General features: G+C 39.0%; 2 protein-coding genes across 8 annotated transcripts; one reads left to right on the top strand and one right to left on the bottom strand.

Moving 5' to 3' along the window:
- The first annotated feature begins 280 nt into the window (after window positions 1-280).
- Galphaq (G protein alpha q subunit) lies at window positions 281-88,708 on the top strand. Of its 7 annotated transcripts, XM_083128800.1 has the most exons (10): window positions 14,357-14,461; window positions 14,891-15,118; window positions 59,660-59,844; window positions 61,988-62,142; window positions 68,668-68,796; window positions 68,968-69,096; window positions 73,832-73,961; window positions 75,059-75,212; window positions 77,213-77,320; window positions 87,330-88,708. In XM_083128800.1, the coding sequence occupies exons 2-10, from the start codon at window positions 14,995-14,997 to the stop codon at window positions 87,410-87,412; spliced, it is 1,197 nt and encodes a 398-aa protein (XP_082984926.1). In that variant the 5' UTR covers window positions 14,357-14,461; window positions 14,891-14,994; the 3' UTR covers window positions 87,413-88,708. The 7 variants fall into 7 exon arrangements, with proteins under 7 accessions (XP_082984910.1, XP_082984926.1, XP_082984915.1 ...); XM_083128784.1 differs by lacking the exons at window positions 14,357-14,461; window positions 68,668-68,796 and adding an exon at window positions 281-472; XM_083128789.1 differs by lacking the exon at window positions 68,968-69,096.
- A 37,837-nt stretch (window positions 88,709-126,545) lies between these two features.
- On the bottom strand, window positions 126,546-128,158 carry LOC145997444 (uncharacterized). The gene has a single exon (XM_083134648.1). The coding sequence runs from the start codon at window positions 127,904-127,906 to the stop codon at window positions 126,635-126,637; it is 1,272 nt and encodes a 423-aa protein (XP_082990774.1). The 5' UTR covers window positions 127,907-128,158; the 3' UTR covers window positions 126,546-126,634.
- Between the last annotated feature and the right edge of the window lie 16,021 nt (window positions 128,159-144,179).

The following is a 144,179-nucleotide window of genomic DNA, read 5'->3' on the forward strand; positions in this document are numbered from 1 at the left end:
ATTTTAATAGCTTTTTAAAATCATCGTTCACAGCTTAATTCTGATACGCGCTTTACGTGATCACATTCGTCCTCTGCTCGTATTATACGGGATTTACGGCGCGACATAAAATAACTCTCAACCAGTGCAAAGATAATTACGCTCACAATAGGCACGTAAAAAGCAAGAGTCCATTGTGTGGATTGTGTATAAGCGTGTGTTGATTTTGAGACGAAGAATGTTGTTGCATATTCCGAGCAAGAGAATAGTGTATGTCTGTTGCACTTTGAGCCTTTGACATTTTGATTCACTTGAGTCAGAAAGCTGTAACTGCGAAAAACCAATCAGATCTACACGTCAGTTTCTTGCAGTGTGAAGTGGTATGATTATTTGTGCGGCCAGTTATTTTCTTCCCCATTTAAATTCCTTAAGTTCGTCAAGTGTATTGCTTCTTCGTAGCTGCTACTACTGAACTACAGTACTAATTGAAACAGTAGGTACTTTTTCCTCTCGTTTTTCTTAGGATATCAATTCAAGCGTTACATGTGTGATATTTTACACACAACATTTAAGGTTCTAGACATGAGATTGGATTAAAATATTCATATTGAACTGATTTCATAGAATTATGAAATACCTTCTGGTGTCTGGTAACAAATGAAAGAAAACTTGGGTGTGGTGGCATAGGTTGAATGCATGAAAGCATCAACAAAAGTGCGTTACGTGTGCGACGCTTTAAAAATGTAACAAACTTTCACTTCATTTATCTGTGAAGCACATAGGCTTCAGATACTATAGTATCTTTTATTGGTGAAATGTGTAAATTGTATGCATGCACAAACATCTAAACCTTAACGCAATTAAAAACAATAATAATTTCAATATTAATTCTTTGTTATTGACATGTTGTAGGACCACTTTTAGTGGAATGTCCCTTTTGCCAGTGGCGGCGCCACTGCTAGGGGTTGCTGAGGGGGAGCGGAATAAAATTTAAGGGTTGCGATGTTGAAAATAAAGAAAGCATATGAAATATACGTACATGCATGTTTTAGCAGAGGCGCAACCACGAAATTTTGTCTGGGGGTGAGCAAGTACCAGGATAAACGTGCCAATAATAATAATAATAATAATTTAGTAACGGCATTATTATTATTATTATTATTATTATTAGTAGTAGTAGTAGTAGTAGTAGTAGTAGTACCAGTAATAGTAACACCATTAAGCCTTGTTTCCATGATATGAAAAACTCAATATGCTGACCAAGGCAGAAATTTATTTTATTATAAAACATAAACTAAACGTAACGTTTCTGCCTTGGTCAGCATATTGAGTTTTTCAGTAATAGTAGTAGAAGTAGTATCAAAGACGTTATCCTCGTAAATAACACAAAAAGGAGAGAAGTCGGTGCTAAAACATTTGTGTTGGACGATTTGAAATATTTTCTCAACACGTTCAATTTCACATTAGCTATTAATTAAAAACAAGCACACAAACTGTATTTTTGAAAGACAGAAAAAGCATGACGAATATAATTATTTTTGTACATATGTACATATGACATGTACAGTCACGGACACTTCTGGATTGTAACATCTCCGTTGAATTTTAATGGAACTACAACAACCCAGAAGTGTCCGTGACTGTACAACATATGTTTACACATATGCAACATGGAGCGATGTAAAAAATAAGAAAATACTTATGCTCCATGTTAACACTAAATTGTGTAGGTATTCAAAGTTCCTTTAATACATATATATAACATATTATTTATATGTATTACATAATCAATTCATCTGCCTCATAACAAACCAACAGCAAGAATAATATAAATCTCTGAAATGCGCGCTTCTTTTCATCCAAATAATTGTTCATGCATTTAAGACCAAACTGCTTAGCAGTAACAGTCTGAAGTATACTGTGCATAGTTGGTCTTACTTGTCTCTCTGGTAATTTACAATAAATTACAGAAAAGAATGATATTGCTCGCTTCGCTCGCAAGAAATTGTTTAGATCCAAATTATTGCAAAGTGAAAACAATATTAATTTAATAGGGGGCGCAGCCTCTCTTTTATAACGTTTTAATTGAGATTGTTCGCCGCCCCTAAGCTACGGCTCTGAACTTTTACGAATTTACGGGGAAAAAAATACGAAATATTATTATTTGCATAAAATTTGAAATAGAGGATGGCAATTGCCTCTCCCCCACCCAGAATGTCCTTGGCCGTCTGGTCTGGACGAGAAAATAAAGAAATACATGAACACTAATTCCATCTTGTGTATCATTTTGTGCTGCTACTCATAGATTCTGCTAGCTTTGCTTTTTTACTTCAATGTTTGATCCCCTCGCCCCCACTCCATAGAATTTATTTCCCACCAAGGTTGGATGGGGGGAGGGTAATGACATTCTGCTTTTGTGCCACTGGCTATCTTCCGTCTGCCCTAGATGCTTTGGTGTCAGGACAAAACGCGAATTCCACGGCAACTTCATTGTCAAAATCCCCTTCTGCCGCACAATCCCCATCAACGAACTGTAACATTCTTCGCGAACATTGGGCTCCTCGGCAAAGTCTGAAAATGTAATTTACCAAACATGTTACGTGGTACACATAGAACGTACTAACAGGTAAAGTCCGCGCGTTTATTATGCCCCCATCGGCAACCCTTTCATGAAACACATTTTCTTTACATTTCTTGTCTCCACTACAGAAATCTCTCGACAATCTAAGATTCAACACTTTATCAAGAGCTTCCTATTTCCTCCTTTAAATTTAATACTCAATCCTACCACCAAAATTTCCATGCTAATTTTAGACAGCATTGCCTCCTCCAAAAAATTAATTCTCAGTCTCCACACCAGAATTTCCGCAACAGTCTAAGACAATAATAATACACAGAATTGGATACCCCCCAATTTAATGTTCAATCCCCCTCTAACTAAAATACCAGCCATAATGTAAGACCTAGAGTTGGATACTGCCTCCCACGTTTAATTCAGAATCCCCCCTCCTAGAACCCTCGTGTCAATTAAGGCCTAATATGTAAGAGTTGGATATTTCTCTCCCCCTTCGATAATATCCTTAAACACTTCCTTTTTAATCTTTATCTGTATTTCTTTTATCTTTCCATATTCTTTAATTTTGTTTCTCTTTCTTTTTCTTTTTCTTTATCATTTCCTTCTGCTTTGCCTCTTTATCTCTTCTTCAATTTGGCAACATCGCTTTCCTACTCCAGTTTCTTTGTTTCTACTTCAAGAGAAAACCGCCCCCTTGGGTGTTTCTTTTAACGAAGAGTACCGCTCCCTTTGTTAATCGCTGGGGATATAATGAACGTGCGGACTTTAAACTACCCATCACGATACAACTCGCGTTAAATAATTTTCCGAGCACCACCTTATGATATCTTGAAAGCACCTGAAATTTTTGTTCCAGTGCAACTTGGAGAAAAGAGGAACAACAAGTATTAGGTGGACAATAAAACCGTTTAACAACAATGCAAAAAAAAAAAAAAAAAAAAAAGAACTCGCTGAGCTACAGGCAAATATCGAAAAACACGAGCAGGCCACTTAAAACAAAAGAAGAAACAATTCTTAACAACAATACTGATCTTTATAGAGACTGCCAACAGTAGAGGAAAATATATGCAGCTTCTATTTCAATGCTTGGCTGTTGTATGCAATAACAGCGGTTTCACTACAATACCTAACATTCGGGCGCTCAATGTGACTACGACATATGACACTGTAAGAGTTAATGCTTTCAACATAGATTTTGAATATGGGGTGCTGAAGGGGGTGCGGAAGAAAATTAGGGGATGCGCCCCCCTGGCGCCGCCGCTGCCCTTTGCCCATTTTTAGAGGCAATCGGTCACCTTCCAGTTTAAGGTTCCTCCAATACAATTCACATACAACGAAATGAATTTGTACGCTCAAAGGAAACGAGTTTTCAATTTCATGAAAGGCGAATGTACGTATACATATATGAAAGATACGTATCGCTTGTTTACTTTCGATTGCTTGACAAATACGTAGATATGGTAAGCTCTCTCATTTTTCCCTCCGCATAGTTCCAAGAAACACTGTTCATAGAATTACTATATTAGATTCAAAGGAAAAGAAGGTATAGTTACATACTATTTCTTACATATCTAAATATTGAAGCAACATTTGTTCGGGAAGGTGTAAATTCTGTGCAGGTGGTGCGAAAATCTATTCTCGTCCTGAAATTTCTGGCTGCGTCTCTAAAGCGCTTTTCTTCGCTCGGAATCGTTTGGAGGTTTCGAATGAGCAACACTGTATCCAGATTACGTTGCAGACTAAACCGTTAAAAGTCAATGGTTTTCGTGAGCATTGCTTCCAATCTGAAAGCTCCGAGGTCGAGTTGTTATTTCCTTCGCGACTACAGGTGCCCTGGAGAGAGCTGCGAATGGAATGAGGAACAGACCTTGAACCAAGAGCGTGTTAATTTCGTACTGGGTGAAATAGAGTCTAAAATAACCCTCATAGTATCGACGAACTAAAATACAATATAAGGGCAAAACTTGGAAGAATTACGGAAGAACTTTTGCGTGCGAATCAAAATTTCATCAAACGATGCCAGGAATGTGTGAATGTAGGTGGACATCACTTTGAACAACTCTTATAGCACAGGTTAGTGCTCGTTTTGCAATATTAATGTCTGCATGCTTAAGATATGTCCATAAAAATAAGCGGGCGTTACTGGTCGAAAATGTCGGTATCTCCACTATCGCCGCCCGCCGCACTTCTCCCGATCTCTCGGCCTCGCAAGAAAATGGACGCACGGTAGTAGACTCGAGTCTGAACTTGTATACAACGCCAAAGTATTTTCAATTAAATTTTAATTATGATTTGTAAAGTGGTAGCAGTAACTAATAATAAAAAAGTAAGAAGTAAAGTGCTCCCCTGTGCATAGCACCACTCCATGAAGGCGTATAGGGCGTAACGCCCCACACTTTCTTGATCCGGTCGTGAGTGGTAGTGATGTGATCAGCATCACGCCCCTGACCGCCTTTACCCCCCAGGGTTTCCCCCAGTTACGCATGTTATTCGACGCTGGGTGGGCGCCAGGGCCGCTTCCAACGTTAGAAAAGTTCCCGGATTTGAACCGGCCGGGAATCGAACCCGGGAACCTTTAGCATGGTAGTCAGACGCGTTACCGACTGAGCCACCGCGGCCACAGTAGTAATAATAATAATAATAATAATAATAATAATAATAAATTGTTATTATAACAATAATAGCTAATATTAGTAACAGTGGCAATAATAATCGTTTCTATGACGACGAAAGGCACGGCGAGTTACACCGTCTGTGGTGAGTGCACGGTGTTTACTATCGAAAAAACTAAAATATTCTTCCATACGTGTACAGTAAACGCTATAAAGTATGTATTTAATAACCGCCATTCTTTTATACCTAAAACCATTTAATACGAAACGTCATTCCTTTCGGTTGAATAGTTACAGTCTGTTAAAAGTGTGAAGTGATACATTGTTTACATCTTACGTGGCCGCCATTATATCTGCACTCGTGACCTAGGGGTCGCTTCTGATTGGTTATGCTACGAAAAATGGTACAGAAATAGGATCGATCCTATCTTTGAGAAATGCCATGAAATATGCCATGGTAACTGAAATGCCATAAGATTTCTCACTTTACACGATAGCATTTTGGTCATGGCGTAAATGTTAAGAAAAATGCTAAAGAAAATGTTTTCGTCTCAAGCGGGCCTTTCTGTATTCAGCTGCTAAGATTCAATGAGTTTTGACGACATCAATATTGTTCGATCAAGCACATATCTAGAAATTAATTTCGGGGGATCCGACCACGTATTTCAATAATAATAATAATAATAATATAATTAGATTAATTATGTTGAAGTAATATTAATTACATATGCAAATTAATTAATATTGTATTGTTATTATTACATGAATAGGTAAGAAGATGCTGAAAGAATAAATATATAACAGCATGTATTTATTATTTAGCTTACGTGTAGTTAAGATCTTCAAAATTTGAATGAAAAAAGCTGCCCTGGCAAGGAAATTAATGTCAAATTGATAATGAATCGAATATTTTTTGAATAAGAAAAAATGACTCAGATCTAATTGTAATAGGTAAAAATGGTCGTACGGTGATCACTATTAGAGGAAAAGGTCTAAATATGGGCGAAGGTTTAAATATGAGTTTTGTAGTTATCAGCGCTACCGGGTTCAGCAGCCTGGCAGAGGCTATTGGAACTGGTTATCTGTCAAGGACAAAGGTTGCGGCGCCAATTCACAAGAGAAAGTGGTGGTTAGTTTCGGCCTTGGACGGTGTTATAAGAATTGCCACCTCCGAAAACTTTTTGCAGGTATGTTTTAACTCAGCGTTTTCTGAATTCTCATCTGCTTTGTATAGGTTATGATATTCGCGGTACATAAAACAAATGTGGGCTTTTATAATGCCATGATTTGTTTGAGAAATATGTACCACAGAGAGCGAAAATAAATTGAAGAAGAAAAATAGCGTGATGATCTAAATATGGGCTATGACATGAGATCTAATGTTGAGATCACATTTTCAACAAATATTTGGATGTTTTTCTTAATTTCGATTTTTCCCATTCCGCGTGATTTTCAAAACAACAGATTACCTATTCATAAATATGAATTTTATAATGTTTTAGCGATAAATGACTGTTTTTTTTAAATTTTAATTGCTTCTTGTGATATTGTCACTAGTAGCCCATATTTAGACCACAATTTTGAAATACATCATTTTACCATTTTTTGGAAATTGCTTTTTTTTAAAAAAAAAAAAAAAAAAGTGGAGACCCTCTATACTTTAGCATGATATTACATTTAAGTATATATTTTAACGATATGCACTTTAAAAGCAGGTGCTTGCTATATTAATGTTTTTCCTCCGAAAATGACAACATAAAAAGGGGACCCATATTTAGACCTTTTCCTCTACAATTAACGAAAAGCAAAATTGCTGATAAATATTTTATGCATATTATAATGAATCTTTGGAACTGTCCTTCAAAGCCGCATGAACAGAGCCAAATTCCTAGCGAAAATAAATAACCATCGACTATGCCAGGGCCGTATCCAGAAAGAAAATTTGAGGGGTCCAGACAGGTGCCGCCCATCCCCCAACGCAGGGGTTGCCCCTTCTACATTAGTACGAGGGTAGTTCTCGTGTTTTATTTATTTATTTATTTTATTCTTTGAATCACATGTCTGTTGACACTTTTCAGAAGCAGTTTGAAATATTTGGCTAATCTCTTCATCTAAAATCTCCCGAAGTCTCTAAAGAAGTTCTGTAATGTCTCTTGCACAGAGGCGCAACCACGAATTTTTGTCTGGGGGGGGCAAGTACCAGGATAAACGTACCAGCAACAATAATAATAACAATAATAATGGCATTATTGTTATTATTATTATTATTATTACTAGTTAGTAGTAGTATCAAAGACGTTATTATCTTCATGAATTACGCAAAGAGGGGGTTGAAGTCGGTACTAAAGCATTTGTTTGGAACAAACGATTTGAAATATTTTTTCAACACCGTCAATTTCACAATAGCTAATAATGGTAAACAAGGACACAAACTGCATTTTTGAATGGCAGAAAATGAATGATAAATGCATTCCGAAGATAATTATTTTTGTATATAGAACATGTGTAACTTTCATTTACATGTTTTACACACATGCAACATGGAGCGACATAAAAGAAGAAAATACATATTCAACATGCTAACATTAATTGTGTATGTATTCAAAGTTTATTCAATACATATATACAACACATATTATTTAAATACATTACATTACATTACAGAAAAGAATTATACTGCGAGCGAAGCGAACAAGAAAATTTTTAGATGCAATGTTTGCAATTGAAAACAATATTGATGTAATAGGGCAGTAACAATTTCACTGGACGGCATGGCATTCTCTCTTTTAAAACTTATTTCCTTTAGATCTCTCGGCATCCATGGCCGACTCCCGCCGCCTCCAGCTACGGCTCTGAACCTGACGATACCGAGATAAGCAAGGTTTGCGATTGTAGCGAGCAAGGCAATTTTGGGAAATGTATTTTAACATGAATAAGATTTGAAATCGAAGGGGGCAGATTCCCTTGGTCGTAAATGTCCCCCCTCCCCTATTTGCCCTTAGTAGGGTGCAAATAATATAACGGGGCGCCAAGGCATTTTCTCTTTCACAACTTCTTTTCATTTAGATCATTCGGCACCCATGGCCGACTCGCGCCGCCAGCTAGCTACGACTCTGAACTTGCCGAACCTGAGAAAAGAAGGAAAGTATTTGCGAGCGAAGCGAGCAAGAAAATTTTACGAAATGTACTTTTATTTGTATAAAATTTGAAATCGAAAGGGGCAATTCTCCTCTGTGCCCCCCCCCCCCTTTCAGGTGCACTTGGCCGTCATGTTTGCCCTCCTAGAATTGACTTCCGTCGAAGGTTGGGGGGCAATGCCCCCTGTGGTTGCGCCACTGCTCTTGCTTGAGAAAGAGAATAGGCTAAATCATTATGAGGGCTCTAAACACTTTGACAACTGTACAGTAAAATTGAAAACCTTTTCACAGAGTAGAATTAAGGAAGTCCCCTTTTCAACTGAAGCTAGAAGGTCACTTGCTTGGGATGGTTCACTCGGATAGCTCCACTTAAGATTTAAGAAATTTAACAAAAACATGAAGTGAATCATGTTTTTCTAAAAATCGAGTTTTGCACACTGACAATAGTTTGTTTTTACTGCCTGGTAAGTAATATATTTGTTTTCAGTATTTCGATTTTGCATGTATTATTTCTTAAAAAAGGCACACAAACTTCACTTAAACTACACCAAAACAGTTTCTCTCTGAAGTCAGATTTTCAGCTGATATATCACTTCCCACTGTGAAACTAAAAAGAAACTTTTAGTGGATGTTATTTTCAGAAACCACAAACCGTGCAAACAGAGAGAATCTTCTATACGCCACATCAAGTGTCTCATCGCAAAGTGTGCTGAATCTATCATAGTATTTTCAAAAATATGAAACGAATTATGGGGGGGTCCGGACCCCTGGATACGCCCTTGGACTATGTAACAAATGCTAAACAATTATATTTTGATTACTTAATTTAAGTTCTTGGTAAATCTTTTGGAGGGGGGTCCGAACCCCTTGAACCTCCTCCTTAATTACGTCCTTGTGTTCGATCAATATATTAGAGCACGGACATAATACACCCGCAAAGTGCTCTTCCAAAAAACAGGACATGATAAATTAGATAACACATATCGTGAATCAGGTTTGATAAATTTTAAGTGATGGAAATTTATTTAATTAATGATTGTGAACAAAATTATTGCGAAGTATTAAAATTCACTACATATAAATTCCAAAGTGTACCGAAAAATATATCATACCTACAAATATGTTAATAAAATATTTTTGTGTAGTGTAATTATTATTAGATATTTTGCACTCGTGTAAATAAATATATAAATATAGATATAATTGTAATATATGAAAGGTGGTGTCATCTTTTTATGTTCTTGGAAACTACAGAACACTGATATCACTAGCTCCGTCTAGTTGGCTGCACTTTTTGACTCGCTTTGACTCCTTTTGCGCCGAAGCGTCAATCAGTGTATTTGTGTCTGAACCGTCTACACTACCTTCCGGATCGGTGTGCGTTTGGTGTATGGTGCGTGCTAACTAATCAAATGACCGTTTAAAGAAGCAGAAGACGGGCATTTGATGAATCTTCTGAGCTTGAACACCGCATTCCGTCTAGTTGGTTGAACGTCATTTCCTTGCACCACCCTGACACTGGATCAGGGGCGCCGACTTGTCAAAATTATTGGGGGGGGGGGTGGCTCTGATCACTGAAATAAATTAATGAATGACTCACTCCCTCCCTTTTTTAAAGTTTTGGGCTCTGTTCGGAATCTCGTAAAAGCCCATGAATTCCTAAAAAATATCAAAATTTTCATTCACTGTTCGAATGCAGAATGTCAATTGTTCACATTCCCGACTTTTAATATCTGCTACCACGGACCGCGAAACAGATCTCCCTATTATATCAATGATCTCGTTCTGAATGTCATGTGAGAGTCATTTATAGCCCGAACGTCCCATCCACTCCCCTAGTTCATGCACATCGTCTTTTGAAACTCTTTAGTAAAAATGTTAACCAGGGCCGGATTAAGACGAAATTGGGCTTGATGCTGCATACCGTCGATTTTTTCTGTACAACTAACTTTCAAGGTGAAAATTTTACTACGTCGCACTTACCGAACAATAATAAAATGGGAACACTCGCCAAGATATTGCAAAAAACGCAGCTAAATTACTATGTAAACTGTTTATCGTAAAATTGATAAAATTAACTTGGAATCTTCGCTGAACAATAAACACAACGACGTTATAGTTACGTCACAGCTCAAAGAATAATAGTAACTGTATAATAAGTAACGCTGTGTCTAGGCGTCCGAAATTGGGGCTCCAAATTTCATTCTAAGATTTATTTTCAGGTTAATATAGTAAAAGAAAAGTGTCCAGCTTTCGGAAAATTCTCAACTGTTTTTATCTGGGCCTATTTCAGGAATGGGCCTAATGCGGCAGCATCAATAGCTCCCTTAATCCGGCCCTGATGTTAACAATACTCACAATTATATACTTACAATGGAGGTTATCTAAGTGTCCCCCTCCGATTTCCATGAAACTTGGCAGGTGTATAGAGAGGGTTAAAGGAAGAAATACGTGTTTTTTTGTTTCAGCTAAAAAACTGTTTGATGAGGCAAACACCCCCTCAAATGTCAAGATGAGGACAAATAGAAGTGGGAATCTGACCCCGAAACCACGTAAACCAGGCATAGGAATAACACGCACATATAATTGGAACACACGCAGCACATAACTGTAGGATTGTCGGTACCAAACGCAGTGCAACTGTATAGAGATGCTGAATTCATAGACACCGTTGTTCCCGGATAGGCATGGCCATAACAATAGACGGACCAGAGCAGGGTAACGAAGCGTGTTTAGCCGAAACAAAAAAACAAAAAAACACGTATTTCTTCCTTTGCGTCCCTCTATACACCTGCCAAGTTTCATGGAAATCGGAGGGGAACACTTAGATAACCTCCCTCATGTGTTTTGCTGTCTCTGGTCATAGCCCGCCACCAAAGGTGATGGTTTAGCGGTCTCAGCTACCCCAGCGTTGATGGTGTAGAACATTTCAAATGTGTATTTAAAGTTAAATTCATGTAGCACAATTCAGAGTAAACTTTACAAGAGAAGCAAAGTAATACATTAGATCCTCTTAAGCAAATTATTTGGGGGGCTCTGCCCCCACATCGTTAACATTGGGGGGGCTAGAGCCCCCCCCCCAAGCCCCATGGAGTCTGCGCCTATGGACTGGATACACCTGCACTGCACCGAGTGTCAAAAAGTGCAGCCAACTAGACGGGGCTACTGTTGCGTTCGTTCTGACGTATACGTCTGCTCCTGCCGTTACGAATTGATCACACGTGTGAAGGCGCTGCTTTATTTCAGATCCGAAAGCATAGGCGTGCGCACGGGGGTTACAAGGTGTCTGGACACCCCCTGATGTATCCTCAAAAAATATAAAAGCTAGAAACTACCAGTAATAATATCCATGCTGAAAAAGATAGGCTATTTCGTTTCATTTGAGAAAAAAACGTCCTCTTTCACAAACACCTAAACCTTAATGCAGTTAGAAACAATAATAATTTCCTTATGAATTCATTGTGTTTACGTTCACATTTCGTGGAATGCTCCAAATTGCATTGCAATCAGTAACAACATATGAAATCGTTGTAGCAATATCTTCTGTTTGACTATTTTTGTTATTTTACATTGCCTTCTTAAGGGGTGGTTGACTCTTGCCAAAACAGGGTGTCGCCCTTAGTAACGCCTAAACCTTATTTCTGATTATATAATGGAGGCTATTTGTTTTAAAAAAGAGACATATTTATGTAGACAAGAATTAATCGGCATAACTTAATAAGCATATTGCAAAATTATGTAGCAATTTAAGCTAAGAGATAATATTATTTAGGTTATCATATTTAGGTATTAAATACATAACTACAACAAACTTGTTCTTTAACGGTAACACTTAATGTGTTTTAAAAATAAGGTTAACATTTATCCTCATTATAACGGTCGAGGTTTTTTTTATTGAGGAGTGGTGGAAAGTGGAGACTAAGGTGAAATCCACCTCCCAGGTGAAAATTTTATCTTGAACGGCCCGTGGCGTTCTTCCTCTTGGGTTAATCACGACGATGAGGATGCGTGAAAATCTGATTATGATGGGATGGGATAATCAAGATTCGAATCTGGTTTCGTAGCGTGTTACGCTAACCATTTTGCCACAGAGGATGATAGTCGCAGTGGCTTGCCAAGTAATTTTTAAAGGAGATGTGCCTCCCAAGTGGTGCAGTGGTAGCGTCGTCGCCTTGTACTCAAGGGGTCCCGGGCACATAGTGGTTCCGATTCCACTTTAAACTGTAGGCCCAGTCCCGATTAACCTCACTGTACATAAAAGTGGGCTTAAAACACCAAACGGGATGTAAGGGGTGACCTTCCACGTAGGCACCCAAAAGTCAACCTCACTTCCACGTAGTGCACCCTGGACTGAAGACTAACGTGGCTCTGACGACTGGTACTATGGCCAGTATAATTTTGTGTGTGTTGTCCTGGTTTTTGTCCTTATGTGTGCTGAGTGCCCGTTTACAGCCTCAGTTTTTAACGGAAGTCAGAATATTTTAGGATTTTATTTATGCAACGCTAGAGTTGTTATTTGTAACGATAAGGGGCTGGACCCCGTATAGTGTGACGGGTGCAAAGTGGCCTAAGTGCTGACGCACCAAAAATTTTAAAATCAAATCAAATCAAATTAAAACACCAAACTCAATCAATCAATGAAAGGAGAGAGTTATGCATACTTTAAGTAGTAAACCTTCCTTTTGCAATCTTTTCCTGCCTTTGAAGTTCTTTTCTTTAACGAATACTGGTCCAAAGGAGGAAGCTTATGGCCCCCATCGACTTCCCCCTTGGGCACGCCACTAAATAATCGTGTATTACCGGCTCGGTGACCGCGTAATCTACAACTAGATTAGGCTTAGACAGGGTATGTAGACGTGGACTTACACATATACAGCAAGGGGGCACAAGAGGAAATAATGGCGCAGACTGCGTCATAAGAATGGGGGGGGGGGATTTTCAATAAATTAAAATAATAAATCCAACACACGCAGATATCTAAAAGTTTATATTTTACACATATTATTTAATTTCAGCTACAGCAATTTGTTAATTATTAGAAGGGTGCTGCAGAAACATGATCACTTTTAATTCAAAGCGTGTTTTTGAGGGAGCAACAATATTATGTGAGAAAATATGCCTCGCTGGCCTCCCACCCCGTGGGTAAAAAAAACCTTCCTTACCCCTCCCTGGAAAAAAATCCTGCGGAGTCCACGGTGTAAGGGAAATTTAGAATAAAAATAATTCCTAAATTGGGTCTTTGTGAAAAAATTTACGTGGTGTTGAGGAAGCTTTGGGTGGGTGTTAGGGGAAGGGGGTAAATTACTGGAAAGGATGAACGACCATCGTCCAGTAGCGTGCCCGAAGTGAAAGCTTATGAGATTTAAGTCTTCTTTGGCTCAATTTTCTTTTTAAAAATCTCACGGAGGAAAAAAGAGTAAAACTAAATTACAGAACTTACGAAAAACAGTAGCAATAACTCCTCCAGCGCATACCACTGTATTCTTGTTTGCTTGCGTAAAAAGCCGTAATCAGAATTATTACTTTATAAATTTATCGTATACTTATTACCAAATGTATTTAAATTACGATGCGGAACTCGGAAGTATTGTTTTAATGACACGCAAGAAAAGGCAAAATTCTCGTGTAGTTCCCCAACACTTGCTGGGAATAACTGAGGAAGAAATTCGTGACTTTTTAATCTGTTAGATTTGCAAGATGTCATTCAGAAAGCACGACTTTTGAGATATTATGCTCGTTTATTTCCAATTGCTATGTAAATATTAAATCTAATTTCATAATTCCAAAACGATAAATTGATATAAAAAGGAGTTCAAATCCCAATATTGCATTTTTTTCATCATTGACATCATGTGGGGAAACACTATTTATTTGAGAAATAAATAACAAGTGGCTTCTTAATGTTTCGTGAAAAATGTGTTATTTAAACCTTATTCAGTTTTAAAGCCGCGAATCATAAAATATTTAGAATATGTTGAAAATATCAGTGGATGCATATAACTTGCGCGAAGTTGATTGCAGTTACTTATTTTATTCCCTTTGCATGATGGGAATTCGGGATCTCAGTGACGCCATCTTGGGGTAGGCGTAGACTACCGATAGTGTGTATCGGATGTTGTATATATGTGAAACTGTTGACGGCATAGATGAATTTGCTTGTAAGTATATTGTAGTATACTATTTTGATGTATATATACGTTTAAATGAATTTTCTGCCTTAAGCTGTTAATCAAATATGGGCTGCTCCAAGCTTTGACTTTCCCCCTAGAAGTTCACCATTTGCTCTCTATTTTAATCTTATTAATAAACACGTGCATGTAGAGATATTGGGTTTGTAAATCGAATTAAGGTAATAGGATTGTTAAGGGGAAACGTGACTTTGTTCCCGTGTATATATATCGAGATTTCCGGCCCCAAATACCTTTCCTGAGAAAGGGCGTTGAAGACGTATTGCGTCGTCTGTACCACACCCAGAAAGGGAGGAAAGCAAAGTAGGCTTTCTGTGGTGGTTAGATGTGTGCGTGCGTGTGTGAGTGAATGTGTTAACTGAAGGCAGAAGGTGAATATTGTATTTTTTTCTTTCCTAGGAGTGAAACGTGGTTAGAAAGCTCTAAGGCTGCAGAATTACTTCCATCACGGCAACGAAAACGGCAGGGTACAGATAATATTGGCTAAGCAACCCTCCGAGGTAATGAATATGGCGTGTTGCCTTTCGGAAGAAGCCAAGGAGCAGAAGAGGATAAACCAAGAAATCGAAAGGCAACTTCGGAGGGATAAACGTGACGCAAGGAAAGAGCTGAAATTGCTTTTACTGGGTATGTATTCAGAATTCTTTCTCTCTTCTTTCAATGTATACCTTGTAAAAGTGACACCCCCATCTTTCATATTCCATAGGTGGCTAAATTAAATTGGATTGCGAAAACAAACTGGAAGTGCGTGGCCGTATCTAAGAATTGTATTTCTTTGGCAACAGTTAGAGAAGTTATTTATTTAAAAATTTCACGTACATGGGTGGCATTCTTAAATATATAGTTCAGATTGAGCTGGGATGTGGCTCATTGTTACACAATTGTATATTTAATTCACAGCTACGTTCAAATTCATGGTATTTTGGAAATTTGCTTGCAATTCGCCGTATATTTACGAAGTAAATTTGTAAACAAATGTGGAATAAAAAAATAAACATCACAAATTAATTTTCCAATGCACATCATTTTGCCAGTCCACAGTTAAGTTTGTCATGAGGAGCTTGTGTTAACACAAGGCCATAGTCTTAGATTATTATTTGGTTATGGTTTTCCGTAATTATATCTGGATTAGTGCTGTTTGCAGTATATGAGTCCAGTACATCCCTTGCAGTTCACATAATCTGCTTACTAGTAGCAGTGGGGTTTATTATTGTAGAGCAGTACTGTGAAGTTACATGTATCGTTTCTAACATTTTTTTTACTACAATGCAGTTTTGATGTCTGCAATATATCATATTCATAAAGCTAAAAACACATTTCAACATAATCATCAATATCATTTATACATCATATTCTACTGCTTTGAAGTCACCTTGTGATAAATAAGATGTATTTTTTTGTGTATTTAAAGGGAATTACATTTTTCAATGGCGGAAGTAATGCTTTTGCCCATAATATTTCAATGCCTTTAGAGTACTCTTCTAAATCACAATTGACTCATAATGGGTCAACTTTAGAACATGCAAACAACATGCTTACAAGGTCAAGGTGCTATATCTGGGAAGAGGGCTGGGTGTACAGTCACTGACACTTCTGGCCTGTAATGACCTAATTTACTTCCAATGGAATTGCTACAATGCTGAAATGTCTGTGACAGTACAAGCATTGGATTTGTGCATTGTTCTCATGCAGGATGAAGTAGTTTTTAGTGTGATTCCACCCTTTCCCTTTTTTATCAACCCTGAGATAGTACTTCACTGATATACGTGGTTCCTATGTGGAGCTGACCGCAGTGCTTTTTCCTATTAGATCATACATATTTCCCAATTGCTGGCTTTATTTTGTTTATGGCTTGAATCAAAATAAAAGCTGTAGTCTATTCTATATTTTTTATGCTTATCAAGATTATCGTGCATTAGAACTCTTAGGACTGGTAAATTTGTTAAGAATTATTAGGAAAGGATTGTGGTCAATGGTGACCGCTCACTTTTGAGGCATGGTTCACGCTCGATATGTGTGGTTAGAATGGTTTCATTTTCAGAGTTTAGGTTCAGATTTATAGAGCTAAACTTGTTTGACAGAACCTTAAGGACACCCAAGTTATTGTTGGTATAAGTTCTGATCATTTTGTTCCAATATCATTACCCACACAGCGCAAATGGCCCATGTTTGGAATGTGAAATTTTGATAATAGCATAATCGTGACAATGCATACATCTTCTGATGAAGGGAACATGTGTTCTCCCGAAATGTTACATCAATTATTTATAAACATGACCAGTTGCACAAATGGCTTTTCATGAAATTTCTAAAAGTTAAACACTCTCTCCAAACAAACTTCATTTTTACGTTCACACTCATTTTCCAGATTTTTAAAATGCTTTCCTCATCCTTGTTCGTTACCTGGTAAAGGCACATGGTGGTTTGGTTCCCACTTTAAACTGTAGGTCCAGTCTCGATTAGCCTTTCTGTGCATAAAGTGGACTTGAAACAAACAAACCTTCCTCATCCTTCTGTACATCTCTTATAATTCTGAAATAATAGCATTAGTTTTGAGGTATTAGTTTATTACAGTTTTTACCTGTGAAAATTTTAAATCCTGAATTTAGCATTAAAAAGTTGATATTAAATGCTTTTCGTGTAAAAAAAAGAACTGTACAATTTTTAGATAATGTTTATTTATAATTATGCAGTAATCTTTATTCTATAATTATGCAGGAATGTTTTGTCTAGTTAACTCATTATTTTGATTCACCCTTTTCACATAGCCTGCACACCATAGGTAGCATAAATTTTTGCAAAAAAATATCAATCTATTTTGTGCATGGGTATTCAAATCTGAAGCAGACTTGATGTTTGTGCGAAATCAGAACCATGGATTGCAGTTTTTGAAGGTGTATACAAAAAGTCTTTAAGTGTTTTATTAAATTCCACAAGTTTGAAATAAATTAAGTGTGCTTCTAAAAAATAACATCACTTTTGCCATTTCCCATTTGTTTATTTCGTATTTTGTCTCTTCTCTGAGACTTTTGTCTAATAAAGGGTGTTCCATTAAGACGGATCAAAGTTAGCAGTAAATAAAACGGTGTTATTGGTGGTACTTTATTTATTTCACTTTTGGATCATGTTATTAGAGGCATGACAATTATGTGTGAAAAAAAACAATATCGACCAAATGTCCGCCAAGGCTTCGGCTACACACGTCCACTTGATGGTCACAATTTTTGATGACATCTCTGCATAGTTGCTCGTCGATCTCACCAATATGCCTTATTATCTCATCCTTCAGCTGTTGAATTGTTGTTGGCTTGTTGGCATAGACCTTACTTTTGAGATAACCCCAAAGGAAGAAATCTAATGGGGTTAAGTCGCACGATCGTCTTGGCCAATTGACATCACTTTTCGAGAGATGATGCGACCTGGGAACTTCTCATTCAATAAAGTCATTGTTGCATTGGCTGTGCGGCTTGTGGCGCCGTCCTGTTGGAACCACAAATCTTCGACATCCATAGCATTCAATTCAGGCCATAAAAAGTTGGTTATCATGTCACGGTATCGCTCGCCTGTGACCGTTACAGAATTCCCGGCATTATTTTCGAAGAAATACGGGCCAATGATTCCGCTAGCAAAAAATGCACACCAAACAGTGACCTTTTGTGGATGCAGTAGCTTTTCAACAATGTTCCTTGGATTTTCATCAGCCCAAATGCGACAATTCTGCTTATTAACGAACCCACCAAGATGAAAATGGGCTTCATCACTAAAGATGATTTTTTGCGAAAAATCATCATCGGCTTGTTTTTGCTCGTGCATCCAATTGACGAATTTATGGCACTTCAAATGGTCAGGAGGCTTCAATTCTTGTGTCAATTGAATTTTGTAAACGTGTAGAGACAGATCCTTTGTCAAAATTCGTTGTAGCGTTGTTGTGGAGAGGTTCAATTCCTGTATGCGATGACAAATAGAGGTGTCTGGATTCGTGGCCACATTCTCGCGCACTGCAGCAATGTTTTCAGCTGAACGGCGTAAACGAGCAGGCATTGGCATTTTCACATCTGCCACCGACCCAGTTTGTTTGAATTTACGAACAATTTTGCCAATTGCACTCTCAGTTGGTCGATTTTGTTCACCAAAAAAATCGCGAAGTGTCCGAAATGCATTTCTGTTTGAACGTCCATTTTCGTAATACGCTTCGATAACTTTAACACGTTGCTCCATTGTTAATCTTTCCATGGTTGCAATTGGCAAAGGCTGAAGTTGTTAAAATCTGAAAGAAAAAAAAAACATTAAACACTTAACCTTATTTCACATTTCAAATCGTTCCAAATTAATGGAATTCCCTTTATTAACAATGAGGATGAAATTTAGGTCCAGCCCCAGTGGTGAGAATGTGAACACTGTTCACAGCCACTGGGGTGTCATTTTTCTTCCCTGGTTTTTCCTGACTTCCATCTTGGGAAGGTACTGCTCTAAAACTGTTTTTTTGCTGTATAACTGCCAGCATGTGACATTCTGTAGTTCAATGCTAATTAAGGCCTAACCTCAGATTGTGTATTTCTGAGATCATGATGTTTTGTTCATGAAACACATTCTGTACTTGTCCACAAGGTGCTTTGATTTAAATCATTTTAAAGAAATAATTTATAGAATAAAGTACATAAGAGATTTGTAGATATCAGAATCACTTTTGGTGAAAGTACATTAATCTTGTAATCATTGATTACGAGATTGAGGTTAGGCACATCAGGTGTTTCCTTAGCATTATAATTATGCTCGTATGTGCTTATCATCTTATTATTTGTACCTTTTTGTATCCTGCATATGTGTACAATGTTTTCCATGTTTGATAGCAGCAGCACAAGAGTGTAGTCACTTGAATTATATTTCCTCACAAGCTAATACTTTGTCTCTTTGAAATGCACAATTAGGTTTCCCCAAAGTTCAAAATTACTTACACAATCCAGTAAATCCAGTATTCTAAATGCATTCCTCTTACTCCTGTTCAGTGGGATCCATGAGTATTACCGTGCAAATTGTCTATGACTATTTTCATTAATTTTTCTCTTACATCCTGTGTGTTTTTAAACGATGGATTTATGTATGCTGGTTTGAAACATACTGTAGTATGCACAATTGCTAGTAGGTGGTTTCCTGGCACCTGATTTTCAGAGCTGGCGCCTAGCTTTGAGGTAAATGTTTCGAGCACTGGTGTAGGTTCATAAGGAAGTTTTAATTATTCATTATATTTTGAAAGCTACATAACTCTCTTGCAATCATAGCTATTTTGATATTAGTAATCTATTTTTACATAAACAGGCTCACATACAAAAATAATGGTAGGAATTTTCCCCCACATAAAGCAGCTCCGGGGCTCACCCAGCCTCAAATCACCTGTGGGTGAAAGTGGCCAGAGCATGGTACTGATCATATCACCTCCAAAATGTGTGAGATTGAGAATGTGTGGGGCCCTAACCCAACATCCCCATAATCTGTTTTCATGGCTTGGTGCTATATACGGGGAGAGCTAAACATGACCAATCATTAATGTGTGTATTTCTGCAACAAAATGAAGTGCTCAAGAAAGTTTATAATGTACACCACAATAGGTTTGAAACTTATACTTTGAATTCCTATCTGGAGTAAATACATGTTAGCAAAATGTTGCTTGTGTATTTTGAAGAATGATGTACCATTATTCCATATTTATGCTAACTCCAGATATAAGCAAAGGATCTTGAGTGATTGGTTGTACATTTAGATGTTCCCAAAATTAAATCTTAAACTGAAAGTAATATACAGGGTGTCATTTTAATGACGCCCACGGACCACGGAAACGTATAGAGAACATCAAAGCAAACAACTTTTCTCAGTAACATTTTTCTCGTTGGTGCGTCGTTTCTGCGCTACAGTCGTTCAAAAAAGCTCGTTTTGCCACCTGGATGCTGGCAACCACACACAATATTTGATTGCATTTGTGACATCATATCCCGTCGTGAAGCGATGCATTCCAGGGTTGCCAGGAACACACATATTCTGTGAAAAATGACATAGCTACAATCAGCCACATTATATACCTTAAAGCAAAACGAGAAAACACGTTCTGTAACCTAACAGGAAGTAAGCAAACTATACGAAATATGGTAGAAAGAAAATAGATTTCAAGTGGAAGTAGTCATATCGAATTTTCTCTTAGCTTGCATATCAAATATATGCAAATCTAGTTACCAAGTTGGTATCTACAATTTAGTCTATCCACTTTGTCCTTCTGATACTAGTTGTCTGTGACACACTGAACAGATGACAAAATATAAATGAAAGAACTCAAAATTCCAAAGGTAAGCAACACATAATATAATGCATATTGAGGGCATTATGAGGCAAGTGACAAAAATGGTTGAGAATACAGGGATATAAATAGTAGTAAAGCAAACTCTGCGACGACTGTGTTTATCTACGCACCGGATACACATGTAATAGTTTGCAACTCTGAACAGGGCAGTATATTCGCTACTGATTCATCATTAGATTGTTACTGTGGTTGTACGTGTTTTAGCCGTAATGTAACAACGTGAACCTCAGATACTTCCGTTATCAGCACAAAAGTACCACAAGGCATCTGGACACAAACCTGTAGATATCAACCTTGCAACGAGATTTGCAAATATAATTGACATGTAGCTGGGCGTAAACAGCCACATGTAAGTTGTAAGTACAATAACATTTATTGTTGTTGATATTTGACAGGTAGGCTGAGACAAAATCCAATAATGACACTTCATTTTAAATACGTTTTTTACCATTTCTCATATCTTTGGTTCACTCCCCCCTTCCCCTGAGATGACTGCTGATCTTCTGGCTGGTAGGCTATAATGTTCAGTTTACTAGGCGCGTTTCTCGCTTCGTTTTACAGCTAATAATGTGGTTGGTAGTTTGTCATTTTTCACAAAATTTGTGTGTTCCTTGTAACACTGCTGTGCGTTGTTTCGCCGCAGGAAATGACGTCACAGATACGATCAAATGTTGTGTTGGGTTGCCAGCATCCAGGCGGCAAGACGATCTTTTTTGAACGGCTGTAGCGTCGAATTGACGCACCGAGAAAAATGTTACTGAGAAAAGTTTTGTTTTTATGCCCTCTACACGAATCTGTGGTCTGTGGGCGCCATTAAAGTGACACCCTGTATAATTTACTCTAATAAGCTTACTTTTAATTTTTTGCGTGCAAAGGAAAGAATGAAAAGTAAGCTTATCAGAGTAAATTACCTATCTCCACGTAACTGCCAAACAGATATCTTTAGATACATTGTGAAACTAATATGTTGTAGAACTTGATCAAGAATGCCATATTTTTCAATGCTTTCTATTAATCATTCATAGAAAAATACAGTCCAAGTTATAGTGTGTATTAATGCATGCTTTTGCATCCAAAGTTTTGCTTTTGTTAAAAGCAGTAAAGGATCTTACAGAAAAGTAAAATTTATTCACCCGTATGAAGCAGTAGATTGCAACTGGGTGGCACAATCTCCAAACTGTATTTACAAAACTTACGTTTACTTTGTCACAAACACTAGTGGATGGACTTATTTTTATGCTACCTTCATCAATTTCTTTTATGAACTAAAAGTATTTCGAAATGAATTGTGAACGGTTGAGTGTCACTTACTCGGCTGAAAATTGGAATAAACTTTTATGGTGGTTTGAAAAGGATTTTTACCCTTTTATAGCATTGCTTATATGTTCAGCAAGCAAAGCCAGGGGATTTTTGCTATCTTTGTTGTGGTAAACCAGTGAATTCCAGTTTATCCTCTTTTTTCAAAACAACACATTACAAATGTGACATGTTTTAAAAAAAAGATACAATGTGTATTATGAATGTTACAAATACACTGTTAGGTGTGAAGTAATCCAACATAAGATGGTTAAAACTGAAAGGTCCAGTCCCTTTTAGCCTATCTGTGTATAAGAAACAAGGGCACTCCAGTAAGAATCATCATCATCCTTCGCCGTTTTGTGCCTCTGGCTGGGTCAGTATAGAAGTCAAGCCTATCCATTTGTTCCTGGTCTTCTACCACTTTTCTCTTTCCACAGTGTTCCAATCTTGTCCTCTTCTCCTAACACTCTCTTCTGTTATCTGCTCGTTCCACCGACATCTTGGTCTCCCCCTTGGCCATATTCCCACTCCTTGTGCATGGTAAGCTCTTACTGGTAGTCTTTCTGCATCCATCCTCCTCATGTGTCTAAACCATCTCATCTGTGCCTGAAGCTTCACCACCCCCACTGTCTGTCGGATCTCCTCATTCCCTTCGAGTCTTCCCAAATATACCAGGTGTGCCGGTTAATAATTCATAATTTCGTCGCTGGATGGTGCTGGAAGCAAGGGTTGGTGCACAGTCCCAACTGTTACGTCAGTGTGTTGCCAGGACAGTACCTGTCAAAACGCCGTGGATGTGCAACCGAGTGCGAGTGATCGTGATATTGTGTTTGTGTGGGAAACATGTTTACCTTCAAACCAGATAAGGAGCATGTGCAGCACGGCACGTCCTGCTTTTCTTGTTCAATCAAAAGAAAAACGCTAGTGAAAGCCATTGTATCCTTGTGGAAACTTACGGTGACAATGTCCTAACGCAAGATGCGTGTGTGTGTTGGTTTCGATGATTCAAAAGTGGTGATTTTGACTTGAAAGACAAATATCGCCTGGGCCAGCCGAAAAAATTCCAAGATGCCGAATTGCAAGCACTGTTGGACGAAGACGATACACAAACGCAATAACAACTGGCAGAGAAGTTGGTCGCCAAACCATATCTGATCATCTTCATGCCATGGGAAAGATCCAGAAGGCAGGAAAATGGGTCCCACATCATCTGAACTACAGACAAATGGAAAAGCGAAAAACTGTGTTTGAAGTGTTGCTTTCTCGGCATTAAAGAAAGTCTTTCTTGCATCGGATAGTGACTGGGGACGAAAAATGGATCTGCTTCGAGAACCCAAAATGCAGAAAGTGTTGACCCAGGACAACCTTCAACATCGACCGCAAAACCGAATCACTTCGGAAGGAAGACAATGCTGTGCATTTGGTGGGATCAGAAGGGTGTGGTGTACCATGAGCTTCTGAAACCAGGTGAAACAGTGAATGCTGTACGCTACCATCAACAACTCTTCAATTTGAACCATGTATTGATCGAAAAGCACCCAGATTGGGCATCAAGACACGGAAAAGTGATTTTGCAGCACGACAACGCCTCATCACACACAGCGAAAGGCGTCAGAGACACTATTTCTGCATTTGGCTGGGAATTCTTGCCCCACCTGCTATACTCACCAGACTTAGCCCCTTCGGACTAAAACTTGTTTTTATCGATGTCTCACTCCCTTTCCCAGCAACACTTCAACCATGTTCGAAGATGTTGAACATTGGCTTGCTGACTGGATCACCTCAAAATGTGAACGATTTTACTGGAAGGGCATCCACAGTTTGATGGACAAATGGGCCCAATGTATAGCTAGCGATGGCACATACTTTGAATAAAGCATTTGTTACCTTTCTCCCCAGATACACTTGTTTTCTTTCGGATCAATTAAGAATTATTAACCGGCACACCTGGTAGCTGCTACTTAAAAATTGAATCTCCACTACTGCATCTTTCTTTTGTCTCTCTCGGGCATTGTCCAAGTGTCTGCTCCATATATAATTATTGGCACATAGTATGGGTTATATATACAAAGGGTGTCGCAAAACTCTTTCAACAACGCTTGGGAGCTGGTAGATATCATAAAAACAAGTAACTTTTCCCTATAAAGTTTACCTCGAAAGCGCTTAGTTTCTGTGCTATAAGCGCTTAAAGTCTATCCTGTACGTATGCAACCCAACACAGCAAACGCTTGCTCTGACATAACTACCAGGGGCGCGTGGCAGGGTTGCCACTAGCGTTCCTCGTTAAGAGAGTCGACTTAAAAACAACAACTTGGGAGTCTTGCCTGAGCAGAATCCAAAACATTAATGATACTTGCGATGTTGTAAGAAGGATTCACAGTATTTATAAACTGACCAAAACAAATAATGGGCAGACTGAAATTCAAGATTACTCATTCTAAAATATCTCCATAATTGAATGATTGATTTGGTTTATTTTAATTCGCTTTTCTGCCACCTTTGGCTAATCACGAAGATGAGAATGATATGATGAAATAACAAATGACACCAATGTCTAGACCAGGATTTAAACCCGAGACACCTGGCGCCGTAGCGAGCTGTGCTAACCACATCACCACGGAGTGTTTCGTACTTCATACAGTATCAACAATTGCAAGGTACACGTGATATAGGGAAAATCCACGAACGAACAAATGTAAGCATGATGTGTTTGCTGCCTCGTTTCGAACACGCAGACTGTAATGTAGAAATTTTCAGCAAAAAATGCAGGCTCGACCAGGACTCGAACCCTGGTTATTACAATTTATTTGAAAATTATTCCTATCTGTAATAGCGTTATTGCTAATCGTGTTTGTCTCATAAGGAAATAATTGCGAGGCTCTTTTAATTTAATTTTTGATTGATTCATTGCTTGATTGATTTGCTTTATTTTACTATGCTGTTTGTGCCACTTTTGACTAATTTACGTAAATGGTGATGAGTGATGATATGATTAAATTGATGAATGGACACTCACAAACATACATGCCCAAGCCGGGATTCGAACCCAAGATCCCTAGCTTATTTTAGAAAACAGTGGCAACCTATAAATTTTACCGACAACTGATATGCATGTAAGAAAAATTATGTGTTTTAAAAATTGATATCAAGAAAATTCCAAAGATTATTTGCAATACTAGGAATATGAGAATTAAAAACTTTCTCCCCCCCCCCTCTCTCTCTCTCTCTCTCTCTCTCTCTCTCTCTCTCTCTCTCTCTCTCTCTCTCTCTCTCTCTCTCTCTCTCTCTCTCTCTCTCTCTCTCTCCACTCAAACTGGTTAATCTTGAATGCTCTATTAAAGAAGTTGTAGGAAGAAATTAATATTTCATTGAAATGAAAGGAATTACATTGAGTTCGGTGCATACTTACTGTCTGTACTACAGAGTGTCCGAAAAGTCACGCAACCCGGTGTTTACGACCGTATAACGGAATAGCGAAACGGAATGAGAAGAAACGCTTTCTGCCAAGAGAATGCCCTGTATATTGGAAAAATTTAGAGAGACAAACATATGTAAGAACATGCATGTTTTAATAACAAATAAGCAAAGTGTTGCCAAGGGCGGAAAAAAAATATTTGAAAATCGTGTGTATTGATGCACAGAACTCATTGAGGTAAATTATTGCAACATTTCACAATACCAACGAACAATTTGGATGGCCACCTCAGGCTATCACTAAGGCACTTTTAACGACAAAGGAGACAGCATAAGTAGACACAATCTGGAATGAATGCTGTTGGCGGCAAACAGCAACCCCCTAAGGCACAGAAAACATAACAATTGATACACCTTCTTCTGTACCCACATTTCAGGGTTGCAAGGTGTACGTAATTTATTGCATATGTTCGAGAATAACCAACTTTCTCCTTTGTCGTTAAAAGTGCCTTAGTGTGATAGCCTGAGGTGAAACACTCTGTTAGTGACACGTGACACCAACAGTGTTGCCAGTGTCCCTCGTAATATTGTGAAAACATCGATTTTTGGAACAGCCCAATTATACCCTTCTGCAATGTTTTTGAAATTTCGTCGAAGTTCTTTTTCTGTCAATTTCATTAGATGGCCATCCAAATTGTTCGTTGGTATTGTGAAATGTTGCAATAATTTACCTCAATGAGTTCTGTGCATCAATACACACGATTTGCAAATATTTTTCTTCCTCCTTTGGCAACAATTTGCTTATTTGTTATTAAAACATGCATGTTCTTACATATGTTTGTCTCTCTAAATTTTCCCAATATACAGGGCATTCTCTTGGCAGAAAGCGTTTCTTCTCATTCCGTTTCGCTATTCCGTTATACGGTCGTAAACACCGGGTTGCGTTACTTTTCGGACACTCTGTAGTTTGTTCTGCACTTCACGATATCGTTTGATATTGTTACATCAAGAGATATCCTCGAAATTTACGCTTTTTTTCATGTGTGCGAATTAGTTTTCTCATTTTGTGTCTTTGCTTAGCATTCTTATCATGGAACGTGAAAAAAAATAATCAAAAGGAAACCATTGAGTACACGTCAAAAATTGTACATATTTATCATTCATTGTAGCAACTTGATATCAACATTGAAATGTAAGAGTAATAATTTCGGAAGGCACCAAAATGTCAACTTTTAGTTCACCCTGGAAACAACGTTTTGTAGCAAACGAGCGAGATTCTGACATCTAGATGAATTTCCAGAATAATTCTTGTAAATTTATATTATTCTCATTGTACGTAATTTTCCTACACTTTCGGGCAAATAGTAAATACAAGGTGCCCGACCCTGTGGCCGAGCGGTTAGCACATCGCGCTGCGACGCCAAGGGTCCCGGGTTCGAATCCTGGTCGGGCTTGGTTGTTTGTGAATGTCCATTCATCAATTTCATCCTTTCATCACTCATCCTCATCTTCGCAAATTAGCCAAGAGGCACAAAACGCGAAGTAAAATAAACTAAATCAATGAATCAATCAGTAAATACGAGGACATAAGATCCAGCGACTTTTTTGTCCAGGTAGGAACTCGTGTCTGGAACATTCGGTAGAGAGGGATCATGTGTTGATCACTAAACGTACTCAGTCACTGAAGTGGCTCAAGAATATTCATCTGCCGGAGATTTTTTTCAGCCTGCTTTTTATAACGAACTCGATTTGCAATAGTGCTAGTTCACTTTATTTCTAATATATAAATTGTAATAACATTACAGTCTGCGTATTCGAAACGAGGCAGCAATCACATCATGCTTACATTTGTTCGTTCGTGGATTTCCCCTATATCACGTGTCCCTTGCAATTGTTGATATTGCATGATATACGAAACACTCCGTGGTGATGTGGTTAGCACAGCTCGCTACGGCGCCAGGTGTCTCGGGTTTAAATCCTGGTCTAGACATTGGTGTCATTTGTCATTTCATCATATCATTCTCATCTTCGCGATTAGCCAAAGGTGGCAGAAAGCGAATTAAAATAAACCAAATCAATCATTCAATTATGGAGATATTTTAGAATGAGTAATCTTGAATTTCAGTCTGCCCATTATTTGTTTTGGTCAGTTTATAAATACTGTGAATCCTTCTTACAACATCGCAAGTATCATTAATGTTTTGGATTTTGCTCAGGCAAGACTCCCAAGTTGTTGTTTTTAAGTCGTCTCTCTTAACGAGGAACGCTAGTGGCAACCCTGCCACGCGCCCCTGCTAGTTATGTCAGATCAAGTGTTTGCTGTGTTGGGTTGCATACGTACAGGATAGACTTTAAGCGCTTATAGCACAGAAACTAAGCGCTTTCGAGGTAAACTTTATAGGGAAAAGTTACTTGTTTTTATGATATCTACCAGCTCCCAAGCGTTGTTGAAAGAGTTTTGCGACACCCTGTATATTACCTTCTTGCATTTCATAGGTACATCCCTGTTCCACATTAATCTTCAAACGTTTTGATATAGTCCATCACCTATATATCCTCTTTATGTTTTCTTTATCTCCTCGTCTAATCTTCCACTTCTCTCAATTATGCTTCCTAGATATTTGAAGCTCTCCACTACCCTCAACTCTTCCGTGTTCATCTTTATTCTTGGTTCATTTCTTGCTGTTGAGCTTCATTTCTGCTCTTCTGATCTCCTCATTCCAACTATCAAGCTGTCTCAGTACTACTTCTTCCCTGTTTCCCCATATTACTAAGTCATCAGTGAATAACGGGCCTTCATTTCTTTCTCTAATCTTCTTCCCCACCTCTTCGTTAATTGCATCCAGTAAGAATCATTGGCCTTAAAATAAACTGCAAGGAAAACTACTTTATCGTGTGTGTTGCGCACTTTGTATACAAAGGCTTCCTGAATGGTATAGGGGTAATGTAATTCCCTTGTATTCAAAGGGTCCTGGGTTTGATACCCGTTGGAGGCACATAGTGGTTCGGATCCAGACTTAAACTGTAGGTCCAGTCCCAGTTCTGGGACTTAAAACTCGAGTTGGCACTGTGACAAATAACATCATTCAAATGATTGGTTAATTATTTTACTTTGCTTTCCTGCCACTTTCAGCTAATCACGAATATGAGGATGCATGGTGAACTATGTGATCACGCCCATTTTACAGACTAAACAAGCTCTGGCATAAGGACTCGCAACCATTATAATCCTCTGTGAGGCTTGTGTTATTGTCTGTGCGTGTTCGTGATTGCTCTTTCATGAATTTAATCTTATCACCATCCATCCTCATGTTTGCGATTAGCTAAAAATGGCAGGAAACCGAAGTAAAGTAATTCAAATTAATTAAACATTTGAATGTCATTATGCACACTTGTACAGCCATATTTCTGATTATAATGTAATTATTTTTGACAAGTTGCAAACAAGGATGATGGATATATTTAGAATCCTGAAAATGATGTAGTAAGTTTGATTCTTGGATACACGAAGTTGTTTCATCACTGAAAATATTAAGTTGTGAAAAATTGTCACCGAGAACAACCGTTCGAATCACGTCGCCAGGAAAGCTACAATTCCTAAGTCAGTTATACCTAACAACCCTAACCTACTTTAAAGATATAGCTAGAACACTAACCACATAATTACAATGTTAAGAGCATCAAACCTAACCCACATATTATACTGAAGTTAGTACATAGGAGCATTATGAATACAGCCTCTTCAAAAGACCGTAAACAATCAGTATGTGTTTGTAGATATATAGAATTGCATTCACATTGAAGACGTGCGTGGATCATCTTGTAATCAGAATTGCACAATCTGAACTTCGGGCAAAAATAGCTTCACTTGAGGAAGTTTAAATGATCTTAATACAGGGTGCCCAGTCACTATAGTGCCTGAATTTTCAAATTTAGTTCTAAGAAATGTATTTCTTTTTTAATATTTCGAGGTCACTTACGGAAATTTTCATTACCTTTTAATGTTTCTGTGTTTTTCTGTATCATTAAATTAGAATAACAAACATGCCATTATAAATTTTTGTGCTGTTGCTGGGATATGGTAGAGTTGGCCTATATTAGGATGTATGTTACCAGTTGAGCCTCCTTTATGAAGGCCACTCCGGTGTAACGTTTAATTACTTTTAATACAGTCTTGTATTAATTATTTGAAAATGTATAGCTTTGTGATAGTTGGATTCATAGCTTTCTTAGATCATAAAAAAAGAAATAGGTGGCTCTTGAGAAAAAAGGCCTGACACCTGAATTATTTAAAAAAATTTCTACCCCTGATCTTCACACACTATGTACTGCACGAGACTATTATAATTCCTGCTTCAGAATAGGCCTATTCTATTTTAATCACCTAGAAATATTTCAACTTCATTTCCTCACCCACAATAATGTTGCTTGCATTGTTTACAGTTTTTGAAACTGCGAATGAATCCACAAACTAATTGTTTCCAGCATCTCACTCACCATATTTCTATGTAGAACATTTTGAAGTAACTTTAACAAAAAGATACTAGGCTTCAATAATCCTTAAGAAAAGTCATACCTGAATTACACTGCCATCTAAGTTATCAAGTGTCAAAACCATTGCGAAAGGTTGCTTAGCACACTATCCCTTGCATATGTTATAGTGAACTAATGCAGGCTGGCTATTCACTGGAAACTAAGCTTGTACGAGAATTCTGCATGAATTTTTCTCCGTAGACGTGAAAAGTTGCAACTTTTATTAACCCAAATCCCATTAAAATTACACATGTTTATAAATGCCTTGAGGCAATTTTTTGACAGTTTAGCTTTTATTTTTATCAAAGAAGAAAGAGAAAGATGTGTGGAAAATAAAAATAATTCTCTCAGTTCATTAAGTTAGTTAGATTGTTCTAAAAAGTAACTAAATATCTGACACATGGAAGATTATTGCAAGATATTTTGAAGTTGATTAGATAAATTTGAGTTTTAATTTCTTATACAATAGCAATTTTTCGTAGATTAGTACATCCCGTAACATTTGTGAGTTGTGTTTTTAGATGTATTTCATGTCTGAGTATGTGAAATGCAAGTGTAAAATCTGCACCTGAAATTATATTTTTAATACGTATATACAGGGTGACTGGTAATTAGATGTATTCTTTGAAAGGGGCTAAATTAGAGACAATTTGCAATAAATTTGACCATATGATACCCCTTCCGAAAATTAGAAGTTTTCGAGATAATCGGATTCCTTTTGTTTCTTTAAAAAATGACAATTTTCCACATAAAAAGATGAATTGAGAAAAAACTGCTCATTGTATGGAACTTATTTCAGCATTTTCTGATAGCTAACAAATAAGTGGTTCGTTGAAAAAAAAAAGTTTTTCCCAAATAACAATCACATGTAAGTACCCGCTGGGTCTAAACTTACAAGTGATGATAAAAAATGCACTCTTAGTTTACTTGGCAACGTATTAATAACAAAATACTTTAATTACTTCCTTGTGTCATCTGCTATCCAACAAGGTACAAATGTTGCTAACATTCACTTTGGAGTTTGCTTTAGATTCAAGCAAATATGGTAGTTGGTTTTACATAGATTTCTTTCTCAGGGGACACACATGTCAGAAACAATCCCAGAATACAATGATTTTTAATTGACCAGACCTTTATATAACTTGTGCTGGAATATGTAATATGTTTGTGGAATATAACCTCCTTTTACAAGAAAATGTGCTGTTCATGCGATTACTTGCTTCTTACACAGTTTACATGAATGACTAAGACAATCTCACTGTCAATTTTAAGTCGTCATTTCACAAGCAATTCTCAAATTAAATGTGTTTTGTTTACGATAGTTCTCTGTGCTGGCAGCCTTGAGTCTGTGCTCGACTTTTGGCATGCACCAGCAAAGTCGTTTTTGAAAATTCCTCTCCTTTTGAAAATATCTCTATATATTCTAGATTCTGCAAAATCACACTATTTTAGAAATCCTTCTAGATGATTTAAGTGAAATTTTGTGTGGTTTGCTGTAACTGTTGATTACATATTAGATTTCTAATATTTAAATTTTCTTCTTTTCCTGCTTGATGCAAATTGGATATCACTTCCTTCTAGAGCTCAATTTGTTAAAAAAAAGGAACTGTAATTAATGTATTTTTAATCACATTTGAAAAGTGTGTGCTTGCCAGCTGAGGGACTTTACAATGATAGGCAAGTGATGGATCAGTTTTTCATTTCGACCAATTGCAACCTTTACAAATGTAACATAGGGGGGGGGGGGGTGTAAGGGTAAATTTGGAGCTAAAATGACCAAAAATTTGGCATTGGTGAAAACTTTTAGGAGGGTATTGAGGAAATTTTGGGGGGAAGTTGTTCGGTGTGTTGGATAAATCACTGGTATACACACAGGAGTGGGCTGGAATTGTTAAGTGGGTTCTTGCTCCCCCCCCCTCCCTGCTAACCCAGCCCTTTCTCATATTTTCCCTACCTTTACCCCCTTTTTTCATGATTACTGTGCCAAGAGAGGTGTATGACCCCACCAATTCCCCCCTTTGTAGGTCACTGCATGGGTGTGATTTTGGTAATGTTCATGTCTCGGCATTGCATTATGGAAATTACTGAAGTCATTGTGGCCTGCATCGTTCCATGTTTGAACAAAATTATTTATTAATACTTTTAGCTGCTTAATGAAAACTGAACCTTTTTTCTTACTTGTTTTGGTTATGCATAGTTCAGGACACGGTCTCTCATAATTCACCACCTCCAACTTTTCGGTAGAAGTTCTTTAACTGAATGAAAGAGATCCCTAATCGCTTCCATACCTGCACCACTCCAAAACGATGGTTCTTCTCGTGTGTCTGCCCTTCTGGTCATTTTCAAGACCATACCTTTAGGACAAAACAGCAAAAACAACACACAATAGAACAGAACACAGGACGATGGCTACAGTAGACAAGAACACGTTCCAAATGTGCCCTCTTCCTCACCCCATTTACAGTGTTACATACCCTCTATATTTCAGAGTTACTGAACACATGGCGGATATGTCCCAAGTATTGGCTGGTGATTTTTGTTTCTTATAAATACCATGCTTCATAAGCTACTTATAAATACCATACTTCATAAGCTAATTTGTTCATTACTATTAAGTTTCACATGTGAATAATTGTATCGAGTTAGGTGGTGCTAGGAATGCATATAAAATTTTGGAAGTTAGCAACACTTGTCGCCAGGGTGGACGAGGTCTTTCCAACACCCTTGCCAAAGTCCGGGAGTCGCTTGCCGTCGACCTTTTTTTCGTGAAGTAGAAAGGACAGTGACCATGCAAGAACTGCATAAGTTACTCCAAAAGCGTGGAGAAAGGCGAGCAGCCCTCTTTCTTCTAACGTGGATCAGCTGTGCCATGTTAGCGAGCCTCGTGAAGGCTGCAGCCAATAAGCTGGAAATAGGAGAATTGAAAAGTCTGCAGATGTAAATATGTTAAAGTAGATAAATTCCATTCCGAGGTGTATAAAGGCATTGAAAAACATGAATTTAATGTATCAATATTGTTTTTTAAAAAACAACGCAAGCGGTGCTTGCCCCGACTTCCTATAGCGCATGCTTCTGCATGACACCCATGTCTAGGGAAAATATTGAAGACAGCAATTAAACTTGAAATTTCCATGACATGTAAAGTTGCTATGGCTGTGATATGCGCTATATTTGAATTTCTGTGGGACAGTGTGGGTAAATGTTATTGAGGCTATAACTTCAAGTAATACAGATGATCATGATACATTGACAGTAAATTGTTGTATCTATGAATGCTGACTAATTTGGTGCTGTAAAGGTAAAAGGTAAAATGTTCCCCTGTGCTTAGCACCATGCCATGAAGGCGTATAGGGGGTGTGGGGGTGACGCCCCACACTTTCTTGATCCGGTCGTGATTGGGGGTGATGTGATCAGCACCATACCCATGACCGCCTTTACCCCCCAGGGTTTCCCCCAGGTAGCCATGTTATTCGATGTCGGGTGGGTGCCGGGGCCGCTTCTAACGTTAGAAAAGTTCTTGGATTTGAACCTGCCGGGTATCGAACCCGGGACCTTGAGCATGGTAGTCAGATGCGTTACCGACTGAGCCACCGAATGAAAACTGAACAGAGGCCACAGAATGAAATCAACAAGGTTTATTTCAAACGTAATCTCCAAAGTTACACAAGCACTTGTCTCACTGTTTCACCAAACAGTGAATACCCTGCTTGTAGAACTCCTTTGGCTGAGATCGGAACCAGTTGCAAACATTGTTCCTGACTTCATTGTCCAAGTGGAGGCACTGACTGTTCAATGCCTTTTTCAACAGACCAAAGATATGGAAGTCTCATGACAATAGATCAGGGCTATACGGTGGGTGTTCCAATACTGTTCACCCAAGCGACTGACATATGTGGCCGTGTGTTGTCATGCAGCCAAACCACTCCAGACGACAACAGGCTGGGCCGTTTGGCCTTGATTGCTGCTTGGACTATACTGCTGCTGACTGCCAATGCATATCACGTGCTCACGCGTGGCTATCTAGGGTGAGTCCATTATGCAGTAGTGGTTTCCTTCCTTACCTACTGCTCTACCTCTACACCGTTGTCGCCACACACACACATAAATATAACCCAATACATCCACTGTTCCATTTTAATTTGATCCACCCTCATATATTCACTTTGAACATCAGTGTAGGATGTATTTGTCTTCGACATATTCTCTATGAGGCTGTTTGGGTTTCCGTTTGTGTGTCCTCATGCTTTCTTTAAGGCAGGTGTAAGGTCCTGAACATTCCATGGTTGGGGGGGGGGGGGTGATTTCCACTGCATAACACACATTCGAAGAGTGTTTCAGGCTTATGGAATGGAATTCAGGTCCGAGGAAATACGCAGTCCATTCCTTGCTCTTGATGCCATCATCCTCCACTTCTTCAGAAACTTAGATGCTCTGTGTTGTGTTAGAAAGCCAAGATCCGTTGAACCTTAGTAACGAGGAATCACAGTACTGAGTGGTCACAAGGTGGGTGTATCCTAACTTTCTTTTTCACGCTACGATGGTTTTGGTTAAGTTCTTGATGTGGACACATTATCTAATAGTTTAAGAGTCCAGAACTTCAGTATAGAGACTGTCGTTTACGTCGGCCAGCCAAATTTTATGGCAAGCTCTGGCAGAAGCTTTGGTGAGAATAATACAGGGTCATGCACATCATCTTTCACAGTTGCTTGTAACTATTGTGTTGTGTGATACTGGTTATTTCAGACTCTTGTCATTTATGAACCCCCAGAGATGAGGTTGTAACTTCTTGGAAGTTAGTTTAAGGGAGCTGGGCAATCTTCACAACCTCTTGCCCAAGAAAGGTCTTATTTAGGTAGTGACCACTTGCAATGTGAGGTGTCCCAGAACATGGCCCAGAAATTGGCTATGTTACTAAAATGACAATCTCAATTTTGATGTTCCAGACTCTTAAACTATCAGATAATGTGTCCATATCAACCATTCAACCATAACCATTAGTGTGTCGAAAGTAAAGGTGGGTTTGCCCACTTTTTGACTGCTGTACAATTTGTTCTCCTCTGACGGACTCTGCTGTGAATACATTAATCAGGATATCTACCCACTCAATGCTCACCATAATTGTCAAGTACGAGGCTTGTCCGGAAAGTAAAGATACAAACACATTTGCATGTTAGGGGAAAAATGTGTACCAAAGTTGGCAACACTGGCAGTAACCGTGATCCATACGACGAGGATTGGGAGTGAGTCGTCAGTGCTGCGCTGAGTCTTGTGCAAGGAACACGCGTTGGAAATGGCAGTGTCGATACCGAATCCCGCCAAGTGTGAAGTGCGCGCCGTGATCAGGTTTTTGCAGGCACAAGGAAAGCATCCATCGGAGATCCACCGAGAAATTGTGACTGTGTACGGGAATGTACTGAATCGTCAAATTGTGGCGAAATGGTGCCGTGCCTTCGTAGAAGGTCGACATGATGTTCATAATGAAGAGAGAAGTGGGAGGCCATCCGTGATCACTGATGACCTTTGCAATCGTGTTGAAGCAGAGGTGCATGCGAATAGGCGGGTGACAATTCGAGAATTGTGTGTGATGTTTCCTGACAGTTCGAAAACCACTATTCATGAAGTTGTGAGTGGGTTAGGGTACAGAAAGTTGTGTGCACGCTGGGTCCCAAAACATTTGACTGACGAACACAAAACCAAACGACTGGGATATGCACTGGACTTTCTTACTCGCTACGCAGAAGAGGGAGATGCATTCCTGGACTCCATTGTGACAGGTGATGAAACATGTGTGTTCCAACATGCACCTGAATCCAAGCAGCAGTCACTGCAGTGGAGCCATACCCATTCTCCAAAAGCCAAAACATTCAAAACGTCAATTTCAACCTGCAAACTGATGGCAACCCTTTTCTGGGATTGCCATGGCATCGTGCTGGTGGAATTCATGCCACCTGGAAGGACGTTTAATGCTGAAACCTACTGCCAGACTTTGAAACATCTTCGTCGTGCAATTCAAAACAAACTGAGAGGCATGTTGTCAAGTGAAATCTGCTTTATTCATGACAACGCCTGCCCCCATGCAGCGAATGTCACCAAGGATCTGCTTGCACAGTTTCAATGGGAGGTCCTTCACCATCCGCCATACAACCCCGACCTTGCACCCAGCGACTACCACCTGTTCCTGTACGTAAAGAAACATCTTGGTGGAAAACACTTTGCCGACGACGATGAAGTCAGGGAAGAAGTCACAACTTGGTTCCAGATGCAGACGGCAGATTTCTACGATTCAGGGATACAAAAACTTGTTCCGCGTGTGAACAAATGTTTGGACAATGGTGGCAATTATGTGGAGAAATAGCCTTTGTATCAGTGTATCAAGTGTAACTTTAGTTGCGAGCAATACATTTCTTTTATATCTTATTTTTGGTTTGTATTATTACTTTCCGGACAAGCCTCGTATATAGAGGTTTGGTAATGTCAATATCAATTGATGTCCATGGGTGTGGAAAAGTATCGTTAAACTGTGTTTGAATGCATACTGGTCAAATTCTGTTGGTTTTACTACACTGTGAAAACCATTCGAAGTTTACTGGAAAAGGAGGACTGTGATGTGTGAAGTTATTAATAGGGAACGGAACTTTAGGTAAATAAATGTTTTTTCTGCGATAAGATAGAGACCATCGTTTTTGCCAAAATTCTGATCATAGCCTTATATGTCAACACAGCAAATTTTATTTTACATAAAAAAACATATTTTTCCAGTTTTCCGTATGTAAGTACATATTTTGGGAATTTTCATTTTAAATACATAAAATCGCTCATTGACTTCAGCTTCCTCGAAATCCTCGAAGGAAAAATGTTCATTCTTCGCATCTCTTTCATATCGAGAGTGTTGGGTTTGTTTTGTCTTTGAACACGCTCGCTGGCAGACTTCTGGCGCCTCGCCTACGATCCTATTGGGGGAAAATATTACCCCCACTGGATCTAACGCACAAGTGCTAATGTCTAAATGTACAGAAATTTTTGTGAAAAGAAGGTTTTCAAACTTTGTACCAAATTGCACGTGTTTTGGAAGGTGAAGTAGAGGAAGAGGAAGGTTTGGAAAACTTCAGCGTTAGTGACATTTCGTGCTTCAAATATGCAAGAATTGTTTCTTGTGACGTGGAGCGATCTTTCTCACAATATAAGATGATTTTTAGAGATAATCGTCACAGATTTACAATGGAGAATTTGGAAAAAAACTATGGTCATTCACTGCAACTTTTCTAAAAAAATATCTCACTAAGAGGTAAGCATTTAGAAACTGGTGTTAAAAATACATGTAATATTTTGTTTTTGTTACCAAATGGTTTTTATTCTTGTCACATATTTCCCTGTTTTTATCACATATCTTCAACATTTATGACACATAAAAGAATAAATATTTCTGAGTTTTTTAACACATAAAGTTCCGTTCCCTAGTTATTAAAGATCTGCTTGTCTCTGTGGTGAGGTTCGTAGCTTTGAATAATGGGTAAGGCATAGATGTTGCAATGTTTTTCATTGGTTGATCAATTCATTATGATATCAAATCTGCAGGCAGTGGAGGGCCTCGCAAATGGCATTGCCGTAACATCGTCGACTTGTAACCAAGGGGTCCCGGGTTTGATACCCGGTGGAGGCACATTGTAGTTCAGATCCCACTTTAAACTGTAGGTCCAGTCCCAATTAGCCTTTTGTGCATAAAGTGGACTTAAAACTCAAAATCAAACCAAACTTGCAGGCGATGCCATAGTTTCACCATTCATGTAAGGCCAGCCAATCCATTCACTTCAGGCACAGACCGGAAGCGGGAGTAACTTGAAGCGAGCAATTAAATGTAGTCATTGAATCTTACATTAAATGGTTAATATCGTATTTTCTAACCAATTATTTCAGTTTCTAACTTATAAACTCATACATCAATTCTGCTGTAAACTGTTGTACTTATAATTAGGGTTGAGCCGATACCACTTTGAACCGATGCTGATACTCTTGCGGATTCCCACTGATACTTGAAAATTGCAATAATTAAAATTTGTTCAAAATATTGATAAATGTTGGTGTGTAAATATTATTCTTGAATCATCAATTTACCAAAAAAATTGCTTTTCAATATTCAAGAATTACATCAGAATATTAAAATAGATATTATGTAATCACGAAATATAGTTTTTGGTGCAAAATATAAAGAAAGTTCAAATTTTGCGCTCCGTAACAGTGTAGCGTGTCCTTCTTGCTGACCTCGTGAAAGACCAAAATGCCGGAATGGTATCATCTGGTATCGGTAAATAAATTCCAACCCATACTTTCCGGATCGGTATCGGCTCAACCCTACTTATAATGCATCTTGACCCCCTTCCCAGGTTACAAAAAAACAGACCTAGTCCTATTGTGTATGTGGACGAAATGATGGAAAAATTTTATTCGGCCTCCTCAAAGTTAGGTCCCAAGTTACACCCTTGTCTTTACCTACTTATAAAGGGATACTATCTGAAAACATATCTTCAGTGACTGTAATATCTACTGGAAAATATTAAAATGTGTTGTAACAAGTGGAGTATCAAGCAACTGCACAGAAAACCCAATATTACTGAATTGACCCCAGTAACAACACAAAGTACATGAGTTGCTAATCGTTAAATATTTGGCACATCAAAGTAACACAGAAATGGATCGAAGAGTACTTTTTTCAAATGCTGGTCCTTGTGATTCGCCAATATGCATTAATTTGAAGAGTAAGACATGATCATTCCAATTTAGAACATGCGAAAATAAAATTAAGTATAAGACCTATCACAGGAATATATATTTTAAGGTTCAGACATTTTTAGTTTCTCACTGGCATGACAAGTATAAATTTTCTATGTGTGTGCAGCTTTTGCATTTAGTGTGCTTGGGCTTGCTTCATTAGTTTCCTTTCGTCATCAAACCAGTTTGAAGACAGAGTTTCAACATTTTACAGCATGTACAACTATATGTTTTTTTTTAAGAGGCTTGAAGATTGCATACACATAATTTACAATACCAGTCTGTCATTTATGTGTAGTGGATTGATAGGAAGAGCGGAGGGGGCGAAGATCCCCCCCCCCCTTTTCCAGAGGTTTCTAAATGTTGCTGTAATTGGTAAGTTGTTTAGTAACAAGAAGGCATTGTGATGACGTCTCCCCGTTTCAGGTTTCTCCTTAATGTCTAAAACTATCAACTAACATGATTGTAAACTGCTATCGCTCCCCATTTGATCGGGTCATGTCTAAAATCACTATCCCAGGAGATGTTTATAAGTGACTATAAATAATCATTGATGACTGCCCCCTATCTGATCCTGGACCCGAGTTCAATACCTGGTGGAGGCACATAGTGGTTCATATCCTACTTTAAACTGTAGGTCCAGTCCCAATTTGCTTTACTGTGCATAAAGTGTACGTAAAACACCAACTCAATCCATCAAAACCCTTTCTGGTTCCTGGAACTATCAGTACAACTCCCATGAACGACGACAGCTGAAAATAGCCATTTGGCCACTGGCGTACTTAGGATTTTTTTTTAGGGGGAAACCTGAATCGTAAAGGTGCATAGTAGTTAGCTGCGTTCTTGCGGGGCCATGTTTAGGGGTGAAGTGGATTTACCACTCTCGGTTTTCCGGAGTTCTTCATTGGTTTTCTCAAAATTTCAGGAGCTGTAGCCCCATCAGCTCCACCGTGCATACGCCAGTGTTCCCCATAGGAAAGGTAGTCGTATCCACCACTGGTTATACTGACACACTCATCTGCTTTGCCCATTGGTCATTCGTCATAGGGTAGCTGTTTGAATGCTTGCCAGCACATCAGGAAAAAGTAAAGACAATTCCTGCTTGGGGAAAATAGAGGTGGATGGAAACGTAAAAATAAACTCATTTTAGGCCCTGAATAAATGGATTTTTTCCTAGTGTTAGCCTCCTGGGCGGAGTGGGTAGCATATCACTACGACGCCAGGGATCCCAGGTTCGAATCCCGGCATGGGTGCTTTTCGCGGCCGGAGCGTGGTGCTGATCACATCGCCTGCAAAATGGCTGCCTCCATCTCCTAAATGTATCGTGGCACAGTGCTACATGCACGGGGAACTTTACCTTCCTTACGTTATTCACAGAATTCTAATCGGGACTGGATCTACAGTTCAAAGTGGGATCCCAACCACTGTGATGTGCCTCCACCGGGTATCGAAACCGGGACCCCTTGATTGCAAGGCGGCGACGGGGAGGATTTTTCCTTTTTTTAAAGCCCATTTTCTATGCATAGTTTCAATCTTTTCTCATATCAATTTCCCGTTTATATCAGATTCCAGTGATTTGTACCTCACGCAATACCTTTTGCCCAAACTTTTTGTCACAAAAGAACTATTTATGGTCATTGTGACACTACAATTACCTTTACACCCCCTCAAAACGACCTTACACTCCCCTTTCGGATGGAAACTGGATAAACCTCATCTGATCCATCGCGATTAATATAACCAATTATTCTTTCCTGGGGTTGTTAATATTTTAGCACTGTAACAGGACGGTATTTTCACACTATTCTGGTATATATTGTATATAATGGAGGGAATTGATACTTCGCTCCCTGACCTTTTGATAACATTGAAACTGCTGTCGGGGTTCTTTCCAGTTCGAAATCAGGCGGCTTTCTGTTAATACAAAGAACAGCCATCTGCAGTTATAGCCGTGTTTACTTTCTGGTAAGAGTTCCGAAGGTCTTCAGCTACAGGGTGCATTAATCACAAGAGAAAGAGTGACTCATAAGCCCAGTTCCTATCTGGTGTTAAGGAAGCCGCCAATGCTACCCCATTTTTCATTTGCAAACTGTAATTACAAGAACTCGCAGCACTTCCTTCTATGATATGAATACCTACCAGTGAACACTTCTTCTTTTTTGCAGTAGTTGTTCAGTTTTGTTTACCTGACCATTTTGTACAGGCCTCTTCTAGTGACTCTAGTTGTCGACATTCACTTATTTGCAATGTTGTAAATTGTTTCCAGTGTATTTTCAATTTACCATTGATCAGGGTGGCTACTCACCGGGAATTATGCGTGAATTCTACGTGAATTTTTCTCCGTAGACGTGAAAAATTGCAACTTTTGTTAATACAAATGAATTCATACATTTACAAAAGTCCAGAGGCAAGTTTTAAACAGTTTAGCTTTTAGCTTATTTATCGAGGAAGAAAAAGGAAGCTGTGTGGAAAATAAAACAGAATTCTCTCTCTCAATTACTTTGTTAGTGTCCTTTGCAGAACAATCTATGTGACAGAGGGAATATTATTGCAAAATAAGATATATATTGAATTTGATTAGGTAAGTTTCAGTTGGAAATCCTTATACAACTAACAATTTTTTGTAATAAGTATATTCCGTAACATTTGTGACTTGTGTTTGTAGATGTATTTCCAGTCTGAGTATCTGAAATGGCAGATGTAAACTCCTCACTTTAAATTAAATATTTTAAATAGTATGTATGTATGCATGTATGTGTGTATATATATATATAATTTTAATTGAATTGAATTTGAATTTTTGGATAAAATTGAATCATACAAACCTTTATATTAATATATTTATGTTGGGGGGAGGGTGAGCTGGTGAGAGTCGGTAATACATAAGGTTGAAATAGAGAAAGCATCTATTTGTACCCTTGAATTTTTGGAAAGTTCGCTTTGAAAACCGGGCATTATACTTTAATTTCATCATGGACACCATGTTGATTATCCTGTTGGCAAAGACTGGGCTGTTTGTTCTCTACCAAAAGCCTAAATGTACGGGCCGACTTTGGTCAGTTGTTACAGGGTTTGAGATATATAATGGTCGATGTCCGTGACGGAGTGGTTAGCACAGCGCTCTAAGACAAGACGCCATGGGTCCCGGGTTCGAATCCCGGCCGTGCCATGTAGGCACATTTAGGGAGATGTGCGGGAAGTATTCTCGATATCAAGACTTTGCAGGTGATGTGATCAGCACCCTGCTCCGGCCGTTTTTACGCCCCTCCAGGTAGCCATTGATTTGAGGCCTGGTGAGCCACAGAGGCGCTTTATGCGGGGACAAGGCTGGAAGAGTTCCGACCTTAGATCACCCACATGGGAAATCGAACCCGAAACTCCTGCGTGGTAGTCAGGCTTAACTTAAGTCCACTTTATGCTCATGATAGGCTAATCGAAACTGGACCTACAGTTTAAATTTGGATCCGAGACGCCTTGGAATAATAGTTTTTTTTTCTTCGTTTATTCACCTTATTTCTGATATCTGATCGTTCAGTTTACTGTACCAAATGCAAGCAACTTTGATTAAGACATGCAATAATAACTATCCATTCCAGCCCTGGACCTCTATTTTTGCAAAATAATGCTCTTAAGCTCTAAAACATGAAAGTTTGCTTGGTTCCTGTTAACAGTACACTACGTATGTTTGTATAAAACAGTGCAAGTTTAGCTTAGAATTGATTCTCGGTGAGGAACCCGACTGAAATTCGCCACTCCCATCTGCAAGTTCTGCATCCGCCACTGCCACCAGCTGATACGAAAGTGTCGCAAAACTGGATGTTTTTCAGTTAATTTTTCGTGAAAGAGAAAGGAAAATTTGTAATTTCTCCTTTGTGTGTATCATTTCACTCCGTGACATTTGCTTCATCGAAGCAAGCGTTTTTTTTTTCTTTAATGCAATTAACAAAAACAACCTGCCCTTTAGTTTGATTGACCTCAGCCTCCCACGAGCTCTACTTGTGTGCATAGCTAAAGTTCATTTATTCACGCAACTTGGACTGTTGCGTTGTGTAATTACAACCAGTATATGTATTCCCAGCGATTCATACTTTTCACAGAGGGAATGTGTGCAAAATTGTATGTTTGCGCAATTTGTTTCCGGTCAGAAGCTGTCTGATGAGGGGGACATATTTTTGGTCCTTTTCTCCCTAACATCGGCGATAATTTTGTTCTGTAGCAAAACTTTATTGACTTTATTTTGACAACAGTGTGTGTTGGATGGATGGGGGTGTATTTTAAACTCATTGGAAAACGTGCACATTTCCTTACCTACAGATAAGGCCTGACTAATTGATGTAAGGATATAGCAGAAATCACTAATACGTGTTACAATTGAAATACGTCTCGGTTTTTGGTAGGGACGGGTTTCACTAATATTTTATGTGAATGAAATGTGTGTGTGACCTAACGCGTTGTATGCCCGACACATGGGTCTCCCTTATCGCACAGCACTAGAGCAACCTTTCATTCTGACGTCAGACGAGGAATGTTTACGTTCTTAGGTTTGGTTATATTAGCATAAATACACTGAAAATTTATTATTTATGCTATGAGAACTAAACCTAGTTTGCCTAACCTAACAACTCAGGCTTTTAGTCCAACAATAAAAGCAGCCCCTTAGCCAGAATTTTATTTCTAGGGGCTCATACCTAATCAGCGCGGGCGTCGCCAGAAATATTTGTAGAGGGGGCTCAGGCCATTCACAAAACACGATTAGTACAAATAATAATGACAATTATTATTGTTATTTAACAATAATAACTATTATAAGTTATTAAAAATATACCAATTTCCAACCAAATTTAGTGTTATTACATAAATGGAGAGATTTTGCTACTCGATCCATCGTATCAGTGAATATGTAACACAATTTGTGTCCATTATTTTGCTTATAGTTTGTACAGTTAGTGTACTGAAAATCATAGTTATTGTATTTTGTTATTAACTTTTACACAATCGTTCCAAAAATGGCTTAAACAGTTAGTGGTAAAGGTAAATTTTACTCAAAGTTTATATTCTGTGACCTCTCACAAAGAAAACTATAAGTTTTGGAGCTGTGGATCCATTTATTCTGTGGATTAAATGGTAGAATATAAAAACATAACTTGGTTCCTCTATTATACACTGAACGTTTTTCGATGTAATGCAATTTTTACTGTGGTTATAACTTTATTTCTGTTGTTAGCAATATAAATAACATTTAAATTAGATATTTGTAGGATTTCGGGGGGGGGGGGCGCTTTAGCCACCTTAGCGCTCCCCCTGGCTACGTGCCTGAATAAAAACATTCCCCGGTGACGTCAGAACTCAAGGTTTCTCTGAAATGCCCATGCAAGACTCCCATTTTACGTGTGCGATACGTTATTCTCTAGGTCATGGAAGACAGCCGAGTTCGTGTTTTATAGTACTCTATGCTATTTAAGTATGTCAAGTCTAATATGGGTTAGAATAATAGCGGAGCTCCATGGTGGAGTAGTTATCACAGCGCTTTACGACGCCACGAGTCCCGAGTTCGAATCCAGGAATGGGCATTGATGTTATTTGTGACTCCCTTCCATCAGTTTCATCACATCACCCGTCCTCATCGCCGCAATTAGCCAAAAGTGGCAGAAAAAAAGACTTAAAATAACATAAACGCACGGCCATGAAAATAGGCGGATGTTTAGAATTGCACTGTTGCCACATATGGGAAAAGCAAAGCGAGAGCGGGACAAAAGTCGCTGGTTCCCTCGCACTGTGTGGCAACGTCAACCGGGCTGCGTTGCCTAGTTCGAGCGTCAGATCGACCTCTCTCCGGGACACTTTTGTGTCATACTGACCTTTCGAGCAAATACTGTGAGTTTGTATCATAAGGAGTAGAAAGACCAACTCAACGATATATTTCATTCTCTTAAGCCCCCGAACATACGGGGTTGTGCTCCGATGTGGCAACAGCGCGAACTTCTGCCACCCGCCTAATTTCATGCCCGTGCGTATAATTCAATCAATCAACGTGTTAGAATAACTACTCAGTTTATAGAGGTGTAAGATGGCCACCTTTTCCCAAGCGTCCGAGATCCGTCACAGGATCGCACGGGATGTTTGGCTTGAGGAAGACTTAAGAATATGTAAGTGCAAGGAATTTGGATAGTAATTTACGGTGATAACGGTTCTTTTGATATTGCGAAAGTCGCCGGGATAATAAAGATTAATATGTTTTGAAAATATTTCGTAAGCGCGATAGTGGTAGTGAGTTTACGACTGGTTGTGCTGAAGGCGAAAAAAAAAGTCACGTGCAAAGCTAGGAAGGCCTTGCACCTTGTCATGCTGTAACATACAGAAGGTCAAGCAATTAATTAAGGGGCCCAATTCCGAGGAGTTAATTTGTAATTTGATATCGGGAACACTCGCTGTTCAGAGTCGCCATGCGAGTTTGATGCAGAAAAAGCCACTCCACTATGGTAGTTGCTATGTGATATATGAAGTGATATGTATCCCCAGTGCAATGCACTGTGTCATGAAAGTATGGGAGTTGGAGGCAGGGGTAGAAAAATACAGGGCTAAGTTCAGTGCTAAAAATATATATATATTTTAAATATTTCGACTTCGCTTATGGAAATTTTGATTACATTTTTAAAAATAACGAGTAGAGGATGTGTTTTTTTAAAAAAATGTTTGTGTGTTTTCTATATCACGTGTATAATTAAATCAGTAATAAACACGCCATTATATAGTTTCTATCTGTTGCTAGCAGAATTTTGAAATCTGCGTTGATAATGTAGTCGGCCATATATTAGAATGTATAGTGTAGAAAATCCACTTACCATTTTTGTCTTCGAATAACTTAAAACGAAGACAAGAAAATAGTAATTAAAAAATGTAGCAATGTGATATCTACCTTTAGAATTCCAGCCTCCTCCGAAAAGAAACCCGGCTTACGCCATTGGGTGTAGGGTAACGAACAATGTGACCAGCCGTGGTCTGTCAAGAATTTTTGAGTATATTCTTTTTAGTAGTCAGTCCTCATGTTGCCATTTCTTTTTTTTATTAGGAACTAGCCGATTACCCGGCGTTGCCCGGATATTTGTTTATCCCAATCTTGTATTAGACGAGAAAATAATGAATTCTAACTATAGTGTAAACTGTAACTAATTTTAAATGTGATCGTGAATGTCACCAATTAGCTTAGCGACTCCGATAACTATGGATTCAACACTAATCTAGGTCATTTGTGGCATTTTATTTTTCACCCCCCTCTCACCCCCAAGCCGATAGGTGATGAACTTGGGAGTTGAACGGCATTGGGAGTGTCACGAAAACTATGGATTCAATTCGCAACACAGCCTCAATGTTAGACAACCAGAGAAACACTATCGTTGTGCGGATTGCATAGACACGGATGTGTGTTTGTGCGGAATTTAATATCGTTGGTTCTCGATTATTTTTGTTACCCCTTCCAACCCTACCCTTATGGGTGCCAGGGGTGTCTTACCCAAAATATTATTTCCAGATTGCATGTGATACGTGTGTACCAAGTTTGGTTGAAATTGCTTCAGTCGTTCGAGAGTTATGCCGGTACAAACAAATATACACACCCACATACATCAATTTTTATATATATATAGATAACGGGCCATGGGGGGGGGGGGGTAGACCCCACCACCACCACTCCCTGTTTGGCAGGTCACTGGTGACTAATTAACTTGTAGTAGAGATACCAGACGTGGGCTTTCAGTCTTTTATGTCGCCTTAGCTTCAGCTTGTATCACGATGTAGCAGTGGCGTGCCCAGGATTTTCGTCGTCAGGGGGCTACGCATTCTTTTTTTAAGTTGTTAGTCCCCATTTGGCCATCTGTTCCTGGCCTTGACGTTCTTTTTGTTAAAAATACATGCCCAATGCGGGTGTAGCCCCCATTAAGCCCCCCCTTGGGTACGCCACTGATCTAGTTTCCATGGTGTGTTTATTATAACTCGCTACCCAGTCAAAAGTCCTTGGTTTGATTCCCGGTTGTGTGTATCGATTGATCAATAGATGTAAAACAAGCGACGTAAGAGTACGCGAAACTCAAACGTGAGCATAGCATTTGGTCGATATCGCCGAGATTCTGTTTTTTTTTTTTTTAAATAACCACGATATAATCTTTTACATCATCAAACTCTAGTCCTGGGAGTAGTATATTGGGCTTCAGTTCATTGAGTGGTCAAAGGAGAGAGAGAGTTGATTAGTTGAAAATTCGTGAATGAATGATGCGCGCCAAAGAGAAGTGACGTTGTGAATGAACAGGCGTCTCTAAACATCGACGCAGTAGCAGGTAATGTGGCGTCGTTCTCGGCCGAGAGCGGAGTAGGTCGGGTGTGGTGCTCTAGTCGACCAGTTTGTGTTGCTGGCTGGCGGCCTGCCAGTGTTGCCAGTCGCATAGTCCCGAGATTCCCCCACGTTGGTTAGATTTTGTGGAGAAGTTTCTTATTCTAGGAAAACTGCAGTATTTCTTCGTCTGGGCGTTGGTGTTCTTTGTGATTGCCCCTTCATCAGTTTCATCATGTCATATTCATCTTCGCGATTAGCACCCCGCCCCAAAATGTGGAATTTTTCTAGGGCACAATCTTTCACGCTCCATGTACATTTAGCCATTAATATGAAGTAGCACATTTTCAGCCCAAGAATAGTGAATTTTAAAATGAATTCCCAAGTACAAAATTCTGAAAATTGTAATCAGTGACACTACTACGTGCGTTTTCAAGCATCTCTCTCCAATGAGGCAGTTTATTGTGCAAATTTTAGTTTCGACCCGTGTATAGTTACAAAACCTTGAACAGTGAAAATCTTTTATATTGCACTGAACAATTGCCAAACCTTTTTACAGACCTGCTGAGCTACATCCAACAGTCGTTGAACACCTGTTCATTCGATATGACATTTCACAACAAACCTAATGCTAGTCTCCGTGGCGGAGTGGTTATCACACCGCGCTACGACGCCAAGGAACCCGGGTTCGAAACCCATTCTGTGCATAGGTGTTCTTTTGTGAGTGTCCCTTCAGCAATTCCATCATACCACTCACCCTTATCTTCGCGATTAGCCAAAAGTGGCAGAAATGCCAAGTAAAATGAACCCAATCAATGAGGAAATTGGTCTTGAATTGGTACATCTATTGTAACACGAACGGCTTGATATTAGCTCTAATTGGGTTATTTTACGTCACGTTTATGCCTCCTGGTTTAATCGCGACGATGAAAATAAACAGGCGAAATGAATAATTGGGTAAACGCTATGAAACCGCCCGTGCTTTGGCCAGGATTTTAACCTGGGACGTACCACTCCCACACGAATACCGGCTTGGAAGTAATTCTAAAACTGGGAACCTGCCAAAAGGGTTGCGAGAAGTGTACTTGGGTTATGGTAGTAGAATTATGGAGTGTTATTTTGAAATTCAGTATCGTTTTCTACATTATGCAATGGACCTTTTGTTTTTATTTATTTTATGTCGCTTTTCTGCCATTTTTTGTTGTTAATCGCGAAGATGAAAATGAGAATATTATGAAATTGATGAAGGGACACTCAACAAAGAACATACATGCCCAGGCCGGGTTTCGAACCCAAGCGGCTTTTTGCCGAGTGGCAACGGCAAAGATAATTGTCCACAAGGCGAGAGTGGTAACCATTTGGTCAAGCGGTAACCTTTCTAGCCCCTTTCTCATCGTTTTAGGATAAGCATTTGATAAAACTGACATTTTATGGAGCTAGTTCATTCTTATGTTCATACTTGTTCTTTTAGCGTCTGTTACTTTAAGTGTACAGTGTGCATAGAAAGCCTAATCGGGACTGGACCTACAGTTTAAAGTGAGATACCAACCACTGTGCGTCCCCATCAAGTATCGAATCTGGGATGATGCCTTGATGACAAGGCGACAACGTTACCGCAAGGCCATGGGCAGGTCCATCAGTCAGTATGATATTTGAAAGTTCTCCAGTGGAGTGGAAATTCCAGTAACTACTCTCGAAGCGTAAGAAGGGATGCAGAAACCGGAAGGGTATTTCCCCTTATCCTTCCTTCGAATACCACCTTGGAGCCAGTGAATTTTCAATGTACCCGTTGTTTAGTGTTGCTAGAAATTTGCTTTGGATCTCGTAATTACAACGTTGATATTGGGTACCGTGGCTCTGTTATATGCGAAAATTGACTGAGACCCACGAAGTAGAGTGAAGACCAAAGAGCAGCCAGCATACGGGTGTTTGGTCATACGGGGGTGGGGCGCTTTCAGTAATCAATTCGTGCTACAGGGTACTTTCCTTTTCATGGGCATAATATTCTAGAAAACAGCCCTTTTCCAGGAACACTATTTTGGTAAATATGTCTCGAAATCTTTTTATTAAAATGCAAATTGCTCGATTCTCGGAACTTTTAATTTTTTTTTGCTTCAACGAATCTGCTTGCATTAATGGAAAGAATTTCTGCTGAATCGTAAGGGTGCGTGAGGGCGATTGCCATGTAACTAACAAGTAAGTGGCAGTAACAACTCCCTCCTGGAACATCCCATCGTTCTTGCGTTTCAGGTTACAATAACTTGGCTATGATCTTTCAATTACAAGCAATCTCCTAGCAATCTAGGAAATTCAGGGTTCGAACCTCTCATAACGCTACATAGGTCGGCTCTCTCAATGACTTATAGTACAGCTTTCTCTCTTTGACTTAAACACCTCCAAGCCGTCTCGGTGACTAACTTACGATCTCTCCAAGGTTCCGAATTCGAGTCCTGGCAGAGGCATGGGTTTCTTTATGAGAGTTGTTCATTCGTCTTCATCCACCAGCCAAAAGTGGCGGACAATCTGCGTAAAATAACATTTAGCGTCTCTCGTTCAACGTTTCTTATTCCATAGGCTTCCTAATCAGTTAACGACATCTGAAACGAAGTATATACATATATTCAGTCCATAATCATCTTTTATCAACAACTTAGGAAAAATTGTGCGTAAGTAATGCGATTGTGAAACTGATCTCTGTTTATCTTGGTATTTTTTGTCTTTTTTTTAGTGTGTTCTTATTTTAGCATTAGTTTACTGTTTTTACTATTGTTTCCTTCCGGTTCAAAATGTCTTCTGCTGTACTGGAATTTCAATAAATAAATAAATAGTTGAACCACAGGCAAAAGAGCCTGCGCAGAACCGCGTCTCCTGTGCAGTGTACTCGCGCGTCGAGGAGAGGGCTGGAGTGGAGCAGGCTTCCTTATGGCCCGAGTTGAACTGGAGGGGAAGGTGCACCGAGACTTTTGGCCCAAGATTGTTTTCTTTCTAGGAAGTGTAACAACGTGCTTCTAAGGTTCGGGGGAAATAGATGTGTATTTAGCATTTAAAATGTGTGCGGCGATTGACTGGATTCACTCCAGCGGTAATCTTTTTGTAGTTTTTTTTTTAAAATTGATATTAGAGATTGTTTATAATGCAAAACTACTTAATATAACATCTGTTATTATGAAATCGAGAAATTTCAATAGTTTTCTGCCCTCCTTGATCTTAAAAGCCAAGCATAGAAATAGTTTAGTACAGAGCATTCCCTGACATTCGCTACGAGACTCGGCGGCATGCGGCCCGGCATCAGAGATTGTCTTTCCCGGTGAACGGGTCCGCGACAGTCGCACGCTACAGTTCTGTTTTTTTCGCTCTCCCTGCCTTCGCTCTCTTTCCCTTTCTGTTGACGTTGCAGACTGACGCCAGTATAATCCTCCCTCGGAAGTTGTGTTGTGTCCGTGTGTTGAAGATTGTGGCTTAATATGGCACAACAAAAGTTTACATTACAACAAAGGATTTATCTTGTCGAGTGTTACTTCGGAAAGAGGAATTGTGGAGAAGTGCGACGACGTTTTGCAACGAAATTTCCAATGGAAAGAAAAATGGGGGAAATAAAGTATACAAAGACAATCCGCACACCATCCGTGAATTAAAAGATAGTATTGTACGAGAAATCTGGAGAATTACAGTAGACGAACTTGCACGTGTAAATGCAGATTTCCTTCGGAGATGCCAGGACTCTGTTGCAGCAGAGGGACATCATTTTCAACACCTTCTGTAGTCAAGGTTAGTACACAATATGAAAACTGTAATTTTAATAGCCGACTCTACCGACTGTCGCGGATCCGTTCACCGGGAAAGACAAGCGCTGACACCGGGCCGCTTGCCGCCGAGTCTCGTAGCGAATGTCAGGGAATGCTCTGTATATGTAGAATCAAAAATAGGAAAAATGTTTCAGCTGTTCAGCCCGATATTTCCACTTGTAAATGAAATAATGTCTACTTCCTGATTGAAGTAATATTACCCTCTCATTTTCTATGCATTGTTGTTATTACAAGACAATTGACAAAACCCCTTGATACGCAACATTAAATATTTGATGCACTTTTTGATAAATAAGTGACCGCGAAATCACAAATGTTACTCCTCTCTATTATTTTGTTCCTCAGGTCCTAGGAGTTTAACCAAAGTTAACTTGAAAAATTTAATACACCTGAAAATGGGGGTGGGGGTGGACAAGCACCCCCTTACCTCTGTGTGGTCGACTACAGCTTTCTTCACCGCATGTTCCGGGTTCGAATCCCGATTTAGGCATGTGACTCTTCATCGGTTTCATGTAATACCATTGATTGTAATCGAGATTAAACTCAAGGAGCAGAAAATCGATGTGAAAAAGTAAAATAACACACGGTTCTATTATGAGAGAGAGGTTAAGATTTGAAGTGTAATATTAAGATTAGTAAATGTATTAGGACAAAAAATACACATAAAACGCAATGGGACATTTCTTTTTAAAATTTGTTTTGGGAGAGGGCGATATATTATTTCAGATCTGTGCAGCAGTGGCGTCTCCAAGGGGTAGAGGTCATTACCCCTTTTGAACATCAATGGCAGGAAAAGATGGCAAAATGAGGACTGACTACTAAAATAGTATTTTCGTACCTCCCTTCCTCCTTTTCGAAAATTCTAGGCACGCCACGCTGTGCAGTAAATGTGAGAACTGTGTCGAGAGTTGATGTTGCAGGAAGGTATTTATATGTCGGCAGCCAGCGGTATTCCACCCCCGTGGTATAAGAAGCCGGTTTTCTCCCCCGTTTATGAGATGTTTCTCAGGAGTTGGAAATATTGAAAGTGAGTTCGGATCGATAGCAAGTCTGCGCCGACAGACGGCATTTGGCTCACGAGGGCAAAGGAACCAATAGCCTGGCTGCACGCACATGGATTTCGCTTCCCGAACTAAAAATTTGCGCGTTCAAATGTTCGGGCCCCTTTTCCCGCGTGCGACATGCGTCCTGCGAGCCTGTAACGCATTACATTTCGAGTCGAGTTTGGTTGTTTAATTGGGAATGGAATGGAGGGAGGTTGGTTTTCCGGTATGTACAACCGTGGAGTTGGTATCTGCCGCTTTATCATCGTCATCATCATATTCCGCTGTCACTTGAAGTGCCTTGGCGGTTTACTCTTGATTGCTATGGATGCGCCACCACTTCGGTTATTTGCACTTGATGTGGAACAAGCCGAATTTCATGCCTGGTTATTTTTACGTCACTTTTCTACCTCTCTAGGCTAATCGCGATTTTGAGGATGAATCGTGAAATTGACAGATAACGTAACAAAGAATATCTTCTGAAGCAGTGACACCCTAGTTATCGTGTTCAAATTCCGACCTGGACATAGGTGTTATTTGTGAGTGTCCCTTCATCAATGTCATGTACTCTGTACTCATCCTTATCGTCGCGATTAGCCAAAAGTAGCAGAAAAGCGACGGTAGTTGAAAGTACGCTCCCAATCTCCGCGAATTTTTCAGTCAATCTCAAGTTATGGTAGTTTTTAAACTAAATTAACCTAATACCCCCCTAAAATGACCTTACACACCTAAATTGTTCGCAGCTGTTTTTGTTCTTTATTCTACATCTTACGTTTTTAGGGATTAAATGATGTTGATGTTCGTTGAAAAGTGACCCCCCTCCTCCTGTACATCGCATCGTGCAACCAAGGGAAGGTGGGGGCTTGGAGGTACGCATTCTCGATCTCGGTTACAGTGATGTGATCGGCACCACTCTGCGGCGCCTTTACTCCACGGAATAATACCCATTGAGGAGAGACTGTGAGCCTCCCTCGGCTTGTTGGTGTTCTTCGATTCTTGGTTGTCATTGTGGAAGACAAAGTGAACGAACATGCTGTTTTGACAACTTTCTTACTATTCTATGCCGTCGCTATCATTTTTCTTTTTTATTCCTCCTTTCCTAATCATGGAACGACATAGTATTAGTGTGGTTTATTTCACTTCGCCTTTCGCCTTTGGTAAGTCGCGAAGATGGAGATGAGTGACCTTACACACCTAAATTGTTCGCAGCTGTTTTTGTTCTTTATTCTACATCTTACGTTTTTAGGGATTAAATGATGTTGATGTTCGTTGAAAAGTGACCCCCCTCCTCCTGTACATCGCATCGTGCAACCAAGGGAAGGTGGGGGCTTGGAGGTACGCATTCTCGATCTCGGTTACAGTGATGTGATCGGCACCACTCTGCGGCGCCTTTACTCCACGGAATAATACCCATTGAGGAGAGACTGTGAGCCTCCCTCGGCTTGTTGGTGTTCTTCGATTCTTGGTTGTCATTGTGGAAGACAAAGTGAACGAACATGCTGTTTTGACAACTTTCTTACTATTCTATGCCGTCGCTATCATTTTTCTTTTTTATTCCTCCTTTCCTAATCATGGAACGACATAGTATTAGTGTGGTTTATTTCACTTCGCCTTTCGCCTTTGGTAAGTCGCGAAGATGGAGATGAGTGATGATATGATGGAATTGATGGGTGATCTCTCACAAACACCCATGCCCAGGCCGGGATTCGAACCTGGGACGTCTGACGTCGTGACGCGATGTTCTAACCAGAAGCTATTATCGTACTGTGATCATTCCAATAATAACAGCAAAAAAAATATTGACTGGCGCGACAATGGCGGCGATTGGGGGACAGTTGCCCCCCCCCCCCCAATTTTTGCCACTTTGCCCCGCACGGTGTCCTCTTAATGCTAAGCCTTGTCTACTAAGAGAATGTAAACTGTCCCCCCCCCCGTTTTTGCACCCAATAACGTTGAAATATCGCCCGTGTTTCGATGAGATTTAGCAGCTTCCTTAAGCTGGATTTGCAGATTTATTTAAACGCTCTCCTCATCATTGATCATAAAACACGTCTGCAAACAGCTGGTCTTAAACGTACCCAGTGAACTCGTTGGTCGACTGGGGGGAGGGGGGCTTTCAGTATGCTGTGACGGGCTTTGAGCAGGCTGCGGTTTCGAAGATGGATACGAAAATACAGTAAAACCTGTTATAAACGGTACACGTTGTCCAGGCCAATAGATCAAGAGGAGGCAGAACAAAAAGGATAATCTTAAGAGAACTTTGATAAATGTCTCAAAGGAAATCGCCAGAAATCTGGTCGCGATTTTTCCTCCCATTTGCACAAAAGGTGATTGTCTCTAGTTTCATGTGCTTTCATTACACTTGTCATAGCATTTAAACTATACGATTTTTTTTTTTAGATTACAGAACTTGAAATGATATTTAAAAACTTGCAAATATTTTTTTGTGGAACTGCAAATTAAAAGTTTCTCATTTTATGAAGGTGGACTCTGGACATATCCTTGTTCTTAAGGCGAAGAGCGATAGTTTCACACCAGTGTGCATTTATTTCAATATCGTCATAATGGGCACTTCTACTAAATCGAAACCTGGCTATACCAGAGAGTATACATTTCTCCCCATGTTGCAAGTGGAATCAATTTTTCAAGTTGATTATTAACCTGGACATGATGTTTGAAAAATATGATAAATAAGAATTTTCACATTCCCATGCAGCCGGAGCACGGTGCAGATCACAGCACCTCCAATATGCAGATATCAAGAAGTTAGTGGGTCCAAACTTTTGCATTTTAACCCTTTATATGGTGAACTACAAGAGTCATAACTATTTTTCCACAAAAACTGAAGATACGAGGGTTGCTAGAAAAGTTTCTGCTAACTACCACCAACAGTGACGCTGGTGTTCTGCTATTATAAAAAATCGGAAGAATAGACCTTTTTTATGTTTAAATTATTTTTGATTGTTTAAGCCTATTCGTTTATTTTTCACAGCAGTTTGAAGTAGTTTCGTGTGAGAAATGGAAATTTCTCATGAACACTTTCGGGAAATGATTTTCTATGATTTCAAATGTAGTTTTCACACCTAAACAATGCATCGAGCAACTTCATTTGGCTTTTGGGGATGAAGCACCATTCAATAGGACTGTGTACAATTGGTTTTCCAAATTCCAGCATGGTCTCACATTTCTCAGTGATGAATTTCGTGAAGGTTGTTCACCTACGTCTGTTGGATGAATGTTGATGCTGTGCGTGAAATGATTGAGAGAGATCGGCATGTGACATACCCTGAGATTCAGGCATTTTTGAACATTGACATGAAAGCAAAACATACGATTTTGCCTGGTCATCTGAACATATGGAAACTTTCAAGCCGTTGGGTCCCACACAACTTGACCGAAGTTCAAAAACAGGCTCGTGTAAATTGGTGTGAAGAAATGCTCAAAAAATTCAACCGAGGCAAGTCAATTTTGGTGTACTACATCGTTACTGGGGACGAAACTTGGATCTATTCATACGAACCCGAAAATAAACAGCAATCCACTGTTTTGGGTGTTTCAAAGTCAGCTGAAACCAATAAAAGTTGTTCGTTCGAGGAGTGCTGCCAAGCTATTGATTACTTGTTTCTTCGGTTATACCAGACATGTGGCAACAATTGCTTTAGAAGATTGAAGGACTGTAAAGTCTTGAGTGGTATACAACAATTTGTTTGCCAGAGGTCATCAATGAATTGCGTAAAACAAACCCAAATCGTCGCATTATTCTTCACTACGACAACGCCAGTTTACACTCAACCCACCAAACTGTTGATTTTTGTCCAATAAAAATGTCGAATTAGTGACTCATTGTCCGTACTCACCTGATTTATCACCTAATGACTTCTTTTTGTTCCCACACATGAAATATAAGATGCGTGGTAAGCGATTTGTGTCACCTGAAGCAGTTGTTGACGATTTCCGAACAGTAATTTCTGAGGTATCAGCTTCAGAATGGAGAAAATGCTTTCAAAATTGGTTTGAACGTATGCAAAAGTGTATCGATCTTAAGGGTGAATACTTTGAAAAACAATAAAGCCATTCCCAGAATTTCATTTTTTTTAATATTGATTGCATATACTTTTCCAGCAGCCCTCGTATACTGGGTGTATGAAAAAGGACTTTACAAATTATAAAGAATATAGACTATTCAGAGTATGTACAAAACACCATGAATTGTTAGAATGTAGCAAAACACTTGAAGTTTGAGGTACAGTCTCCGGCAATAAAAATGGGACACATTGAAAAATACTCGCTTCCTTGCAGTGTGTTGTGTGTGTTGCCTAACTAGAAATTGCCACTGAAAATCCAATCATCACCGTATATTTAGGCAATGCACACACTGCAGGGAAGGGTGAATTTCAGGATGTGTGTGTTCCATTTTTTTTTTTGCTGTTGACTGTACATTTGATGCATACGGAGGTGTTGGTACACAATATTGCCATTGTTAGCACCACTTGTCCTCTGGAGCATTTATTGGTAGTTGTGATGAAGATGACTACTTACACAGGTGTAGAACATTCTCGTGTGTTTGTTTGAACAGACGACTTCAGTGTTTGGGGCAGCAAAAGGTCACATCCCTTACTGGAACATGTCCATGCCAACTCAAAGACACTCAGTGAAGAAAAGGTGTATAAGACCTTTCCATTGAGGAGATCATTATAGGCATTTTTCATGTGGACATTCTCTTCAGGTTCTTCATTCTACAAATTGAAAGGGAAAATAGCTCACAATCCTTGGTTGAATATGCTGACACAACTAAGAACTGAGTACTAACTGTTCATTTTTGTTTCCTCCAATAAACCTAATATGGATAATTTGTAGAGTTGAAAACCTTCAAATTAATGTTACCTGAAGCTACACTTTCTTATAGTCGTGGAGGTATCTAAAATTACGAATCTGAAATAAATATATGACAAACAGAAATATTCGTAAAAGCTTATAATGTATGTAGACATGTTTCTCAATAGGACACTTTGGAAAAACAGGTATAAATATCTATAGTTATGAGGCTGATGTGTAGTGCTTTATACAGTAGTTACAGTATGTGTGTTTAAATGTTAATTTTAAGTATGGTAACCATGCACGTTCCAATGTATCATAAATGTTTCAATAATGTAAGCTATAAGAAAGATGACTGTTTCAGGTGAACATTTTGAAAACTATTTCCTTAAATCTAATCAAGCAATATGGACAAAAGTGTCCTGTAAAATCACATACCAAAATAATTTATTTTAAACAAAATTGCCCAAAGTAATATTTATGGTTTATATATCTATAATGAAGTGTGCAACTGTTAAAAATCAATTATGAGTCAACATGTACACATTTATTGTCTACTTCTAATGAAATATTATTGTGTTAAATGTCAAGTGTACAAAAATGAAAGTTTGCCAAAAATGGTCCCATGCATGCATGGAATTTACTGAAGTTGATGTACTTTTAAATAAGAATGTTTTCGTCCCATATTTTGCCACAAGGTAAATAAATGAACTAGTAATTTTGCCTTACTTCGAGGATAATGTAGGCAAGGAAACAATATAGCTTCATTTTGCATCATTATGTAGCAGTGTGGTAGAGAAATGAATTTCCTACCCTTTGATATCACCTACAAAGAACATTAAAGTGGATAACTTACGTTTCATGTAACACTATCTTGAGGTTCACGTAACTTTCCTTCCAAAAAATTTCAACATTACAGTCAGATTTTCCTGGAGAGTTTCCAACAGTTTAAAACATTAAATTTGGACCAGAGAATTGGTTAAAATAGTGAGTAAAGTAGAAGAAAGGTTGCAAAAGGCAGGAAAGTGTGCTGTCAATCCTAAATCTCCTATTTTAAAGTTCTAAACATTTACTCTTCCTGCTGAGTCATTTTCAATGTTTTCAACTCCTGTGAAAACTCAGAGGATTGTTCCGGAAACAGAATCAAAATATCAAAATTTTGCGACAAGGACGACCTGTAAAATACCTTTTTTCAAATATTATCATATTTGTCAGTGTGGCTGCGGTGGCTCAGTCGGTAACGCGTCTGACTACCATGCTAAAGGTCCCGGGTTCGATCCCCGGCAGGTTCAAATCCGGGAACTTTTCTAACGATGGAAGCGGCCCCGGTGCCCACCCAGCGTCGAATAACATGGTTACCTGGGGGAAACCCTGTGGGGTAAAGGCGGTCAGAGGCATGATGCTGATCACATCACCCCCACTCACGACCGGATCAAGAAAGTGTGGGGCGTTACCCCCACACCCCCTATACGCCTTCATGGCATGGTGCTAAGCACAGGGGAGCACTTTACCTTTTTTTTAATCATATTTGTCAAAATGTACTGATTCCATGCAGCCATGCATCAGTATTGTTGTCTTGTTTTTGGTAAAGGCTCCTCTAAACCTTTGGCCAATGTCCGTGAAGCCTTTTATGAATCCCACTCCTTTTGAAAAACCACTATGATATTCCAAAATCTTAAAAAGTACATGTGATTATAACTCTTTCTAGAGCATTTATGTGAATCTTTTTGTGGTTTGCTTTCACTGTTGCCTAGATATTCACAATACTTTCATGGCTATGTAAGCCTATTAAATTTGAATTTCGATAAAAGCCAAGAGTCCAGCCTAACTTTGAGGTTTGTGAATCTCGGTAAGACATTGGTGATGCATGTGCTTTTCTCATGTATTTCATCATTCATGTTGTTGCTGTTAATCCAAGTAAATGCTTAAAATAATAAGTTAATGACCTTTCTCTGTACCGTGTGGCAGCTCTGTGTGAATATTCCCACATGCTTCTATTCAACAATTGTGTAGTGTAAATACGAGGGCTGCGGCATAAGTCATGGCAAATATATTTTTCTCAAAGTTAAACGGTGGCACCACAATATGACATGAGAACATGATACCCATAGTATGTACACACCCCAGTCGATGGCAGTGTGATGAACTGTTATCGTACACAGGGCACTGGTAATTCATTGTTGTTGAGTCAACAGCCATGCCACAATGTGAACAGCATTTGTATATCAAAATAGCAATTATTCAGTGAGAAAATGATGGAATGTGGGGAATAGTGTCCTTTTTTTGTTTCCTGTAATGCTAATATATGCTTTCTGACTTGTAAACACATGTGGCAGGATGCTATCTGTAAGGATGTTTTGCTTGCTTCCCTACTGTACACCTGCTACAAATCATATGCATTGTTTATATATTCCATAGTACCACACACTGCCCCCTTGTATATTTCGGATTTTTGTGCTGGTCCCGCATTCTCGTGAGAAAAATTGGTTGCCATTACTTATGTGTACACTCCCGTTCAAATGTAGTGGCACATTCTTCAACTGTTCAACCTTATAAAGTGTGCCTTTTTAAGTGAACAGGAGTGTACAATAGAAAACATATACAGCAATCTTCTGAAAATTTGATCTAGAAAACATATACATCAATCTTCTGAAAATTTGATCTAATATATCAGCCTGGTACCTCAGATTTTTTCCCTTTCTCAAGAGCCAAAATTTTTATGAAATACATATATATTTTGCCACATTAACGTTAAATATAAATGTACGTAAATATAGTTCAGTGGTTGCATTTATTAAAATGGGAATCTCTCTTCCACAGGTACTGGAGAATCAGGGAAGTCAACATTCATCAAACAGATGAGGATCATCCATGGGGCAGGTTACTCTGACGAAGATAAACGAGGCTTTATTAAGTTAGTTTACCAAAATATTTTTATGGCCATGCAAAGCATGATCAGGGCTATGGACCTCTTGAAAATTGACTATGCAGACTCTTCGAATATAGTAAGTATCCTGTTCACCACTACACAGATTCAGTGGTAATTGATTGGTTGATTGGGGTTATTTAATTCTCTTTCCTGCCACTTTTGGATAATTGCGAAGATGACGATGGCTGATGATGTGATGAAATTGATGAAAGATGCTCACATAGAACACCCCTGCCCAGGCTGTGGTGAAGGCCGGATTAAGGTGGGTGTTATTGATGCTGCAGCATTAGGCCTATTCCTGAAATAGGCCAAGATGAAAACAGACGAGAATTTTCTGAAAGCTGGACATTTTTCTTTTGCTATATAAAACTGAAAATATATCTTAGAATGAAATTTGGAGCCCCAATTTCGGACGCCTAGACACAGCATTACTTATTATACAGTTACTATTATTCTTTGCACTGTGACGTAACTATAACGTCTTTGTGTTTATTGTTCACCGAAGATTTCAAGCATCAGGCTCAATTTCGTCTTATTCCTGCCCTGGCTGGGATTGGAACCTGGGGTCTCTTGGTGTTGTTGTGTGCTGTGATAACCACTCCACTACTGAGATTAGCATTCAGTGGTAATTATTGGATTTCATGGTTTAATATTAGTTAGCGTTTAACACTGGACATGCAAAGACATATGCATGACATTATGGTAGTCAACAAGCACAATTTATGCTAGAAAGAGTGGAGAAAACAATTGAAGAGAATAAGAAAAATGCATGACAGAAGCAGTGCAGAAAACAATTGAGAAACGAAAAGGTTTGTTAATAAACTGTTTGCCCCCCCCCCCCCCCACACAAGCCACAAAGCAAAAAAAAAGACAAATTTAACCTGGGCCTGGTGAATGTTAATCTGCAATTTGCAAAGAATAATAATTGTTTGCCATGTGTTCTTATCATTGCAAATTGATATCTTCTCAAGTTAATTGAAGTAGATGGAAGATGTGAAAACAAGTTCAATCCCTAGTTCCTGGAAGGAATCCACTAGCATTAAAATTGTATACCATTGATACTCATACTCATACTAAACCACAGTGGTTCACACTATTGATAAATTTTATTTAATAACAGTTTTTATCATGATAGGGGAATATTAACAGTTTTTAATTGTAATATTACCATATCAGTCTACCAAAGTTTTGCTGTAAAAGTTTCATAATTTCACATGAGATAATTATTCAATCACAAAATTCATTTCTCCTCACAATACTATTGCCAACGGAATAAGAACTTAACTTTGCATAATTTCCAGGATATTTAGATCCGGGGAAAGTGTCATGTGGTATATTTGAGGACCCTGTGAGATTTCTACACTCCAGAAAAGTATCAACTGTTAACAAACTTTCCAATACCAATACTTCTGATATAATCAGTATCACAGTACTTTGCCACCTCCTTCATTTAGTTAAGTGTGACCGAGTGGAAATGGTGCGACTCACCTTCAGTTTTTCCGTGTTTATTGATAATTATGTGACTGAATGTGGAGTTATTTGACTAGAGATGTGATGAACTCTGTAGTACACGTCATGAAACTCTGAGAACCAGTACACCTGCCAAAGCTATACTTTTGAAGATCTGCTGTATCATAGAATGCATATTATTTCTCTCTCTTTTATTATTTTATTTTAATATCTCGGACAGAATGGCATGTATGTCTTGTTATGTACCTTCAAGGCTGTCGAGGTATTTACCCTGTGCTCCTTGTGTTGTGAGCAGAAGACACTGTGACAATCACCAGTCGTTGGAATCTAAACTTTCTTGTTTGACCTTAATAAGAGGTTTATTCTTTGTGTACGCACAACAATTTACAAACTTCAAGAGCCGCATTGTTTTATTATTCCAGATTTCTTCAGACTCCATTATTCTGCTGCTATAGATATTGTGAGACTGTAGATAAATTTATAGTTTTGTAAATTTCATTGCCAGGTTAACACGTAGGAGTTGGTCTCTAAGTATCCTTCTAACTCTAGTCACATGTCACACTCAAAACTGTTAACAAAATATAAAAAAAGAACAAACTCAACATTACAACTACAGTGTAATGTCCAGGTCGTTACAGTATTAACCATTAGTAGCTCATACAAATATGAGATCTTGTTACTTTGTATCCAGCATATTTATATGTGGTATTAATATTACATAACATTCTAATAATGCATTTTAATTGCAGGAAAAGGCAGAGTTAATTCGAAGTGTGGATTTTGAAACTGTAACAACGTTTGAGAGTCCGTATGTGGAAGCAATCAAAGATCTCTGGAAAGATGATGGGATTCAGGAGTGTTATGACCGAAGAAGAGAGTACCAATTAACAGACTCTGCAAAATAGTAAGTTCTGTTGTTTTTTTTTTATTGCATTTGGATTTCCCGAAGAAGAAAGTGCTTGAAATCTAGAGAGTTTACAGTGAAAGCCTCATACATCAAGAAGTTCACTGTTGTGTTGGATCTCTCACCCTCGTATAATAGTTTAAGTTAAGATCACCAGTTGATAGGCAGTTTTCAGTGACTTGAACCATTGGTTCGAGTTGATTCATTTATTAATGCTTTTTATGTACATGTTGGTAGTAAAGGAGGGAAATGTAAGGTAAGATTGTTCTAAACATTTTTAGTTTATTAGAATGAGATTGTATTCAAGAAAGCAAATTATAGAGCAGAAAATATTTTACAAGAGAAGGAAGTGGAAGTAATCTTAGTAATTTTTTTGTATATGTGTTACTGGACCAGACAATGCTAATATTAAAGTGTGTTAATTTTTTTTTCTAAATACTTAGAATAGTTAAAAGTTGTCAAATGTAAATGAAGCTTTTGCAAATTGTCATTCTATATTCTTTATAGTACAAGGAACATATAAAAGAAAAGTGATTATTCAACAATATGTCCACTATTTGTCACGGGTAGCAACAATGAATTGTGGATTCATATAATGGCTTTATTCCTGCCTCTACATGTGGCATGTAGTTCTGCAGATTGACATGTGGTGGCAGCACTCTTAAAGCAACGTTCTTATGAAAAGAACAAATTGCCTTTATCAAAATTGAAATTGTACATGGAGGAAATGCTGTAAGATCTTGTTCAACTTCTGATGAGGCACTTCCATTCGGTGGTGGTCAGTGTTTCGTAAAGGCTGTTCCAGTACCAATTGGCACAACGGATCTAGTTTCCTGTTAGTGCCATTGATGAAGCACATGTCAGCAAAGTATAGGCACTTCTGAGGTCAGATTGTCAGTGGATGTGAGGAATTAGCGAATGAAATTAATATTTCTCCTACATTGGTGTTCAGGATCCTCACAAGTGAATTGAAAATGCATGAAGTGGGAAAACAGATGGGTGCCTCACAATTTGACCAGAGTCCAAAAAATAGCACTGATATTACCTTGCAATGGGGTTGGGAAGTGCTAGAGCACCTCCTCCCCTATAGTCTGGACATGAGTCGTTGCGTCTATAATTGTATCGTAAGCTAAAGGATCGCTCTTCAGGGTAGAACACTTCTACCCTGAAGATGAGAGGGACGTTAGCTCTCGAAAGCTTGGAATCCTTTCCACAACTCACTTGGTTGATAGACTGAGAGAACCTTTTGATCATTCATCGCCAGGAAAGCTTAAAGACGTACGTGAAGTAACTTTGTCCTCCACAGTACTGTAAATAGTTATGAATATGTAATCACTTTTATTTGAAATGATCCTTGTATATAATGTGTTGTCAAGAGTAAATAGGTTCAGTTGTCTTTATATGTATTGTAAAATGTTTGTCAGTGGTAAGTTTAAGTAGATTTTGAAATTTATTTTTCTACAGAAGATCGTACTCTTATGGTATTTTTCATTTAGTTTAGAATGTCTAATGAGCATTGAAGTGGTATGGGGATATCCTCCAGACTCAGTTGTGTAGAAGAACCTTGCTTAAATGTAACTATGTTAGCAGAAGTAGTTTAAAGTAACAGTATCATTATAACAACTCCATATTAATGTGTAGTATGCTAGAGTCGTTTTCACGTTCAGAAGAGACAACGGCGCTTATGGAGAAACTGCACAGTGTTGCCAATACAGCGCTAGCTCATGTCGGCGGGAAATGATGACCTTCCTTCACAATGAAGGTGTTACATATTTTGTATATATAATGATAATTATATGTAATTATTAACATTAATATTATACTGTGAACGTTACAGTTACCCTTTTTACTATGATCCATTGGGATCACTACACACGTGAGTGTAATGCACGAATATGACACTTCAGAAATCACTTAAAAAAGTAAAAATAACTGAGAGCTCACACAACTGAAAACACTTTTTCGGGAGAGGGAAAAAGTCTAAACAGACCAAAGCAGATCTCTCACTCAAGTAAGGGGAACCTGGCACATGGGTTAGATTAAGTTGCAACCCAAACAAACAAATGAGTTATGGCCCACGTGAACTGATAAGACGTGAATAACTCAAGCAAGGCATGTCATATTTCTATCTTGAAGCCCCATATTTTGTCACGTGTTGGAAAGCCTTTCAAGGGTTAATATGGTGTCTATGAATTTATGTGTACCTTGGAAACTGAACGGTGATCTACATTTCAGTATTAATGTCGACAGTAATGTAAACGAAAACAACCTGTGTATTTGCGACAGCACTAATGTTGATTACAACAACAGCATTGGAAATAATTGTCAATTATTAAATTTAAGTAATTTCAATTCTATTATAACAAACAGCATGAAGTTCATATTTTTACTGAATGGAAAACTTGGTGGTGATTAGCCGGAATGCTGCGGTGAGTCGGCTCAAGATGGCCAGACAACGTCTCCTTACTTCGCGCGTGGTTCGGGTTAAAAAGAAACTCCAAATGCATGGAAGAAATATTTCGGGGAACCTTTGAGTGGTTATAAAAAATAATTTCATTATTTTCTCCACAACTTTGTCGCTGGAAGTTTTTACTTGGAATTACAGAACAAGAAATGGCCAGCGACGACATTTTCTACTGCACGAATATAAAAAATCTCCACATACTTTATTTGAATATTTTTTAATGCAAATATGCTTTAAAGTATTGATAAATTCTGAGTACCACCGTCACCAATGACAATTAAAAAACAGTGTCAATTTTTTTCATAATGAAAGCTTCAATTTTACGGCATGTTTCAACGTTAGGAATGAAAACAATGTAAAAATTGTGTTTTCACGGAAAATTTGCGTTTTTAATTTAGGAATGAAAACAATGTAAAAATTGTGTTTTCACGGAAAATTTGCGTTTTTAATTTATCTAAAATTATGTAAGCAAGTTACCAGTTTTTTGTGTTCACCATCGTATTCTCTACAAAATTTCCTGCAAAACTGCAGGTACCGATTTTACTTTAGCTAAATTTGTAAATCCAGAAATTTGACAACAGCGCGCTCGTATTTCCCATAAGAAAAGCATTGCCCATAAGAGCCCATTGTGTCTTCTGAACGTGAAAACGACTCTAGTAACAAGTTAGTTTCATAAAGTTTGTGTGGTTAAATTACCTTTTGCAAGAAATTAATTTGATGTGGCTCAATGCATTGAAAGAAATGACTGAATGAAAAGGTGCAGGTGGAAGCACTATTTAAAAAAAAAATGAATGCTAGCAAGTTGCATATTTTACATTGTGATTGGCCCTTGTGTGTGCAGATTATGGTTAGGCTTGTAAAATAAACATTAACTTTTATATTACATGTGTATGTTAAATATACAAGACACAGTGGAGAAAAGAGAGAACAGTAAAAATATCAGTATTTATAATTTATCAAAATAGAGGTTTGTGTATAATATAATTTCTAATGCTTCCAAGTTAAGTCACTTTATAACATGTGTGGGATTCTCTGTAATGATTTTTTTAAAACATTTTATTATGTATGAGTACATATTTCCATGTGTGTATACTTAGATGTGTATCTGATGTTATGGAATATGAAACAGAGCTCTATTGGCATGCTTTAAGGCAACAGAAACTTTGAATTCTGTGGTAAGGAGATGTGTTTGGGGAGTTGAGACTAAAGGAAAACGACAAGTATTTGCCAAGTGAAAATCAGGTTTGAACCCTTGTTTTGTTGTTTTCTTCCTGAGCTTAATTTCTATTTTATATACTAATGAACACAAAAGTAGACTTACAGTAGTATGATAGGTTTTTATATGTATATTTTATGCATGTATTATGTACGTTACATAGTTCTAAAATCTGCACATTACATTTCATATGTACACTTTTCAACTTGTTAGTTGACCATCTCGAAAGTAGAATTAGGAATTAGTAAATTCGGCAATGTAGCACTTCAGCACTATCTGAGAGTAGCAAACATTGAAACAGATCCCTCAACTAGAAAGAAGATTTTTCATTCTCGCACATTCCATGAAGTCAGAAATATAAACGCAATCACACGGAAATCATAAATTGAATACATTTTGTTAGAATTTTTTTTATGATTCTGCTTGCTTGAATTGAAGTCGAAGAAATTTATATGAGGTTCGAGGCACAAGACCAGTTTCTTTCTATTCCAGCTGGAGGATATCAATGTCAAATTGGAACACAAAGAGTAAATTTTCTTGAGAGATTAGGTGAAAGTTGATTTGCAAGAATATTAGAGCTGTTAAATCAGACGTTGCTATCATTATTCCAATTTTCTCGTCAAAAACAGGAGATTAAAAGTTCAAATTCCACGTCTCTTGGGATTAGGGAGTAGGAAGTTTTGTAATACTATAACATATACATACTTCTGCTCAGTTTGGGGGATCATTAGGATTTAAGCAGGAACATTTTGTTTCCATCAGATATGCTACGTGTCATTAGCATATAAAAGTAATTAATTATCGTAAATACATATACTTAAACGGGATGCTGCAGGACTTCGTTTGTGCTCCTCCACCTAAAATATTGATTATATTAACATAAATTAATTTAGGTATTGTGTTGCTGTAAGTAAAGGGAGAGGTTAATCATTTCAAATTCATAATATCAGTGTTGTCCATTCCTTCAATGAATAATGTTCCAAATCCTCAAGCGAACAACAAATTGCCAATTAATAATTATTAGAACCACATATTTATGGTGAATAAAAATATCAAGATTTCGGTACAAGAACTTGACATATTTCTATGCCAAGAAATATTTTATTACAGTATTACATTATGGTTCAAAGTAATGGGGAAAAAAGAAAAATCAAATTTCCTTTAATTCTCTTATAGCAGCAGCACTGAATATCCATGATAATTCTATGTTTAGAAGATAATATATTTATAAATTAAATGATACGTATTAGCAATGTTTGTTATAATGAAAAACATGTCTGAATGGGAGTGAACAAAAAAATGAACATTTTCACATCACGACTGCAGTTCTAAAATAATCTGGATAGGGATTGGAAAGAATGGACTGCCCCAACTAAATCAGGATGTCTGGTAGCCTTGCATCAATGGTTACAAAACTAAAATTACCAAATTTTGCCGATTGTAGACGTCTGGAACCTACCTCTCCCCACAAATAACTCATTCATTTATGCAAGGACAAAAAAAATGTAAATGTTTACAACATCTGAAAAATTGTCACCGTTAGTTTCATAGGTTTTTATGGGTTTATATTAAAATATTTCATAGTTCAAGGGGCGGTGGGTGGCATGACCCTCTTGGATGTGAGAGACAAATATATCTGATTTCAATTCGACCTAATAAAATCAAAACTTTCTCCAACATTAATTAATTTCCATTTGATTACGTATAATATTATTAGTTTATAGTTTTAACTTCATGGAATGTGCGGCAATGAATATCTCTCAGCAGAGCATTTTTCAACTAGTTGAGGATCCTGTTACATTGAACGCTCTGATGCAATGTTGCCAAATTTATAAATTTGAATTATTTTAAGACTTGTCGGCCAGCAAGTTGTGAAGTGTACGCTCACTGCATTCCCTTTTTGCATTCAAATCGAAATATCCAACAATAGCTATACTGTAAAGAAAAGTGTAATGACACACATAAACCTTTGCACTTTAATAGTAAGTGTAAACATACTGTGTAAATTACACCACCACTCAACATACTTCATTACTTCAATAATGCCTTGAATTGCTTTGCTGTTTCTCCTATTTTTCAGATAAATGTAATTGCATTGAATCTAGCAACTAGATAAAAACTATGTTGTATACATAGTTTTTTATTTTGCCAGAAATTAATTTTGAAGTTAATTTTGCTCAATCACTTTTAGTATTTTTAAAAATAGTTAAAACTTTAAGTTGAAAGGCTAGTGTTTTAGTTGTAATTCTTTTAGTCACATTCAACATCACTAAATAGGACTCACCTATGTGAAGATATTATTTATATTATTTATTCAGCCACCTAACACTAGATGCATCAAGAGCTACTAGAAAATGTTTCATATGCCTAAAACGGCACTCACTTTTAATAGCAGTTTCATAAGAAAGGTGGAAGCTCACCAGTTATAACAAAGATGCATCTTGTTTATTTCATATTTAGTAATTGAAATGACTACTTATAAGCGAGTAACTTTAACTTGATTCGTCAAGAAGGTTTGAATTGTGAAATTTTTAGCTGAGTTTTAATACTGACATCTTCACACAAACCCCCACACACAAACAATTGCAAGTTTTTTGTTGTTTTTTTCAATTCATTTGCCATGCTGCAAGTTCAGTGGCAAAGTAACCTTGGATGCACCTGTGTGCATACTTTCAACGGCAAATAAAAAACAAAACAACAGTGGTCACTCTTGATTTCTTTTTATATAATTTTTAGTTAATACATTTCTCAGTACAAATACTGACCAATCTTTTTTTTTTTTTACATATTGAAAGTAAATAGATTATATAAGAGGTGTTAAATTTTTATTTTCCTTGTGTTCCAGCTATTTGCAAGAAATAGATCGTATAGCTGCCCCAAACTACCTCCCCACAGAACAAGACATCTTGCGTGTCAGAGTTCCGACAACTGGTATTATTGAGTATCCCTTTGATTTGGAAGATATACGGTTTAGGTAGGTTTTAGTGTACGAAACCTGCTCCAGAGAAGATATTCATCCTGGAAAAAATGGTACAAGGCTTCATGTTTTGTAATGTGTGATTTTTTTTTACTTTTCCTTGTACCATTTTTTTCTTATTGTATTTTTCTTGCTCACATTTGTGATGGTACTGCTTCTTTCTTACAGTTATCTTAGTGATATAGACAGAATAAGACAAGAAGATTATTTGCCCACTGAACAGGACATTTTACGAGCCAGAGCTCCGACGACGGGAATTATAGAATATCCTTTTGACTTGGACTCCATCATTTTTAGGTACGATTATTGTTTTCAGAACAGGGCAGAATTTCTTTGTTTGTAAAAAAATAAAATTGTCCCAGCAGTCCTGAGCAGAAGAGTGCAGTTGCAATTTGTGCTTTAACGCATTGAGAGAGCTTGCAAAATAATAATTATGCAACTTGCCTACCTCAGCATCTACAAAGTATTTTTTACCTTAGTTAAAACTGCTAGAGAAATTAGAGTGCTAGAATTGATCTTGTACATTCTTGCTTTGATTTTAAGGCTGCGATACAAGGAGTTGCGTATGGAGTCCAACGTTTCCGTTTCACCATGTTGAAGTTTTTAAAGCTACTGTAGATGCTAGGCAAAAACTTATGGTGAAACTAAGATGTGTAGATGGTTGCCTGTATCTTGCTATTATTATGTGTGAATTGTATGGCATAAATATGTTTTATATAATAATATGTATTTGTGTTTAGGACTATTTTTCATGATGTGTTTGCTGAGAATGGAAGAGAATTGTACCAATTTTTTGCAGAATGTAATTTGATATTACTGTTGTTTGTCAGTTCAGTTTATATACAAGTAGCACGAAGGGGTGAAGAAACAATTGGTATTCTTTTTGTTAAGCTTCATCAATCCAGTCAACTTTTTTTAGTCCAAATGTTCATATGGTGCAGGTTTAAATGTGTACCAATGACTGACACCTTTCCTTCAGCTAGTTAGGTCAACCTGTGATGAGGGCACACACTTTTTGTTGGAGAGGTTGAGAAGTAGTGAAGCCCAGGTTTAGAAAGTTCATAAATGCAGCTATGGGTTCCAGCCATCCTTCAACGGAAACCACTCTTCTCCACGGACTATCACACCACAGTTTTAGTCCATGTATAGATCAGTACTCTTGAGCTTTGATTTATTTATAGTAGGAGTCAACAAAAACTAGTATATTCAGTCATGTGCTTCAAAATGTAGGTTTTTTACACACGCTGTGTGCAGGGGAAGTCTCGGGACGAATCATGTAACAGTAAACTGAAAAATGCTATTTCCCAGCTCTTGAATGTATCTGAAGTGGGAATCCATTAGGGGCCAGGTCAGCGGGAATAAGTCCCATGTGGAAGAACTTCCCAACCCAATACATGGAGCATCTCCTTAGTCCCTTTTGCCATGTGCAGCCTGACATTATCATGCAGCAATATCTTGTACCTAGTTCCACTGTAAATGGTCTTTTCCTCTCAATTTCATTACTCAAATGAATCGGTTGTCATTGCTAATGCTCAGCCATGACAGTTCACCTGGTTTCAGCAATTCATAGTTTAAGATCCCCTGTATGTTCCACCAAATGCAGAAAGGAAACTTTTTTCTATGAATAGTGGGTTTCGCAGTTGATGTCCTTGGTTTCCTGCAGTTAACCTTTTGGGGTTATCACTTTTCATTCCAAGTCACTATTTTGAACAAAAGTCCTTCCTTGTAGCAGGGAAACAGCCATTTCCTAGCATATCTCCTTGTCAGCAGAGAGAAGGTGTTGAACCTAACGACCATCCTTCTGTATTTTCCCCAGCTTCTGCAGATAGTTAGAAATGACTTGTTGTGTCAGTCCTAGTTCCATGTCGAGTTTAGACTGTGTTTAACATGCTTTTTGTTCAACAGTTACTCCAATTCTTCATCCTCGACTTTCTTTGGCTGTCCAGGATGCTGTTTATCTTCCAGATTGAAATTCTCGTGGAATTGCTGAAACCACTTATTACAGGTGCTGTATGATACGGCATCTTCACCCAAGGCTGAACGAATCTTTTCCTTCGCCTCAGCAGCAGTTTTATTCAGTCATGCTCTGGTCCATTTCGAGCCCTGATTTGTACACCGAATATCTGTATATTGACCTAGCCAATGCTGAGAATGCAGAGCGGAACAAACACGTGCAACATGTTTCAGTGGTAGCTTTCTCTCACTGGCTGTTGTTAATGTCTAGAATCCCCTGGTCATAATGTAGTATGCGCAAGCCATTTTACAGCTGTGCAGCAATATGATTTGAAAGAAGGGTGGTAGTCGGGGATCTAAGTTTGCCACTTTATGTAATTGCGATTAGGTAGTCTGTACTAATCACTCTGGAAACTTTGTGGCTTCATAACAAAAACTTGAGAGATTTTTGCAATTCTTTAAAATCCATTGTGTGGGAGAATTTTTAATAGGGATGAGTCGATATGAAATTTTGGCCGATACCGATAAAGTACCAACATGAAATTTACCGATAACTGATATTCCACTTATCCAAAATAAAATCCCATGACACACATGGAGAACCTGAATGGTGCCTTGACTCCCTTAATAAATGTGTTTTCCAGCCGACTGCAGTGCAAGAAGAGTATATTTAGACATTTACTTTTTTTAAAAAAGGTAGGGCATTCATAAAAATTATAACAAACTGGCAGAATTTTGCACTAAATTATAAGATATTTATAGATATATCGGATCTGTTACGGTAATTTTACCGATAGAGTACCGATTAATCTGTCCCATCCCTAATTTTTAATAGTAATAGTGAAATGGATACCAATTAGCAGCTTGGTTACCCCATTTTATTGCATTCTTGAAATCAATCAAGTTAAATGAATTTATTAAATAGGATGTTCGTATTTCTATTATACATCGTGTGACAGTAAAAATGTCATTTCTTTCTGTGTATGTCAGAATTTTTAAAAATTAACTCAGAACACTTCCATTATTCCTACTATTTTTGATTTACCTGTTTTGTCCCTGGTATTGGAGAAGTGTTGTTAAGCACAAGCAAGATTAAGTAAGAAGTACAATTTGTTTGTGGTTTTGATCACCACAATGTATGAGTGTATGAGTTAAACTTCTAAATAATGTGGAAATTTTTAGCAAGGCCTGCAGCTAAAATAAGAACAGAAGGCATTCATATAGTGAAGAATCGTACTTTTCAGTCTTCATAATGCTCATGTTTAATTTGAAGTCACTGACACATTGATAAATGCCAATGTATTTGGCTGATGAAAATTTCACATATGAAAGGGAAAGTTAAGTGGAGTGAATATCCTAGTCAAGCCCCTACTTGGACTACAAGGGATTGTCTTGCTGAAGCAAATTGCAATAAGTAAGATAGTCACTCTACAAAAAGGAAATGCAGAAACAGCTTGGTGGCACTTGTAATTCATTTTGTGATTAATGCAAATGAATTTATTTGCGTAATCATCAATGAATGGGAAAGTATTTTAGCTTGTATCACTGTTAGTTTTAACAGTGTTACGGTGGAAACTACTGAGATGACTATATAAGTGAAGTAATTTATTGATAGAAGCTTCATATTGGTTTGCTGTTACTCAAGGGAAGTGGATAAATCAGTCAGTGGTAGTGAGCGGACATTGATGGATGCTAGACATATCAAAATGAAAAATGACAAATGAAATAAATTAAGGTACCTCCAGAAGATTAATGTGATTAGTGTGGCCAAACTAGATTTTTAAAAAAGAGCTAAAAATCACTTCAAAGCAGCTACATCTATCTCTGCACCTAGGAGTGGCTAGTCAGTAGGTTTGACTTCAGTGAGCAATGCATTTGAGAAAAATCATCTTGTCACCTAATGCATAAACATCCCAAGGCAAGGTGAATGCATTGAACAAACATTTGGATATGAGGAACAAGAAGTAGCATCATGTTTTGTGATGTTAGTATCTTAGAAATGTAATGAAGGCTGTGTACATTAGATTGGAAGCTAGATTGCTGCTTGTGGTCCTAAATAAATGCCCTTGCAGCATTTTTATGGTTTTAGAAGCTAAAGAGATATGCAAGAGAGCCACATCGGTCCCAAAACAACTAGGCTGGCAACAGGAACTGAAATTTTCTGAAAGTTATTATTGTGTTAGGAACTTGAAACAGAACCATGGGAATTTGATGTGATGAATATCGAAATCAGCATGCTTATGGTCTACTGTACTACACATTGTGATTATGTTTATCATTGAATGGGTAACATGAAATTGTACATCCTATTACCAGAGCTAAGATTTATAAGACCTAAAGTTCTCATAAATATGTCAAGAACATAAATTTATATTTAATGTGATGTGTGGGATGAAAATTTTATGTTGAAATACAAACATGAAAAGTAAAAAATAAAAGGATGAAGTTTTAAATTATGTTGTTCTATTTGTATTCCATGTATTAGTAACATATGCTGGAATACTTTTAGTAGTACTAGTCCCCTCACTTCCACAACCAGTCTTCTTGATGGCACAGTGGTTCGGTTCCTACTTTAAGCTGTATGTCCAATCCCAATTAGCATATCTGTGCATGAAATGTACTAAAAAAAACTCATCTCACACCCACACATACTCCCCTACCTTCTCTAATGAGTAGGTCACAGCATATATCTCCTCTTAAGAAATTCAGTATCAAGTGACTAAGAAAGATAGAACGAAATTCACTAGAAATGATTAAATATATAAAGTGTTGTTCTTCATACCTTGAAAATGTGCCAAGTATGACGGAAAAATGTGCAAAATAGGCTGTCACACAGAAATAGTTTATTTTTTATTTTTTTAAATATTAAAAGTCTATATATTTCAGGTACATTTACCAGGTGGAAAAAATGTGCAGTCCTGAATATCCTGCCCTGTTGATCACAAATATTGATATTAAAATATTTTTTTTGTTACAGGTTGTAGTGTTTTAATGAAAGGTTGTTTAGTAAATATATATATATAGTATATGTCTTTACGTGTTTCTGGATAAAATTTAATGTTCATTTCCATTTTTACAGGATGGTAGACGTAGGGGGACAGCGATCTGAAAGAAGAAAATGGATTCATTGTTTTGAAAATGTGACTTCCATTATATTTTTAGTAGCATTAAGTGAATATGATCAAATTCTTTTTGAATCAGATAATGAGGTGAGCATGAACACTTGCATTAATGCATGCTGTATTTATTTAACTTAATTACCTGGTAGAGAATTTGCATTGTAAAGAAATAATTCGTGTATTGAACGAGTACTTAATGATTTATAGTTCTCTTAATTTTAATGATCACAACCACCATTCACCTTGGAACTTGCCAGTGCTAAAGTGGATGATGGCTTCATAGAACTATAAATCAGATTTTAGTGTCATTAAACTGAAATATGATTTTTAGAAAATGGTCAGAAATAAACTCTGAGATGTTCTTCTATGCATTGTATATCTTATGCTTGTATTATGTTTTGTTCAAATACTGTAGGAGTCTGAAACCACACCATGATTTTATGGGCACACTATATTGGATCTGTAAAATAAGTGGCAATTTTGCCAGTACTTCTATATCAGCTGATAACAATAGTACCAGTTTATCCATGCCTAACATGGGCCCTAAGTAGAATGGCATCAAAGTGATACTATATCTAGGCTGTTCGGAAAAAGCACAAGCCAAGAAATGCAATTTACAGCAGATATTTTTTTTCTTTTTTTTTTTTAATGTGACAACAAATTTGTGCTGAATAATTTCAGATCTGTTCATTGATACTTTAATTTTTATAAAGCTCAAAATCTTAAACCACATTATACTTAGGACTTACTGAAAACTTGTGTGGAAAATTGTGAGTACTATGGATTGGAACTGCATCTTTGACATTCTGGAGCATAGCACCATCACTGAACTGACCAACCAATTATGTAGGGCCTCCCCGATGCCGCAGTGGTAATGTTGCTGCTTGTAATCTAGGGGTCCTGGGTTCGATTCTAGGTGGAGGCACATAGTGATTCAGATCCCACTTTAAACTGTAGGTCCAGTACCGATTAGCCTTACTGCATATAAATTGGACTTAAAATACCAACCAACCTATGCCCTTTCAACAGTTTTCACAACTATGGTCTCTATGTAACCTTGAGCTAGTTCATTTGACATGTTGGAATTCTTAGTTTTATCTAATTGAATCTTTCCAAGTCTGAATGATTAAATGTATTTACAATGTATTGTGAGCAATGATACTAACTTCACATTTTCTTCGTTGCAGAATCGAATGGAAGAAAGCAAGGCCTTATTTAAAACCATCATCACATATCCGTGGTTCCAACACTCCTCAGTAATTCTCTTTTTGAACAAAAGGGATCTACTAGAAGAAAAAATAATGTATTCCCATTTAGTGGACTATTTTCCAGAATATGATGGTATGTTATTGATTTGCATTTTAAAAAGATTAGAACATGAGATTTGGGAAATTTCACGTCAAAATGACAAGCTTCAATGAAAATCAATGAAATGCAGTCTTGTGTTGCAAGTTTGTCTTGCCACTTTGGTGTGAAATTCCCCTTAGAATTGTAGTCTAAAATATGAGAAAGAGTTGTTAAAATTATTGTGTTTCCATTAGGTCAGAGCTGACACCACTTTCAACAAATATGTACTAATTCCCACTGATCCAGATACTTGAACATTGTAACAATTAAAGTTCATTTTATAAATTAAAAAGGATTTTTTTCTTTCTTCTGTAATGTCAAAAAGTATAATCAGCTCAATACATTTGTGTACAGTTATAAGGAAATGTATATTTTGAAATAGATACTGATTATACATACACATAATAAAATATATTTTTAATTGTTTTCAAGTGAATCATACCAGATCTTCCACAGATAAGTGTTATTCTAATTAATCATGAACTGATAAAGTTATGAGTATAACGGTTTTTAGTTATCTAGTCAATGTTTCTTCTGTATGGTGATACTATTCCTGCTTCATTGACTAATTTTGTCACAAAACTTCATCATCATTCAATTTATCTCATAATATGTTAGAATAGAATATGGTGCTATAATACGTTGGAAGAAAACATGGTTCTTTGCAAAATCAATTAAAAATAGCAGCATTGGAAAGTTACTGAAACATTTAGTTCTTTTCTAATAACAACTATATATTCATGTTTAGGGAATAAAAGATGCGGTAGCATACACTTGAGTGAAATATTAACTTTATCCTTGAGACTGACTTGTAATGGTTCTATTAATTCTGGTGCCCCTCTGCCTCTGAAGTTCCCAAGTGGATGGTGGCAGGGTCTACCAAAGTTAATAGAACCATTGCAAGTAAGTCTCGAGGATAAAATTAGTATTTCACTCACCTGTTTTTAATATTTAACAACTATATATTTGTTTTTTCTTTGTATGAATTAAATTTTCATTTTAAAATACCAGGTCCCAAGTGTAATCATGTACCTGCACAAGAATTTATCCTGAAGGTATACTTATCTCAAAATCCTAATCCTGAGCGAACATGCTATTCACACTTCACGTGTGCTACAGGTTTGTTTCATAATGATCAGAGCTTAATGAAGATAGCCCTGTAGTATGGCTAGGATGACCTCTTGTGTGTTAAAAATTGTGTATTTTTTTCTCAAGTTGAAATTTGTAAGCTAGTTTTCCCATACCGAAAACAAATTTTCACTCTCTTTATGTAAGCATATCATTATTTTTAAAAACTGTGTTCGTAATTAGTAATTTTTATTAAAGTGCAAATAATTTAGAGATTAGGATACACATTTCTTTTCATATGTGTTTTCCATATGATCAATCTATCATGGTATTGATGGAATATATTTACATCGTGGTAATATTTCAGATATTCTTTAAAATTTACTTCTCAGGAAGTTTTCGGTGAAACTGAGTGACTCATTCACGATTCAAAGTATTTACAAACATTTGTTCTTTGTTTTTTACTTCATCTTTTGTTGAGAGTATCATTACTTGTAGCAACTGGTGTAATTGCTCTGTTTTTTTTCCTTTCTTCCACTAAACCAGTTTGGATCTCAGTATCAGATGACTTGTCTGATTTATAAAATCATGAACTGCACCCGGGATAAGTATTGAATAATGCCATGAATCTTTTCACCACACAGTGTGAGTCACTGTCTGTATGTTTCCCTGCGTTATACAATTTAATATGCATGTATTAAAGTTTGTGAGTAATAAGGAGGTGTGAAATAAAAATCACAGCCAGTTTTATCAGATATGCTTACAAAAGTTCTGTGAGGAGTTTTAGTGGAAATATAAAATTAGTGCCATAGCTTAAAGTATGCTAGTGTTGTTATTTAATGCATTATATTCATGCTTTGTAATTTCCTTTTTATGCTTTTCTGTAAGCTATATTTTCATTGCTTTGTGGACTTTTTCACTTGTAGGGCCACAAAGGGATGCAATAGCTGCTCGAGAATTCATTCTACGAATGTTTGTTGAATTAAATCCAGATAGTGAGAAGATCATCTATTCACACTTCACATGTGCAACAGGTACAATTTGTTATAATGCAAGAAACTTATGTTTCCTTTCCTACCAAAGCGTAAAGTTTACATAACAGCACAGGGTATTGTGTCTAGTGATTCAATTTAGAAGAGGATGTATATATTCCATGCATACAAATTATATTCAGTTGGTATCTCACTATTTTCGGTTATGTATTTATGCCAGGCTTAATATGCGAATTCAAGCAATTTACAAACATGAATACGGTACATGGAAATCTAAAACACTTGTTGCAGCTTGCTCATAAAAAAAATACTTAAATATACACATTTTGTCTGTTAGTTTTTTTAAAAAAACATTGTATTTTGATTAGATACCCTGTCATGTTACTGTGCATTGTATTTTGATTAGATGCCCTGTCATGTTACTGTGAAACTTTACATTTGTGGTAGAAGGAAATGGTGGGGAAGTATTTTTACATGTTCATACCACTCAGAAGTTCATAAGAGAATGGAACGCTGTTATTAATTCTTGGAAAAGGTGGAAAGTGGAGGGGAAATAGCATTAGGATAATTTCAACCATGAAAATTGCATATTTAGCTCGGTGGATTATATTCTTTAAGATATATTTCCCAAAGCAAAGTCATCACTTCTGTATAATTTTGTTTTAGTGAAGATTAGCTTTTTTGAACTTAAAGGAAATGGGAGTGTAATTACCCTTATTCAACGATATATTTCACTCTTTGTTTTTAAACACAACAAAGAATCTCCAATGTACACTTCTGTATCATATATCCCCCACCTCAAGGTTTTATTCTTTTTCTTCATTTCAACCTCAATAGTTCTCTGATGCTGTTTTCCGATCTCCTGTTTCAATCCAGCTGTACTTTCTTGTATCACTTCTCTGTTAGGTCTCAATACCAGTGGTCACGGATTTGAATCCAGGTCTGTGCATAGGTGTTCTTTGTGAGTGTCCCTTCATCAGTTTCCTCGTACCATTCATTATTCATCCTCACCTTCACGATTAGCCGAAAGTGGCAGAATAGTGAAGTAACAATAAATTATGTCTTTGCCCATGAATCATCAAAATGCTTCTTAAGGTTTACTGCAGTTTCTTTGTTGCTTTATTTTCCAAGTTTGGCCAAGGTAAAACTGATGTTACATTGTTATAAAATATTTGTAGCTTTGCATTTTTTCATCTGTGTTGATATCCATAAATTCAAAAGCCTAAATTGTGCAATTTAGTTCCGTGGATTTCATGATATATGTTTCGGATGCAACAGATAATCTGAATATCAGAGAATTCAGATATCCACATAATTTGGATATCCGGATAGAACAGATTGATGAAGGATTTGTGGAAAATATGTACAGTGAAATACGAAAATGATGCATAAATTCATATGTGGATAGCCCGTAAAACAGATAAACGATAAAACTATCCAGATAATGCACACATTTGGATATCCGGATGTTTCAGATAATCTTAATATACGATATCTGGATATTTGAAATTTGGTTAGAAAATTATCCGATATCTGGATAAAATTTTAACTGGATTTGGTCGTTGCTAGTTCCTACTACTTTGTCATGATGATCTCTTTTCTTCTTCTTTTTTCAAAATAAGGCCTGCAGTGTATCAACTTGTGGATATTTGAAGCTAAAACATTTCCTTGGAACTTAACTAGATATAACTTTTGCTTCTATGATTTTCTACATCTTTTCTTTCACCTTGCACTGACAATACAATAGGAGAAAGTGCAGAAAATTACACTTAACTCGGTGTCTGCAATTTAAACCACATGGTCATTCTTAATGTGATACGAAATTGCAGACAGAAATTTATAAGATGGCTGAATTGCATTTGTTCAGCATGTAGCATTGTTCTTATCACTACAATACAGGTTTTATATCAAGGAGGTGCTTACAGAATGGACAATCTAAATAGAATATCCAGTTCTTTTTCACAAATTAAATTCCGTATCTTTACAGATATGTACATAAATAAAAATAATAGTGGTTAGGCAATGTAATTTTCTGGTGTTTTAAAATGTGCATTGTGTTATAGGAGATTCCTGGAGTTGGTAAGTTACTTGTTGACCCACGATTGAACATATTCACCCTTATTTCAACTTGATGAGAGAGATTTTCAGTTGCATTTCTTGCAGGATCAAGATTACGTGTCATTAACCTGTCACCTGCTTGGATACAAATGGCATGATAATGTTGAAATTGTGTATTAGCATGATGGTAGTCTTGAAAAAGTAGAAATTGATCTTTGCACTTTTGAGTTTTCTCGCTTGCTGTACCTGTGAAATAGATTATACTGTATATGCAGCAGTTGTTTTATTGCTTTTTGACTGTGATGCAAATTTTGTGTGTGTTTACAAATACTACAAATAGGAATGAGCTGTTATTATGTATTATTACGTGATACTGTTTTCCGTTATTTGTGTGAAGTTTGTCACACACTGGAGAACTACGAATAATGTTGTTATCCTTCAAACATGCATTAGGTATTTAAGAATATAACGGTTTTATATACTTATGGTAAATTTGTAACATTTGTTACTTCCATAATAAAATTAAATTGCTCAAAATTATAATAATTTATTTTGGAAAACATTTGAGTTAGCAGCTTAGTCCTCATAATGAAAATAGGATGCACTGGTTATAAAACAAATATATATATATATACACATATAATATATGAATGCTTTCATATGTTGTATTTATATTTCACACTATTTTTTACTCAATATTTCTACTCCAGGTTGCCACTGTCCTGCAGATTTTGGACAAACTTAGAAACTGAAAATGCCATTTGATAAACGTGCAAAGTTTTATTAATATGTTAAATCTTTATGGTGTGGTTTGGAATGTTGTTTAAAAGTGCGTGGAAAGTCTGGGAATTAGTTTTTGCAATATGAGTGTAACCATGCTACCAGTCATGCAATAGTTTTATCAGGAAATTAAACTAATATGTATTTTCACAAGCAAGTGTTATACACACACACACACACGTGTGTGTGTTTTATATGCTCATAAACATAGCATAATACATTAGCTACATATTACTTTTAATATGTTTAGCATGATTACACAACCGTATCTCAATCATGCATTGCATATTCATGTTCTCATCTTTTGCATTAAGATGCCTCACATATGTATAAATTGTGTAATTAGTATTTTGTCTCGTTCTTAGCGCACAAAAAGTTTTGCTTTCCTGCACAATCTGGTGGCTAGCATAGTATGCTGCTTATAAAGGTTTTTGGGTGCTATCATAGTTTTAGAAAAATATCTTCTCTGCTGTTTTTATTATATCATGATGTGTAGATATTTGATTATAGTCGTGTTTTTTTGTGTCTATATCCTAGGATTACCAGACACTATAAGCGAAATTTAGAACACAAACATTTATTGTAGATAAGTAAAATTGACAGTTCAAAATGTAATGACATGTATTTTACGAATTACTTAGCACAAAATTGTGTTTCAAGAATACTGTCTAATTTTTTTTTACAATTTTCTGTTTGCTGCATTCGAGACATATTTTCTTACTGTGATATTCAAAATGTAGCACATTTCTGAACAAAAAGGGTACAGCTAGTAACCCTAATAAATCATCGATCCCCCACGTGTCAACTTGGTGATCTAATATACAGCTTGCATCGCAAACAGGCTTTATTGATGAAGGGGCAACAATGAAATACAATAGAAATAGCTAAAATGCCTCTTTGTTCCATCACACTGTATGTTACTCCTATGTAATTATGCACTTTGTGAGAGATTCAAAATGAAAGTTTAGTAGCAACCTGGTCAGTGTGGTTACACAATTATCTTTGTAGCACCGGCTTGGCTTAAAATTGTTCTTTTCAGAAAATGTGAATTGTCAGTTTTATACATAACTGTTTGACGAGCAACTCTTAACAATTTAATAGTACTCCTCTGTATAAGGAGAAGCCGCGGTGGTCTAGTTTGTAGGGGACCTGACTGCTATGCAGGAGACCTGGGTTCGATTCCCCGTGTGGGTGATCTAAGGTTGAAATTTTTCCAGCCCTGTCCCTGCATAAAGCCTCAATTAAATGGATACCTGAGTGGTAAATGTGGCCAGATCACATCACCTCCAACATGGCTGAAATTGGTAGAATGTGTGGAAGCCTACCCCTACATCTCCCTATATATGCATCATGGCATGGTGCAAAATGCACCCCCCCCCCTCCCGATGGCATAGTGGTAATGTCGTTGCCTTGTAATCAATACGCTAGTCTACATGGACAGTAATTATGATCATACTATGGAAGAGTCAGTAAAAAAATAGTGTGTTAACATTTTCTGTGTTCTAGATTTCTTAACGTTTATTTTTTACCTGAAAGATTATGTAATAAAAAAAATAGACTATCCAGGGTGTCATGCAGTTCATGATTATTGAAAATTGAAGGGGAGGGGGAGGAACTGACCAGACATTGTTCAACATTTATTTAATAGAAATATACAGTATATATTAGGGATGGGCCCGATTAATCGGTACTCCATCGGTATCGGCCGATATAGGCATATCAGTGTATCGGTAAAATTACCAATTATTTTACCGATCCAATATATCTATAAATATCTGATAATTTAGTGCAAAATTCTGCCATTTTGTTTTAATTTTTATGGATAATCTCCATGCCGTACTTTCTAAAACAGTAAATGTCTATATATGCAATTTCTTTTGCACTGTAGTCACTTTGAAACACACACATTTATTAAGGAGGTCAATGAACCTTTCACGTTCTTGAAGGACCACTTCTAAATTTATATTGGATCAGTAGAATATCGGTTATCGGTATCGGTAAATTTTATATCGGTATTAGCCAAAATTTCATATCAGCCCATCCCTAGTATATATGTACAGTCACGGACACTTCTGGGTTGTAACAATTCTATTCAAAGTCAATGGAATCGTTACAATCCAGAACTGTCCATGACTGTACATTTAATGTAATTAGTCATCACCAATTGGAAGTAATGAGGTGCATGTTTTGAGAAGAACTTGTTAAGACTTGTATAAAATATGAGATAGAATTATTTTGTGATTATTTCCTTCAAAGTAGGTTTCTGGAGAAGCACTGCAGGCACTAGTTAAACTCCATAATGCTACCTTGCATGTGCTTAAAATTCCTACCCTTGTGTGTGGTTTCAACATGAAGATTTCAATTTCAGTATCAACTCTGGCCTATTATATAATTCAAGTTTAATTATTTTACAACACCCGTGCTTGTAAACATATGACTACAATCTTCCCTAAACTTATGCCTTCGTAACTCTCAAATCGTGGTATCACAACTAATCTTATTCATCTGCAGTCCAGTCTCTCATTTCAACCCACTTATACGAGTCTTCACCGTGGGAAGGAAGGTAGTAATTATGTAGTCTTTACATGTCCATTTCTCACCACCACATCAAATATATTTTCCTGGTAAACATATCTAAGGATGCTATGAAAGATATATTTTACATGTAACTTTTTAAAATACTTTTTTTTTTTTTTTTCCTATTTATACATGCAAAACACATAGACATGTCTATTATTTGGCAATCTGTCATTTTGATATGCAAGTTTGCTGAGTCTACTGTTTATCAAAACATGAACGAGTGTTTTGTTAATAAACCTTACTCTGTTTAAATATAAGAAAATAAACTGACGAAAATGTCTTCGTGAGCAGTTTTTCAAAAGCATATCTTGTAAGCGAGAAATCCTTTTTTGCTTTTTTTTCTATTGGGCATTGATGGCAAGAAATAATGTTAATTTTCTACACTGGAGTTATACTGATATTGTTGGATCAATAGAGTTTATCTTATCTATTTACCACTATCTATGTACAAGTAGATTTCAAGTCATTGCATGGGACTGTAGACAGCCCCTAAGAAACTCCTAAGAACAACAGATAGCTACTCTGAAGGAAAGAATCGCTGATCATGAAAATGATTCAACATACTTTGTACTAGCTTATAATGGAGTTCTTCGAGAGCTTAAATGTTGTTTGTGTTATTCATGTAATCTAATGTTTACGTTTGTATTTCATTATTGCTGACTGCATGTGTACTGCCTGTGAACATATACTAACATGTGTTTTCATATTTCTTTCCTCTGCATGCTTCTTTCCTGGATGTGATGTGGAATGTTTCTGCCTCTATTGGCTGGATTGGTGTTTTTATTTTTCTAATTGTAATTATTTTAATTTTGTATGAAATTTTGGAAATCCTGGCAATCTTCTATAATAATGCAAATTCCATTTTTCCCCTCTGAATGTAATAGACACTGAAAACATTCGTTTAGTATTTTGCGCTGTTAAAGATACAATCATGCAGAATGCCCTCAAAGAATTTAATTTAGCATGAATCTTTTTTTATTTCGTTCTTGTTTCTCAAATTTTATTTGCATTGTTATATTATGGTATGTATTATTATTTAATAATTCTAATGCACTAACTTAACATTATGGAGATATTTTCTTTTTTGTAATAGTCTCACAAATTTAATTTTTTGCATTATCATCACATTCATTTTCATGATTTTCTGTATAATAATATTGAAAGGTAAGCAAGAGATTGTTGTAAACCAGACTTGAACTTGTAACTTTGGTTGTCCATGAAAGTATTTTAACTAGGGCTAAGCTAATACCATGACTGACGCCGTTGCTTCATTTGTATTTGATTATTATATAAAAGCAGTGGTAGACAAATACAGATCACCCAGTCACCATGACACCTGAAAAAGTTTTACCTGGTGCCTTAATTTTAAAATTCAGTTTTTTTTTTTGTTTTTTGTAAATATTTTGAGTTTGCTTATAGAAATTTTCACGTAGTCGTGGTGGCTCAGTCGGTAACGTGACTGACTACCATGCTAAAGTTCCCGGGTTCGATCCCCGGCCGGTTCAAATCCGGGCACCCACCCAGCATCGAATAACATTGGTACCTGAGGGTAAAGGCGGTCAGGTGCGTGATGCTGATCACATCACCCCCATGCACGACCCGATCAAGAAAGTGTGGGGCATTACCCCCACACCCCCTATATGCCTGCATGGCATGGTGCTAAGCACAGGGGAGCACTTTACCTTTTTTTTATAGAAATTTCCATTACCCTTTTTTTTTTTGTTAGTGTTTTCTGTGTCACATGTACCATTACATCAGAATAATAAACATGCCATTAGAAACTTTTTCACTGTAATGATATGGTAGAGTTGCCCATATATCAGAATGTATTGCATAGTTATTTAATTTGTTACCAGTTGAGCAATTTTGATTAGTTCTAATCCAATCTTGTATGTATTAAGAAATTAGATGTTTTAATATCACATTTCAAAATATGTTGCCCGTATTTAAGAAAGAAAAGGCTGCTCCTGAAAAAAAGTGGCTGGCCCCTGAATTACTTTTAGTTTTGTCTACCCCTGCATAAGAGGTATTTTAATTTTAATATTCTGAGGTAATTAGTGAATATTTTGAAGCAAAACCAATAAATTGAATGCAATACTTACACACTAGCATTAATCAATAATTTGAACAACTTAATTGTTAAAATTTTCAAGCATCAGCATGCCAGGGATCCTGGGTTCTAATATCGACCTGGGCATGGGTGTTGTTTGTGAGTGCCCCTTCATTAATTTCATCATATCATCACTCATCCTCATCTTCACAATTAGCCCAAAGTGGCAGACAAGGAACATAAATTAAACAAAATCAATGAATCAAAGTAGTATCGGCTCAGCTCTAGTTTTAACTAATTGACTTTCGGGGCCAATCATGGTGTAGTGCGTCATGGCTTGGATATTCTGTGTACACAATAACCATTTCAAGCTACTGCATCTTCTTGTTGGCTTTTGGCTGTCTGTAACATGTACAGTCATGGACACTTCTGGGTTGTAACGATTTCATTGAAAGTTAATGGAATTGTTATAACCCAGAAGTGTCTGTGACTACAAACAATGCCACGTCACTAGTTGAGATAACTAAATAAGTAGGGCATTAATAGTGATAATTTACATCGATATCCATTTTATGAAAGGAATCCTCAATTTAAAAACTAACAATAAATTTCACCAAATAGAAATTAACAAAATAGTCCATGTTGAGAAAGATGTATTTTGTATCAATACAAACTACAACACGGAGCACTGTACATTTCGGGAAGTAATAAGATTTGAACAGTTCATTAGAGGTTATTATTTGGAAACTAATTCATTATTTTAACTCTTAATATTTAATAAGAACACTATGGTGTTCAATTGATAAGCAGTTTAACATATAAGAGCTTTGCAAGAAAAATACAATACCCTATTAACTTACAGCTTAGGTTCAGAACTTGGTGAAAAACATTGCAACATTGTCTCTTAAATTCTAAAGACTTACACTTGTATTTTTATAATTTTGATAAACATTTGAAACTGAAGTAAATCTACCAGAAGTGTTACAAAATAATAAATAATCTAATAAAATAGATTGAATTGACTGACAAATGGTGAAACCTACATAGCAATGACAGTGGAGTCACTTCTAAGTATTCCCCCTCCCCCAAATTTATGAATCAGAAACCCATAATGCATGCACAGTGAATGTAATAACGAGTATAAAGTAAAACTGTGAAAGGTTGGGCTCTGTTGGGTAAAATTCAAGGTTTAGTTTGATGTTTTTGTACATTGTAATCTAATTCTGATTAGATTAGTATTAGATTTTTAATATGAGTGTTGGATATTAAATAATGGCAGCACTTGTGTGGCACAATGAAAGTTAACATACCCTCAACAAAGAATCCCCACCCTTACAGTTCTGCTGCCAATCATTGAATGGAATCCACATGATTTTTTTTTTTTTTTTCACTGATGCCTACAACACAGCTTGGAACATGTACCACATCTCAGATTATTTTCAAAGCCACATATTTTGAGTCTTCTCCAAAATTATTATCTTTAATACTGTAATCAAGGGTTCTCATGTTTATCAGTAGAGTCATTTTACACCAGTCGAAATTACAATTCAGTGTAAATTCATTGATAACATTTCATAATATACTGTCCCTATTATCCTTGTGAAGTTTCGTACCTAAAGAATAGCAGAAATGCAAAAATTACGCATCTGCTTTCACAGTACATATATCAATATGACCAAAATATGAAATTATTCTCACGAGAATAAATTATATCAAAGATATTAGCACATGTATTGTGTAAATTGCTGCCTTTCACAACTTGTGATCTTGCCTCTAAAGGTACTGAGCTCAAGTCCAGACTTGGGTGTTCTTTTTGTGAGTGTCCTTTCGTCAGTGTCATCAAATTATTATTCATCTTCATCGTCAGGTATCCCTGTACTTCTGTCCCATTATAATTAAGAGGTACAAGGGTTCATCCCTGATAGAGCCACATTACACAGATGTGTCCTGATTAGCCTATCTGAGCATAAAGTGAAGTAAACATAACTTTATGATCTTAATAATTACAATTGGTTATCAGTGGCAGATGTGTAGTGATAACATTGTCTCCTTGTAATCAAGGATTCCAGGTTTGATACCCAGTGGAGGCACATTGTGGTTCGGACTTTAAACTCTGGGTCCAGTCCCAGTTAGCCTCTACAGTGGAACCTGGATTTTAAATTTTCCTGCATTTTACGTATTTTTCAGCTTGGTCCCCTGAAAAACATAAAATAGAGATTTCACTGTATGTGAATAAAACTGAACTTTAATATCGAAGACAGCGGCAGAAAAACAATGTAAATTTGAAAAATAAAAATACATTTGGAGATAGCTAACTGGTTATGCTACTACCTTTTAATCAAACTATAGGCATTGCACAGTGGTTTAGATGACACTTTAACATGAGAGTCAGTCCTATTTGAACCTATCTGAGCATAAAATAGACTTAAAACGAGCAAAATCATTGTCATTAATAACATAATAGTAAAACACTTACTAAAAGAGAGTAACTGTATAAACTGTGGTGCCACTATTTAATATCCATCCCTCGTATATATGTACCAGTAAGTAATTCTGATTTTTACATTCTGCTCTGTATTTCAGATACGGAAAACATTAGGTTTGTGTTTGCAGCAGTGAAGGACACTATTCTTCAGTTGAACCTCAAGGAATATAACTTGGTGTAGAATTGACAAACAATGTTTGTGTGTTTCTTGACAGCTGCACTCTGTTCAGTATTTACCAGACACATCACACCCGAGTAGGTATGTGCTGCTGGTAACACAATGAATATTGAGAGCTTCTAAGGGTTCTAAAGCTACAGATGCTAGTGGAATGTGTGTCACGGGCAAGGAGCGTTGTTCGACGCAAGCTGAACTTGAAGCTTGTTCAAGACAACTAAAAAAAGAGTAAACTTTAACATAAAACACATTGGCGTGAAGATGATGACTGTAACATATCTTTGGACAGCAGAGTATTGTGGGGAAATGGCCATCTACTTCGTGGTCACTATTATAACTCCATTGTGAATTTTTAATGAAGATCAATGGTGACTCTGGATTGTTAAAACTTGCGTTTTTCTTACTTTTTCACCATTCAAAAAAATATAAAAATAAAGAAAAAAAGGCAAGACGAGTTCCTGACATGTCTCCAACACGTAGGTCAGTTTTTATAACCCCTCATTTGGTGCAAATTGCTCACATGACGTGCACTAGCATCGTCTCCGTGGTACTGAAGCAAACTCGTGTGCCATTAGTGTGGTGTTTAAAAAAAATAATAGCCCTTCTAGTTGCAAGCCAAAGTGTTTTATAACCCATGCCGGAATAACTAAGTTCTGCATGTGACTTAATTCACATTCATATTGTTATAAACAGAAAATAGAATAGTAAAAAAAATATAAACAGAACTTTCCCTTACTATTGCTGATAGTATAAAAAGAAAAAAAAAGCAACAAAAAAAAAATAATAATAAGCATTTTGTTCACATGGTTCTAGATTATTTGAATACATACCTTTGTTGCTGTAGTACTTGAGTGAAATCGGCTAGCAGTGGTCATGAGACATTTTTCAGTTGTGGATGTACATAATATCCGAGAGCATGAACAAGCTATTGTGTGACGAGAAGATTTGCAATGTGTCGTTCATTCATAATAATAGAAGTAACTGACGTTGGAATATACATTTTTGCGCTGTATTAAAGAAAAAAAAAAACCAGTGGTTGAAATTATGCTTGTTGTGTGTACATGAGTGGAAGATTGTGGATGTATATATATGTGTGTGTGCATGTGTTCTTACGTGCGAGTGTTTCTGTGTGTGGTGACTAACGAATGGTGGTGTGTGAGTGGAATGAAGATTTTTGACTGAGAATGTGTACATGAGTGCCAGCATATGTATGCATGTATGTGTATCTATAGTTCATTTGTAAAATCATTTCTTGTCAAGAATATACTTTTTTCTGAAAACATAAATTGAAGTTATTTGTTTTTATTATTCAATATGTATTTTATAAACAGCATATTCATTGTTTTATAAGATGTAATGTTCCGCAAACTTGTTGTTTGCATCATCAGACCAAATGTAGTAATAAAAATACTTGTGTAGGGTTCGGCAATATACAGGGTAATTATAAATGATTTGTCGGGTTTGAAAGGGCTGCATTAAAAATATGTAACTCGTACAATAAAGAATGATACATGAAAATAAACTGAAACTGTCCCAAGTTTCAGACATACTTTCACAAATGTTCAATGTGGCTTCCTTGTGTCACACGACACACATCTATGTGATAGTCTAGTTCGCCCCACACTCGCTCTATGAACAATGGAAAAAAACAGAATGCTTTCTGCTGCATAGACACCAGTTTCGAAACTAGATTTGTGCTGCCATCTGTCGACAGGCGCCAAGGTTACAAATATGAGAAATTAAACTTTCAGATGTGTTCTTTCGTTTCATGATTATCACACACATATTGTATTAATAGTTTTGGAAATATTTCACTTTAAAATCCAATGAATCTTTTATAATTACCCTGTATATCGACCATTTGAATATATTTCCTGTAGTAAGACAATACAGCTAATGTAAAGCAAGATAGTGGGTAATTGATAGAAACAATGAAATTTGTAACAATGTTCACTTCATCTTATTTTTTGAAAATCACATGAGGTAGATCACATTCAGTGTTGTACACTCACGGAGTCGATGAACAAAGTTATTCATTACAGCCACCAGCATTGCGGGTGGAATTGCTGGACTTCTTCCCTAATTTTTCTCTTCAAGGTCTCTAAGTTAGGGAGATGTGTTCAAAAACTCTGCTCTTGAAGTACCCCCAAGAGAAAGAAATCGCAGCAGTCAGTGTGTGCTGTGCAGCTACCACACATTACTTTTAAAATATGCCTCTACCACAAAAGCAGGGTGTTCAGGGTTGAACTTTCCATTACAGAAATGGCATTCCTCGTGCTTTTTCCTAAATTTGTTTTCACGTTCAGAAGACACAACGGTGCTTATGGAGAAACCGCACAGTGTTGCCAATACAGCACTAGCTCATGTCGCCGGGAAATGAGCTTCCTTCGCAGTGTAGGTGTTACATATTTTATATATACAGTAGAGCGTCGATTATCCGAACGTGGGTCAACCGAACGACCGCTTAACCGAACTGTGTACTCGCTCGCACCTGTTACTCTCCCACCCTACCGTCCATCATCCCCCTCACTCCCAAACCAAGTTTCCCACAGTAGTCGCCGCACTGAGCCACCGCTGGCGGAACATTGCTTCTAATGGGGCCTTCATAAGGCGCTGCTGACCGGCCAAGCCGCCAGTCGCTGTGTTTCAACAATCAGCACACTTCTGTCGGTGTATGTATTGTTCATGCAAAATGCGTATGTAATATGTACATATTTTTGTTTAATAAACTGTACCACATACTATATATTCCAGTAGCGTACGCAGGATTTCATCAAGGGGGGTGTTATCTCGAAAACTTTCTACAAATTCACATTACCATTGTTTTATTATACTTTAATTAATTAATAATAATAATAATAAATTAATTAATAATTCTTATAATTAATTAATTAGTTTAATTACTACTAATGCAGCTGCTATTTATGAAAGAAATAGAACAAAATTACAATTCTTTTGTTTCAAAATAATTGTCTAGTCAACGGTTATTTGTATATGATAAGTGAGACATTTTAAGTGTGAAGAAAATCCATAAAAACAAGCAAATATATTAAATTTATTGAAATAATCGAAATATGAAACTCATTCAAGGAGCCGCGCTGGTCTAGTCTGACAACTTCGTGGGATATCCGGGTTCGATTCCCGGAATTGGTTGGAATTTATCCAGCCTTGTCTCCGCACCCAGCCTATGGGTATCTGAGAGCAACCTTGGGGGATGAAGGCTGCCGGAGCATGGTGCTGATCACATCACCTGCAAAATAGTTTGAGATCAAGAATCTTTGGGGCCCACCACACCACTATGTGTGACTTCATGGCACGGTGCTATATACACGGGGGAATTTACATTACCTTTACCTATGGAACTCACCCAGGGTGATGATGAAGCGCGAGAATACATGTTGCTAAATTCCACTGAGTCTATGTTTTCGTTGTAAAGTAGTTTATAGACATTCCAACACATTTATCCCTTCTAGGTGATTCACAAAAGACTTCTTCGACATTATTTAATGATGTGGATGTAGACTCAGCATCACTTGAGAGTTCACAAGGGGATGTGAAATCAGTACCGGGAAGAACGTTTGCAATAAGGACGAAGCAAGGAATTTTCACAATTCTCGCAAGAGTCACTGCGCGACTTTTTGCAAAAGAAAATTGCAAAATTGAACTTTGCGGCCGCTTAGATTGTGTTTGGAATGTTGTGTTTTTCTTCATGCTGCATGGGAATAATAATCCAAATTATTATTATTATTATTATTATTATTACTGTCGCAGATCTTTGACTGTGATAAATTAGCCATTTTTAATTTTTTCTACAGCATTTTCCATAATATTTCAAGAGCTCAAAGGGGGGGGGGGGGTTAAACCCGGTAACCCCCCCCTTGCGTACGCCACTGATATATTCCTACTAAAGTTGCCTTTGTACGTTACTTTGTAATACTTAAAGGGATGCCTGTTTTTATGAATAAATTTACTGTACAGTACTTCTTTTTGGCAAATAAACATGTACGTTCGATTATCTGAACAAACCAGTTTTCCGAACACCCATGTCCCCCAATTACTTCGGATAATCGACGCTCTACTGTATAATGATAATTATATGTAATTATTAATATTAATATTATACTGTGAACATTACAGTTCATTAGCATGTCATTTTCCCATTAGATTTAATTTAATACACAGGCACATTTAATATTCATGTATTTATTTCATAGAATAACATTGAGATATGGTAATGTGTTACATTATATATATATATATATATATATATATATATATATATATAAATTCATTATTGTCTATGAATTTATGTGTACGTTGGAAACTGAAAGGTGATATTCATTTCAGTATTAATGTCGACAGTAATGTAAACAAAAACAACGTGTATTTGCGACAGCACTAATGTTGCTCACAACAGCAGCATTGGAAATAATTGTCAATTTTTAAGTTAAAGTAACTGCAATTCTATTATAACAAACTGAATGAAGTTAATATTTTTACTGAATGGAAATAAGATAACAACTTGAGAACTTGATGGTGATTAGCCGGAATGCTGCGGTGAGTCAGCTCAAGATGGCCAGACAACGTCTCCTTACTTCGCGCGTGGTTCGGGTTAAAAAGAAACTCCAAATGCATGGAAGTAATATTTCTGGGAACCTTTGAGTGGTTATAAAAAATAATTTCATTATTTTCTCCACAACTTTGTCGCTGGAAGTTTTTACTTGGAATTACAGAACAAAGAATGGCCAGCGACGACATTTTCTACTGCATGAATATAAAAAATCTCCACATACTTTATTTGAATATTTTTTAATGCAAATATGCTTTAAAGTATTGATAAATTCTGAGTACCACCGTCACCTATGACAATTAAAAAACAGTGTCAATTTTTTTAATAATGAATGCTTCAATTTTACGGCATGTTTCAACGTTAGGAATGAAAACAATGTAAAAATTGTGTTTTCACGGAAAATTTGCATTTTTAATTTATCTAAAATTATGTAAGCAAGTTACCAGTTTTTTGTGTTCACCATCGTATTTTCTACAAAATTTCCTGAAAAACTGCAGGAACCGATTTTACTTAAGCTAAATTTGTAAATCCCGAAATTTCACAACAGCGCGCTCGTATTTCACATAAGAAAAGCATTGCCCATAAGAGCCCATTGTGTCTTCTGAACGTGAAAACGACTGACTGTGACCCAAAGGATGTGGAATCGTAATTTAGTATCGCACCGACAACGTAACTGTTTCACTTCAGTCCCGTGAAAGGGATCCCAGGACCTAACACATACATGTGGTAAAAAAAAATACAAACTTCCTAACGCAGCGTAACAATTTCGCTACAGAATAGGAAACCCTCAATGTGCTACTAGCAGTAACTCTCCCAAGGATGCGTTTATGATGCTAAAGATCCACGGTGGTTTACAGAACATTCAATAATTTATGCTAGTTATTGTATTAATTCACCACGTACTTTTACATTTTGTCTTTCTTACAATACAAAAAGGATAACATAGATGTAATCTTTCTTCGGCTTTTTATTATCAACGGACCTCGCAATGAAGTTTGTCTGCGATTATCAAAACATTATTCAAATTTCAATCACAACTTGTTAGCATTGTTCAGTTCAAATCGTATAACAACTAACAACAACAAAGGCCTACGTGACCTCATTAATTTAACATATTACAGTGTACACTTAGATTCAAATTCACACTAAATGGCCCGTTCAAAAATAACGTTTAACTTGACCTTGGTAGGAACAACCAGAAAGCTTTACAATACAAATCTTGTTATTTGTTAAATTGTCTAATAACTTGATGCTCTCAATTTGCCCCATTACAATTTAATACTCGAGGCTTGTTAAAGAAAACGCAAACCAATTCTACGGGCGACCAACTGTCTATCTCAAAGCCTCCAGAATTACGTAACAAAGGGAACAACGTACTAAACAACGTGCACCGTCTGAAGAAGTGGCAAGAATTCCCAGCTGCACATTTTTTTATTTTGAAGAAACTTGTTCCTTTTCTTTTTTTATATATATATAATTCAACGTACTAATCACACCAACTCAATTCACACTTGTAACAAATTCAATGTCAACAAACGTTCACTTTACATACCTCTGATTAGCAGAGAGCCACCAAATTTTTACAAGAGGGCTCTGCTCGTTCTCGTTCCCTTCACCAAACAGTCAGTCGTGGAATTATTCGAGCAGAACTCAACTATTCACAATATGGTCATCTCGGGATCATCTTGGAATGCCCAGTAACCTCTTCCACAACAGTTACATGCTTGACTCGACAACACAGTAGAATCTTGTCGAACTGACCTTACAATTGGACCAACTCTGGCATCCTTCAAAGGGGACGTGTAACCTCTTCCAATTTGATTACGATTACTTGACTCGTAGATCTCACTTGGGGACACTGCAATATCGGACCAATCCAACATCGTAGGAACCTCGTTTGTTTCGTCTAGGATCATTCCTGCCTTGCAACTAGTCCATTTTGTTGCCTCACGTCTCACGCAATGTACGTCTATGAGCTTCTGTGAACCCAACACATAATTAAATATCTCGGCCGTTTTCACTCGAACTTGTCGTATCAAGTCTACATATCTCACAATGGTACTTCGTCATTCCTCGTTTAAGTTTCACATTAAAAAACTATGTTCAATCAATTGTCCCAGATTATCTCCCCTCGACGATTAGTAACTGTAAAGAGTTCGCAACAATGACTTGCACCATTCACTCGTCAACGGCCAAGGAGTAATCTAAGTCTCGTGGAGCAGCAAGGTAGGTGCAGAGAGCGCTACACTGCCCTCTAGCGGAGACTTCCGGCATATTACGTCATCGGCAATAAACAGACACGAAGCGTAACAGCTGTTCAAAGCTGGAACGAAGTTGTGAGGTGTTTTGTGTTGCGTAATAAGGTAAATCGCACAAATGAAGAAAAAAAACAAAAAAACATTACATATAAACTGAGATTGCCACCTATCCTCAGTATTAGTCCAAACTTAAAATTAAAATAATAATATAAAATTACATCATAATGTAAAGGAGTACCTGTTGTATAATCACAAAGTACATTTTTTCCACATAATATTGGTAATATAATTAAGCCTTGTTACCATGTTAAAAAAACACTAAGTTGCTGATCAAGGCAGTTTATTAAGATATAAAAACACTTAACATGTAACGTTTCAACCTTGTATCAGGGTTTTCCTGAGACGAAGAAGAGTTTTTAGTTTAGTTCTTCGTCAGACAAAGACCCTGATACATGGTTGAAATGTTACATGTTAAGTGTTTTTACATCTTAATAAACTGCCTTGATCAGCAACTTAGTGTTTTATAATATTGGTACAAAATCAATGGAAACTTTGCATTTTGCATAATTTCCATGATAATTACTCCGTTAAAGTTCTGTGTGGCATTTTTGCAGACCCCACGAACAATCAAAATGGCAGATAACTATTTGCCGGTATCGATAAAATTCAGCCGATACTTTTTGATACCGATACATCATTGGTATCGGCTCAGCCCTGTATATTAGTATGTTAAAGCACTGTAAACTGATCTGGAAAGTTTTGAGAAAATGCCTGAAAAGTTGGGGAATTGTTTTGGTGAAACAAGTAGGAAACACTGCAAGGTTTCCACTGTGTGCTGGTGCAATTATTCATGTAAGGGATGTTCAATATATTCGGTTATTTTTGACTTGAAAGGAAGTTCAAAATGAAAACTTAGCAAAAACACCTGCCAGTTTTTATAAGAGGCATAAATACTAAAATTTTGTTGTTCACATTGAAGTACATCTGAAGGGCTAGAATATGCTCCTGCCTCTTGATTTTCTTCACACAAGCTGCTTGAAGACATAGGCTTGTAATATATGTTTATTTTCCATTACAGATGAATTGATATTTTGTCCATTTGTAAATTTCTGTTTCTCAAAAGTGTGAAAATATTTCTTCTGTGTGTGTGGTATGTTTGGAATGTTAGTTTGTGCACTGAAATGCAGTTGGAAAAGATGTTAACTCAGACAAATATATGTAACCGTAGTCCTTAATTATAAGTGCACAGGGATTCTTCATTTACTTTGATTTCAGAAAGTGAACTGATCTGAAGTATTTCCCAGTACTGATAAACTACTGATATAAAATTTACTGATTCCGATACCTGAGCCAATGCAAAATTGCAAATGATTCTTGCAGAACATTCATTCAGCTCCTCAATTAATGAATGTAAACAAGTGATTCAATATGATTTACTTTAATAATGAACTGCTTATTTAGAAATTTACTTCACAAATCTATGACATACAAATTTCTATTTTTTTAATCGTAAAAATAATAAAAAATGGCTCGGTAATATTTCTGATATACAGATATGCCCATACCAATAGAGTAACAGTTAGTTTGCTTCTGCTGCGTCCCCAGTCATGTAGGCATCAAGGGGAACGAAGGAGCTGATGCAGATGGCGACCTTCTCGTTCTCTCTCTCGCCGAGAATAAGTCATTTTATCTCTGCTTCGAATCTGACACAGCTGTCTCACACATTGCCATTTTGCTGCAAGGGCTGGACACACCGCTGTGCCGTATCTGTAACGTATTTGAGCACATTCTACTCGCATGTGCTGATTTTAATTTCCTCGGATAGAGTTTTGACCTTCCCAACGATTTATCCATGTTTAAAGATGATGCCAGTGTTTTACCAAAAGTTTTTGTCGTTTTTGAGTAGAGCAGACATTTTTACACTGTTTCTGAGGAAGTTTTTAGACTCTCCTTGCCTTTTTTAAATTTCGTGTTTGTCCTGTGGAAGTCCCTTTACAACTTGCATTTTTCACCTTTCTCAAAGGTCTCTTTACACCCTTTTTTAAATTTTAAGGTAATGGTTTTTATATAAGGGAATTTACCCCATATACTTAGAAGGGTGCAAAATGGCCACAAAGGCCGAAGCACCTAAAAATTTTAAATCAATCGGCTAGTTCAGCTCATCTCTAATAATAATAACAATAATATGGTGGTGATGTTATGGCTAAGTGGGGAAATGGAGGCTATTGTAAAAAAATAAACAATACTGCACTGTGTATTGACTACTCTGGAAAAAAATGATTCTGGGAAATCTCTGGGAAAATACATTTCAAGTTCACGTGGGAACCCTGTATGACGTGCAACATGCTGTAAGAAAAATCAAGGTTACGTGAACTTAAGTTTATAGGAACCTTTATAGTTTGTCTATTGCAGAGAGCAAGCCATAGTAAATTATTTATTATAGAAATTTATACGTTTATAACAAGCAGTTTCCTTGACAAACCAGTTGCCAAGCTGCTGCTATTTTTTTTTTTTTACCTTGTAATGTTTATTCTGTAGGAAATTTTTTCATAAGGGCAACATGAGAGAAAGTATGCATTTTGTATAAGTATCACTTTTCTTCCCCCTTTTGGTCATTTGTACAATGAGGATGAGAACATTAGATGAACATTCATGAAGGGATGCTTCACTGAAGCATAAAGGTTAGGATTCAAAACGGGAAACTTAGGTGGTGAGATTGAAAGTCGAACACTTAATATGTTTCACCATCACGTCGGATAAAAATAATCTTATGCAATGAACTAAAGATTCGACACCTTACTTATTACCATAGGTCTTTTCCACTCTTCCGGCAGCCGTCCTAGTTCGGAAAAAGAAGTGGGGAGCAGGGATTATGCCGCAGACCTACCAGACAACAGCAGTGGGGACGAGAGAGAGACAATGCAGCAGGAAGAAGTACTACGTGAACCTCGTTCTGCTGGCTGCTGAGTTTCTTATTGTGCTGGATTGGTCGCTTCCCCACTCCCCTTGCCAGGATTAGGATCAGCAGCCGGATTAGGATCGGCTGCCGCAATAATAGAAAAGATCTTTCGATATTTGCATTCTAGGTGCAGATGGTACTACAGTATGGCCAGAAAAGAAGTATACCGAAAGTTTGTAATAGTGTACACAGTTGGTAACTTTCGGTATACTTCTTTTCCGGCCATACTGTACATTTTCAGTGTGTGAAATCTAGACTTATTTCGGAATCCTCTTTAAATATAGAATCTTTTTAAATGCAAGAATCTGAGTAGGAAAAGAATTTCAGGAGGGGAATAAAATGGCCCGATCACTATTCCACTTTCCTGTTGTCATCTATTCCTTCTTTGGCTACCTCAGTGACAGGCACGTTAAGTGGTTGACACACAGACTTACCCTCTTTGATTTCAGCCTTGACCTAGGTGTTCCTTTGTGTTCACAGTCAATTTAATCATCAAAACTCATTGAGACAATTGTCTTAAATACGAAGAAATGCTACGTAAAATAAGAAAAACGCAATAGCTATATTTGTCCTTCACTGAAACTACCACTGTCAACTAACTGTGAAAATTACTTACGTGAAATTTTCTAAATTTCTCGTAAGTAATTTTAAACCACGTTTACCGCAACCATCATGAATCACTGTGAAAAGGTTAACCTTTGAATTAATTTTCAAATAACCTGAAAATTTTCCATCCATTTCTGAGTAATGAAACAAAAACATTATTAGTTTAGCATCTCGTTCAAGTGTTTTAAGCCAATCATTTTCTGATATATTTTAAGCAGATATTGCTGCTTCTGCAACTTGACTTGAGAACAGTCGATTCTGAACCACAGCATTACACCTGACAACGAGTCACGTGATGCTCCTGCATTTCCTGCTCTGCTGGCCTTTACATGGGAGACGACTTGATGTTCAGACAGAGAGAATTACATGATCATTGAAGCCTCGTGGGAAAGCACTTTTTTCCGCAACTGTCCGTGAGCTGTTGTCATGTCTTTAGTTCTACGGTCATGTAAACACTGCTAAAAATGATATATTATACTCTGTTTACTACTCAATAAGTCAAGGAAACAACGCGTTTGTGATCGCTCCATGCTAAGTCAATTAAAATAGTGATCCCTCTCTTTTTAACGTCTGGAAAGGGGATCCCCTTTACAGGCCTGTAGCTAGGCAGGGTCCCCTTGACATTAGGTAAAACTGTTTTGTATAATTTGTTTGCAGTGAAGAGTGAAAATGTAGACAGCATATATTATTTTGCTCACAACATGTTGAAGGTTAAATTCACAGAACATAAACAGCTGCTTTTACATTCTTTATCTGTACTTCGCTGCCCCTGTTGCGACCTGTTTAGACAAAAATCTGTAACTTTGATGTCATCTGTGTTATAGCTTCCTTCCCATGGCAGATAATTTAGTGAAACGAGAAACATTTTACTAAGAATAAAATGTACTTTGACATAGAAAAGACGAAGTGTTGCTATCTGTATGTACAGCGTGCTTCAAAATGGTTTGAAGGATAAGAAACCGTTCCAGGAGCGATAAAACTTTTGTCAACAATTTAAGTTCTATGTAAATACTTTCAACCATATCATCGAGTTTTGTTTGCAATGTTCGTAGTAGTTTCAAATTTTTCCACTAGGTGGCAAGGTGACAAGTTCCAAGATGGTTGCCTGTGGTGCAGAGAAAGCTTTTTGTGTCCTATAGTTTCACGTTTGTCGGTCTCTTGTTACTGTTCAGCGTGAGTTTTGTACGAAATTTCGTAAAGAACCACCATCCAAGAACTCCATACGTAAGTGGTATGATAAATTCAAGACAACGGGATGCATTTGCAAATAAAATCGTCAGGTATACCGTCTGAGGCAGATGTCGAGAGAGTTCGAGCTAGTTTTCAATGCAGCCCCCAAAAGTCTACAAGGAAAGTGAGTCAAGAGCTAACAATGCCTCGAGCAACTGTTTCGCACGTAGTACGTAGGCATTTAAAGATGTATCCCTATCGAGTGCAGTTGTTACAACATTTAACACCTAATGATCACACGTCCTGAAAAACTTTTTGTGAGTCATTTCTAGAGTTATGCAGTGCTGATAATGATTTATTGACAAACTTTGTTTCAGTGATGAGGCTACGTTGTGTAAGGTGACTTTATTACATGTAATGCCCGCACTGTGGCTGTGCAATCTAAGATACAAGCTTTTGGCTACAGCAGGGGTGCTCACCTCCCCCCCCCAGGCCAATGGCGCATTCCCCCCCAAATCATGTCGTGTGTTCCCGCAAATCATATCATTCACACCCTCAAGCCATATCGTAATCCCCACAAAGTATTCAATTACGACAGCGTGTCTTCTTTTTCTTAGCTTTACTGAACACTATACTTGATCTGCCCCTCCTCCCTAAACAGGGTGCCGCCCATTACTCAAGACCGCCCCTAAAATCATTCATCGTAATCCCCCCCAAAATAGTTTGAATACGTAACAATTGATGTTTATTTGAATGAAATACCATGTTAAACTGTACATATTTCTTAATTGTTCGATTTTCGAGAAAACTTAAAGGTAGCACGGGAATGAGTTATACAACGTTATTAGCGGTAGTCCCAAGTAAAATTTAAATAAATAAAAATAAAATAAATACAACGTTATTAGTGAAGGATCGGTACAAATTTGCCGATCAAGTATCCAAAAGAACATAAATAAAAAGTTACCATTTTGGCATACCGGACTGGGACAGAGGGAGTTTGTGGATTTTATCTTCAGTGCAAATTTAACTTGTTAAAGTAAAATTTTCCTGTATCGAGAAGTTAGAAATGGGGATTAGATATTTTTTTGTTTCAAAGGATTCCCCTGCTTTAAATTAAGCAATATACCAACACTAAGCATTATATTTTAAGAAGTGATGTTCTTAAAATATAATGCTTAGCGTTGGTATATTGCTTAATTTAAAGCAGGGGAATCATTTGAAACAAAAAAATATCTAATCCCCATTTCTAACTTCTCGATACAGGAAAATTTTACTTTAACAAGTTAAATTTGCACTGAAGATAAAATCCACAAACTCCCTCTGTCCCAGTCCGGTATGCCAAAATGGTAACTTTTTATTTATGTTCTTTTGGATACTTGATCGGCAAATTTGTGCCGATCCTTCACTAATAACGTTGTATTTATTTTATTTTTATTTATTTAAATTTTACTTGGGACTACCGCTAATAACGTTGTATGACTCATTCCCGTGTTTAATTTTCTTCTTCTGTATACACCAATGTCACAGTTTCCCTATCGGACAAATATTATGGGACAACAAACAAAAGTGTACCGGACAATAATTATGGGACAGAGGGTGTAATTAATATGATTACTTAAATCATTATGCAGGGTTGAGTTCTTTGAAAGAGGAACCGTATTATATTATCGCCCTGAGCTTAAGAATTTCTAGCTAGGGTTCTGAAATGTCCCATGAAACAATAATAATATTCTCGATATTCATTAATAAGTGATGTTATTAATGAATATCGAGAATATTGCTTATGTCTTGTAATGCATCTATAGTATAAAACTTCATATTCACCTCAGTAAAGTGCCAAACATGCAATCTCGCAACCCAACATTGTGAGCGAAACGAGCAAGAGCATTTTTACATCCATTTCTTTCCAGGCTTTCAAGAATATTAATTTAATAAAAGGTAAAAAAAAGGTAAAGTGTTCCCCTGTGCATAGCACCACGCCATGAAGGCGTATAGGGGGTATATTAATTTAATGGGGTGTCAATACTTTCTTAGGATGCCGAGATATTTAGTCTTTTCCAGCTTCTATTTTGGCACATCCGGGGTCGAAGACGTGTGGACACCATATCGGTAAATAAAGTCTCCAAAATTTAATGTTCGAACTCTCTCTCCACTACAGAAATCCCTTGACAATCTTCAGATTTAACAGTTTATCAAGAGCTTCCTATCTCCCCCTTTAAATTTAATACTCAATCCTACCACCAAAATGTCCCTGCCAATTTTAGAATACTGTTGATATTGATGAGTGCATATGGCCTCCTCCAAAAAAATAATTCTCAGTTTCAACACCAGAATTTTTGCAACAGTCTTAAGACAATAGTAATACACAAGAATTGTATACTTCCCTCAATTTAATGCTCGATCTCCCTCTAACTAAAATACACGCCATAATGTAAGATCTAGAGTTGAATACTGTCCCCCCTAATGTTTAATTCAAAATCCCCCCCCAGAACCCACGTGCCAATTAACGGCTAATATGTTGTAACGACCCTGCGTGGTCGCCACTTTATTATAATAGACCCTGCATGGTCGCTACTTTCTTTTTGAATTAACATTTCAGTTGAAAGTGTTGAGCGGAATGTCCCTGCGAGGCATACGCTTTGTTTTTAAATCCAACTTGTTCTATAAACGTTAATAATTGTCTTTTACGTTGTTAAACCCATTGTTAGTAATGCAGAGTCCTGCGCAACTCGTTATTAATTGTATTGTCTAAATGCACACAGTTTTAGTTTATGTTAACACGTGCATCTAGTGATTTCTCAATGTCAAACAATAATAATTCTCAGTACGGAGTTTGCAATATGTAGTCAAAAAGTGAGTTGGCAACGCGTACTCTTAGTTAGGATTTTGACCGCCCATGCGTCACCGCGAGTATAAAGCCAGCACAGCGAGGCCCGGAGCTCCTCTGTCCGAAGGGACCTGGAGTGGAAACCTCACGGTGCCCAACGAAGCTCCAGATCATCGAACGTCGAGATCGCCGCGCCATAGACACGCTTTCGCGCGATGTCAGTGAAGAACCTCAACCTACCTGACCCCGTCCAGGGAAATAATGGAAGACGTCCAACAACCCAATCATCCGATAGGCCAACGAGCTCAACCATTCAGGGTGGACAATTCGTGTTCCCAATTCCTCCCTCTGATAGGATATCGAGGCAACCAATAATAGATACAGAACGCCTTAGCGATTCTGAAATGCACAATATCGACAACCGGGAACCTCAGGGCACTGCATCGGAGTACGGTAACACATCAGATTCTGTTGTAAATGAAGAGAGAAGAGTATCCGCTCACACGGGAGCCATCTCCAAATCGCAAGGAGGGAAAATGCGCCCACCACGACGAGTATATTCCAGATCTTCCGAAAAGTTATTTATGAAGCCAACGGATAGAAGAGAACGTTATATGCAATCCACACAAAACAAGACCGTTGATCCCGATGGGTTTCAACTCGTACCTCCAAGAAAGACAGTTCCGGCCATTACTGTGACTGCTGATCCACCATCAACAATTGAAACATCAAATAGATATGATGCGTTCACATCAGACCAACCGGAATTACCACCTGAAAATATGCAGATTCAAACAGAGGGAGAAAACGAAATACCTTCCGTTTCCACACCAAAACCTACCAGAGAGCCGTTGATCTATGTCTATCATCAACCGGCACCTCATAATTTTGTCATAAAAACTATCGAAACTACCAAGATTAACCCAAGGGTGCGTTACACAATGGATAGTATACGTTTCCAATGTACTTCATCAATTGATTTCAACAAATTGAAAACATATCTTCAAACAAACAGAGACAGATTCGCCATAGCTCCGAATCGTCAAAATCGTCCACTTCGGGTTGTCATTCGACATCTTCCTATAGATCTAGATACGAAGTTCATCATGTCGGAGCTCATTGATTATGGATTTGAAGTTATGACTGTTCACCAAATGAGCCAGCGTAACCCAAAAGGTCCCGGAAGGAAGAACATACCACTATTCCTGATTACTCTCAAGAGATCACCAGCAGCATCAACGATCTACGATTTGGAAAGTATTAACATCTATAGGATTGAGGTCGTAGAATATCTGCCCCCAACAGTCATACAATGCCATAAATGCCAACGTCTAGGCCACACCCAGCAACAATGTTTTACCATACCACGCTGTGTTAAATGTGGTAAACCACATGAAGCATATAAATGTCAGAAGAAGAGGGAAGATCCCCCCACATGTGCGAACTGTGGGGGAGAACATCCCGCAAACTTTAGAGGCTGTCGGATCTTCACTGTAATAGATCAACAGAGAAAACCTCAGATGATAACTGCCAGTCAACCTGTCAGAACCACCACTACAGCTCCAGCAGCTTCAGCTCCAGCTCCAGCTTCAACATCTATCAGGCCCACTCAAGCAGCACGTTATACATCTTATGCCTACAGTGCTGACCCACAGTCTCGAATGGGACAACGTCACCAACCTACAACAAATACTGGACAAGCTGGCCAAGGTCTGCAAATACTCCTGGATCTGGCTAATACATGGAACTTTACCAAGATATGGCAACATGTATCCCGAGGACTACAAAAGATCTCCCAAGCAATCTCGGGAATGTCTATAATACCAATCTTAATACAAATACTGATGGAAATGCAATCTGATGGCTGTTTTTAGTCGACATAATTTGCTTCAACATATCAATTTGCTGATATACAATGCCGATGGCATAGCAAATCAGACACCTGAACTCACTCATCTACTTTGCAATAAAAATATAGATATTGCACTAATTAACGAGACTCACCTCAAACCGTATATGAAATGGACCATCTCTCGTTATAGAATTTTCCGTGAAGACATACTCCAACAAAGAAAAGGCGGACTTCTCATATTAACAAGACAAGGAATCAACGCGGCAAGAATAGCACTACCCACATTTACATCAATTGAGGCAATTGCAATTAAGGTGCATACTACTTCAGAAGATCTGATATTAGTTGCAGCGTATCGGTCTCCAGCTACAGTGCTGGATTATCAAGACGTACTACAATTGGACACACTGGGATCGAACGTTATTGTTGGAGGCGATCTTAATGCCAAGCATCCTATATGGCATTCCAGAATATCTAACCCGTCTGGAAATGTTCTATTGCAAGCGCTGCCAGATACTGAATTTTCTATATCTGCTTCACTGGACCCTACTTTCTACCCTAGGGGTAGAGAAACACCTGATGTCTTAGACGTACTATTGAACAAAGGAGTAGGCATTAGTACTGCACCACATGTTGAAGACGCTCTTACCTCGGATCATCTCCCTGTTATCGCAGCTATTGCCCAAGGCATCTACTATCATAGGTTCCAGGCACTACAGGAACCCAAAACAGATTGGAATGTTTTTCGCTGGCAATCACATATGAGACTGAATCTTCATCAATCAATGAATACGGCTGAGGAGATCGATGAAGCAGTAAACAACTTTACAGAGGTTATTAAAACATCGTGGAGCCGAACAACGATTACCATGTCTACTTTACCTACGCCAAACACTTCTCCAGTACTGGAAATTTTACTTTGTTTGACACGATGGGCCCGACGTCGCTGGTATAGAACTCAATCACCCCACCATCTTTACGAATTGAGGTTGCTTGCCAAAGAATTACATAATTTCCTAGTAAGAGAGCGGACCTCCCAATGGGATGAACGTCTACGAAAACTGGAACCACAAGATAGGCAATTTTGGAAGTTAGCGCGCACTCTCAATGCAAGAGATAAGCCAACGTTGAATTCCTTAAATTCTCCAGAAGGACCTATAGTGAATCCTCAGAAAATAGCGGAAACCAATTCCAAACGCATTTCAAACTTAATGCAGAACTTAATGATCAAGAAACAGAGCAAGAGGTTCAAAATATATCTGACCAACTTCTACAACTTCCATCGATTCTTGATGCTCCACACGTAACACCTCGTGAAGTCCAAAGGCTGACAAAAAAGCTAAAACCGAAAGCAGCACCTGGTCTAGATGGTATTCCACCTGCGGCACTTCAGAATCTCACAAGAAAGGGGTTTGTGTATCTTGCCAAACTTTTTACTAACATTATACGACTGGGCTATTTTCCAACACAATGGAAAATGGCAAAGATCATAGCTATTCCAAAAATGGGAAAGAATCCGCACGAGAAGACAAACTATAGGCCTATAAGTCTATTATCTCATGTTAGTAAGCTTTTCGAAAGGGTGTTGTGCCAGCGTCTCACAGTTATTATAGACAAACATCAGCTAATAACAAACCACCAATTTGGCTTTCGGAAAAATCACGGTACTACCGAACAACTTGTCAGAGTCGTTGACTATATTGCTGTTCATAACAACAAAGCATCGTGTCGTTGGTCTATTTCTGGACGTGCAGCAAGCATTTGATAGAGTATGGCACGGTGGACTAATGCTCAAATTACAACAACTTCCGCTACCTCAGTGCTACTTAAAAGTTATGATGAATTATCTGCAAAACAGAAAGTTTATAGTGCAAGGGCAGAAATCTACTTCCAGATCTATTGAAGCAGGGGTGCCTCAAGGCTCTGTCCTTTCCCCTACGTTATACTCCTTATATACGGCAGATATTCCATATCCGAAAGAAGGATTACTAGCAACATATGCAGATGATACTGCATTGTTAGTACATGCAAAATTACTGTCCACTTGCGAAAACGAATTAACAAGTATGTGCCAGAATTAATAAAATGGACTCAGAAATGGAAAATAAAAATAAATCCAACAAAAAGCAACACCATAGTTTTTGCATCGAGTGGAGCTAGGGAGAAAATCAAACTCCAAATATTCCAGACGCCAGTCCCTACGGTCAATAAGATAAAGTACCTAGGAATAAGCCTTGATACAAGACTGACTTTTGGCCCACATCTAGATGAGGTGGCAAGAAGGGCAAAACAAAGAACAGGATACCTCATGCCTCTACTAAGATCACCCGCGTTGTCAATTGAAACAAGACTCCATCTGTATCAAATGATGATTAGACCTATATTATTATATGCCGGCCCTACATGGTTACAGGCCGCTAAAACACATTTACAGAAATTGCAATATGTACAGTCATGGAAAAAAGTTCTTCCCCATAAGGCTTTAATAGGAGCAAGTAATGCAGGAGGGTAGGCAACACATATTGCACCCTTCGATGATCGGGTGATTTTGCCTGTCTTAACACCGAGAAATGTGTTCCACGCGAAGGTCAACATGACAGGAAAGCAAGGAGGGTCACGTGACTATTGGTTACGTGGAGTGTTGTGCTTCTCCACGTCCCCAGTTCTTGATCCACATTGCAGAAAAAGTAGAGCTGCATGCAATAGATATATGAAAATAGGTTGTTTTCAACTACACGCTTAATTATGATTTTCCCAATTGTAAATCTATCAGACGTGTCTCCCTATTTAGTCGGGACAGTCTTTTACTTTGAATTCCTGTTTGTCATAGGCGTAACTTGACGGGAGCAGAAAGGGCATTTGTAACCCCCCCCAAAAAAATCAGGTTTCTTAAAGCTGCTAAAACAGGAATTAAATACTATGATTTGACGCGTCCAAAAAAAGTATTATATTGAAAGATTTTTCCCAAATACGTAGATAGAAATTTAATACTTTGAAAGTGTCTCAGATTTGTTTATTGTCACAACTTAGTGTGGCACAGGTCTACTACAAAAGTGGAATTTCGTAACAGAAATATGAACCCACTCCTTTTATTTCGTAGCCGATTTCATCTTGAAACTGAAATTAAGAATATTAGTTAATAATGTCATTGGTAAACAATAAAAAAATGTGTTAGACCCAATTCTTTAATACCTTATCATAATCTTTATCGCAAGTTGAAATTTTGTTGTAAGTCCACTGTATGCAAAAAAAAAAAGGTAAAGTTCTCACCTGTGCTTGGCGCTACGCCATGAAGGCGTATAGGGGGTGTGGGGGTAACGCCCCACACTTTCTTGATTCGTTCGTGAGTGGGGGTGATGTGATCAGCATCACGCCGCCCCACACTTTCTTGATTCGTTCGTGAGTGGGGGTGATGTGATCAGCATCACGCCGCCCCACACTTTCTTCATTCGTTCGTGAGTGGGGGTGATGTGATCAGCATCACGCCCCTGACCGCCTTTACCACCAGGGTTTCCCCCAGGTACCCATGTCATTCGACGCTGGGTGGGCGCTGGGGCCGCTTCCAACGTTAGAAAAGTTCCCGGGCTTGAACCGGCCGGGAATCGAACCCGGGACCTATAGCATGGTAGTCAGACGCGTTACCGACTGAGTCACCGGCACAGATAGACTAATCTGAAGTGCATACAGTTTAAAGTGGGATCCGAACCACTATGTGCGATCACCTGGTATCGTACCCCAGACCCCTTGATTACAAGGCCTTACCACTACGCCATCAGTGAGGCGCACACAATCTTTGTATTTTGACCTTTTTAAACCTATATGTATCATATAAGAGGTTGTTTAACGTTGCTATGCCTCTATGGATTATATTTAGCCAGTATTCGAGCACATAGCGTCAGGTTTCATAGAATATAAGCTTCTCTTCCATGTTTATGGTTTCCTGTCTGCAGTAGAAAAACTGGCAGGTTCCCATAGCTTTTCTTTCAATAGTCTTCCAATGGTTGCATATCATATCACTCAAATTTGATTCATTCGTTTCGAACACAATCCCCGATGGCGCAGTGGGATCGTGGGCGCCTTGTAATTAAGGGATCCCGGGTTCGATACTCGGTGGAGAAACATAGTGGTTTGGATCCCCCTTTAAATTATAGGTCCATTCACGATTAGCCTAACAGGACATAAAGTGGACTTAAGACACCAAATCAAGCAACTAACACAATCCCGTTATTGTCCAGATTATCGAATCCAGAACCTTCGTTGCGAATAACATAAGCAGGAAGACAACGTGAAATAACCGAACAGAAACAGAACCTAAAACCTACATCGGATAGATTGGATTAAGTCGACGATACAGCACGGGTTCTGAAATGAAAAAGAATACGAAAGTTGAAGGACCTCTATACGCACCCACTTTTCCTCCACTCAATGGGGAAGATATCCTTCTATACCTGCCGCAAAATTAGTTTGGTATTGACACTTGTCAACCACGTGTTGAAATCGGGTCTACGTCACTGCGGGAGGGTGGGTTGCTGGCATGCCAGCCAATCAAAATCTTCCCAGTGCTTCACCCAGGCCCTGGTTACCTAGCAACAGAAAACGTTTTTCTCGATGTTGCCGCTTATCGGGCGATTCTTCCTGCGATCAGATTTCATGTTGTTGGGAGAGGACGTGTTGTTTGTTTGTTGCGTTGCATTACTGTGCTATTTTAACCAGTCCGTTTGTTTAGTGTTTATTGAATTTAGAGTATTCTTTGTTGTATATAGCGTGTTGTTTTAGTGTGTTATTTTTTGTACATAATTTTCTGTGTTCTGCTTGAGTGTGTCGTGTGCTTGTGTGAAGAATGTCAAGCACAGGAGGCAATACTCGAGAGACAATGTACCAAAGAGGCCATGCACTAAAAAAAAGGAATTCTTCTCAAAGGACAAACGCAGGAGATGGTTTGTTCTGAGCGCAAATAATTTGAGCAAGAGAGAAACAATGGGGGGTCGAATCATTTCTGTAAACAAAGTTCTGGACAGGACTGCTGCTGTTTTCGGCGTGTCTAAGAACACTATTGTTACCATAGGGAAAGAAAACTATAATGTGGTAGAAATAAATAAATAAATAAATGCGAGGCTTCAAAATTGGAAACCCCAGGAAAGAAGAGGAATATCAGTAAACGCGTGACAAATTTAGATACTTTTCAGCAAGATGCTATTCTCGCCATATTTACTCTTATTATAGGAGGAAAGATCATCCCACTGTTGGGAAACTGCGCGTTTCTTTGAAAGATTCGGCATTTTTTCAAGGTGGGGAAACATCTTTAAGGACAGTCATAAAATATCTGGGATTCTCATACAAAAAAAAAATAATGGACCCAAAATAAAGTATGGAGGCATATGAAGATGTGGAGGTAGAGCTCCACACATTCTCGACCTCGACCTAGGCCATATTATGGAGGTGATGTGGTTCACCAACCGCCTTTACCCCAGGTTTGCCCCAGGTACTCATTTGGGCTGAGTCGACCCCGGAGCCGCTCGGGATATTTGAAAAAGTTTTACAAACCACCGCGGGTCTCACGCGTGAAAGTCTGACGCCCCACCAACTGGACTTTGTGCACTTCAGTTGCGGTATAATTGAAAGACGGGCAGACTTTAACGCCGACTTCGGAAAGAAATGATTATTGAAAGTGTATATACAGAATGGATTGAAAAAGTAACCTGTAAACAATGCTCGTTTCATTAATTCGTTCATGTTGTAAGGGAGATGGAAATGAATAGAAAAAACAATAACACATTCATCATTGTTGTTTCCTCGAAAAACAATAACACATTTCATAATTGTTGTTCCTTTTCATAACACGTTTTCCTCGACACAGCGTCAGACGGCTGCAGTGCGTACTGTACCGCATGATATGGCAACACCGTGACGCGTGTTCCTTCAGCTCTCAATACCAAACTAATTTTGCGGCAGGTTTAGCTGAGAAGCCTTTACGTAGGAGTGCCCTGAGGGAACTTCAAGGCCACGACGATAAAGTGCAATGACGGGACCAAAACATACGGCAGATAGCTGTGTTCCTCCTTATTTCGTACGCCATTGATAACTGGAACACGTGACCTCGTCTTTGGTAGAGCAGAAGCCTGCTTGCTTGCCACCACCCTTTAGTTCAGTGACCTTCGCCCGTAGTCAGCAAGAGTGAATGACTCACCATATACTTGTCTGTGAGGCTACACAAGAATAGATATTTCGTTAGTGGCTGTAAGTATTGTTTCATCTGCAGTTATATCAGTTACCATTTCAATAGTTTCCTTCCTAATGGTTACTTTAGTGATAAACATGTAAATTAGTTCTCGAGAGTGAACGTTTTATCTATTTGAACGGGGGATTTTTATACAGCCTGCATGTATTATTTTTTCCTGAAACAAGAAGAAATTCGAAGACGCAAAAAGAGTTGTATAAGAGTAGTTAACAAAAGGAAAAAAGAAGAAGAAATCGAAAATGTAAATGCTGAAATAAATTATGGTAGAGATCGAGTGAATAACATTTTGTCATGGGGCCTCCTCGATGGCGTAGTGATAACGTCGTAATCAGTGGATCCCGGGTTTGATACACGGTGGATGCACATAGTGGTTAGTATCTCACTTTAAACTGAAGGTCGAGTCCAGATTAGCATATCTGTGCACCAAACCAAAACTAAGAAAGAAATTGTCACAGTGTAAGAAAATTTCATGTTCAACCACATACGAAACACAAGGGAATAATATATTGCAGTTTGGAGTTCACATCTGTAGCATCTAACCAGCACAATTATGAATCGCAACATATCGTATCAGATCCATTTTTATTATACATGTATGATAATATAAGAGAAGTAGAGGAAAGAGAAAACCAAGCGAAACACGGACGCCTTCTCCAGAATTTCAAATCTCGTTACATAAGGTTCTGGGTTGGAGTCCCGAACAGGCATGACTTTCTTGTTCTTGCCCTTTTATCTGCTTCATTTCATCATAATTCATCGTTATGGTTTACCTGCAGGGGAAGAATACTGGCAATAATTGCCAATACAAAGCCAATGACAAACAGAACAACTCGATTACGGAGGTGCCAAGAAGAAACGAGACTTGACAGTTTCTCCGTCTCTCGGTTTGTCGAATTGAAAATTGCTCTCCCGTTCTCGGTCTCGATTAGTTAAATATAGAAATCGAAAATGTATGTGAATGAATATACATGTATTTTATATATTCCGGTTTTGTAGGAGATTTCGTGAGAGATGAAATAAGTACTCTTCCATCGTATTTATTTTTATAATTTTTATTCCCTGTTCGATGATCGCGACGATAAGGACGAGTGACCATTACATGAAATTGATGACGAAATAGTCAAACACCCCCGACAAGGACGGTACTCAAACCCGGGAACTTTGGCGACGATATCGAATGTCAATCACTTAATGAGCTTGACCACCGAGCCTGCTTAATGTTGTTTCTGTCAGGTAATTCGTAATAACTGTCAATATCCCACATTCACTATCATTTGCTTCATAATTTATCTTATTGTTGTGATTAACCTGAATTCAAAGAATTAGTTGAAAGGCAAAAATGCAAGATTGAATGTCTCTGATGTTACTTCGTGCCGAATAATATGACGTGGTATTATGATATGAATTTATTAATCATATAATATGCCTATTCATTCCATTGATTGATCCCAATTGAGCACACAAAATATGCTATAATGTCCACTCCATGGAGGAGTGGTTAGCACAGCGCGCTACGATGCCATGGGTCCCTGATTAGAATCTCGACTTGGGCATGGGTGTCCTTGGTAAGTGTCCCTTCATCAATTTCATCATAGCATCACTCATCTTCATCGTCGCTATTTGCCAAAAGTGAAAGAATAGCAAATCTAAATAACAAACATCCAATCAAATCGAACATCTCTACCGATTTAATTCTATACGGTACCGAATTCCCACTTTATTACTGCATCTTAAGTCATTTTACAGCATCTCAATTGTTTTCCGATTCGAAAACATTTGGAATGTTGTTTTGTGCAGTTGATTGTGCATTGTTTCGTTGTTTGGATTGTTTAATTAACGTCGCATTAATTAGTTTTAGACCAATCGTGACGGGGGAAGCAAGAGCACAAAGAAAGCAAAAAAGACAAGGAAGAGACCACGGCTTTCTTTAAAGATAGCATCCCGTGAATACAACTCAAGTGACTGCAGAATATTATGAATAAAATTTATTTCGCTTTTTCCTTTTATTTCTGTTTCAGTTATTTTACTTCGCTTTTCTTCTACCACTCGCGTTACTCGTGTCGGCGAGGAAGAATTATAAACTCGTGAAATGGACGATGGTACAAAAAAATATATGCCTCTCCCACGGTTCGAAACTGTCAGTACAAAATATTGTCTTATTTTTAAAATTTACGGGCAAATATGGTTTGTCACGTAGCAATTTTCGCTTATCTCTTTCTCAAGGGGTTGCATTGCCTCTCTGATGTCGTAGTGGTAACGTCTTCGCCATGTAATGAAAGGCTTCCGAATTCAATACCAAATAGAGAGGCATTTGGTTCGGATCCCATTTTAATCTGTAGGTCCAGTGCATGAACTGGACTTAAACAATTAACGTGTGGCATGTTGTCTGTGATGAGAACCATCATTTCAGCGAACCTCTTGACAATGACTCTAATATCACTTGAAAGAATAGTATTTCTTTACGAGTAGGTCTTGTCAAGAAACCAGTTCCTGAAATATTCTTCTGGAGGCATCGTAGCACCCAGCTGTTTGTTGTGGCTGGGGCACGAGTCATGTGACTCATGCTATCAAAGCTCAATCCTTCCCGAGAACTCAGAATCACCAGGCAAACTTAAGCGAATATTTTGTTATTTGGGTTGCATAAACAACAGGCTTTAAGACGTTACGAAATTCTACGTCCCGTGGCCCAGGTATTTTTTTCTAAGACTGTACAAAACAGAGCACTCAGATACATTGGACATTACCCGTTAGCGACACGTATACAACAACTCCACGAAGACATGAACCAGCCCAGGATTGAAGATTTACTACATATTGCCCGGGATAACCTGTGGAGGCGGATTACGATGCATCCAAACCCATTAGTGCAAGCTATAGGTCAAATAAAACCCAGAGTAGAGAGGGTTTCACTTCCCCGTCCATGACTGTTTATATAAACCAGATAAATGAAATGACAATCAAGTTAATGTAATGATCGTGATTGTGAATGTTCATATATATGTAGTAGTGAGTAGATTTTGGGGATTTTCTGGGAACATTGTAAATTGCACTAACGCGACAGTTGCGTTAGTTTTTGTAAAATATTGATGTAAAAAAAAGTAATTATTGTAACAGTATTGTAAATTATTGTCGATTCCAGTTAATGTTAAATAAACAATATGCTGGGATACACAAATCCTGACGTCAAATCCAAAAAAAAAAAAAAAATCCCGAAGCTCCCACGTTCGTGCACTACAGAAATGACAGGCACGAGGCCGTAGTACCTCGTCCATTCAGCCCAGCAGAGGTAGAGAGGAGAGACGCCCGATCCTGGAAATCCCCGGCCATGAAAAAAGGGGAAACCAAGGAAGAGAGTCCGCAAAAGATGACCTAGAAAAGAAGTAGATGATGAGGATTCTACCAACAGCGAGTACGACAGCGACTGCCAGACCGCGTCGCAGCCTAGCAGTCAGACACGGGAACAAAAAGCCGTTCCCGCAACATCAGAGAAGACACGCAGGCCCCCCTGCATCTCCATATACAACACGACAACCACCACGATAGCAAACCAAGTAACTGCACTCGTCGGCCCCAAGGTGGATTTAAAATTCACCAAAGGTTGTTGCAGAGTATACGCATCCGACCATAAGGAATTCATGGTTATACGTGAATTCCTACAGACCCACAACATTGGACATGCATATGGCTCATCAGCAGCGGCAAAGATAAAAGTGGTAATACGACACTTCCCGGTGGATTGTTCCCCCGCGAAAGTCCAGGAGTATTTGATAAACGACCTTGGGTATACCATTCATAGTGTGTAACGTTTTCAATACTTTGATATTTGTAAACCTTACATAAACTGAAAATTGACGTAATTACGCTCATGGTTTAATTTTCGGCTATCAGAGGGCGTCGCCCTTGATAGCTCTACCGGTGCTGCCTCTAGTGGCAAACTCGGTACAAGTGGGCTTGCCGTAAATCTCGGCACTCAGTCCCAGCTGTTACGCTCGATCGCCTGGAACGAAACGGCATCAACCAGTGGCCTGTCTTCATCTTTTCCTCGTCGGCGAGAGACGTACCTACCATGCTGCTTGTTGAATAGAAGCCTACCATTTGTGCCACTCGTGAGATGGGCCACGGCAAAGAGAATAAGGACTACAAATGGAGCGTGGTGTCACATGGTTATAGAGGCTGAACATTCTTGGTTAGGTACGTAAAAATCTCTTCGCTGTGCTTTAGGAACGCAAAACACTGTGCCGTACGTCTATCGTAATTTCCCGTTCCCTTTTTATCAGACATTAAGGCGACAAAAACCTGTTGTTTTTTACTCTCCCCCTTTCCTCCTTATTGGGCGTATTGAACAGACTAAGTGTGCCTATACTGTTTTACGCTAAAAGGGAAAAAGAAGGAAAACTGTTCGCAAACTAGTGCGAACTGAATTAAGTTATGTTTACGGGTCCTTGTGCTCAAAAATGCTTATTTTGACTATAAACGCATAGTGCACATATAAATAATTTATGAACCGGCGTACCCCAATTGGTGAACATACAAGTCGCGTTTCGTCGATCTTGGAGTGCAGTCTTTTGCCTCTTAATTTAACGTTTTGGTCTAATGACACAAGGTGCGTCTAATTGAACTTGAATTGCGTAGAAAAACTACGATCCTACATTGCACCCCTAGTTTACTCGGGACTATTCGTTCCTATTTATCCACTCCCTTTTAACGGTAGCATTAAAAATGTTGGAAGAATTAGAATGATAATAATAAGTGGGATATGGCTATATTAAAAGTACATTAGTCTAATAAAAGGAAAACTTGTAGTGTTTTTTTTTTTGGGTTGTCTATTGTCTAATTGAGTCTGTTGTTAAATGCGTACACGTGTACGTACTACGTATCGATAATTGGTGCTTGATTAAATGTTCATGATTGAATTAGAGCACGCAGGACGTGCTAGGAATTTACAGCGTGGCCGCACGCTTTTGAGAATTGTAGCTTTGCATGTACTGTTGTTGTTATTGTTGGCACTCTTCCATGATCGTCTTGTTTTTGTTCAAGAAATATACGATAATGTGCACAATCTATTTATGTTGTTGATAATTGAGAAATTTAAACAGTATATTTCCGTTACCTTGAACTCTAGTCTGTAAGCTAATGTACGAAGGATACGTTACGAGTCAAATAGCAAATTGAAATCCAAGAGATCATTGGGGAATAGCAATTATAAAATGAGAGAGGGAATAACGTTAATTAAATTACAAAAAACAAACTATTGCAATGGAGAAGGCATTGCCGGACCCTTTGGACGTTTATGTATATATATATGTGTATATATATATATATATATATATATACACGCGTATTCTCTTACAGGGCCTTTGTCTCGCGCTTCTCGTAGGTTCTGCCTGTAAACTCCCGCATTATCGTGCGAGAAGAGCGACACGAATTTGGAATTTGTAATATATGGTACGGGTCTTAACTTTTTAGTTGCAGTTGCCGCGCAGCCGCTTCCAAATTAAATACCGCGTGCAACCACAACTTGACCCCACTGTATCATTACAAAATTTGTACCAGAGCATAGTTTCATTTTGATCTGTGGTGTGAACATTACAATTTTTTTCATTTGTTGTTACTATATGAATTTGGAAATTTCCCCCCTTTTGTTTTTTGCCCCCCTCCCTTTTTTTGTAATCAATTTTTTTCTCCTTTTTAGGGTCCTCTTTTTGCTTCAATATATATCTGTATTGGTTATATTTTGTTTTTTTTTACATTTATATATTGTTATTTATGTGCATGGGTCTTTAATTTTTTTTATTACTTCAATATGACTTTTGATGTACCTCCACCGTATACACCTCCACGTTTACCTCCACCTTCTCCATCGACCTTGGATTTTGTACGTGGCTTGGTATTACCCCAGAATCAAACCCCTGTGCGAGACTTTGTGCACTTTAATGCAATTAACTTCCTTTTTAAGGACTTGTCCTTACTGCATGGACGAGACATACACCATTTGTTTAATTTTCTGCTTACATTAAACAAAATCATTAACTTAGATTTGCCTGATGTCGAATCTATTTTGTTATTGGCTTTACAATATACCTTACCCCCTCTTACGGAGATTTGGTTGGAAGGCCTTTTACAGAAATTGCCCTGGCATATGTTTAAATTAATGGTATGGAATCGATTGGTTCCACATTTCTTATTACTGCCTTTTCAGAACGATGTTCTTCATACGGTGCAACAACCTGATGAAAGTTTATATTCCTTCGTTCGGGACATCTACGATGCTTGTCAAACATTCCCCATTGAATGGTCGGAGTCTCAGTTAATTGATACAATTATTGAGGGTATCTGCTTTCCAGCTCGTTCGTTACTTTTGGGGCATTCTCGTCCCCAGACCATTCGGGATTTACTCCTCTTGGCTCAGAATATCTGGTAGCCCGAATTAAAATGGAATCTTCAGCGACATCCGGAGGCTGTTGACACTCCGGTTGAGTCGTCTTCTGCAAACCGTTCTTTCGTTTGCGATAATTCACCCCATGAACCTGTTTCAGTTTATCCATGTATGCCAGCTGTAGAGCCTTCAACACAGCTTGGGCAAGGGATAAATTTACAAACGGATACTGGTAGCCCTATTGTTGACACTCCTTCTTTCTTGCTCCATGCGGAGTACCCGTTTTTGTTTGAGGGTCATCCGACGCCCACGATTCGGGTGCTTATAAATCAACAACCTGTCTTTGCATTACTCGATACAGCTGCATCGGTATCTTTAATTTCTTCTTCCTTTTTGAACACACTTAAAGGTTCTTCCCCAACTTTTACTGATCAATCTATAGAATTGCGGGATGTGACTAATCATTCATTTTTCCTATCGTCTTATTGTCAATTAACTTTACGACTTGATCGTCTATCCTGGAAATGGCGATTTTGGGTGTCTGAGGCACTTCCCTTTTCTTTAATTTTGGGTACTGATTTTTTAGTTCACGCAGGAGCTACTATTTCTTTTGAAAAGAAGATTTTATCTTTTCCTTTCCATCTAGATGGTATTCCAATGGCCTTTTCTTATCACCTTCTGTAGATGTCCCTGATGTACCTCTTCCTTCCTTGGAAGCCTCTTCAGAAGCCAATAACCAATCAGATAATAGCACCCCTTTTTCTATACCTTCGAACAGTTCAGCTTTACAATCCTTGTTGCATCAATTTCCAGATGTAGTCACAGAAATGGTTGGGTCTTGTACCTTAGAACCGGTTTCGATACCTGTGGTGTCGGATATTCCCTTTCGATCAAAACCGTTCCAACTAAATCCAGTTCAGACCGAAATTTTGAGGAAACAGATTGAGGAATTACAGGCTCAACACATTATAGAACCGTGTCGGTCTCCTTACTCTAGCCCTGCCTTCCTTGTCCCAAAAAAGAACGGTACCCACCGCTTGGTATGTTCCTATAAAAATCTTTATCGCCTAATTGCTTATGATCAATTCCCATAACCGCGGATTGATCTTTTGTTTCAACATCTACAATCGGCAGCAGTATTTTCTTGCTTGGATTTATGCCAATCGTTCCATCAGATACGATTGGCCGACAGGAGTAAAGATTTAACAGCTTTTGTTACATCGTTTGGACAGTATAGATATACTCGTGTTCCATTCGGTATTAACCTGGGGACCCAAATATTGACAAGGGCAGTTGATGAACTTTTGGGAAAGTTCAAATACAAGTTTCTCCTGAACTATGCCGACGATTTGTTGATCTATTCACCTGATACGTCTTCCCATTTGCAACACATTAAAGAGGTTCTTTTAGCTCTGCGGAAAGCTGGTCTTACCGTAAATCCTCAAAAATCTACTTGGATATTTCCAGAGATAAAGTACCTTGGCTATCATTCGTAAAGGTCAGATGCTTATGGACCCGGATCGGGTTTCAGCCATACAGGACTGAATGTATACCAAGAGTCAGAAGGGTATTTCTCAAGTTATGGGTTTACTTTCCTATTATTCCCGTTTCTTACCCCAATTCACTGATCGAACGCGTTTTCTTACTGATAAACGTAAGAAGGACGTCCCTTTTGTATGGACTTCCGACGATCAGATTCGGTTTGATAACCTCAAAGCAGCCTTTATTCAACACACCGTTCTTGCATTGCCTGATTTCACTAAAGAGTTTGTTTTACAAACGGATGCTTCTAGTCTGGCCATTGGTGGTACCTTAAACCAGCGGGAAAAGGATGGCTCATTGCGCCCTATTGCCTTTGCGTCAAGGAAACGCACCAATCTTGAGCGTAAGCAGTCCATATACGAAGCTGAGTGTTGTGCTATTGTATTTGGTTTTAAGAAATTTGAAACTTATTTGACTTCTAAACATTTCACTCTTCAAACTGATAACCAGGCATTATCTTGGTTAATAAAACACCCTGAGCAATTTGGTAAGTTCGGACGTTGGTTATTATATCTTTCTCGTTTTTCTTATAACGTGGAACATATTTCTTCAGCTAAGAATCCGGTTGCGGATTGTCTTTCTCGTATGCATTCTTCGGAAGACTTTTCTGTGGCACCGTCATCATTTACCAGTTTGGCCTGTGCTGCTCCTAAGTTTAATATAATCCCTTTTAATAAGTCTGACATTGCAGGTCTTCAAGTTCAGGATCCAGAATTGTCTCCCATAATTACCCAATTGAAAGATAATCAACAAGTTAAACATTACCGTATGTATCAGGACCTTTTGATTTGGCAGCCGCCTAGTTCAACCTCTTCTTTGGTTGTGCTTCCACAGGTGTTGCAACACTTAATATGTCGCTATTACCATGATACTCCTGTGGGTGGTGCGCATCTAGGCGTTAATAAAACCATAAAGAAAATTGCATCGCTCTTTTGGTGGCCAAATTATCTTTCTGATATTCGTAAGTACGTTCGCTCTTGTGACATTTGTCAAAGGGCCAAACTTGCTGTACGTAAGCCTCGGGGCTTTCTTTCTTCGGAGGTTATTCGCCATCCGTGGAGACGTTTATATATTGATCTAGTGGGTCCTCTTGTTCGCTCAACTAAGGGCAACGTATATATTTTGGTTGTAGTGGATGCCTTTTCTAAGTGGGTGTCATTGTATCCGCTTCGATCGGCCACGTCTCATCATATTATTGACAAGCTCCGAACCTTATTTCTGTCGTTTGGTGCCCCATGCGAGCTGGTTTCTGACAATGCCTCCTACTTTCGCTCACATCTATTTAACAACTTTTTGTTTGAGTCTAATATCAGACATATATATACCAGTGCATACTATCCTAATCCCTCCCTGGCTGAGAGATTTATTAGGAACCTTAAGGCTTCCTTGATTTGCTACCATTCCAAAGATAATACTAAATGGGATGTTCATCTGGGTAGCATCGCCTTTGCGTTTAACACCGCCCAACACGACAGTACTCATACTACCCCCTCCAAATTAATTTTTGGTAGAGATATTGACGGTCCTATGAATTTTTTTTGGGAACTTCAAATGGACACTGAACTGGCTGCTCCTCCTTCGCCGGAACGGGCGCATCGTTTGGGTGAGGCATACCAACATTTATTAAAATCCTGGCATTCTCGTCAGCGTAAATACGACCCATCCAGATCCCAGGTTTCTTATAAGCCCGGTGATATGGTGCTTTATCGTACCTTCCCTCATAGTAATGCTTTACACCACATTTCCTCCAAACTCCAAGAGCGTTGGTCTGGTCCAGCCCAAGTTTACAAAATGTTGGGTCCGGTTACTGCTATGCTGGTTGACCCTGACACACAGCAAATTGTCAGGAAGGCACACGTTTCACATGTCAAACCTTATGTTCTCCGTGACTTGGAAGTAGTTCCCCGATCAGTGGATTTGGCTGATTCGGATATAGCACTTACCCTTCAGTCTACTTCAGCCTCCCGTGATTGAATTTTGTTATTACCATGCCTTAGCTCGTAATTATTCTAACGAATTCCCTTTCTCTGTTCTTTTTGAATTTTGTAGTTCTAAATTATTGAACAGCCTATGTGTCTATATATATATATATATATTTATTAACAAGTGATTATATATATGTGTCTTAAATAATTCTGATATTTTTTTATTCAAGAGTGATTTCATTTATTCTTTTTTGTATGTATATGTTATGAGAGAATATTATGCTCTCTCTTGAGTATTGAAACTTTGTCTACTTGTTGTATAACCTATGGTAACACCTGATTCTCCGCATATCTTGTAATCATGCTACCTCATTGCTCCTTCCTGGTAACCTTCCTCCTCCGCTATCCTATTTCTTACTTCTTCTTTCCTTCTTTATCTAGTTTTTGATTTTCGTTCCTTTTTTTCTTTTCTGTTTTTACTCCACGAGGATGTGATATACTACCAGAGAGAAATCATGGAAACGACAACTTCCTACTTCAACTTATTACGAGCTTCCAATTCCATCTTATGCCTTATACGGAACTACCATGGTTACAGCAATATGCAGTGTGTGTGTGATTGTACCTCACCAAACATTGTCGAGCATATTAATACATCTACGTGTTTGGCCGGGAGGCGAACACGATGTATGGCGACTTTCCTATCATCGACAAACGATTAGTTACGTTTGTATGCTTTCATGCATTCCTATGAACTCCGTCAGTGCCTATGTTCAAATTGGTTTTCTAAAAAAAAAAAATTTAGGTGTGTGAATTTTTTTTTGCGTGATGATCAACTAAGGATCAGTTTTTTCCTTAAGGAACTTGGCAATTAATTCTATAAGTGTCTTGTTATATGTAGTGTAAATTATTGAGTGTATATATTTATTTTGACAGTTAGGTTAGTTAATAAGTATGTGTGTGTTGTTACTTTTGCAAGCCGGGGCTATTTGTAACGTTTTCAATACTTTGATATTAGTAAACTTTACATAAACTGAAAATTGACGTAATTACGCTCATGGTTTAATTTTCGGCTATCAGAGGGCGTCGCCCTTGATAGCTCTACCGGTGCTGCCTCTAGTGGCAAACTCGGTACAAGTGGGCTTGCCGTAAATCTCGGCACTCAGTCCCAGCTGTTACGCTCGATCGCCTGGAACGAAACGGCATCAACCAGTGGCCTGTCTTCATCTTTTCCTCGTCGGCGAGAGACGTACCTACCATGCTGCCTGTTGAATAGAAGCCTACCATTTGTGCCACTCGTGAGATGGGCCACGGCAAAGAGAATAAGGACTACAAGTGGAGCTTGGTGTCTCATGGTTATAGAGGCTGAACATTGTTGGTTAGGTACGTAAAAATCTCTTCGCTGTGCTTTAGGAACGCAAAACACTGTGCCGTACGTCTATCGTAATTTCCCGTTCCCTTTTTATCAGACATTAAGGCGACAAAAACCTGTTGCTTTTTACTCTCCCCCTTTCCCCCTTATTGGGCGTATTGAACAGACTAAGTGTGCCTATACTGTTTTACGCTAAAAGGGAAAAAGAAGGAAAACTGTTCGCAAACTAGTGCGAACTGAATTAAGTTATGTTTACGGGTCCTTGTGCTCAAAAATGCTTATTTTGACTATAAACGCATAGTGCACATATAAATAATTTATGAACCGGCGTACCCCAATTGGTGAACATACAAGTCGCGTTTCGTCGATCTTGGAGTGCAATCTTTTGCCTCTTAATTTAACGTTTTGGTCTAATGACACAAGGTGCGTCTAATTGAACTTGAATTGCGTAGAAAAACTACGATCCTACATTGCACCCCTAGTTTACTCGGGACTATTCGTTCCTATTTATCCACTCCCTTTTAACGGTAGCATTAAAAATGTTGGAAGAATTAGAATGATAATAATAAGTGGGATATGGCTATATTAAAAGTACATTAGTCTAATAAAAGGAAAACTTGTAGTGTATTTCACACATGTATGAGAGAGAGGAAATGTATTGGCTAATTTTTGGGTTGTCTATTGTCTAATTGAGTCTGTTGTCAAATGCATACACGTGTACGTACTACGTATCGATAATTGGTGCTTGATTAAATGTTCATGATTGAATTAGAGCACGCAGGACGTGCTAGGAATTTACAGCGTAGCCGCACGCTTTTGAGAATTGTAGCTTTGCATGTACTGTTGTTGTTAATGTTGGCACTCTTCCACGAGTTATTTGTTCAAGAAATATACGATAATGTGCACAATCTATTTATGTTGTTGATAATTGAGAAATTTAAACAGTATATTTCCGTCACTTTGAACTCTAGTCTGTAAGCTAATGTACGAAGGATACGTTACGAGTCAAATAGCAAATTGAAATCCAAGAGATCATTGGGGAATAGCAATTATAAAATGAGAGAGGGAATAACGTTAATTTAATTACAAAAACAAACTATTGCAATGGAGAAGGCATAGCGTGCTATTCATTGGCGGACCCTTTGGACGTTTATGTATATATATATATATATATATATATATATATATACGCGTATTCTCTTACAGGGCCTTTGTCTCGCGCTTCTCGTAGGTTCTGCCTGTAAACTCCCACATTATCGTGCGAGAAGAGCGACACAAATTTGGAATTTGTAATATATGGTACGGGTCTTAACTTTTTAGTTGCAGTTGCCGCGCAGCCGCTTCCAAATTAAATACCGCGTGCAACCACAACTTGACACCACTGTATCATTACAAGTGTCAGCCGACTCACTGCTCCCATTCGACGTCAGGAACAGAACAACCCAGTGGTCCAGGATTCCAGTGGCCACATTCAGACCAGGCGACCATTACCCCTTTTAATGGTCGTCCTACCTCAAACACCGCAGTCTCAACGAATTTATTCGCTTGAGTTCATCGGTCAGTTTAGAATTCGAGTCGAAAAATACCACTGGAAGCAAATACTCCAATGCCACAGATGCCAGAGGGTCGGGCACGACCAGCGGCATTGTTTCGCTACGCCCCGCTGCGTCAAGTGCGCGGGGGCTCACCGATTTGCTGACTGCCCGGAAAAGGACCAGGCTACACCACCTAGATGCGTTAATTGCGCCCAGCAGCATTATGCGAGCTACAGAGGCTGCCCGCTCTTAAAAAAAATAAAGCAGAGAGAAAAACCCCATCTGACAACAGACGCCGAGCTCCAACCCGGCCAATTCGACAGGAAGTACCAGTGACGTCATCCGCCACGGCTCCAAAACCATCACCACTGCAGAGACCGGCCAATCAGCGGCCACCACCTAGCAGGAGAGGCCCCAGCACTCCGGCGCCTCGACCGGCTTCCCGCCCAGCAGCTCCAAAACACCCGACCTGTCCTCAAGCGACCCTCCTGGATCTACTTCAACAACTAGCACAACCGGACATCCTGACAGGGCTTATAACCCTACTTCAAGGATTGCAGGAGATTCGGCAGGCGCCGGACCGTTCGTCTCGACATCGGATTATTACCCATCTAGTCGACACTCTAGTGCCGTAAGGTACCCCGTAATGTCCTGTGTTGTCCTTTGTGTTTCCTTTTCTGTTTGGGTCTTTTTGGGAACATTGTATGACCACCCCTCTTGCGACAGTTGCAGAGGGAAATGTAATTGTTGATTGTAAAATTTCAAATTGTGTAAAAAAATTAAAATCTCGATGCCTGTAAATGAATAGTGACAACAAGATGCAGGTCCCCTCAAAAGATGACGTTCCTACCGATTAAGGTAAAAAAAAACCCGGAGCTCCCCTTCATCCTTCGCCGAAATGCCGAGGGCGCAGCACCTCGTATTCTCCACTTAGCAGTGGTATAAAGCAACTTCGTTCGATTCCGGACACCCCAGCGATGGAAAAGGGGAAACGGAAAAAGAGATTCCGAGCAGAACGACCAGAAACTGACGCAGAGGGGGATGCAGCTACCACGACAGATTCCGACACTGACAGCAATCCAGCGTCACAGCGGAGAGCGGAAAGCGAGAAGACTCGCAGGCCACCCTGCATATCAATCTTCAGTACGACTGGTCGGGAAATAACCAACCAAATATCCAAGGTTGTTGGTAACAGGGCCCGATTCATCTTTACCAGAGGATGTTGCAGAGTCACTACGTGCGACCAAGAGGATTTCACAATAGTACGTGGTTTCCTTGACAGCCGACAGATCGGATATGCATATGGATCTTCAGCCGATGCAAAACTAAAAGTAATACTTAGATACCTCCCGGTGGATCTGAACCCCGAGAAGGTGGCTGAATATTTGATTAGGAAACATGGATTCACCGTCCATAGTTCCAGTCGCCTTAAGGTTCCAATTCGACGCTCTCAACAAGCTACTAACGTGGAACAGGCCACCCCTGATACCCCCTCGCCCAGACGACCACTACCTCTGATAATGGTCGTCTTGCCAAATGTACCGAAGTCGCACGAAATCTACAAGCTCGACCATATAGGACATTATACGATGAGAGTGGAGAAATACCGCTGTAAGATGATTCTCCAGTGCCACGCGTGCCAGAGGGTCGGACACGGCCAGCGGCACTGTTTCGCTACGCCCCGCTGCGTCAAATGCGCGGGGGCTCACAGATTTGCTGACTGCCCGGAAAAGGACCGGGACACACCACCAAGATGTGCGAATTGCGCCTAGCAGCATTATGCAAGTTATCGAGGCTGTCCTCTATTCAAAAAAATCCAAGCAGAGAGGAAAACCCCATCTGACAGCAGACGCCGAGCTTCAACCCGGCCCATTAGACAGGAAGTACCAGTGACGTCATCCGCCACGGCTCCTCGACCATCACAACAGCAGAGACCGGCCAATCAATGGCCACCACCTAGCAGGAGAGGCCCTAGCACTCCGGCACCTCGACCGGCTACCCGCCCAGCAGCTTCAAAATATCCGACCAGTCCACAAGCGACCCTCATGGATCTACTTCAGCTACTTACGCAACCCGACATCCTTACAGGGCTCATAACCCTTCTTCAAGGAATACAACAGATCCGGCAGGCGCCGGACCGCTCTTCACGACAACAGGTCATCACCCAGCTCGTCGACGCACTGGTGCCATAAAGTACTATGTATTGTCCTGTGTTGTACTTTTGTGTTTTTTCCTGTTTGAGTCATTTTTGGGAACATTGTCTGACTACCCCTCCTGCGACAGTTGCAGAGGGAAATGTAATTGTTGATTATAAAACTTTAAACTTGTGTTAATAAATTAAAATCCCAATGCCTGTAAATGAATAGTAATACAAGATGCAGGTCCCCACAAAAGATGACGTCCTGACCGACTAAGGTAAAAAAAAAAACCCGGAGCTCAGTTGACTCCCTGATGGTCAACGGGCAAACATCCAGGGTAAACCGGCCACCAAGCCTGAAGACTAGAAGCCATTCCAGAAGAAAGGAGGAAGAAGAAAGAAGAAGAAGAGCCTAGCAGCAACCTACCTACCTGGTCCAATCGCTTCGGCTGATAGGTACTCAGGTTCTACCTGCCTGGGTTGACTGGGAGTAGCAGGACCTTTCCTTCCCAACCTGCCGTCCCTGCATAGGAGATACCGGTTGGCTTGCCAATTCCCCGCTAACGCCGGGGTTGTCGCAGCATCCTTTGATCCTACCACTCAAGCGTCCCGCTCTTCAGGGGTACCAATTGGCTACGGCCAGTTCTCGGCTGTGGTTGAGGGTACCGCATGCCTCGTACTTTCTCTTACAAGGGAGTCCGTGATGTCGGCAGCAATCAAAGCCCTAAATACAATTCGGTTTCCATACTCCCCCTGGTGCCTCACTGCTAAGAATAAATTGGATGCTCCCTGCCGCCCTTATCTCTTAGAGACCAAAGGTGTGGTACAGGTAAATGCACGTAGGGGTTACAGGTAAAGACACGTGTGCTAACAGACATTCTTTTATTGAGATTATAATAAACCCATATATATAAAGCTGGTGTAACCTTTTATTATCCCAGTAAGCCCCGAGATATTGAGTCTATGTTCAACAACTGATAAGGCACTTATGGGTAGACTTTTGCCTTCCTCCTAATTGAAGAGTTTAGAGTGTCGTAATTCTGTGTAAGGCGTACGGACGTTGCAATGTAAGAGTTGCATATTTCTCCCCCCCAACTTCAATAAAACCCTTAAACACTTTATTTTCTTCATCTAATGGTGTATTTGAGGTGTAAAATTTTTACATATATTTTAGAAAAATATATACATGTTGAATTTTATATTGTTTGAAGGGTAAAATTCTCCTCAAAAATCTCGATGGTGCAGCCTGTGCCATAATCTCCCCTTGAGGGCAACCCTGGCCTACAGGATGTGCGCAGGTTTGACTCTCCTGGGCGAAGCGTAACAACTTTTACTGAAATATTTTCCTGTGTATGGGACCGGTGGCCACCCACCATCATGAGGAAATTGGGGAGCCAGTCATAGAAAACCTACGACGATGACAGACCATACTGACCATATGTCACACCGTCTGGTGGTAGTGAGGCGAGCAGTCAGTAGCAACTGGTCCTCGCATGCTGTTATGCCACAGGTTATTACTTACAATGTAAATTGAAGGCAAACTAAGAATGACAACATCAGTTATGTTTAGTGAATTAACTACGAGTACTTCCTCTGGTGTGTTGGAGGGAGAGGGACTGAACTTTTTTTATTATTTCTCGCTGCGTGGTTAAAGATTTTTTTTCGGACATCACCCTCGGAGGTGATAAAGGGAGACACCAGCATGCTGATGCAAATGAACTCATTAGAAATAGCAATAAAACCAATAACTTCATAGCCTCTCATGACGGAAATTTATAGCAATCTGCAGTAGAACTTTGTAATGTACATAATTATCATACGCAGTTTTTATTTAGTTTTTAGACGACTTTTCGTAGAGTTTTTAATGCTCGTGCCTGAAGGACATTTCTGCAGAATTTGTCGGGGAGAAATTGGCACAAATAGTTACGAAGAACGTGTATGGTTTCTCGAAGCCGATGTCTTCTCCCAAGGCAATAAGAGTCTCCTCTAATTTTAAGCAGTCGAACACCTGTTTACACAGTTTCCACCTTCTGCTCGCTAGGTCTTCACTGAACGACAGTCGAGTTAAGTCCAGCGGCGCTTCTGTCTTCGAACATCTCAGTTCAAACTTGAACTGAAGCTGCTCGTGGGGTATTTGCCAAGATGTGCCATCGGTTTTCACGCTTTCGCCAAAGAACACGTCTCGGTACAGATGTCCTGGAACTAAAACTGTTTTGGCTTTGCTGACTTCCAGATCTGGATACTGGTGCTTCTCCATCAGAATGTGTTCCCTGGAAAGGTTCTCGAGCTGCTCGTGCGTGAGGACAAACTTGTTGTTCCACTTGATGATATGCCTCAAGTACTTCCGGAACTTCCTGAGATCGAAATCTGACGGGCGTTTCGAATGGACTTGAGGTAGTTTCCTGAGAAGACTGCTGTTTGGAATCTTGTAGAGGGCAGACATGTAGATACTGTGCTGATTGTGAGTTACTGTAATGTGGTACTCAGCATTCAATATGCAGTTCAAGTAGTCTGTGATCTGCACACCATAAGGCACAATTTTAGGCAAATCGGGCTGGATGTACTTCTCAAAGAAATCCAAAAATCTACAATCGAGTCGTTGAATCTTGTCCATCAGGGAATGGACTTCCTCTTCATTAACTAACAACGAATTGCTGGGAGTTCCTATTGATATGGCGTGAAGGAATTTATCGAGTATCATTCCAGGAAAGAATGTCCAGACATTACTTTCAATGTACCTCCAACAAGCAGCACGCAAGAGCTTGAATTCTGAGTGCAGAATGTCTACCACGTATCTAGCGAGCAAAATCACATACCTGTCTTTAGTATTCCAACCATTCAATGCAGACACCAATATCTCCCTCTCTAAACTTTGAATTTTCAGTTGTATTCTTTTCTCCATCAGCTGGAATGAGGAGTTTAGCATTATTCCAGAGAGCTTGAAGAAGGATCGGCAGGTTAGACGTGGTCCAGTTGCCACCTCGTGGTATGTTAGGTAGCCAAATATTTTCTCTATGATTACCTTCGGAAGCTTGAGAACGCCTACATTGGTGTTTAGTCCCCGAGAGATACCAACCAGAGGACTTTTAGGTGTTACGGGTCGTCTGGTAGTGTTCTGCATCTTCGTGGCCATTGTTGTGACCTGAGGGTCATGTGTTGATGTACTGCAGCGATGATTAATCGAAGGGATTTAGGAGGAGGCTATTATTTTGATTCATTGTCCACTGTTATTTGGAAATCATGTTTACCTCTGCATAAGGGCAGAGGATGATTCTTAAGCTTGTCTGACATTACCTATGCCTCTGTGGAGGCGATGAAAATAGTGTGAGGCCTATGGTGGTCATTACATGGCTGTTCGTAGAAATTTCCAGTCGGGAAACTCTTGTTGGTGTCAACAACTCGAAGAGAATTGTTTCCATGCAACGCATCATGCATTGTTGAATTGATTTTTCAATGTAAAATATTGAAGGAAAACTGGAAGGAATCCAGAAGTGGGTTTCATTTTTTTATCAGAACAGCTAATTTCAATAGAACCAGACCCTGGCTTATAAAAGTGGACCAGGGTTGTTAAAAGTCCAGAAACCCATAAATTCTATTGGGTTGAGCTGCAGGACCGGAACCCTTTTTCACGCAAAATTTAAAATCGGTCAAGTTGCGTATTGTTTCATTCAAAAAAGGTTCCTGGACCTGTATTTAAATTAATACGGAAAAAAGTTCATGGACCGAATTTAAATTCATCCGGGAAAAAGGTTCCGGGACCGAATTTAAATTGATGCGGACAAAATTTCCTGGACCGTATTTAAATTCAGCCGGAAAAAAGGTGCCTGGACCAAATTGAAATATTTTACAGATACAAATATTATTTACGGTCCAGAACCCATTTACACTTGCTGATTTTCTCTCCTGGACCGGAATTGAAATTATTTAAAATTCCTGGACCTTTAACAACCCTGGTACGGACAACGAAGTTATAAAAAAATAGTTATGAGGTGTGTGTTATACAGCGTATATTGAGTAGTGTAATTGATGCTACTACTGGCTCGATAAAGTATGAACCCCCCTCAGGCAGATTTGGCTACACTTAAAACTTGCTCAACATGCCCATATGAGCTTTTTGCTCAAGTGTGGAACCCTGTCTAATCCAAGATTTTTGTAAAAATGCCCTCGGGAATTTCCCGTGAAAGTATGACCCCCCTCAGATTGATTTGCCTACACTTACAAAAGCTGCATCTGTGAGATTGTTGTCCATAAGCTTGTTAAAAATAAGCCCCTTTTGATATTGTTTTTGGCTACACTTAAAACTAGAGCAAACGTATTAACACACCCACACCCACCCACCCACCCACCCACACACACACACACACACACACACCCACACAAGTAGTGTGTTTAATACTATAACCAGCACCACTTATAGGTGTAAAAAAGAAGAGGTTATTTGATTAAACAGCCCGATTTGCCCACACTTAAAATTATGCCAAGATCCTCTTATTCCCCATTTCTTCAAGTGTGATATGCTCTTAATCCCCAAGAATTTTGAATCCTAGTGTAGAAAAGAAGAGTTCATATGCCCCGATTTTGCTTACACAATAATATAATGTAATATATGCTTAAATACTTGTTGCTGTTATGTTAATATGTTACCTGGAATATGCTCAATATTTTAATTGGACACCAGCCTCAACTTGCACTTCTAGTACTAAGACAATGCATTGTGCAAAAATCTTCTAGAATTGTTCTGTGACTCTCTCATTTCTTACATCATAAACATATGATTTTTCACCTATGAGAATAACACTACATATGGTGTCATCGGGGAGTGTATCGTGGAATTCACAGATAATTTTAATGTTTGTCCTGTCATTAACCACAACTTGTTTCCTTTTTGAAGTGTTGATGACAAACATGGGTCTCTGTGCTTTGAATTCATCTGGTGTGTAATACATGTCAGTATTGCCAGTAGTGACCCTTTTGTATGCTGTAAATGCTTCATATAATTTAAGAAAATCATCCTTGGACATGTTTAAATTATAATTTTCTCTAGGAAACACCTCATTTCTGCCATTTTTAAGATATATGTTTTTGATGTTGCAGTTATCAAATTTACTTGAATTTTTTTTCCTGATTATTGTGTCTTCCAGTCTGAAACAGTACCACCACAAAATCTGGCATGTCATATTGTATACTGGAGAATGAATTTGTAGCATCAAACTCATAATAGGTACCAGTGGCAGGCTTCTGTACACATTGATATGTATAAAATTGTAAAGGCACCTGTGGATTTTTTAGGATATCTGCTTTGTATTTAAGAGCATAACTGGCTTCATATTCAACTACTGGAATTCTTAGCTCCATAGTCTGAATAAGGCATTTACCTTATTAGAGTATTAGGCAGAGCTTCCCCTGTAGAGTTTAATGTACTGTACCTCATCAAAGCATTATTATCATTGGCAGCTCTTCTAAATGTGATTCTTAAACCACCCTTCCACATAATATCTTTGTAATCCGAGAAGAATCCTGGCAACAGGCGCATAGGAAACATCACTGTGTGGCTCTTGGATAATATTTTATCACCAGCCTCAAATCCACCTATTTTGTAGTAAGAAGCCTCGGTTTTGGATAATTTTAGTGTGGCCAAAGCTGTAGAGGTAATGCCAGGGTAATCTACTCTGTTTATAACAACACCATGTTTTCTGATCTCAATTTCAGAGAACAGATGTGGCACAAAATTGTCTACCAATCTTATATTTGAATTTGCCGGATAATCTGTACCATCGAGCTTTACAACATCAAACTTGATGTATAGATCTGCTCTGTGGGGGTGTATAAAGCCAGTAGTCCAGTTTAGACAGTTCACAAACCTCTTGTGGTGAGCTGAAGTGGTGAGCAGTGTTGCCAACTCCTCACTCGAAAAAATCACCAAGGTTTTTGTTTTTGGGTATAACCTAACCTAAAGCAAGGAGCTGGCAACACTGCTTGAGGTATTTTCTCGCAGTGTTGCCAACTCCTCACTCGAAAAAATCACCAAGGTTTTTTTTCTTGGTCTAACCTAACCTAAAGCAAGGAGCTGGCAACCTTGCTTGAGGCTTGCCTTACAGTGCATAAAGCAAGGTTGCCAACCCACTGGTACTTTTGCCATAGCCTTTTACAAGAAAAAAAAGAGAGAGGGAAGAGTTAAACAACCGACAGCTTACCCACAGCTTTTTTTGCTCTAACCTAACCTAAAGCAAGAAGTTGGCAACTTTGCTTGTGCAATCAACCCGGTTGACCGCCCTCAAGTGGAGATCAGCGTTGCCAACTCCTCACTCGAAAAAAAAATCACCAAGGTTTTTTTGGTCTAACCTAGCCTAAAGCAAGGAGCTGACAACTTTGCTTGTGCAATCAACCCGGTTGACCGCCCTCAAGTAAAAATCAGCGTTGCCAACTCCTCACTCGAAAAAAAAATCACCAAGGTTTTTTTGGTCTAACCTAGCCTAAAGCAAGGAGCTGACAACTTTGCTTGAGGCTTGCCTTACAGCGCATAAAGCAATTTTTGCCAACCTACACACACTAAACAAGGAGAGCCGACAACAAATATGTACTGCTGTAAAAGAGAGAGAGATGGGTGGATGGCAACGCAGTATGTGTGTGCGTGTGTGTGTATAATATGTAGCATTATTAACTAGAGTGTGTTGGCAATTTACTTACAACTAAAAAAAAAATAGAGATGCCAACGTTGGTGTAAGATGAAGAGAGGGAGAGTGAGATTTATGGCTGGCAACAGTAACGAGCGAATGCGCCATATCGTAATTTTCCAACTCCGTATATCGTGACCTTTGTAAACCTCTCTCGGGGGAACGATGTGCCACACACACGCGCGCACACACCTGTATTGTGACGCAAGCAAACAAACAAAATAATAATTGTTGTTTTTTTAGGATACCTGGCCCCTATAACCTCGCGAGGGTGCGTGGTGCCCAACACAGTTCTAATGGCCGCGGCTAACAAAGTCATGCCTTTGTAGAGTTTCACGTGTTTTTTTTTTCCCCCAAACTTCCATGAAACCCTACAGAGGACCTCCGTAATGCATGCAACGTGTACTAACGACTCTAGTGTTTATTTGATGTTGTGATATTTTTGGATATAGAGTTTTATTGTGAGATATAGATAAAAATAATTATGTTTATTATAATATTTTCTTGATGAAGATGGAGAATGTATGTGTGCGTGTTACAAATAAAGTTGCATGCTTTTTTTTTCTAGTGTGTGTATGTGTATATGTGTTTTGATGTTTCGACAGCATCTGAAACGATAAAAAAAAATTTATTGTTAATTTTCACGTGTAAAAAAAACAACAACAAATTTTTTTTTGTGCAAATTTTCTGATTGTCTCGTGCTATAGTGCAAAAAAGATATTGCAACTGATAGCTAATGAAATTGACATTTGTAACTGATCTGAACTAGTGAAATTCGTATTGTGCCATTGTAACTGATTGTGCTAGTGCAGAAAATTTCTTATTATGCAAGAAAATAGATGTTAAAAAACTTGTTAAAACTGCTCTGTGACCCTCTCGTTCTTCACGTCGTAGGCGAAGGACTTCTCTGCAATCAGGATGACACTGCATAGGGTATCCTCGGGCAAGGCATCGTGGAACTCGCAGACGACCTTGATGTTGGTTCGATCGTTGACCACAACCTTCTTTCTCTTAGATGTGTTGATGACGGTCATGGGTCTGTGGGTTTTGAACTCGCTGGGCGTGTAGTACATGTCCACGCTTCCCTCGGTCACGCGTTTGTAAGCCGTGTAAGCTTCGTAAAGTTTGAGGTAATCGTTTTTGGTCACGTCGAGGTTGTAATTCTCGCGCGGGAACACTTCGTTGCGTCCATTCTTCAGATAAACGTTCTTGATCTTGCAGTCGTCGAACTTGCTGGAATCTTTTTCCTGGTTGTTATCGCGCCCGGTCTGAAAAAGCACTACGACGAAATCTGGCATGTCGAACTGTATGTTGTTGAACTGCGTCGTCACGTCGAATTCCATGTGACTTCCCGACGCCATCTTCTGCACGCACTGGTAACCGTGAAAGTGAATCAGCACCTGCGGACTTTTCAAGATCTCCGCTTTGTACTTGAGGGCGTAGTTCGTTTCGTATTCCACCACCGGCATTCTCAATTCCATGCTCCGGATGACGCATTTCGCCGCTTCGGGTAAAGTGTTGGCTATCGGCGTGGTGCCGTCCGGACCCAAAGTAGCGTATCGCATCAGTGCGTCGTTGTCGTTGGCCGCTCTTCGAAACGTGATCCTCAGTCCTCCCTTCCACATGATCTCCTTGTAGTCCGAGAAGAAACCAGGCAGCAGACGCATGGGAAAAAGCACCGTGTGACTTTTCGTCGATATTTTGGTCCCGGCTTCGAATCCCCCGGCCTGGTAGTATGCTGCGTCCGTTTTGGATAATTTCAACGTTCCCACCGCCGTCGACGTGATGCCTGGATAATCTATTCTGTCGATGACGGTGTTGTGTTTCCTCACCTCCACCTGCGAGAACAGGTGAGGCACGAAGTTGTCCACGAGTATCAAGTTTGCTGCTGCGGGAAACACGTCTCCGCTTTCCTTCTTCACCACGTCGAATTGAAGGTAGAGGTCCGCTCTGTGAGGATGAACAAACCCGTCGCCTACGTCCACGTCGTATTCGATCTCCCTGTTCGCTTCGTTCAGATTGGCGAACGTGCGACGGTTGGGAGGGAAAGATTGCAATTCGTAACTTTCGATTTGCTCCATTTTGCATGTATGGTTATTTATTATACGTTGATCTCCACGATGGCAGTGGTAGTGGCACCTGCGAAATCCACCACCTCTCCTTTCTCGTTCGTCACCACCAACTCTATGTCGTCTATGCGGTTGCGACATACTGGAAAATAGATCGGCGAAGAGGGCGTGTAGATGATCGGTTCCATGAACTCGGAACTTGGTTTGAAAGTGGCTATGATTCCCGTCTGCTTGTGACTTCCTAACAATCCGTCCGAAGATTTCGTGATCATGCCTTCCGCCACGTTGCAGTGTACGTTCAGAGTCTCTATGGCCAAGAATTTAGGAATGTTGGTTGCCACGTGCTTGATGCCAGCTTCGAGTTTGGTGTCGTTCTCGAAACCTAAAAGTTCTCCCATGGTGCCCAGGTCCACGGTCTCCGTCGCGGATAGGATTTCCACTCTGTGCGTGACCGAATTTTGAGAAAGGTATGTGCCTTTGGGTAATTGAGCTTGCAAAGTGGAAAGATTGTATTGTCCTGGCGTGACGACGATGTGTTCGCTTCCGACGCTAATTTTGTTGTTGTGATGCGTGACGTTAGGTATGAGGTACATGCTGTAGAATGCACGCAGAGCCACGGATTTAGGATAGACGATGTCGTCGTGCAGCGTGAGTTTCAAGATCGAAGATTCGCTCGTGAGATGGAACACACCCATCCTAGTGATGCTGTTTGAGGTTCCACAATGCTTTCTGGAAATCCTCGATCGTAGGGTTATTTATTTTAGAGAGAAACGCGAGCACGGAGAGGCAGAGATGACCGCAGTTCACGTCTCCGAAATTTTGAATGCGTTCGTCGTTGTAGTATATGGAGGTTTTGTTCGTTTTCAGATAATGAATTAAATTTGTAGGTGGAACACCTCCGAAAGAATCGAAAACGAATGCTTTATCATTGTCGTTTTTGTGGTAACATATCCAATGCGTGCCTGGATTTTCTTGACCGTCCAAGTTGACTACTCCGCATTCTCTTCTTTTAACGCTTGAAGGTAACGAGTCGGACATGAAAACTCCTCTGAAGTGTTTGATTTGTAACGGTTCGATCAGAGATTCAATGTCTCGGTTGGTGAGTGCTTCTGTTTCTTTTTTTTAAACTTTTTCATCACGCCCTTCCCCTTCTTCTCCATGGCCAGATTGTGACGTTTCTGTTCTTCCAATTCCGCCTTGTTCTTCTTCGAGTCGATGACGGTTTTTGCGATGGCGGCACTTCCGCCAGCCAAACTTCCAACAGCCCCCAATGCTGCCAGGATGGCCGGGATGCTGAATATGAAACCTCCGATCTTTTGCTGTTTCCGCGAACGCTGCAATCTTTTCAATTGAGGTGTGCTGAGCAGCAATTTCATTCCGTGTCCTTTGCTCAAGCAAGAACGTTTCTTCTCACGTTGTTTCTTGGTGAGTAACCCATCGAGGGTACCTAGATTTTTTAGATTCGAATATGGTATCTGGTACACGACACCCTTGGGCTTCATGTTGATGCTCTATGTGTTATTTTCGCAGTATGTTATTTATATATATATTCTGATATTTTTTTCTTGTATAGTTTTTATACGGTATGTTATTTATATATAAATATTCTGAGATTTTTTTTTCACGGCCCCCACAGTCGCTACACAAATTCTATTACGTGCTTTGTTTTCTTGCCAAGAAGTTCCTTTGCCCCCTTGTACACGATTCGAGTTTTGTTCTCGATTAAAATAGATAGCTTCTCGTCCGATAACATGTTAGCGTATCGATCTGGTAAAAATAGACTGTATTGTGCGTTGAGCAACAGGCGTACCTTGGGACCATACTGGGTAGAAACGATTGAACCGGAAGTTATCGTGTAAGGTTTGTCGACTTCCAATTCCCGAATTTTTACATACTCGACTGACAAATTTAGCATTTGTTTTAATGCTTGGAGATCACTTATTTTTTCGGTCGTCATATCAAGAAAAATTTCAAAGTGTTAGAGAGAAATTTAATTGTTTTTTCACGATGTGTGTTATTTATATATACCGAAGATTATTTTTTTATGATGTGTGTTATTTATATATCAAGTTTTTTTTTCACGATTTGTATCGTATATATATTATTATTTTTTTAACAGAGGAAGAAAGTTCGTGCTTCGGAAAACGCGAGGATGTGCGTAGTGATATCTTCCTTCTCCTGCATAGACTTGTACCAATCATCAGTATACTGTCTTCTTCCCTGCATCGCCTCGTACAGTTCCTCCGACCTCTCGTTCAATTTTTCCCCTGCAGCCGAAAGCAGAATGTTGAGATCACCGCACCTCAGGCCGCTGATCTCCAGAAGAAGGTCCTTGAGAACCATTTCACAAGGGATGCGAAATTCCGGCATCGTTCTTGCCATGATCACAAGTTTATTAACATCTCCGTTAACTACCTTTTTGAATATTTTAGATAGTAGTTCGTGCGGCAAATCAGTTATGCAAGCCATGTTGTTTTTTTTACTGTATGTTATTTATATACCCCACCCCAATTTTTGTTTCGTGTTCATGGCGATGGTGGTGCCTAGTGCGGCGACCCGTTCACCCAGCGATGCGTCTCTGCTCACGAACCTTTCGAAAGCTGCGTGCTCTAACTTTCTGTCTGCTTCGTGACGTGCGTCTAGATCCGTCTGCGTGGTGTTGTAGGCGATGTCGTGATCTTTGCATGCCGCGTCCAACGGATTCACACCCTTGTCTCCTCTCTCCAATCTTTTCTCGAGTTTGGTACCCGGTCCGCAGTACTGGTAGCCAGGTAGATGCATCTCGAAAGGTAACTTGTTGATGATGTCGTTCACGAGTCCCTTTCCTTCGGCCACGTTCCAAAATTTCGGAGGCAGCGTGTTGATGATTTTGATCAGGTAACCTATGCCCTTGTCGTCGTTCACGATGAAGTTGGAAAGTTTCGTGCTGATCATGTCCACGATGCCAACCTTCTCGTTGTAGAAATTACGGTTGCCTGCATTCTCTTCGCCGGCTATCACCAACAATCGGTCCACGAGTTTCCTCACGTCGTCCACCCAAACGAATTCTTTGGGTAGCGTGTTGTAGCGTTTGACGCCGCTGCCCGTTTTGACCTGGTTCCAAATCGGTTTGATGAGATTCCTGTACTTCTCGCCGCTGCTCGATTTCACCCTATTCTGCGAGGCGTCGTTGTTCTGGTACAAGGCATCCGTCATGATCAGAATTTCCTTGTAACTCTGGTAATCTTCGTCGGTGTAATCTTTCGGCTGCTTTTTGGCGACGAGTTCCCACAGTCCCACCGTACCCGGATACCTGGTCCAACTATCCTTGTCGCCTAAATTGACTTTAATGTCGTTGCCTTCGAAGGTCACCTTCGATTTCCCAATCTTCCACACCACACCGCCGCCTTCGCTGGTTTCCATGCTGGGATACAATCCGAACACTTCATCCTTGTCGAATTTCCCCGTGCTCAGGTAGTCTCGTGCCAAAGGTCCCAACTCGATTTTATCCGAAGACGACGACGTGCTGCCTATGGCTCGACGTCGTGCCGGTGCATCCTTCAGTTCGAACGGCGTCGAAGGAATGCTCGAAATGGGCGTGGGTACGGCGTAACTTTTAGCTGCGAGCGGTACGAGTTCATTAATCAAATTTTTATTTTGTTCCGTGACACTTTTAATTTCTTTACCTAGACTGCTGATGGCATCGATCACGGGTTGATCCTGACGTTTCTTCTCTTCGTAGAATCCGCGATTCTCGGATTTCCAACCTTTGAAGCGTTTCGCGAGGTAATCGCGAAGCTTGAGATTTTCGTCTTCGATTTTTCGTTTCGTCATGACGTTATTTATATACGTCGTTTCTCACAACGTTGCAACGTTTAGAAAGTCGTTGATTTTGTTTCTGTATTTTCCGTCGTTGGGTTTTCTCGTCATGTCGATCGTCACAAATCCGAAATCGTCACCGTTCCAGCAAGTAGAGCAGCAGCGTTCCGAAAATTGATTGTAGTTCATGTCTCCGCCTACGTAGTCATCGTACGCGTGCTTGAGGTTGGTGTGATCTTGACGAAACAAACATATGAAATTAGCGTTGTCGCGCACTAACTGTTTTGGAATTTTGGAAAACGTTTGAGCTAGGTAGAAGCAATCCATTCCTTTGTGACGACCTTGCGTGAAAAAGTTGCGAATTTCATTTTGATTTTCCAAGATGGCGTCGTCGAACACAACGACTGAATTTTCACGACAATCGTCGAGTGGTTTTATTTCCGAGGCGAACGTTGCAATGTCCAGACCATCGTACAGTTTCATCAGTTGCTGGTATTTGGATTGCTCCAAACTTTTCGAGAACACGTACAGGTGCCTGTTCTTCCAATCTAACCAATTCGGTGCGAGGAGAAAATTGTCCACGAGCAATGTCGTTTTCCCACACCCCGAAGGACCTACGATCAGACAGCGGATGCTGTCGGGAAGCAACTCACCATTCTTTTTCTTCGTTTGACTTTCCGGATCCGGTAGACGCTTCACCACGTTCCACGTACTCACAAGATCACTTCGTTCGCGTCGATCCAACTCTTTTCCGGAAGTCCCAGCCATTTGACAAACAGTTTGTCACCTTTCCTACGCAATACTTTCTCGATGAGGTTCGTGTCGGGGTGTTTCGTTTTAGAGAGTTCCTCTTCGTAAAATCTTCCTTTCAAAATCTCGCCGCTACTATCTTTTATTATATACGTGTGTCGGTTTCCGGGTAGAACTCGAACCACCGTAAAAAGTTCCGTGCTCCAATTTTTTGTGAATCCCTTCTCGAAGGTGCGTTTGAATTTGCTGATCCTCACCCGGTCTCCAATTTTGTATTTAGCTTTTTTTGTCGCGGGCGTGTACTTTGGACAGTAAACTGTAGAAATTAAACGCTGCTCGTCTGATTTCGTAACGTCAGCCGGCTTCATGCCTATCGTTCTGTGTACCGTATCATTATAGGTGTCGACGAGTTCCGGCAGGATGTCGACCCATTTGTAATTTCCCCGAAGCGTGAATCGTTTCCACATGTGTGTTTTCAAGGTTCGATTGAATCTTTCCACGATGCTGGCTTTGACGTGACTGAAGGTCGAATAATGTCGAATGCCATGTTTTTGAATAAACTTTTGGAATACAGCGTTATAAAATTCTTTACCGTTGTCTGTTTGCAGAAACCGTGGTCGTCTGCCGCCGCTTTCGCGAAAAATTAATTTGAATGCTTCCGTGACGCACGTTCCCGTTTTGGCTTTCAAAGGTAGAGCCCATGCGAATTTCGAAAACGTGTCTATGACGGTGAGGAGGTACTTGTTGCCCTTGTTCAATTTATGCACGTTTTTCAAATTGCCGCTGCTCATCTCCACGAGGTCACTTTGCCAGAGGTCGTCGATGCCCTTGGTTACCACAGCCAAACGTTCGTAGTTACGGCGCGCAGGTTTATGCAATTCTTCGACGATGGCTTGCCTAGACATTTTTTCTTAGAGATTACGTTTCAAGAGAAGCACAAGCGTGATGGGATTCAAAGAGGGTGGTACTTCACTCGTGTTTTGAATGATCAGCTTATCGCCGGCACTCACGTCGAAAACGGTGAGATCTTCGTCTTCGTGTATTTCATATATGTTGCGCGTTTCGTTCCAACGTGCCAGAGGAATGTTTCCTGCTTTCTGGACACCACGATTCGATATCAAGGTCATGGTGGGAACGCTAGCTTTTCTGCCGTGAGACCAGTACGAAAATTCGTTTATCTGAATCGTGCCATCGAGGAGAAACTTGTAGTACGGATGATAAGGATGCAACATGTACAGTTTGTTACCTTCGACGAACGTGGAGATTCTCTGTTGATTGGGTACGCTGTTGATTTCGATGGCTTGCAGAGAATGCAGTTTAGCGAATTTAGTGTCGACGCCGAGCAGATTACTGTGAACTTGTCCGAGTTTATTTTCGATGGGCAGCAAATGCTCGATTATGGTATCCGTTACGGCAGAAAACGACGGTTTGATTTTCACTTCCACGTTCAACTGCTTGTAGCTTTCGTTGAGTTCTTGCAACTTGGCACCGAAAGAGGCCAGCGTCGATTCCTGCGTGGATTCCAGCACTCCAACTTGATCTCTGATGTTGACGACAATGTTCTGAAGGTTCTCGACTTGATTCAATTTCGAGCTCTTCTCGGTAAGATCGTTCACGATGCTTCGCATCTCTGTAAACTGCGTGTGAAGGTCGGCGACGCTCTGGGAAGTGGGCAGCGTCGACACCAGCGAACTAATTTCGTCTCGAATCTGTTCCACGTTCGCCGTTTCCGTTTCTAGTCGTTTCAGCATTCGAGATATGTTTCTTTTCAAAGCGTGCAATTCTTTGGAGGTGGGGAGATTGGCCACTTTACTCTCGAGATCGCTCAATGAGCTTTTGATGTCGCTCGAATCGGATAGTGCCGTCACCGCCGTTTTCAATTTTTCCAAATCTTCGCTCGAAGGCACGCTCGTCCGTAACGATTCCAAGTCACCCTGTATGTTGTCCAGTACGTGATGAAAATGAGCGAGATTCGTTTCGACGTTCAAATTTTCTAAATATTCGATCTTCTGCTGAACCGTGCTTAACGTGTCTTGAATGCTCGTCAACGCGCTCGCTTCAGCGTGAATATTTTTAATTTCTTCGTTGATCAATTCCAAGGACGCCTGAAGCGTAGCGATGGTGGTTTGAATGTGTTCGAAATCTCGATAGGCCTCCAATTGAATTTTTATGTTCGCGACGCTTTTACCGATGACCTGCAGTTCGTCCGACGATGGTAGGTTCGTCATTGTATCTTCCAAAGTCTGCAACTTGGATTTAATTTCTTCCAACGTGCTGGTGAATTCTTCTTGTAATTTGGAAACGACGACATGTAAGCGTTCTGCGTCTATATCGTTCACCACGGTTTGAAGTTCAGAGAAATTCTTTTCTATTGCGGAAGTTCGTTCTTCGATTTCGAGTTTCAATTTTTCCAAATCTTCATTTTTCGATTGAAATTGCTGTAATTTGGCCAAATCATTTTGAAGCGAATCCACGCTCAACTGTATATTTTGAACGTTGTCGTAAGAAGGTACGTCGACATAATTTTTTATCAGCGTCTTCAGTTCGGAATCGATTTTCAGAATGGGGTCGAGACATTGCGTTTGGAGCGTAGCGATTTCCGACTCTAAACTTTTGTTTAAGGTCTCCTGCAAAGCGATCAAATCGGTCCTCAACTTCTTAACTCGAATGTCCAACATGAGAATCTCTTCTGCATGGTCTACACGCTTGGTGTTGCCGAAAATGTCGTTAGGCATTTTTGGTTAACGGTTATTTATAATAGGATAGACGATTCGTAATTCTACGAAGAGAGGAATAAGTTTGTCGTAATCTCCGAGGAGTTCCATGTAAAGATAATCTCCTGCGGACACATCGTACGTAATGTTAGAAAGCATCTTGTCGTGCTTGATTCGAAAAATGTTCTTGCCGGTAGAAATTTTGATTTCGCCTGCGTTTTCCGGATTCACGGTGATTTGAAGTTTCCCGTCGATCGGAATTTCGTAGAAATGTAAATTGTTATTAAAAACATAAAACATCTTGCCCACATCGTCATTCAGTTTCGTCCAAATGCTGTTGAGGTGAATGATCAACAGACCGTTGAGTTTAGGTAACACGGAAGGTAAGACTTCATGATCTGGTATGGTTTCCATAATGATCTGTTTTTTGAAACCGAACAAATTCATAGGCATGCTGGTTATTTAAGAATACAGTCAAAGTTTCTTGTAATGACAGTCAAAATGTTTTTTTTTTTTTTTTGTTTTGTTTTTATGAATCTTCTGTTGAAGATGGACATATGTTGCAGGTTTTGCTTTCTGCTAAGCGATAGTGCCCCCACGGCAATGTGTGAATACCACACTTGAGGACGCACCTCTTATCGTCGTTGGGATCCAGCGCAATTTTTCTAACTTTGTTTGTGGTGATGATATGGTCGACGCTCTGGATGCGCTGTTCTTCTCTTAGAACCGACGACCTGGTCTTGAGGCAATCGACAAAGTCCTCGAATGCGAGATGCTCCCGAACCACCTGTCTGCCGACACCCTTGGCCTTCTTGGTAACGCTGCCCTCGGCTTTGATGGCATAGGCCTTGGCGCGAAGACCTGCAAACTCGAGAATTACATCACCGTCCTTCTCGTCTTTGAGTTTGCCAGGTACTTTTTTGTTTCGGGGCAGGATGCCGTACTGGTTCGGCTGGGGATAGCCCGAGGTATCGAAGAGGTTAACCAAAGCTGGTACCGTGACTATATCCCTGTATGCATTGGCTGAGTGGACGTGGTACACCAAGCTGTCCGTGTCCGTGTAGAGAAGCGAGATGTTGTGGCTATAATGTGGACGTAATATGTCGTAGTACGTCTCGAACATGTGCAGCTTGCTCAGGTCTAATACTGAGGCACCAACATAAATTGGCTTGTCGAGTTTTACCTCACTCTTCCTCATATGCACCAGAGCAAGCTGCTCGTTATAAATGGTCCTCGATTTAAATACTGGGTTCGCTACGAGCCTGCGACATTGTGCTTTGCTCGTTACCAATTTTATGTCCATGCGATTCCGTACATTCTCCATAGTTTTGCCAAACACCGCATTGTTCATAAGCTTGAAGAAATCCTTATCAAGCTCGGACGTGGCTGCAGTGCGGTGTTTGGTGTTGACTTCAATATATGGCTTCAACCATGGAGAATGCTCGAACTTGAGGATGCGGTGAACTGCGCAGACCGTGACCCCTCGCTGCATCAACCACCGGAGATTCTGGTAGTGCAGGACATAACGCTCTTTGGGCTCGAAATCCATGACGAGCTTCTTCTGGTTGGAATCGGGTGGACACTTGAACTCGGGTGCAGGGGGAAGATCGCAGAACAAATCCTGCAGCTTCTCGGAGAACTCAAGATCCACCTCGGCGAAGAACCCATGTTCCGAATCGTCGAAGCTTTCGACGTCGAAGTTGGAAGGGTCAGCCCACTCGAAGCCTCTAAAAGGGAGTGGCTGCATCATGGAGTGTCCGTAGAGGTTATTGACGTCCGTGTACATGATGTAGCTGGACGGTTGTGAGGGGTCGTAGCCGGTGGCCATGTGGTGATTGTTGGCGTGCGAGTGTCGCTGCGACACCTGGACCATTCCACCCCGCACGGCACGTTCTACAAACAGCATCATGTCCACGTCCGAAAGAAGCTCCAGCTTGATCTTCGTCACCAGAAACATGGCTGACCACGCCAGTCCAGGAAGACTGTAGAAGTAGGCAGGGTCCAGCTGGTAGATGGTCTTTGCAGTTGCACGGAACGTCTGGAACACGTCGGCAAGGAGCGTCACATCAAGTCTGAGGTAGGCGTCGTGGTAGTCCCCGAGAGTTCGACAGCCCAGCTCGCGCCACATGGACTGGGCGTGGTGATATTCCTCGTCGGTGATGTTCGAGCCTCGCAGCTGACTGTAGAAGTTTGCTCGAGGAGGTAGCGACGTCTCTGCGAACTTGGAAGGGTCTGTGATGTATTCATAGGGATAGACTCCCTTACGCTTGAAGAGGCCGGCGTCCAAGTTCGGAAAGTTTCCGGAGGTAATGAGCATTTGCTCGTCGCTAAGCTTCCCTGCGAGAGCATCGAGGCTGGCCGGGAGGAACCTCAGGGAGTCGAGGAAGCGAAGCTCGACGGTAGAGTGTGATCCTGGGATTCGCACCCACTTGCTCACACTGATGTAACGCTCCTCGTTCTGCGCCAGGACGTTGATTCGCATGTCGTCGTACCCAAGATGCTTGACGAGGTGGTGGAAGTCGTATCCCGAGCCGTTGTGAAAAAACACAGGGATGAAGCGCGGGTCCCGGGCCATGAGGTTGCATCTGTTGCACCAAGGGCCAACATACCTACCGTCAAAGTGATCATGGTGTTGGACTTTACGGTTGTTGGCGGTGTACTCCTTGACGCAGACAGGGCAAGCGATGGACTCGTCGTGTCTACACTGATCGTCAGGGGACAGTGGGAGCATAGACTTGGGGGCCAACAGTACCTTCCCTATCTCGTTGGCCTCGACAACCATCCTCTCGAGGAAGTGTTTGGCTGCGTCGGGACCACGGTACACGTAGGGCTCGGGGGCGATGTGCTGGTCTCGTCGCACCACAACGTATGCGAAACTTGATGCCTCGTGGAGTTGGTAAGGGGTGGTGGAAGAAACTTCGGGGTCGGGATCGCAAGTGGACAGGGGTTTGAGGAAGGCCTCGAAATCCGCGATGATGATAGCGGGATGCTCTACCATGGCACCGTGCATGTGGAAACGCTCCACGGTGCCAGGTTTGGGCAAGACTGCTACACCCGGCTCGTTGGCATTGCAGTAGATCTTGTGGCTGGCAAGCTTCTCTGCAGCGATGTTGGGACCTCTGATCTGCTGATAATCCTGCTGTTTTTGATTGTCAAAAGTTGACAAGCACCTGCGACAAACTTCTATGCTACCATCATGCTTGCTTTTTTGGCTCGACACCAACCGGGAGAGCGAACGGATGAGGGTGTAGTGGTGATGGGTCTCGTCCTTGATGAGCAGAAGGTGAATTTCTCGAGCATCATTGTTGTTTACGTCACTCACCCGGATGGGGTACACCGCATTTTCGTCAGTGAGACCGTAAACGTTGATGGCCAACCGAGGGTTGTGTGTACGAGCCTCG

This window comes from Lepisma saccharinum, chromosome 1, assembly GCF_977018435.1.
Source record: "Lepisma saccharinum chromosome 1, izLepSacc3.1, whole genome shotgun sequence".
Lineage (NCBI taxonomy): Eukaryota > Metazoa > Arthropoda > Insecta > Zygentoma > Lepismatidae > Lepisma > Lepisma saccharinum.

Bases quoted from the DNA above. Each gene is read 5' to 3' on its own strand.
- LOC145997444 (XM_083134648.1), bottom strand. From the start codon at position 127,906: ATGGCCACGAAGATGCAGAACACTACCAGACGACCCGTAACACCTAAA.
- Galphaq (XM_083128800.1), top strand. From the start codon at position 14,995: ATGAATATGGCGTGTTGCCTTTCGGAAGAAGCCAAGGAGCAGAAGAGG. The intron at 62,143-68,667 runs GTAAGTTCTGTT...CTTGTGTTCCAG, and splicing joins TTAACAGACTCTGCAAAATA to CTATTTGCAAGAAATAGATC. The intron at 68,797-68,967 runs GTAGGTTTTAGT...TCTTTCTTACAG, and splicing joins TTGGAAGATATACGGTTTAG to TTATCTTAGTGATATAGACA.